Source organism: Natator depressus, chromosome 2, assembly GCF_965152275.1.
Source record: "Natator depressus isolate rNatDep1 chromosome 2, rNatDep2.hap1, whole genome shotgun sequence".
Classification (NCBI taxonomy): Eukaryota; Metazoa; Chordata; order Testudines; family Cheloniidae; genus Natator; species Natator depressus.
The window spans coordinates 52,123,773-52,245,668 of record NC_134235.1 but is presented as its reverse complement, the minus strand read 5'-3'; the positions used below and the strand labels follow the sequence as shown (position 1 = coordinate 52,245,668).

The following is a 121,896-nucleotide window of genomic DNA, read 5'->3' as shown; positions in this document are numbered from 1 at the left end:
CCAAGAGGAATAACAGAGTGATTGCTACAGACGTAAGTTTCCACATAGCTCTTTCTAAGCCAGCCTACTTCATTCTTAAGGGGAAAAGCATTACAGAAAAAACATAAAACACAATAAAAGAACCTACACACATGCTAGTAAACTTACAGAGCTCATCCTAACATGGATTCTGGAAGGTCTAATCCTGACAATTCTACCTTAAGACCTGTAGCCCTCTGTGAACCAGGAGTCCTGTCTGTTGGCTGGATCAGGAAGAAGGCCCTGACTCAGTTTAAACTCAGGCTATTTATCTAAAAGTCTTTGTCTGTTAGCCTCTAGAGAATCCAGTTTAAACTAGTATGTGCATATCTCTGGAAGACTAAGGAAAGGGAGCTTCAAAGGCTGTGTGGTGGGGTGTGCTGTACTCCCCACACTGGCCCTGCAAGAGCTGAATTGGCCAGGTGGGCCCAATTAGCTAGTTAGGCTGCAAACGAAGGAGCTTTAGGCTGGGGGCAGCTAATTAGAGAGACTCACCTGTGAGGGACAGGCAAGGGTTCTACAAAAGACAGGAAATTGGAAGTTAAGAAGATATCTGCAGTTGCTCCCTTGAAGGTAGGCTACAGAGATGAGTTGCCTAAAGTTACTCCCTGGGAGGAGGGAATGATGAGATTGGCAAACCCAGAAGAGTGGTGAGATCGAGGAGGTATAGAAGCAGTGTAGGGAATAGACCCTGGCTGCTGTGCAGAGGGTCCCTGAGCCAGAATACAGGGTAGAGGGTGGGCCTGGGTTTCCCTGCCAGGGAGGGGCACTGTGAGGCAATGAAGTGGTAGACTACCCGAGACTGCTGGAGAGTAGGAACTTCGGTATTCTCTCTCTTCTCCCAAAGGGGAAACCATCCATAGTGACCTGGCTGGAGGGCTGAGTCACAAAGAGAATGCTGTGGTTCCTGGAGTGAGAGGTGCTGCAGAGGAGAACCTGCTAGGATGTAACTGCTGGAAGGAGCATTGGCCTGACCAAGCTAATTCCCAGAACCTCCAGGAGGAGGTGCCATACCTGCAGTGAGTAGAGCCCCTGGTGACAAGCTGATCATGGAGGAAGTACATTATGTACCTTTTTCTAGTAGGGAAGGGGATGCTAATACCACAAACATTATCTTTAAAATGCAATTGGGTAACTTAATTCAATGAAATTTAATTCCTTAAGGTTTATTCAGGTTATCGTCATTCTGTCACACTTCCCCAGTTTATCCTGCAAGCTGACCTTCCAGGATCCCTTTCCAAGTGGAAATGAGCCACTTATGCCCTGCTCTTGGAACTTAAGAAGAAGCAAGCACAGCAAGAAAAGAAGCAAGACCCAGATGAGTCATCTACTAAACTGTAGTAATTACAAAAATATGTATGTGGGCATTGTACTTCAAATGGCCCAGCTTTTGGACCTAATTTTTACACCCCTTTTTAGATAAGCCTCTCACCTCCAGGTGTTCAAGTGAATTTTTTTTTTTCAGTTTAGCATCCCCTCTAGTCACTGGGGTTCCACAGCAATCTGTCATTTTGCATGGCCTAGCCCTCCAGCCAGGTCATTACTCAGTTCAGTCCCCTTCCTGGGTAACAAGAGAGTCTAAAAGTAAACTCAATCTGGAAAACCTGGATTTGTGCTGGAAATGGCCCACCTTGATTATCATACACATTGTAAGGAGAGTGATCACTTTAGATAAGCTATTACCAGCAGGAGAGTGGGGTGGGGGGGGTGTATTTTGTCATGCTTTGTGTGTATAAAAAGATCTTCTACACTTTCCACAGTATGCAGCCAATGAAGTGAGCTGTAGCTCACGAAAGCTTATGCTCAAATAAATTGGTTAGTCTCTAAGGTGCCACAAGTACTCCTTTTCTTTTTGCAAATACAGACTAACACGGCTGTTACTCTGAAACCTGTCAAAATCTAATGACTTTCAAGGTCATTTTCTAGAGTCTCTTGACAGCCATGCACCCTCTCCAGCTTCCAGCCCAGGGATCCTCTTCTGTAGGCAGATACAGACTTTTTTTAATTCAGTCCCTCTGCCACTTCCCTCAGTTGCTCCTACCTTCACCCCATTTGTTGACATCTTCACCATGTCTCTCAAATCTGCTATCCTGGATCTGTGGTTCCCCCTTAACCAGTTAGGAAGGTGCTTTCTTGAAGATTGCTTCCCACCTTTCTCTGCAGCACCTGGGCTGTATTGCAAGCAGTCCTCTGTCTCTCACCTTCAGAGCAGTTGATATCTCCCTCCTCAAAACTGGAGTTCCCCTCAGCCTGGAGTTTGTGTCTCAGGCCTCTTGCCTCAGAATAGTCAGCTGCAAGGCTTTTGCCAGCTCCCATCTGCTGAACACACTTTCTAATTAGCCCTCCAATCTGGAGAACTCAGCTGGCTGCTAGCCTTCTCCTGTCAGTAGCAGTCCTTGCTGAGAGAGCAGAGGCAGACTTTATGCTGACCCCTTTTTCCCCAGTGCATTTCCTGACTGTTTGAGGAGGAGGGGAGCCTTGCACCACCCACTCTGCTGGGCCCCTGATCCCAGGCCTGTAAAGAAACTGTGTCTTTCTCCCAACTACTACTTATTCTTGGGACTGCTTCCTCTCTATATCGATTGGACCTTATTGAACCATTAAAGGGCCATGCCAGGTGGCAGGGGAATTGACCACTAGGTGCTCCACTAAATCCACCCCATCATGCTCCAGTTTAAGGCAAAAATTGCCATGTCATTATTTTGTTAATAATTAAATATGCTTATGCAGTGAGCATATTAGTTTCTGAATTCAGTTTAAAGCATTAATGCAGCTGCTTGCCCATATGACTGACTTGGTATACATCCAATATCTGATGAAACATACAAAATATGGCTGTTTAAGACAATGAATGATAAAGCATGTATCAACAGATGGAATAGATGTTTGGGTAGTTGCTTAAGCTCCTCTCACCCCAAACATGATGGTGCAAATCCACCCTGAGTAGTAGTAGTGACTGAAAGTTGTTACTGTACCATCAAATGACTGTTTGGAAAATAAGCCTATGGGAAATGATGGGGGCAGGTCTTCATCCAGTTGAGCTAGATGACCTAATAGATCATTCTTTTCTATTTTAAATTCTACAATGGAAATGTTAATACACCTATTAAACCTATTGCCAAAATACTTTAAAGAGCTTGTTGGTCTGTGACTGGTCGCTTCAACCCTTGAGATAGAAGGCATTGCTTGAACCACAGTAACCAGCAGTGGGAAATGACCACATAGGGAAGTAGTAACCAGGAACAGAACCCTAGAGAGAGGGCTCTGTGTGAGCAATGGGCTGTAAACAGTGATCCATGAGGAATGAGTGACTTGGAAGTGTATGGTAAGAGAGTCAAGAATGACACACAAGTTTGTGATGTGACCACTGAAGTCTAAGGGATGTTGGAGTGATTTCTAAACAAGATGCTTCATCTCCCTAGATCTAAAATTTTGTATCTACTTACCACAAATTGTATTATCCTGCTTTTCAAATGCAACTAAAACTGTTTAAGATAATCAGTAATAATATCTCAAGCTTGGACTGAAGCACCAAAAATAATGTAATGGAAACTTTTTTATATACTTTTATAGCATATATCAAATTATTTCTGTTTCTCTCTATATGTATTGAACCCTGCAATGCTACTCTGGTGCTACAGGACAGATGTAACTTCCTTCTCTATTCCTACTCCTTCCCCCCAATTTTAAGTAGACCTTTCAAAGTATCAGTTCTCCAAATCATAACTATTTAAATAGAAACAAGTAGAGAAAGCAATGGGGGGGAAAACAGCAACACGTGTCAGCAAAACACCATTTCTTTGTGCAGTATTACTAAAGCATGACCTCTATGACTTTTCTGTATTTTTACTTACTGCACTTGGCACTGTGTAAAAATTGTTTGAGGTCTTATTGTTCTAGCCAAATGAACATGAAGCTCTAGTTGAAAAGAGAAGTGAAAATACATGGGAAGGAAGGGAGAGAGACAGGAGGAATATAGCAGGAGATATGCATGCACACAGACAAATTAAAATGTGTATTAAAGAGATCATGCACTACTCATTTTACTGCATTTGCCTGAAAGGTTATCATTTAATATCATATACTTTGGAGAGAATAAAATAGAAGCCTGGCTTTTAAAAGAGACATAAAATATAATATGGCCACATTATTAGCCAAACAAAAAAGCATATTATTTATTCAATATAGTTATTAATTTTGCAAGGTGATTGTGGGAGACAGTCTTACTAGTCAACATAGATCACTCATCTTAGATATGTTTTATAAAATCAAAGTACAGAGAAAATCAAAAAGGGTAACAGACCAAAGATAAGGAGGCAAAAGCTACAGGGTAAAGCTGAGAAGGAAGTTGATTATGAAAAGAATGAGGTCAGCACCCCATGCAGAAGGAGTGGATAAAAGTTGGGATTTTATGGTGACAAATATTGGAGAGTTCTAAACAAGTTGTGAGTGAATCAGAAGGGAAAACTTTTTATTCAAAAAGAAACTTGGTGGTAGAACAAAGTAGAACAGGAAGTGACACGATCAGAGAAAAAACTCTGGGAAAGGAGTAGGAGCAACTGAGGCACAGAGGAATACAAGGATGTGAAGTTATTGGCCTGGAATGTAGTTGCGAAAGTGAAGATCTCAAGGACCTTAACATAAGACTTGTGGAAGGAGCAAAAGAAGTGTATAGACTAGTGAAAACACAGGACAGACGTACTAAAGACATAAAGGAAGTGAGGCTCACCAAAGAGGAAACTTGTATGGTGTTGACTGAGAGTCACGTAAAGGATCAATGGAAAAGGTATTTTGAACAGCTCTTTAAATGAAGAAAACTTAAGAGAGCAATACGACTTCAAAATGCTGAGCTTTAGTATATTGGAGCTTATAACACCAAATGAAGTGGCAAATGCTATAAAAGAAATGAAAAATAAGGTCTTAGGCCCAGATGGAATCCCTGTTTCCATCTGCTGATATCCCTGCCCAATTCAGTCATGGCAAAACTCCCATTGATTTCAGTGGGAGCTTTGCTTGAATAAAAACTGAAACATATGCATAGGGAGATCACCTAGGCTGAGGAAGAAATCCAGCTGGGAAGACTGCAGTAGCATCACCAGGGGAGGAGAAAATGACTCCTTCACATAAATAGTGCTCCATCCCTGCTCCCAACTCACCATCCACAGAGATTTAAACAAAATGGTACGCAACCCTTGCACCAAGGGATGAGGTATCTTCCCCGAAAGATGGAGGAGGAGAAGCCATGTACCCCCAAGAGAGCAGTGGCCACTATCCTCCTCGCCAAGAGGAAACTAGGCATCCATCTGCTGGCCCAATATGGCACCTCGGGCGGTATGCTGCCTGCCAGGGCTCATATCTGGGGCATTATGCAAGAATTGCAAGGATCATCCAGGCCTCTGACTACTACCCCATGCTGCTCATCCATGCGGGCACTACAGATACTGCAAGGAATGATCCTGAGCAGATCAGAAGTGATTACAGGGCTCTGGAAGTAAGGATGAAGGAGTTGGGGGCACTCATTGAGCCTTCTGGTCAAGATAGGGGCCCAGACAGAGACAGACACATCCTAGAGGTGAATGTGTGGCTATGCAGGTGGTGTCTCCAGGAGGGCTTTGGCTTTACATATAGAATGATGGGGTCTAAATTAGCTGTTACCCAGGGCCGGCTCTACAGTTTTTGCTGCCCCAAGCAGTGAAAAAAACTGACACCGCGGACAGCAAAAGGAAGAAGCTGCCGCTGATTTCCTGCTGGGGTGGGCGGAACACAGAAGCTGCCGCCAAATTGCCACCGTGGCCGGAGGAGCTACCGCCCCTTTCGAACTGCTAGCCACTGCTTGGAACGCTGGTGCCTGGAGCCGGCCCTGCTGTTACCACTCACGAACGAGATCTTGGAGTCATTGTGGATAGTTCTCTGAAAACATCCCCTCAATGTGCAGCGGCAGTCAAAAAAGTGAACAGAATATTGTGCATCATTAAAGGGATAGATAATAAGACAGAAAATATCATATTGCCTCTATATAAATCCATGGTAGGCCCACATCTTGAATACTGTGTGCAGATGTGGTCACCCCATCTCAAAAAAGATATATTGGAAAAGGTTCAGAAAAGAGCAACAAAAATGATTAGGGGTCTTGAACAGCTTCTGTATATGAGGAGAGATTAATAAGACTGGGACTTTTCATCTTGGAAAAGAGACGACTAAGGGGGGGGGATGTGATTGAGGTCTATAAAATTATGACTGGTGTGGAGAAAGTAAATAAGGAAGTGCTATTTACTCCTTCTCATACCACAAGAACTAGGGGTCACCAACTGAAATTAATAGGCAGCAGGTTTAAAACAAACAAAGGAAGTATTTCTTCACACAACGCAGTTTCAAACTGTGAAACTCTTTGTCAGAGGATGTTGTGAAGGCCAAGACTATAACAGAGTTCAAACAAGAACTAGATAAATTCATGGAGAATAGGTCCATCAGTGGCTATTAGCCAGGATGATCAGGGATGGTGTCCCTAGCCTCTGTTTGCTAGAAGCTGGGAATGAGCGACAGGGAATGGATCACTTGATGACTACCAGTTCTGTTCATTCCCTCTGGGGCCCTTGGCATTGGCCACTGTTGGAAGACTGGATACTGGGCTAGATGGATCTTTGGTCTGACCCAGTATGGCCGTTCTTATGTTTCTCGACTATGGGATGCTGTTCCAAGAAGGACTGCTGAGCAGAGATGGAGCCACCTATCAAGGAAGGGAAAGAGTATCTTAGGTTGCAGACTGGATAACCCAGTGAGGAGGGCTTTAAACTAGATTTGACAGGGGCATGAGGCAACAGCCCACAGGTAAGTCTAGAACATGAAGACCTGGGTGATGGGTTGAAATCTGGGGGAAAGCAGGGACAAAGGAGACCCAAGGGAATATAGAAGGGCAATCTAATGCACATCTTAAATGTCTGTATACTAATGCAAGAAGTATGGGGAATAAACAGAACTAGAAATACTAGTGAATAATCATGATTATAACATAATTGGCATCACAGAGAGTTGGTGGGATCATTCACATGACTGGAATATTGATATAAAAGGACAGGCAGGGAAAAAGGGACGATGTGTTGCCTTGTATATCAAAGATGTATATACTTTCACTGAGGTTGAGATAGAAGTGGGAGGCAGACCTGTTGAAAGTCTCTGGGTAAGGATAAAAGGGGTAAAAACCTAGGGTGATGTCATGGTAGGGGTCTACACACCACCTAACCAGGAAGAAGTGGATGAGGCTTTTTTAAAACTAACAAAATCTTGCAAAGCATACGACTTGGTGGTGATGGGGGAAATATACAGCAGGGCATAAACTATCCAACAGGCTCTTGGAATGCATTGGAGACAACTGTTTGTTACATAGGGTGGAGAAAGTGACTGGGGATAAGATGTTCTAGATTTGATTCTGACAAATAGTGAGGAACTGGTTGAGAAGTTGAAGGTGGAAGGCAGCTTGGGTAAAATGATGGAGATGATAGAGATCATGATTCTAATGAATGCTAGGAGGGAAAACATCAGAATCAGACAATGGACTTCAGAAAAGCAGACATTAGCAAACTCAGAGAACTGGTAGGTAAAATCCCATGGCAAACAAGTCTAAGGGAAAAAAGAGTTCAGGAGAGTTGGCACTTTTTAAAAAACATTATTAAGGGCACAAGGGCAAACTATCCTAATGCATAGGAAAGATAGGAAGTGTGGTCAGAGACCACTCTGGCTTACCCAGAAGACCTTCAATGACTTGAACCTCGAAAAAGACGCTTCCAAAAAGTGGAAACTAGGTCAAAATATGAAGGATGAATATTAAAAAAGGCAATGCCAGCAAGTAGGGACAAAATGAGAAAGACCAATGCATAAAATGAGATTAAACAAGCTAGGGACATAAAGGGTAATAAGAAAATATGTTACAAATACATTAGAAGCAAGAGGAAGACCAAGGACAGGGCAGGCCCATTACTCAATGAGGAGGGAAAGAAAATGCAGCAATGGTCAGTGTTAAATGCCTGGTTTTGTTTTTCACCAAAAATGTTAGCATTGATTGGACAACTAATGTACTGAACATCAGTTTAAATGGGATAGGATCTGAGGCTAAAATAAAGAAGTTGAGAATTACTTAAACAAGATAGATGTCTTCAAGTCAGCTAGGCCTGACAATATACAAACTAGAATACTTTAGGAACTGACTGAAGAGATCTCTGAGCCATTAGCGATTATCTTTGAGGACTTATGGAGGATGGGAGAGCTACCCAAGGACTAGAAAAGGGCAAATATAGTGCCTATATATAAAAAGGGGAAGAACACCACCCAGGGAATTATAAACCAGTCAGTCTAACTTCAGTACCTGAAAAGATAATGAAGCAAATAATCAATTTGCAAGTACCTAGAATAAAATAAGGTGATAAGTAATAATCAACATGGATTTGTCAAGAGCAAATCATATCAAACCAAACCATTATTTTTCTTTGATAGGGTAACAAGCCTGGTGGATTGGGGGAAGCATTAGATGTGATGTATCTCAACTTTAGTAAGGGTTTTGGTACTCTCTCACAGGACCTTCTTATAAGCAAACTCTCATGTTTTGTTCCAATTGCTAAATAAAATGCTTTGTTTTAACCTCATAACCATGGCAAAACATAATCTCCAGGGAAGAAGCTATGGGGTGTGTGTGTGTGTGTTTAAAAAACACAAACAAACAAAATCTCCACTCTTGCTGGGATTCAATTTCATAAAATATTTGTTTCTTGATATAGCAAAACTTCCATTTTTGAAACAATCAGTAATTATAGACTTAATTTTAATGATCATTTAAAAGTTTCCATTTTTAAAATAAAATGTACACAGGATGATATTCCTCTGTGTGCAGAGAACTTGGCAATAAGACCTCAACATAGTGTTTAAATGGTACCCAAATGAAACACAAGTCTTGGGTGGGACCTCTGCACATTGGTAGATTTCATCCATACTGTGTTCATTGTATTTTAGCAATATATAGAGGGAGCCAACTTTCACATTTTTGCCAAAAAAAAAAGTTATTCTTCTGAGTAAGCAAGAGGAGGACTCAAGCACACAGAATGCTTTGCAGACCTCACTCAGATGAAATAGCATACGAAGGTCAACCGTATTACTATTGCTTTGCTTCTCTCTGTAATGTCTCAGTCCTTCTAACTTGTGTCATAACTGAGAAAACAAAGCTGTATCCTAAAATAACAAGGCATAACAAGCTTCAGAGTGGGAGTGTATCAGAAATAAAATATAAAGTGTGCATGGCTGAGAATCTAAAAAGGAGATTATTGCAGCTCATTCTGTTCACTCTTTAGCTTACATGTATAAAGTCCTGATTTACATATTAATTATTTTTACACAACTATAATACTAATAGAATTACATACAAAAATATGCTGAAAGTGTAGACAAGACCTTAATGTCTGTATTCATCTTTCCAGCTTCAATTTATGAAGTATTGTTTAATTTCACACATGCAGACACACACTACTTGGTGTTTACAACACCATGGTTCACCATGATGATGGAGCTGCTCACAGGACATGACATCTCATTTAGCATAAATATTGGAAGTCAAATCCTGAGGAAAACAGAATGGGGTATAAACTCTGGCAAGTCAAGTGTAAAAGTATAGTTAAGCAGGCCAAAGAAGAATTTGAAGAGCAACTAGCCAAAGACTCAAAAAGTAACAGCAAAAAAATTAAGTAATCAGAAGCGGGAAGCCTGCTAAACAATCAGTGGGGCAACTGGATGATCAGAGTGTTAAAGAAGCAGTCAAAGAAGACAAGGCCAGTGTGGAGAAGCTAAATGAATTGTTTGCATCACTCTTCACTGCAGAGGCTGTGAGGGAGACTACCACACCCAAGCCGTTCTTTTTAAGTGACAAATCTGAGGAACTGTCCCAAACTGAGGTGTCAACAGAGGAGGTTTTGGAACAAATTGATAACTTCAACAATAAGTCACCAGAAGCAAACGGTATTCACTCAAGAGATCTGAAGTAACTCAAATATGAAATGGCAGAACTACTAACTGTGTATGTAACCTATCACTTACCTCAGACTCTGTACCAGAAGATTGGAGGATAGCTACTGTAATGCCAGTTTTAAAATAAGGCTCCAGAGACGATTCTGTCAATTGCAGGCCGGTAAGCCTAACTTCAGTACCAGGCAAATTGGTTGAAGCTATAGTAAAGAACAGAATTATCAGACATTAGATGAACACAATATGTTGGGGAAGACTTTTGTAAAGGGAAATCATGCCTCACCAATCTATTAGAATTTCTTTAAGTGGTCAACAAACATTTGGACAAGAGTGATATAGCGTGGATATAGCGTACGTGAACTATCAGAAACCCTTTCATAAGGTTTCTCACCAAAGGCTCTTAAGCAAGGAAGCAGTCATGGGATAAGAGGGAAGTTCCTTTCATGGATCAGTAACTGGTTAAAAGATAGGAAACAAAGGGTAGGAATAAATGGTTGTGTTTCAAAGTGGAGAGAGATAAACACTGGGTTCCCTCCCCCAAAGTTCTGGACTGGGACTGGGACTGGGACATTCAGCTTAGAAAAGAGATGACTAAGAGGGGTATGATAAAGGTCTATAAAATCATGAATGGTGTTGAGAAAGTCAATAATAAAGTGTTATTTACCCCTTCACATAACACAAGAATCAGAGGTCACCCAATGAAATTAATAGGCAGCAAGTTTAAAAAGAATATAAGTGCTTCTTCACACAATGTACAGTCAACCTGTGGAACAGGCCAGGGGATGTTGTGAAGGCCAAAAGTATAACTGGGTTCAAAAAAGAGTTAAGTTAATGGAGGATAGGTCCATCAATGACTACTAGTAGCCAAGATGGTCAAGGTCACAACCCCAAGCTCTCTGTGTCCCTTTTACTCTAACTGCTAGAAGCTGGGACTGGATGACGCAATAATGGATCACTCAATAACTGTCCCTGTTCTATTCATTCCCTCTGAAGCATCTGGCATCAGCCATTATCAGAAGAAAGGACAGTGAGCTAAATGGACTATTGGTCTGACCCAGTATGGCCATTTTCATGTTCTTATAATTTGGCTGCCCCACAGCAACCCAATTAAAACTCTAAAAATTCATTGAGAAAAACTGACTTGATAAACTGATTGGCAGCATAATCACAATACTCCAACCCTGAATACAAATCAGGATTATAGCAAGAATAAAATAGCACTTTTCCAGTTCATGGTTTATAAGTAAATCTAGATCATTCAAGGAATTGAATAGAATAATTATTTGAGCATGGAAGTAATAATTCTTCTCTATAGCCCACAATTAGCTTTAAATGTAAGATTTCTTTTTTAATTGTACAATCCCCCTAGAACAGGCATATCTGATGCTCCAGTCTGGTTTCATTGCAACTACTATGCCACTTTGGGAAATCCCTCCCTATGCAATATTCATTATTAACATAAACGTTAAAAGATGTTGAATAGCTCATGATTTTTAATAAAAATTTTAGTCATTACAAAGAATCAGACAGTGAAAGAGAGCATTTGAAATGTTAATTGGCTGTTTATTCTTACTGGATGTACAGTCTCTGTGAACATTTATGCTCAAATGAATGAATGGCACAGCTCTGCAAAGATCAAAACAAGTTACTGTCAAACACTAGGTACTAGGGCCAACCATTGCAAAAGTAACTGATGATGTTGGGTGCCTCAATTTTGGGGTTCCCAATTTAAAGCTCTGTAAAGGGACCTGATCTTTTGAGGATGTCCACACAGCACTTTCTGAAAATCAGGGCCCTTTCAAAACTCAGCTTGGACATCCAAAATCTCTAGTCAGTCTTTGTCATAAGGTGATACTGACCCTTTAAGCGGGGCCAGTGTACCTGTGCCTCCAATTTGGGCTTAAAAAAGGGCACCTGGGCCCTAGTGAAGCGAGAGGCCTGTTGAGAGAGACTTGTGGAGTCAGGACTGTCTATGAGGAGATTTGAGGTGCCAGAGAGCGTGTGTGGTTCCTGGGGAAAGGTTGGAGAACAGCAAGATGTGTTTGCTGGCTGCCATCCCCAAACCAGAAAGTCAAGGTCAGAGAGATGGAGAGGGTGGAAGGCCAGTGAGCAGCAAAAGGAGTTGCCTGCTGGCTCTGAGTTGAGGAGCTGAAGCCAAGGGCAAAAGGCAGAGAAGCACTTGTATAAGCACTTATAACCATGCCTCCGTGGGTCACAACTGCGATACCAAATTCAGGACAAACTGCTGAGAAATAGGGGAGACACACCCCAAGCTAGTGGTCATTCTCCCATGAGATATACAAAACCAGCAATAAAAGTAAACTTCTATTTTACCACGCTGGCTAACAAATCATAAAGACAGTTTCCTTAGGCATTCTAGTCCTTGACTCACCACCAAAACCACTCGATTTAAAGATGAGTGGTTCTTTAAAACCAGTTTAATCAAACAAAGAGTTCTTCTGATCCCAAAGGACCAGCCACACACCCAGGTCAATATACAGCTCAGATCTTACCCAAACATCACACTGTTGCCAATTCTTTAGTATCTAATAGCTAAAGGTTTATTTATAAAAAAAAGAAAGATATGTGAGAGTTAAAATTGGTTAAAGGAATCAAATACATACAACCATTGCAAAGTTCTTGGATCAGGCTTGTAGCAGTGATGGAATAAACTGCTGTCTTAAGTCAAGTCTCTGGTTGCTTCCAAATCATTGAAAGGTCCTCGATCCATTGGTTAGAATGCTCCCATTAGTATAAATCCATAATCCAGAGGTCTGAGCAGGAAAGAGGCAAAATGGAGATGTTTCCAGTGCCTTTGATAGCTTCTGCCACATGGAGGGAAACCGATTGTTTGAAACAAAGCCCTCAGCACAGCTAGTGGAAAATCACAGGTGACAAGATGGTGTTTGGAGTCACATGGACATGTCATATGTCCATGCATGATTCCACTTAGTCACAGTAGAAGTCATTACCTATACCTCAAACAGCACGTTCACAGGAAAGTCCAGTCAGGGTAGGTGGGCGTCTTTCATTGTGAGTTAAATGTTCTTTCGATGGGCCACTCAATTTGAATAGCCATTTGAACAGATGTGCTGGCTAACTACCTGTATTTCAAAATGTTTGCTCCTGGGTAGCACCCACAAGGTATAGAGCCAACAGTCATATTTCAAATACAAAAATGATACATACATACAAATAGCATAATTATATTCAGCAAATCATAAGCTTTCCATAGACACCTTACTTAACAACCTTTGTACAAGATTTGTTGCAATTATATAACAGTAGTAGCAATAATGATCTACATGGTCACATTTTAATCCGATAACATCACAGCACTTACCTGCTTACATCTCCAGGACAAGATAGCTGGACCCAGAGGAACAGGGAGAGGACTGGGGGAGTGAGGGATGCTCCCAGCAGACAGACTGCAGAGGAGGGTTTGCACTCCAACTGGAAGGGTTAGGGTGGCTCTCCAGGGATAGAAGAGGACTGACCAAGAGTCTGGATGTGGCCAGAGGCACTGGAGAGTATGTCTGTTACCCAGGGTTCTTTCAACCCAAAGCTCTTGGTAACTTTTACTCTGTGCGAGGTGGTGTCAGGAAATAAATCAGGGGAGACACGGCCGTCCGACTGATAGATGGCTGGCACAAACAGGACAACACAAGAGTGCTTTCACTTAAAGCTAAACTTTACTTAGTCTCAAGCACTAACACAGGTCCGCAAAAGGTTAGTAAAACACCCCCAACCCTTCATAATTACCAAAGCTGAGTGTAGCTCTCGAGTGGCACAGTGGCAGGCCTCCGGTAGCCAAATCTTCCATCTGCCGGTGGGGACTGCAAGATGTATCCAGAGGGAGAGTCCAAAAAGAGTCCAACTACCTCAAACTTTTCCCCCTTATTTATACATTAGTAATAGAATGACATGTCCCTTAAAGAAAACTTGTTAAGTAAGCAGTTTCAATAGTCAAGCAAGAGGTTCCTTCTGATTATTGATTAACCAGGTGTGGGTTTTCCAGAGTTTGCAGCCTTGAGGCCTCAATAGACATTCCTGGGGCACATCCTGCTCTTCGAAAATGCATGTATCAGCCACTTCAACACAATTCTTATCAGGAAGGACAGGCGGGGTCAAGTTGCCCTTTCTGTGGCACCCAAAACTCCCCCCCCACCCCCACCCCCACCCCCACCCCCACCCCCACTCCTGCCTTGGTCAAACTGAGAGTGCTGAATGGCCAATTTACAGCCTGCTGACTTGGCTGCTTTTAGCAATAAGCCATAGTGGTTTCAGGCACTTTACTGGTTTGCCAAAGTCTCCCCGTACATGTAGGGCCTTGAGGAATAAGATATCAGGTGATCTTAATAACTGTTTGCAGTTGGGGTGATAAAAGGATTTTATGTTGGGACTTTTTTTATGGAGTACTTCCATGAGGTTTACTAATAATTCAGCCCCCAAAGAGGGATATTATTGAGAGAGGAGAATTGCATGAAGGTATTGTTTTACCTGAGAGGGGAAACTCAGGCAGGAGGCCACTGACTCTGTTACAGTCTTGAAAAATTTGGACTAGAGAAATAAAATTAAAAGACTCAGGTGTAAATTGTGACCAGGCCTAGGTATGTTGGGGGAAGATTGTAAGGCTCTTCATAACTTAATGCACCCCTACTTCTCCAAACTTGTATCTTCTCTCATAGGCCCCAACCCTCTGTTCCTCCAACCATGCCAATGTTCACATTCATTTGTCTGCTTTTCCCCACAAGAACCTATAAAGCATAGAATGCCCTCTGTGAACTATTCAATAATACTATGATCCTGTCCCGCATCAAGTCCCTCCTCAAGAACCACTTCTACCATGCTTATGAGAAATGGCCAACTGATAATGATTAGATAGGTGGCAAGTAGGAGTTTCTGACGTTTATCTTATTATTTGTGTTTTATTCTGTGCTTGTACAGTGTCTAGCAGAATGGGGCTCCAATCCTGACTGAAGAAATTAGGTGCTACCATAATATAAATTACCAGTATTGAAGCCTACACTTGAGTGCATTGCCAACAAACTACATGTGAGCAAGTGAAAAATATGATTGCGAGTATAGAGATAGATCTCTTATCCTTGATATATTTGTTCCCAAGACACACTTATGTATACAATTAAAATATAATACTGCTATCATTTGTGTATTAATTTATACACTTTTTATTATATGGGCAGACCCAGAAGGCCTATTGAAGGGGACTTTCCATATATGATGAACTTATTAATGCTAAGGAGAGTATTGCACACTTACAACAAGAGGGCATCATCCTGGCACTAAAGACCACTCCTACTATTACCAGCTCTGCGACAGTCTCACTCTGTGATGTTGGGTGATTCACTTAACTTCTCTGTGCCTGTCTTTTCCCCATTTCTGTAAAATGGGGAGTAGAGCACTTTGAGATCTACAGATAGTGTGTGCTAGCTGAGTTTTAATTATTTCATCTTCTGTTGTATAATGAAACATGTTACTGAAAACAGTGTGCCAATGAGATTGTGGATTTTAAGTGATGTACATACAGTGCATTAATGGATTATTTTAAAACAAGATACTATATGATTACTAATGAAGCAAAGGTATCTTCTCAGTATAAAACAAGTACTGACATGGTTCCTGTGATCTGAGCCAGACTGCTCAGTGCAGTCATTTTCTATTGTCTTATCAAGACTTTGCAGGCAAAGGAGTGAGCAAGATGCTAAGAATTATTTTGTGTTGAGACGCTTATTTTTTTTTTGTGGAAATACTATATTTTTCTTTTGCTTACTAATGTGTTAATGGTAAACCTTCATGTCCCTTATAAAGAATGGTTACATATAACAACTGAGGTTCTTTGAGAGGTTGTCTGTGCAGATCCCCCTCTAGTTGTACATGTGCCCCACACACAAGATCAGAATCTTTGAACAGCAGTGTCTATTGGGCCCTGCCTGCACTGTGTATGTCATTGTGCCTCTCTACCCAATAGCATAAAGGGCGGAGTAGCCACAACTGTCCTTCAGTTCACTTGCTAACTCAGAATGCCAGATAACAATGACTGAAAAAGTGGGAATGAAAAGTAAGTCATGGGATCCATGGAGATAACAAATATCTGAGACCCACAGTTACTGTAAGGTAAGTAACCATTTGTATTTCCATCAGAGATAGGGAAGCGTTATTACCATTGTACAAGGCACTGGTGAGACCTCATCTGGAATATTGTGTGCAACTCTTGTCTCCCATGTTCAACAAAGATTATTTCAAACTAGAACAGGTTCAGAGAAGGGCTGATCACAGGAATGGAGAAATTACCTTACAAGAGGAGACTTGAGGATTTTGGCATAGGTGCTGGAACGAGGGGTTCAGGGGGTGCTACAGCACCCCCTGACTTGAAGTGGTTTCCATTATATACAGGGTTTACAGTTTGGTTAAATGGTTCACAGCACCCCCACTATAGAAATTGTTCCAGCACCCCTAGATCTTGGCTTGTTTAGCCTAACCAAACGAAGGCTGAGGGGAGATATGATTGCTCTCTATAAATACATCAGAGGGATAAGAATGAGGAAGAGAAAGGTGCTATTTAAGTTAAGGGCCAGTGATAGTACAAGAACAAATTGATATAAACTGGCCATCAACAAGTTTAGACTTGAAGTTAGATGAAAGTTTCTAACCATCAGAGAACTGAAGTTCTGGAAGAGCCTTCCAAGGAGAGTAGTAGGGGCAAAAAAACTAACTTGTTTCAAGACTGAGCTTGATATGTAGGGCTGTCAAGCAATTAAAAAAATTAGTTGCAATTAATCAGTTTTGATTGCACTGGATAAAAAGTCAGTTATATGTAGCTATTGCAAAGCTAAGTTCCAATACCATCAAAGTACTTCAAGTCTGCAGTACCACCAACATGCTAAACATGCTTTCACCTCCAGTTCTTGTGCTACAGATAACCCACTAACAGCAAATGAATCCCACCAGCTGATACAGAGTACTCTTACAGAGTTTCAGGATCGCTACAAGCCCATGGATCAAACAAAATACAACAGCTTAACCAATGCTATTGCAAAGTAGATAACTATGGACAGCAGACCACTCAACACTGTAAACGACAGAGGGCTAAGAGATGTTATTCTAATTGAATCTTCCAATCAATCATACCCCTTGCCCTCCTGAGGAACCATTGTATCACAAATACATGACCTATTTCACAATGAGAAGAATACTCAGTTGGAGCTTCTGAAAAATGCACTAGTTGTTGCTTGGACTGCTGTTTACAGGACATCCTTGAGCAATCACAGCTCTCTTGGAGTCACGACACACCTGATGGATGCTGCATGAACACTGCAGTCATTTGCTTTAACAGTAATACATACTGAAGAGAGACATTATGCTGAAACACACGTAGAGCGTTTCTTGGATGTTGTGAAAGAATGGAATATTTAAGAAAAGGTAACAACAATGATTAGTACTAATGGTGTGATCAAAACTGTGATTAATCATGATTAATTTGTTTTGACTTAATTGCTGAGTTAATTGCAATTGACAGCCCTATTGCACACAATGCTATTGGAGGCACTAGAGGATCCCATGTCCAACTATGGTTTCTGTAGATCAGCTGGGTGACCAGGCTACAAAATGGCAGATGAAATTCAATGTTAATAAGTGCAAAGTAATGCACATTAGAAAACATAATCCCTGTGATGTTGCACCCCATAATGCTTTATAGAAATATGCTTATGAGTGTAAATATGACATAACTGGAATATGTTTTATGCAGGATATGCCATGTAACATATCTTTGCAAAGGTTATGTTCTGCATGTATTCATCCTATTTGTATGCATGTATCATTTTTGTATTCAAAGTTATGAATATTGGCTGTGTACTTGTTTGATTTTAAGTAGCCTCAATGAAGCATTTCATCAGCTTCTTGAGAAAAGACTATTCTCAGTAAGTGCCCAATCAAGAAATACTTAATCTGATAGATGCCAATCCACATCTGAGCTTTCTTGGGAACATTCCTGTCAAGTTCTGAGTCATGCATGGACATGTGACTTGACCCATGAGACTCCAAAACTCCATTTTGTAGCTACAAAGCGGGGAGAGGGGTGCTTCCACCCAGAAGAGAGAAACTGTATAAAGTCCTGGGAGACTCCTCCATTTTGTCTTCAGCTGGCTCAAGAGATAGCCTCTCCACCCCCAAAGGATACCTGAAAGAAACTGGAACAAAGGACAGTAACCACAGAGGTGTGAGTGATTGCTGGACCCAGACTAGAAGGAGGCTAGTTTGTAAAAGAAACTTTTTGGAACATCTCTGAGGGTGAGATTTCATCTGTAATCACTTTCTTACTGTATTAGGTTTAGACTTGTGTGTTTTGTTTTATTTTGCTTGGTAATTAACTTTGTTCTGTCTGTTATTACTTGGAACCACTTAAATCCTACTTTTTGTATTTAATAAAATCACTTTTTACTTATTAATTAACTCAGAGTATGTATTAATACCTGGGGGGGGGAGGGGAACAACTGTGCATATCTCTCTATCAGTGTTATAGAGGGTGAACAATTTATGAGTTTATCCACTATAAGCTTTATATGGGGTAAAACAGAATTATTTGTGGTTTAGACCCCATTGGGAGCTGGGCACCTGAGTGTTGGAGACAGGAACACTTCTTAAACTCTTTTCAGGTAAGCGTGCAGCTTGTGGGGGACGTGGTTCAGACCTGGGTCTGTGTTTGTAGCAGGCTAGCATGTCTGGCACAACCAGGCAGGGTTCTGAAGTCCCAGCTGCCAGGGAAAATGGGCTTAGAGGTAGTCTCAGCACATCAGGCAGCAGTCCCAAAGGGGTTTCTGTGATCGAACCCATCACAATCCCAACTATACATACAAAATGATTGAGTCCAAATTAGCTGTTACTGCTTAAGAGATCTTGGAGTCATTGTGGATAGTTCTCTGAAAACATCTGCTCAATGTGCAGCAGCAGTCAAAGAAGCGAACAGAATGTTAGGAATCATTAGGAAAGAGATAGAAAATAAGACAGAAATATAATACCACTATAAAAAGTGGGTATGCCCCCACCTGGAATACTGTGTGCAATTCCAGTCGCCTCATCTCCAAAAAAGATATATTAGACTTGGAAATAGGACAGAGAAGGGCAACAAAAATGATTAGGGATATGGAACAGCTTCCATGTGAGAAAAGATTGAAAAGACTGGGAATGTTCAGTTTAGAAAAGAGACAACTAAGGGGGGATATGATAGATATCTATAAAATCATGAATGGCAGAGCCATCCCTTGGGTAGGGTGAATCGGGGTGACCGCTCCGGGCCCTGCGCTTTGGAGTGCTCCGCAGGCTCGTGTGATTGGCAAGTGCGGTTGGTTCCGGAAGACGTAGGCATGGGAACCAGGGGAGCAGGAGGTGCTGCAGCACCCCCATGCTCCCGGCTGCCAGCCCTGCACCTGGGGTCTCGGCTGCTGCCCCGCGCGCCCAGGGCTCTGCTGCTGCCTCGTATGCCCGGCCTCCCGACTGCCACCCCGCACGCCCAGGGCTCTGCTGCCACCCCATGCACCAGGGTCTCGGCTGCCGCCCCGCTCCCAGGGTCTCTGCTGCCACCCGAGATCACTGCTGCTGCCCTGCTACCGGGGTCTCAGCTGCCACCCCACGCCCCCGGGGCTCTGCTGCCACCCCATGCCCATGTCCAGATTGGCTGGCTCCACGTCCAGAGTTCTGAGGCCATCCCAAGCCTAGGGATCTGCTACCGCCCCACACTGGGGGCTTTGCTCCCGGCCTCAGCTCTGGGGGCAGGGGTAAGGGGGCTGGCTTTCAGCCCCCATATTAAAAATGTTTCAGCGCCACTGCCAAAAGATGAACCTGTCACTTCCGCCGGGCCCGCTATCTTGTTGGCAGTTAGCAGAGACAGCACCCAGCTCATCCGCCTGCATTTCGGTGCAATGTGTCCCCCACCCCAGCTGGAGCCCTGAGCTACCATGGTGCTATGGCCAACAATGGTCCCGTGGTAGGCACCAGCAACTGCCAGCAGCAGCAGGCGGCTCAGCACCAAGCTGGTTCCATCCTGCCAACCTAGCCGCCGATGCAGAGCAGGGCCTTCAAGGAGGCTGATTTGTCCCAGGCCGTGCACTTCCCTAGGGACAGCCCTGATGAATGGTGTAGACAAAATGAATAAGGAAGTGTAATTTATCCCGTAACATAAGATCTAGGGGCCACCCAATGAAATTAATATGCAGCAGGTTTAAAACAAACATAAGGAAGTACACAGTCAACCGGTGGAACTCACTGATAGGGGATGTTGTGAAGGCCAAGACTATAACAGGGTTCAAAAAAGAACTAGATAAGTTAATGGAGAATCGGTAGAACAATGGCGTTTAGCCACTACGGTCACGGACAAAACCCCATGCTCTGGGTGTCCCTAAACTTCTGACTGCTTAAATGCTGGGCGTGGATGAGAGGGAATGTTTTACTCAGTACACCCTCTCTGTTCTGTTCATTCTGTCTGAAGCATCTGACTCTGGGCATTGTCAGAAGACAGGATACTAGTCTAGATGCATTAATGGTCTGACCCAGTATGGCCATTCTTATGTTAGCAGTACTTATATCTTCTTCTACAGGTGCACTGAAATTCATTATCAGTCTTTAGGTACTTTTCTTAATTTAATTGGAATTCATTTGCAAATTGGATACAATTAACTTAGGCTTGAATAGAGACTGGGAGTGGCTTAGTCATTATGCAAGGTAGCCTATTTCCCCTTGTTTTTTCCTATCCCCCCCCCCCCCCCCCGACGTTCTTGTTAAACCCTGGATTTGTGCTGGAAATGGCCCACCTTGATTATCATACACATTGTAAGGAGAGTGGTCACTTTAGATAAGCTATTACCAGCAGGAGAGTGAGTTTGGGGGGAGGGGGGGGAGGTGAGAAAACCTGGATTTGTGCTGGAAATGGCCCAACTTGATTATCACACACATTGTAAGGAGAGTGATCACTTTAGATAAGCTATAACCAGCAGGAGAGTGGGGTGGGAGGAGGTATTTTTTCATGCTTTGTGTGTATATAATAAGATCTTCTACACTTTCCACAGTATGCATCCGATGAAGTGAGCTGTAGCTCACGACAGCTTATGCTCAAATAAATTGGTTAGTCTCTAAGGTGCCACAAGTACTCCTTTTCTTTTTGCGAATACAGACTAACATGGCTGTTACTCTGAAACCTTTCTGATGTCTGTAAATGTAACAGACACATTGCTAAAATGAATAAAGGAGGGAGAGGACTGAAAAATATCTCTGAAAAAAGGGGATTCTGTGGTACCGTGATTTTCCAGCAGCTTCAGATGGGCTGTTAGCACTTCCCACATTCTCGCTAGATTTTTAGCAGCTCCAAGAGCATTAATCATAATTAATGGATAACATGCTGCTGCAGAGGGATCTGTTGTGTGAAGCAGGAGGGAGGAAAATGATGTAAGGAGATTTGGGATGGAGTGTATAAGACATACAGGGGGATTTGAGGGTAGAGGGAGAGTTGACACAAGGCAGGGGTACGAGCTCTTACCAGTACGGGGCCTGCTCTGCCTCCCCCACCCCACTCCCCCAGAAGGGGCAGGGCTTCTGGTGGAAGGGGCCTGGCCTGTGCTGCCCGGGGCTCCTGCAGCGATTAAAAGGGCCTGGGGCTCCAGCCGCTGCTGCTGCCCTGGGCCCTTTTAAATCGTGGCCCTGGGGTAGCTACTTCTTTTCGGCGGCCGCGGGGAAGGAAAAAAGGACAACGACATTAAAGGGTCCTTTGCAGCAGGGCCGCCGATGGGGGGCGCAAAAGGGGCAGTGACGTTAAAAGTGCTGCCCCGGCAGCGCTTTAAACTCAGCCGTACGGGCCGGTACCGGCAGCCACTTTTTACCGGTACTCCGTACTGGCCCGTACCTCCGAACTTTCATCCCTGACACAAGGGGACAGAAGACCATAAGGACGGCCATACTGGGTCAGATCAATGGTCCCTCTAGCTAGCACAATAGCCTGTCTTCGGACAGTGGCCAGTGCTTCAAAGGGAGTGAACAGAACAGGGCAATTATTAAATGATCCACCTCATCATCCAGTCTCAGCATCTGGCAGTCAGAGGAAACTTGGGAGGTATGGAAAAGAGTAGCAATGTACTGAGATTGGGGTGGGGGGTGCAGTAAAAGATGTACAGGGATCTGTGGGAGGATTCAGGAGGATGGAAGGTAAATTGGATTTGGGGACAGAGTGACTGCAAGAAAATTGGGGGGGGGGGTAGGGGTATTTTGGGAGATCGAGGAGATAGCGGGGGAAATTAGAGATCCGGGGGAACTGGGGGCCACCAGGGGGATTTAGAGAAATTGGGGGACATGGGGATTTGGGAAGGACTTGGAGATGGAGGGGGACGAGAGGTCAGGGGCATTTGGGAAGCGATTAGAGAAGCAGCAGATTGAGGTTTGCGGGGTCGGGTGGCGGCGAGGCTGCGGGGGTATTTGGGGAGAGCTCAGAGGAGCAGGGGTCGGTGGCGAGGGCTAGAGGCGGCAATCGCGGGGCAGCAGGGAGCGCCCCAGCCCGGCCAGGCCCGACGGCCAGGGGGCTCTGTCTCCGCGTCCCGCCCGCCCGGGGAAGCCAATGGGAGCGGGGGACGTTAGCGGTCGGGGGTGGGGCCGTGTTGCTACAGCAGCGGCAGCCGGAGCCGGAGCGCGCCATGGAGGAGCTGGAAGGTGAAGGGTGGGGCGCGGGGATTAGAGACCGCAGCGGGCCCCCGCCCCGGGCCGGGCCTCTGTGTGTGTCCGGGGGTCTGGGCGGGGCGCGGGGCTGGGATCGGAAGGGGGGGCGGGAGTGGGGAATATGAGACCTCAGCTCCGCCTTGGGCAGCGCATCCCCCGCCCCCTGCAGGGAGCCGCGGCGTCGGGATGAGGGGCCTGGCACCCCGGGCTGGCTGGCGGGGCTCCCTGTCAGCCCCCTCCTCGCTCCGGGGCAGCAGAGCCCGCGGGCCGGAGCTGCTGCCTGCGCCTGGGCGGTGCCGGGCAACGAGGGGCGCTCTGTGCCCGCAGCGGGGATTGTCCGCGCCCAGGGACGTAAACAGTGGAACAGCCTTGTTTCCTCCCCCCGTTATTTCCTACCCCCCGAGAGAGACTTAACATCCGCCTTTCCCCCGTGAGTGGGGTTTGGCAGCCAGGCTGCCAGTGCTGTTAGTAGCCAGGTCACCCCTCCTGTGTCTCTCTCCCACCTCCCCCCCAGTGACCTTGTCGGGCCAGTGCTGGCTTCACAACTGAGCGCCCAGTGTTTCTCTCTTGTGTTTAAACGTACAAAAGCGGAGCAAGTCCCTGATTATCTCTGCAGCCTTTCACGTTCCCAGCATAAGGCTCCACCTTGCTGATGTGCTGCAGCGGGCTGCTGGGGATGACTACAGCATTGTTTTGGGTGGTGCAACCATCCTTGTCTATCTGCCTTTTTTAACAAGAGGATTGTGCTGGATTGTATGACAAGTTTTAAACACTCGCTTTGGGATTGCCACAGTGACTAAGTATTTCTCAGATATGGTAAATGGTTGATTATGCACTGGTCTATGCTACAAACTTATGTTGATATAACTATGTCCACACTCCTGAGCAACATAGTTATACTGAACTAACCCCCAGTGTAGACGGCGCTAGCGCTATAGTTACTGCGTCTTGGGAAAGTGAAGTGCCTACGCCAAATAGGTAGTGATCAATGGCTCCATGTCTAGTTGGCGGCTGGTATCAAGCGGAGTGTCCCAAGGGTCAGTCCTGGGGGCCGTTTTGTTCAATATCTTCATTAATGATCTGCAGGATGGCGTGGACTGCACCCTTGGCAAGTTTCCAGATGACACTAACCTGGGAGGAAATATGCGGGAGGGTAGGGATAGGATACAGAGGGACCTAGACAAATTAGAGGATTGGGCCAAAAGAAATCTGATGAGGTTCAACAAGGACAAGTGCAGAGTCCTGCACTTAGGACGGAAGAATCCCATGCACCGCTACAGACTAGGGACCGAATGGCTCGGCAGCAGTTCTGCAGAAAAGGACCTAGGGGTTACAGTGGATGAGAAGCTGGATATGAGTCAACAGTGTGCCCTTGTTGCCAAGAAAGCTAATGGCATTTTGGGCTGTATATGTAGGAGCATTGCCAGCAGATTGAGGGACATGATCATTCCCCTCTATTCGACATTGGTGAGTCCTCATCTGAAGTACTGTGTCCAGTTTTGGGCTCCACACTACAAGAAGGATGTGGAAAAATTGGAAAGAGTCCAGTGGAGGGCAACAAAAATGATTAGGGGGCTGGAGCACATGATTTATGAGGAGAGGCTGAGGGAACTGGGATTATTTAGTCTGCAGAAGAGAAGAATGAGGGGGGATTTGATCGCTGCTTTCAACTACCTGAAAGGGGGTTCCAAAGAGGATGGATCTAGACCAGTGGTTCTCAAAGCCGGTCCGCCGCTTGTTCAGGGAAAGTCCCTGGCGGGCCGGACCGGTTTGTTTACCTGCCGCGTCTGCAGGTTCGGCCGATCGCGGCTCCCACTGGCCGCGGTTCGCTGCTCCAGGCCAATGGGGGCTGCAGGAAGGGTGGCCAGCACGTCCCTTGGCCTGCGCCGCTTCCCGCAGCTCCCATTGGCCTAGTGAAAAACTTTTTCACTAGGAGGGTGGTGAAGCACTGGAATGGGTTACCTAGGGAGGTGGTGGAATCTCCTTCCTTAGAGGTTTTTAAGGTCAGGCTTGACAAAGCCCTGGCTGGGATGATTTAGATGGGGATTGGTCCTGCTTTGAGCAGGGGGTTGGACTAGATGACCTCCTGAGGTCCCTTCCAACCCTGATATTCTCTGATTCAATAGCAGAAATTCGTACACAGCATTTCTACTAAGCATTACAGTGCTGTAGCAGCGTCGTAAGTGTAGACGAGCCCAGCTTGTGGAATATTTGCACCTTTTTATCTCCTACGGTTAGATTAATGCAAATAATATTTTTGTGGGGTTGTAACTTTTCACAGATAACAGAGGTAAGCAAATAACTTCACTAATGCAAGAGTATCTAACATCTGTAAAAGTTTATAATTATTAATGTTGCTAAAAATTAACATGAACAGAACTGATTTGTGTAAATATCTGTAAATGATCATTTAAAAAAGCATATGTACTCTGCTTTGTCATAACTAATTGCGTATTAAAGATAAGAATGATATGGGCAACTTAGCCTCCTCCTCTTTTCACTGCTACTTCAAAGAACTAAAGCAATTAAAATAATTCTTATTATATAGCAATTTTTATCTTTATAGCTAGGCTTGGCAAGTCAGTTAATTGACTGCCTATTACTTGACCATGGTCAAATACTGTGAAATATTCCAACAAGACATAGGCAGTGGCCTACCTTTTTGTTTCCATAATGATGCCATTCTTTCATTTTTAGAACTTCATTTCATTGTGCTTCAGATTTTTCCGAGTTAAAATAACTCAGGCCTGATCTACACCTAAAACTTAGGTTTACCTAGTTTTGTCACTCAGGGGTGTAAAAAATCCAACTTAAGCCCGGATGAAGACACTGGTGTTTCGAAGGAATAATTGTTCTGTTGACCTTGCTTCTCAGGGTGAATTTACTTCAGTGATGGAAAAAACCCTTCTATTGTTGTAGCTAGTCTCTACACTACAGCGGCATAGCTGCAGCACAGTAGTTGTGCCACTGTAGTGCTTGTAGTGTAGACACATCCTCAGTTAAGTAACTTAGTTTTTGTAAGTAGGCAGAAATATATATCTAAAGACCATATAGTCTTACTCTTTTTGTTACTCTTCTAATAAATTAGTGCTTTAAAATATTTAACTATTTGTAACATTATTTGACCAGTCAATTAACTTGATTACTTTTGGACAAAATGCCCCACCCTATATATAGGCTTGGCAGAATTTGAATTTTTTTAAAAAATGTTGATAGATATCTCTTTGTTTTAAAGCATTTTTTCCTATTTTTATCAATTTAAATTTTCACATTTGCAAGACATTATGGGTGGGGGGAGTGAAAATAATTGTTTAATGAGAGTAGATGTTGAGATTCAAAAAGTTAGTTTTATAATTGTTAAAACACAAATTGTCAACATCAGATGTCAAAATATACAGTGTAAACTCTGTTATCAAACAGCATTTTTCTTTCATTGCCTATCTGAAATTTCTATTATTACTGATGAAAATATTTTTCGTCAGTTTGTGTGTGTACAGAGAAATTGACATTTACTGACATTTACCGATAAAAATCAAATCCTTCCAACGCTACCGGTATAGCATTAAAAACATGAGCGAGATCCTGCTCTCCTTATACGAGCAGCCCTACTGACTTCATTGGGATTACATGCATAAATACAGAGAGCAGGATTTGTCATAGAGTTGTAGGACTGGAAGGGACCTCGAGAGGTCTTCTAGTCTAGACCTCTGCACTCAAGGCAGGACTAAATATTATCTAGACGAGCCTTGACAGGTGTTTGTCTAATCTGCTCTTAAAAATTTCCAATGATGGAGATTCCACAACCTCCCTAGGCAATTTATTCCAGTGCTTAACCATTCTGACAGGAAGTTTTTCCTGAAGTCCAACCTAAACCACTCTTGCTGCAGTTTAGGCCCATTGCTTCTTTTCCTATCCTCAGAGATTAAGGAGAACATTTTTTCTCCCTTCTCCTTGTAACAACCTTTTATGTACTTGAAAACTGTTATGACCTCCCCTCAACTTGTCTTCTCCAGACTAAACAAACCGAGTTTTTCAGTCTTCCCTTGTAAGGTCATGTTTTCTAGATCTTTAATCATTTTGCTCTTCTCTGGACTCTCTCCAATTTGTCCACATCTTTCCTGAAATGTGGCACCCAGAAATGGACACAATACACCAGCTGAGGCTGAATTAGCACAGTGTAGAGTGGAAGAATTACTTCCTGTGTCTTGTTTATGACACTCCTGCTATTATTCTTAAATATGATCCTGGTATTTGAAAAATGAGTACAGCTAAAACATAGTGTCTCATGCTTTATCAAATGATGCCCTTCTGGGCACTGACAAACTAATTAATGAACCTAAGATTTTGTCTTGGATATTTTTAGTAAAAGTCACAGACAAGTCATGGGCAACAAATTAAAATTCACAGAAGCCCGTGACCTGTCCCTGACTTTTACTAAAAATATCCATGACAAAATGGGGAGCCAGTGTGGGGCACCTGGCTGGGAGCTCCAGAGGTCCCCACCACATGTGGGGGTCTTGGAGCTCCAGGATTCCTCTCCCCCCGCAGTGGTGGGAGCTACGAGGGCTGGCCAGGAGCTGCGGGGTCCCCCCACAGCATGGCTCAGAGCCCCCCAGTGCCTGCAGCAGCCAAGAACTACGGGAGTCCCCCCTCTCCACCCATGGTGGCCAAGAACTGCGGGGGTCCCCCTCGCCACCCACGGCGGCTGGGAGTTCGTGGGAGCAGTGGGCGGCCCCTGCTTCCCTCTGTGGCGGCCGGGAGCTCAGGGGGTTTCCCCACGCTGCTTACGGCGGCCAGGAGTTCCTGGGAGCTGCAGGGAGCCCCTGCCATTTGCAGCAGTCAGGAGCTCCAGGGTCACCCCTGCTGCTCATGGTGGTGGGGAGCTTTGGAATATCCCATGCCATGTGCAGCAGTGGGTAGCTGCGGGAGGCCTCCGCCGCCCACGGCAGCCGGGGGTAGAGGGAGTCCCCCGCTGTCCACAGCGGGGAGCTGCGAGGTACCCCTGCTGCAGGTGGTGGCCAGGAGCTTGAGGGGGGCCTCCGCCTCGTCAGGTGGTGGAAGTACCCTGTAGCTCCCAGCCGCCTGCCAGCTGACGTCACGGAGGTTTTTGTAGGTCATGATTCCATGACTTCTGTGACCTCCGTGACAAAATCTTAGCCTTACTCTTTAAACCGTTCTCGCAGAGACTTCTATGGCCAGATTCTGTCTTCACTTACACCTATGGCAAATTTGCACCTTCCTAATTTGTGAGCCAGTTGGGAGTTTCATGCAGTGTTAATCATGGTAGAACATTGCCTACTGTCTCTCCATCCAAACTAGTTTGGGGTTGAAACAAAAATGTTTCAAATTTTTCAGCAACTTGGAAAAAAAATCATTCGGTCTGAACAAAATATTTCATTTTAGATTTTTTTAATTTGTGTTTTAAATGCAATTGAACCAGATTTCAAAATGAAAAGTTTTAATAAAAACTTTGTTGTTTAATAATAACAACAATCAAAACATTTTATTTAGAAAATGTCAAAACAAGAGTTCTGATTTTTTAAATTTTTTATTTTATTTTTTTTCAGAATTTTTTGTCCGACCGCCCCCTCCCCCCGAAAACATTTGGCAAATTTGGGAAATGTTTCAGTTGACTCAAGTCTGCATTTTTCAGCTGAAAAAAGTGTTGGCTGAAAAATTTCACCAGTTCTATCCTGACTAGTTGATTCGCGAGTCTGCTGAGGCAATCCACATTCCATGTATGGGAAACCAGGGGGAGTTGAAAGGTGTAATATATCCCATATTTACAAAGTAGGCCTTTTTCTCAACCCTGATACCTTGTTTGCTGAAAAATAAAATATTGCTCTTGTGACATGAAACTTATTTTCTTTATGACAGGTTTCAGAGTAGCAGCCGTGTTAGTCTGTATTCGCAAAAAGAAAAGGAGTACTTGTGGCACCTTAGAGACTAACCAATTTATTTGAGCATAAGCTTTCGTGAGCTACAGCTCACTTCATCGGATGCATAAAGTGGAAAATCCAGTGAGGATGTTTTATACACACAGACCATGAAAAAATGGGTGTTTATCACTTCAAAAGGTTTTCTCTCCCCCAACCTCACTCTCCTGCTGGTAGTAGCTTATCTTATGAACACTCCAGATTGATGTGAGCACAGCAAAAGTTATCTGAGAGATTTTTAAAAAATTGAGTTGCGTGACTTTGTAAACTTTCTTATCCCAAATAATTTTACTTACAGATAATTTTTCCCAGAACTGTTAAGAATAAATTCAGTGACTTCTTGACTGGTCATTATAGTGCATTTCTCTTAAGTGAATCAGTCCAGTAGGAAGCAAATACTTTCTTTGTTTTTTCTCTTTCAAAACATGTACTAAAATGCCTTGCATTTGTGTTCCAACAGTTGCAGGTTAAACATAGGTAAACAAAGCTTTTCTTTACTTGAAAGGACAGTGCCAGCTTAAGCTGTACCTCTTTGGAGTGTGATGACATTGGATCTCATGAGTTAAGGATCAGGTCTAGTGAACATTTGTATGGGAGGGTAGTCTCCAAAGAAAAGAGTGGGACAGCAAGTACTCTTATTTCATTAGGTAGCATTTTCCCTTTTAAGGCATTATTAAAACAGTGACACAATATACTAGTGTTAGAGGTGCCATTTTGGATTCAATGTAAAATTGTGGTAAAAAATTTGGCATAGGTTCTCCCATCTTTGTAACTTGCTGCTTCTAACAGTCCTCTAAAGCTTAATATTGTAACCTGTAAGATACACCTGTATAAACTAGCTTTTAATCAGTCAACAAGCAGGGAATTTTCTGATAAAGATAGCAGGGGACTGATTGGGTAAGTTGGAGAGTATTTTAGAATATGTGACTATACTGATGGGATCTTGGAGTACGGTTTGTAACATTCAAAGGGCTTATAATATTTCTTGTATTGTGATTACATTGTGATTATCTAGTGCAGTGGTTCCCAAACTTGTTCCGCCGCTTGTGCAGGGAAAGCCCCTGGCGGGCCGGACCAGTTTGTTTACCTGCCACTGGGAGCCGCGATCGGCCGAACCCGCGGACTCGGCAGGTAAACAGACTGGACCGGCCAGCCAGGGGCTTTCCCTGCACAAGCGACGGAACAAGTTTGGGAACCACGAATCTAGTGAAATTGCAAAATAGATCTTCTCTATGTGACTTCTGATTTCCTTGGAACTCTCTTCTGGCTTTCTTTTGAAATGACACTTAGTTCCATTTTTGCTTTACTACTTCCTGAGCTGGTTCTAAAGAGCAGTCTTGGAACTTAGACTGGCTGTAGGAGGATCAGGGCTCAAATACATTAATTAAAAGTGACAAAAGCTGACATAAGTTTTTAAAAGCTAATCTAAAACGTCCTAGCTTTTATCAGTTATTGTGGAATCTGTTTGGTATTGTTAATTTTTTTTAAAGTTACTTTTTGAACACAGTATAAGGCCTGACTTTTAGAGGTACTGACTAAGGACCTTCAATTGGACTTGTTTATGCCCAGCACTTCTTAAAAGTAGGTCCAGACTTCTTCAGAGTCATAGATGGAAGTAGTGTTTGGCAGAACCCTCTATCAGCTAGGGAGCAGAAAGATTTTTATCATGGACTTCATAAAATGTTTTATGAATGCTGACATGCTTGCATTTCAAGAATTCGTGTGCCATCTTGAAGGGGCACTATCAACTTGAAATCTAATGAGGTTTAAAACATGAGTTTAAAGTATTTTCATATAAGACACTGGCCCCTGAATCCTCTTCCAATTTTTGTGGGTTTACAATCACGTTTTCCTTTTTAAATCTTTCCCTCTTTCTGTTGCTGCATGAAAGACCTACACAAACATGAGAGGCTGTATGTACAAGAGAAACAGCTAAACTGACAAAATGCTGTCAAATGCACAAAGTTTTTAAAACATAGACAATTTTTATTTAGTCTCTGGTTCATAATAATTGTTTGCAGCAATAGTAGGTAAAATATTTTTAGATAGAAGTGTGTGTTTTGTTTGTTTTTTAAAGCTGTTTTTGTACCTTAAGTGAGAGAGAGAAGTCTCTGCACTTTTATGGTGCAGTGGTAGACAGTTATGGAGTTCAGTTTCAACAGGAGTTTTAAACGGTTATTTTGTAAAAATCGCATTGAAGTAGCAAAAAGAGCACTATATGCATTTTTCATGGACTGATCAAATGGAATTGATAAAAAAAGAGTTTAAAAATCACCAGTTTTTGCAATTTTTCACGTCTCACTTTTCTTGCGAAAGGATAACAAAGAAATATAAAACACTTATCACTGATATTATTCTACTGTAGTAAACACTTTGTGTAGTAAATACTTTGTGTAACACACTGGCAAAGTATGTCAAGTTTTCCAGTGGCTGGTGTAGAAAAGGATTAGCAGTTACTCCTAAAGCTGAAGTGGTAAGGGCTTCTCAAACCCTGCTGCTGATCTTTGTAGGGGATTGATACAGTTAAAACAGATTCTGTACTGAAAAGCTATGATTTGTAAATTGTGTGTGAATCAACAAAATACACATTTTTGTTACACATCAGAAATTATACAAATACACATATCAGAAATCTGTCATGTATTTTGCTTGTATGACACCATGGTCAGTTTGTATATTAGGCATCCTCCTCTGTGCCCAGTGCACAGAAGATGTGAGTCTGTGACAACTCTCATTTTGAGGGCCTGGCTCATCAGTACAACCTTTTTAGACACATGCTTCTAACTCTGGCAGTCATTGGTTCAGTCCCTTATGATGGCTGTTGCACAGATGTCCAACATTGGTATGTTTGTACGCTTCATACTGTCAGGCGGGGCTTAGAGAAAAGTAGAGCACAATAGGCAGACCTGCTGGTGTCATGCAGGCACATGCATGCTGTTGCTGCAGCCACTTGTCCATATGCAATTTTCAGAGGGTCATGAGAAGCTACAGAATGTTTTGGGAACTGAGTGATGACACGGACTCCTTTGCAAAGGTTCCCTCCCACTGACAGGTTATATTGTAACTTTTAAACATGAAGAGTTTGTACTTGTTACCAGAAAAGCAATAAATATCCCAATTTAATCAAACTTTACACTCTGAAACAACATTAAGTGACCTCAGCAGTGTTAAGGTGGCATAATTCCTGTCACAGGGTAGTTAAGGGGAGTCAGGACCCAGCTACCCATTATTGGCTTTTTTATAGCAAACAACTCCATCTAGCAGTTAATTAACTAATGAGCACTTGGGCCAGATAAAATGCCATGAGAGCTCAGTTTAGAAGGGTTGCTCTTAGCAACCTTGAGGGGAGCACCTTGAGACTCTAGCAAGGGAAGGATGAAAGAGGCCTGTTAACCCCTCCAAGCTGATAGGTGAAATGAGTGAGTAAAGAGGAGAAGCTGATTGAGGACTACAGCTGGCCTGAAGCATAACCTAGCTTCGGGAGGAGGGTTGGGGACTCCTGAATTTGGGAGAGGATGCTTGTTGGCATGAGCACCAGAGCCAGAAGAAGGGTTGGACTCGAGGGGCTAATGAAGGAAGGGTTTTGTTGTATTCTGTAAAAGGAGTCACTAAATGAGACCCCACGAAGGAGGCATCTTGTTCTCAGTTCCCACTTCTGAGTACATCATTGCCAGACCAAAAGAGGGGAGCAGCCTTGCAAGGCCCCGTTATGCCTCAAGGGAGTGTGCTCATGGGCATCAGCCTGTCTTGCTTCCCCAGTGCATGGAATATCTGACAATCAGATGTGCTGATTTGTGGATATAATTATTTCAAAGCATATGGGGTCAATGTAAAGGTTTTGCACTAGAATTGCACTAGAAGCTGAGGTATATATTGCTTTTTGGTATCTGTTGGAGATGGAAAGGAAAGCCTTATGGTGTATTGTAGTGCATTATCAACTGCACTGGCAATATGAAGATGGAAAGGAATGTGTAAGTCTTTCCTCTTTTGAATTCCATTCTTTTCAATTTTGGGTGGATAAAGTATACCCTGCTACTAACATTTTGTTCGCTAACTGCATTCTAAGTTCAAGAAACTGGCCCCTAACTAGAAGTATGTGAAAGGATGGGTGTTGAGAAGAGAGAACTTATTACTGTGTTTGAAGCATGCTGGCTCTTTGAGCATTTATGCATCTAACTTCTGAGGCAATCTAGTGAATAGTTTATCTAAACTGGAATGATGGCTTTAATTAAATGAAGTATACGCTTAAAATTTCTAGCAGCAGCTTAATTGTAACTAACAAACACACTTTAACAAGTTTCAGAGTAGCAGCCGTGTTAGTCTGTATCCGCAAAAAGAAAAGGAATACTTGTGGCACCTTAGAGACTAACCAATTTATTTGAGCATAAGCTTTCGAAGCATGCATCCGATGAAGTGAGCTGTAGCTCACGGAAGCTTATGCTCAAACACTTTAACAAGGTATCCACTGTTGTTAGTTACTGCATACAAAGGATTTTATATTCACACCTTCTCCCTCTGACTTGATCATATTCTACAAATGTGAGCATAGATAGCATATGTCTATACAGCATTCAAATGGAGAATTTGAAAAATCAGCAGCCCAGTTTATTAGGCCCAATCAAATTCACGGTCCATTTTGGTCAATTTCATGGTCATAGGATTTTAAAAATCATAAATTTCATGACTTCAACTATTTAAATCTGAAATTTCATTGTGTCGTAATTTTAGGATCCTGACCCAAAAAGGAGTTGTAGGGGAGGTTGCATACTGCTACCCTTACTTCTGCACGGCTGCTGGCAGCAGTGCTGCCTTCAGAGCTGTGCAGCTGGAGAGTGGTGGCTGCCAGCAGGGAGCCCAGCTCTGAAGGCAGAGTCGCCGCCAGCAGCAGCACAGAAGTAAGGATGGCCTGGTATGGTATTGCCACCCTCACTTCTGTGCTGCTGCTGGTGTGGCACTGCATTCAGAGCTGGGCACCCAGCCAACAGCCGTCACTCTCTGGACACCCAGCTCTGAAGGCAGCGTAAAAGTAAGAGTAGCAATACCATGACTCCCCTAAAATAACCTTGTGACACACACACCCCACATCTCCCTTTTGGGTCAGGAACCCCACTTTGAGAACGCTGGTCTCCTCTGTGAAATCTGTGTAGGATAGGGTAAAAGCACACAAAAGAACAGATTTTATAGGGGAAGACCAGATTTCATGGTCCGTGATGTGTTTGTCATGGCCATGAATTTGGTAGGGCCCTATTTATTTAGCCACCTTTAGTACCCTTTTCTCATTTTCCTGTTTGTCCTCTTGTGTTTCTCACTTGATTCATCCCTCATTTTAGTCGTCTTAATCTTTTAAACATGTTTAAATATGCCTTCCCAAGAAGTGTTTTGCAGATGGCATATTTTACATGTGGTCACATTGTCATTTTTATATGACTATTGCTTGTGCTATTAGTCAGTCTCTGCTTCTGTTACATAATATAGTAAAAATATAAATAAAAATGGCATCCCAGACAACACTGATCCATGGAAATATAATGGAAATTGTGGCGCTCAAGGGACTGTTGTCTGAATCAATATCACAAGATCACAATATCTTTTCAAGTTAAAACAATCTGAAGTGTATAAGCACTGAGATTTCCCCCCCACCCCCCCCCACACACACAACTCAAGTGGATGGAATACCAATAATAGCAGGGAAAAATGCAAATGTTTTGGAAAAATTATGTGAGTAAGCAGTGAAATTTGAAATTGTGTGGGAACACTCTTGTCAGCGCTTGCATAAATGTTTGTGAATTTTTAGAGATAATCTGATGCATCTACATCATGTAAAAGGAAATGTTTATACTAGAGAGTTTCTGCAGGTTTGAATGGAGTTTTGGTTGCCACAAGTGACCAAGATTTTATGTCAGCACAGCAGGTGAATTTTGAAGGACAACCTATGGCATTTTACACGAATGTCAAACTGCTACTAATAAATATAGTACACACATTTTTTTCAGTTTAGACAACAAATTTTATCTAGGTTTGCGGACACAATTTTAAAAAGAGAAAACTTATAATACAATTTCAATTAAAAATTAGGACTGTCAAGCGATTAAAAAATTAATCGTGTGATTAATAATATAATACCATTTATTTAAATATTTTTGGATGTTTTCTATATTTTCAAATATATTGATTTCAGTTACAACACAGAATACGAAGTGTAAAATGCTCATTTATTTTTATTACAAATATTTGCACAAAAAACAAAAGAAATAGTATTTTTCAATTCACCAAATACAAGTACTGTAGTGCAATCTCTTTATCATGAAAGTTGAACTTACAAATGTAGAATTATGTTAAAAAAAACAACAACCCTGCATTCAAAAATAAAACAATGTAAAACTTTAGAGCCTACAAGTCACTCAGTCCTACTTCAGCCAATCGCTCAGTAAAACAAGTTTGCAGGAGATAATACTACCCACTTCTTGTTTACAATGGCACCCAAAAGAACAGGCATTTGCATGGCATTGTTGTAGCTGACGTCACAAGATATTTGTGCCAGATGTGCTAAAGATTCATACGTTCCTTCATGTTTTAATCACCAGTTCAGAGGACATGCGTCCATGCTGATGACGGGTTCTGCTCAATAACGATCCAGAGCAGAGCGGACTGATGGAGTCTCATTTTTATCATCTGAATCACATGGCACCAGCAGAAAGTTGATTTTCTTTTTTGTTGGTTTGGGTTCTGTAGTTTCTGCAGCAGAGTGTTGTTCTATTAAGACTTCTGAAAACATGCTCAACCTCGTCCCTTTCAGATTTTGGAAGGCACTTCAGATTCTTAAACTTTGGGTCCAGTGCTTTAGAAATCTCACATTTGGTACCTTTTCTGCCTTTTGTCAAATCTGCAGCGAAAGTGTTCTTAAAATGAACATGTGCTGGGTCATCATCTGAGGCTGCTATAACATGAAATATATGGCAGAATGCGGGTAAAACAGAGCAGGGGACATATTATCCTCCCCCAAGGAGTTCAGTCAGAAATTTAATTACCGCATTATTTTTTTTAAAGCGTGTCATCAGCATGAAAGCATGTCCTCTGGAATGGTGGCCAAAGCATGAAGGGGCATACGAATATTTAGCATATCTGGCATGTAAATACTTTGCAGTGCCCGCTGCAAAAGTGCCATGCAAATCTCTGTTTTTACTTTCTGGTGACCTTGTAAATAAGAAGAGGGCAGCATTATTCCCCGTAAATGTAAACAAGCTTATTTGTCTTAGCGATTGGCTGCACAAGAAGTAGGACTGAGTGGACTTGTAGGCTCTGAAGTTTTACTTTGTTTTGTTTTTGAGTGCAGTTAAGTAACAAAAAAAATCTACATTTGTAAGTTGCACTTACACAACAAATAGATTGCACTACTATACTTGTATGAAGTGAATCGAAAAACACTTTTTGTTTATCATTTTTACAGTGCAAATATTGTAATAAAAATAATATACACTTTGATTTCAATTACAACACAGAATACAATATATATTAAAATTTAGAAAAACATCCAAAATATTTAATCAATTTCAATTGGTATTCTATTGTTTAACAGTGCGATTAAAACTGTGATTAATTCCGATTAATTTTTTTTAGTTAATCGTATGAGTTAACTGCGATTAATCGACAGCCCTAATAAAAATTTAGTGACACCAAAGACACTCCCCACAAATGTCAGATCCAGCCACTGGAGGTGAAACACATTCGAGAAGCAAGCATTTCTGGTTATTGCTGCAGTAACTGGAGGCAGCTGAAAATGTGGGGCGCATTCTCCAAACACAACTGACAGAAGATCTCCTGGAGCATGAACTTTTATAACCAATGGTGATATAGCTGCTCTAAAACTATCTCTGATTTCTTTTACCCAGACAGCCAACGTCTTATCTAGATAGAGCTCAGCCAGCTTGTTCTTTTTCAGGACTCAATCTCTGCCAGGTACTGGGAAAACCAGGTGACTGTACAGTCTGGGTTCAGTGAAATGGAGATTTAGAGCTGTGTGGCGTAAGCATAGTGGTGCCACTTCAACCCAGATCATTTTGCTATTTCTCTCCAGTGTCCTTGCATACATCTTGAACAAGATGGGTCAGGATGGAACACTGTAATTCTCTACATGAGATTACTTCAGATAGATAATTTCTACTCTGTTCTCTTGCAGACAAGTATATCAAGTCATTTAACTCTGACTCCATTTTCTGTCACACATTGCAGATGTGTTAACAGTTTGTGGTCCGTGGTATCAAAGGAAGCTGATTGCAGATTTTTTTAAAAAAAGATTTAAGATGCTGGATCTTTATTCAACCCCTGGAGATTAACCAAGGAGACTGTTATAGTCTCCATACCATTCCCAGACCTCAAACTAATCCGAAAGGAAATCTGAATACTCTAGTATTGCCAGAATTGCCTTGCTATACCCTCACTGATCCTTTTAAAAAAATAGAAAAGAGAGAGACAGTTTGTATAAGGAGCTGGTTTCTCCAGCAGGATCGTTCATTTGAGAGATTCTGCTGCCCTCTCATCCTCATGCAAGGGATTGGTAATATTCAGCAATAATGAACACAGTGTTTCCCTGTTTGATTTTGTCAGTAAGGAAGAACATGAGTCTTCCATCTTTTTATTCTGTGGTGGTATAGTGCCTAGCACAACGGGATCCTGGCCCATGACAGAAAATAAATTATAAATCTTAACTTATGGCAAAAGCTCAGATAACGGTTCTGTATTTGTCCTCCTTTCCAGGTAGAAACTTGATATCTCTCTGAATTTCTGTGTAACCATTTTGCCTCAGGCTGTGCTGGGAATAGAGACAATCCAGAGGAGATATTTTCACAAGTAAAAGTACAATATTAATGGAATAATATACTAAAATCCATTTGGAGATAAAGAAACATATACTGCAAGATATTTTAACAGTTATACAGAAAAATATAAATAGACATTAACAAGTCACCCTCAAAAAAATCTGAGACACAAATATATAATTTTAAAGGTAACAACTGAGACAATGAAACGCAGAAAACTTGCAGAGAGCATGACTAAGAACAGGGAGAGCTCAAAGGTATTTTGAATTTCTGAAATTGGATCAAAATAGTCTTAGACAAGATGGCAGCATATCAGCAGTGAACTATATCAGCATATAGCAGTCCTGCTAAGATGCAGATAATTGAACTAGAAGTTCCACTAGAAAATACCTTCCAACTTAATTTAGTTTGTGATCGTCAGTGTTTCATTGATTCTTCTCATTTTTAATTCCAAACACACCTATGAAAAGTACTCCTGGGGGAATTCTTTGCCACTGAGCACATGCAGAATTCATGTCCCCTGCAGATTTTTTTTCTCCGCAGAAAATAGTCTGCCGGAGAAGTATTGAAGTTATGCCTCTTGCCCACCAGGGGCTGCCGTGGTGCAAGCACAGAGGGTAGCTGCTCACCAGCTATAACAGCCAATAGGGAGAGATCAGAGACTACGCCCTGCCCACAGTACCAGGTGAAGAGGCACATGTGGGTGGACAAACAGAGCAAGGCACACAGGGCTACTGAGGGGTGGGGACAGACTGGAGTGGGGGTGCAGAGCCACATGGGGACGGGGTTGGGAGTGCAGGGCCACATGGGGACAGGGACAGATGTGCCTGACTGACTGCGAGAGGTTAGGGTTTAGTAGCTTCCTAACAATCCCTGCCTCACACCCCTCCAAAAACCCCTGTTCCATGCTTCTCCCACCCATACCCAACAACCCTTCAGGTTCACTCCCGGGCTTCTTCTCAGCAATTACTTCCCTCTCCCTCAGCTCCTCCATTACCTCTGACTCCCCCAAGCCTTTTCAGTGCTTCTGAGAGGTGCGGGAAATTCGTTTCTGTATTGTAGTTTAAATGAATTATTGCTCAAAGTTCTGTATTAGTATGCCCATTAAGGAATTTGTTTGTCATAAAAAACATTTCCTGAATCTTTTTCATTGTCTGTATGGTTGCAGACATACTTGTTGACAGGTATTTTGAAATAAATTACCAAAATAATTGAAACTGGTGTGACTATATTGTTATTCTGACAAATAAAAATTTGCAGAATTTTAAAATATTGTGTGCAAAATTTAAATTTTTTGGCACAGAATTCTCTCCGAAGTAGAGAAGATACAGCATCACCAGATAGTAATTTTTTTTGGAAGATAGAACAATTAATGTGGACTGTAATATAGCACCGAGGCTGATTTCAGACCTTACTTGTATGTTGTGCTCTATGCTGTCTAGAAAACAGACCCATTGGTAAAGCATGTCAAGTGCCCTGATAGTGCCTCATGCTGCATCATTGAAGTCAGTAGGAGATTTGCCTTGACTTCAATAGAAGCAGGCTGCCAGCGAGTGGTCATGTAGATGAGACACTCCTTTATATTAAGTGGTAGGAGTCTGTGCTAGGGATCTGAAGTAAGGGGAATTGATTTAAATCACCAATTTTAATCACTATTTAAATAATCATTTTAAATTTTGTTTTGCATTTGCTCTTTTTAGTTATTTTCCTAAAGAAAGGTTGAGTTTAATTGGTGAGTAACCATTGAAACACGTTGATTTGCAACTAAATACAGCCTTTACACTAAACTTGGTACTACTTCTTGCTATCCAGGAGGTTACACTATATCAATACATGTTTATTTAAGCAGTTACATCGCTTAACATACATTTATTCAGATTCTTAATTTTTACATGTTTGTATTATGTTAGAAAATGGTGAATGATGCATTTCTTTCTTAGATTAATTTTTTACTTGTGATTTGTGTCAACGTCTATTTGGATGAAATTTGGAATTCAATTAAAAAATGTACAAAAACATAACCTTTTAAATCAGTTAAATAAAACTACTTTAAATGTGCTGGATGGTGGGGGGGTGGGGAGGAAGTTTCTCAAACCATGTGTGGTGCTAGGTAAGTCATAAAACCAAACTTATCACAGGTGTTCACTAACTGTGTTCCTCATTTTCGAGCACCTGATTTGAGACCTGAAGCCTTATCTGCAGAAATGCTTAACACTCACAGCAGCAACGGAGGTCAATGGGAGCTATGCTTTGAACATAAAAAGTGCTACAGAATGCTAAGTACTCTGAAAAATCAGATCCTAGGCATCTCAAATTGGGCACCCAAAAAATGGACATTTTCAAACGTAATTCTTAATTTCCTTGACCATAAAACCATGTTTATTACACCCAGTTGCATTTACACAGATTCTACAATGCAGCTTTTATAACTTCTATCATGCTTTAACTTTCTGTACTATTTTCTTTTATGCTATATTTTGAAAAGTGTTTATAAGCATTGGTTATTGTGATTTGTATAAAATATTTAATAGATTTCTTTAGCTTCAAGTTGTAAATATATTGTAAATAGCAGGTTGTAAATCTGAGGTCCGTTTTGGCCAAAAGGCAAAAAGGGGCCTTATCAAAAACAAGACACAACTTTTGTATAAGACACCAGTTATCAAGATGATTTTTGCCTACTGGAAGAGACAGAAAAAGCTTAAGATATTTGTTTTAGAAAGAGTCCTTACTTTAACAGAATGTAAGAATGTTCTTTTATGAACAAAGATGGCTGTGGTGTCTGTTTATTTAGCTTGTAAGCTCCTTGGAGCAGGGACTGTCTCCTTGCGGAGTTTTTCTATATACGTCTTAAGACTAAGCTGTGTACTGTCTCCCAGGAACTTTCCCTAGAGACTTCTTCCTAGCAGATTTCCCCACTGCCTTGTCTCCCCTCCCCGGGGACTCTGACAGCTTCTCTCAGGGGACCTCCCTGCTTCTTATAGGCATCAGGGTTCTCTCAGAGTGTCAAACTTCCTCTCACTGAACAAGCACATAGAGAAAAGCTACCCAGAGGCCAATTACAAGTTCATTTTATTGAAGCTAATACTATAGATCTGGCACATTCTGGAATCCAGTCAGGGCATGGCATCGCTTTAGTGGCAATGACAGATGATCTGTCATTGGATGGAGGGCAGACATCCATTCATATCCTCCTGGTCCTCTCCGCAGCATTCAATATTCCATTAGTACATAATGCTGTAGTGCATCTCCCCAGCAAGCACATCACACATGTCCTCTGTTTTCTGCACTCGCTTCCCCTAGAACAGGGGTGGGCAAACTTTTTGGCCTGAGGGCCACATCAGGGACTAGAAATTGTATGGTGGGCCATGAATGCTCACAAGATTGGGGTTGGGGTGCAAGAGGGGGTGAGGGCTCTGGTTGGGGGTGTGAGCTCTGGGGTGGGGCTGGGGATGAGAGATTTGGGGTGCAGGAAGGTGCTCCGAACTGGGATCGACAGGTTTGGAGAGCAAGAGGGGGATCAGGGCTGGGGCAGGGGGTTGGGGCATGGGGAGAGGCTCAGGGGTGCAGGCTTCGAGCGGCACTTACCTCAAGTGGCTCCCAGAAGCAGTGGCATGTCCCTTCTCCGGTTCCAGTGCAGAGGTGCGGCCAGGCGGCTCTGCACGCTGCCCTATCCGCAGGCACTGCCCCTGGAACTCCCATTGGAGCCCAGAGGGGCCTAATGGTAGGTGTAGGAGCCGAGCGGTGAGAGTTTAAGCATTGTCAGGTAACTGATTGATTCCTCAATTAATATAAATATTCTGTACTCAAATGGCTTCTTACATTAGTTACCAGTTATAGCAAAATCATTGGGCTCCATATTGGTACAGTAAAAACCTTACCATTTACATAGCAGTGAGACTGGGAAGTTCTTGGGTTAGCTGCTTACATTTAAATGATAAAACGCTTGCAAATGTATATCTCAAAAGAGATTTATGCTATCTTTAAGCATCTAAGGAGTTACAAGTTTTGGACCATTGAGAGAAAATGAGTTAGCGGAAGTAAATGACATCTTCTGTAAAACATTTTTCAACCGTCAGTGTTTTTCTTAAAGTTTGAAGGCCTTAGAGTGCTTTTAGAAGAAATTATTTTCAATAAGAATTTTGTAGGGGTTTAATTGAGGTTTTCGTCTATGAAGGTGGGCAGAAAGCCCATTTTTATGACTTAGTTTTATAACTCTGACACAACTTCTTATTAGTAATGATTCGTATAGTAGTGTCTAAGGGTCAACTGAGGATGGGGCCCCAGAGTAATAGGCATGGTACAAACCAGACTAGTAGACAGTCCCTGCCTACTAATAGGGATCCCCTGCCTCATTCATTACAGATCCCCTGCCTCATTCATTACACACCTTTTGATTTCTCCAAGAGATGAAGCAGGGGTCCTTCACATAACAGTCTCCTTTATGACAGAACCATGACTCATCCCTAGTGCAGGGCCATCCCTTGCACCCAGTAAGGCAGGGGTCATATGGAAAAACTAGTAGGTATATTTAAAGTGTGCATCATAATGCATAACAAGGGGATGCAAATTAAGACTGCCCAGGCAACCTTAATTCTAGCATTTCCTAACCTCTGAATGCTTGACTTTGCAATCTTAATTATGTTCTTTTAACACAATTATTTTTTGTATAATTTCTTAGGTTTGTAAAAAGGCAAACTGAAAAAACAAATCCCATCAGGTGGCTTCGTATTGACACTCGGTTTCTCAGTAGGGTGGAGCCTTTAAATATATTGCACAGATTTCTGCCACTTGAGCTAATGGAATAAAAGATAACAATAAATAGTAGGTGGTCATCCTCTGTGAACTAACACCAGAGAATAATGAGACTTTTTGTCAGAGAGTAGTACACACATTTGCTGACATCAGAGGAATGGTGAGATCTTGGGTTCCATTCCAGGCTCTGGAGGGTAGTATATTCTAGTGAGCACATCCTTTGCCTGTTCCCTCGCCAAGGTTGATACCTTCTGCTCTGTCTCTTCCAACTTGTCCCTGCCTTGCTCCTGGTCCCTTTCCCAGTCTCCACTCCTCAGGCTTCTTATCTCAGTGCCAGACTCCTTGTCCAGCCAGTCCTAGCCTCCTGCTCCAGGCTTTCTTTCTGCGTATGGTCCCTGCAATTCCTAGTCTCTTTGCCCAACCAGTTCCAGTGCCCTCTCGCCTTGACTGCTTGTCCCCAGTCTCCTTGCCCACTGAGTCCCAGTTCCTCACCCCTTGGCTCCTTGTCTGATCTGTCTCTCCCCTCTGACCTAGCCCCCAGCCCCATCTTCCTTTCCCCCCTCCAACAGGCACCCTGTCACAGTTTTTCTCTTCCATCCATTCCAGTCGCACTGTCACACACTGAGGTGTAGGTCGTGAGATCTAGTGGTGAGAGCAAGAGTCTGTCCTAGTGGTTGGAGTAGAATCAGAGGGTAGAACTGGAGGTGTGGTCAAGAGACAAGTCCGTGGTTGGAACCAGGTGTTAAGAATTAGGAGTTCAGAGGTAGGCATGGACTAGAGCTGTAGTGGAGGAGGCAAGCAGTGGAGCAAGGGCTTGTGGCCCATAGAGGTACTTTACTAGCTATTATATCCTACTAAGCCAGGCAGCCGTATCAAATAATATGTTTCTCTTTCTGAATTAATCCATTTCATATATGATTCTAATATTTTATCAGTATTAATTCCTATGAAATTAGGATTTGTTGAGGCATATGATATGTTTCTTAATAATTATACAGAGAATAAGTTTTGCTGAAATGCAAGAAGCCTACTGGCATGTATCCAGTAAGATCCGCTAAATAGCTAAAAGTATAATCAGTTAAGAATAAGTCAGCATAAAAGCGGACAACCTTTGGCACAGATAGAAATGATCCCTGAACTTTGGGGAACCAAAAGGAGGAACTACACACAACACTGAACAGATTTATCCGGCGTCTGCAACCGGTTGGTAACTGTAGGGTATACCACAAACCTGGAAGTTGCCAAGAAATCCTAGGTTGGCAGTTTTTGGAGTAAAACAATCCTTATTAAAATGTAGAAAGTAAGTGTCATAATCCACTAACCTATAGGATAAGGGTACTCATACATTTCGGAAATAAGATTTGGTAGGTTGGGCCTGAATTACATAGCATCAGGATCCTATAATATGTAAGGATATCTTAGGAAGCTCTTTCTTTTCTATCTTTTTTTATCTACCTATCATTCTATCTTCTATCATGCTATCAGCTCAGCTTGTGTAGTATAGTATAACTACTCAACATTGCTAACTATTGGGGAAGCCAGAACCATTGTGTAAGCAGGCATGCCAGGAGTAAGGCTGGTCCTTCACCTCCTATTACCGGGTCCTCAAGGAAGGGTGTGAGTATGTTAGGTTAAGGTACTTATAATAGGAATATTACCACCAGGAGTTTTGGAATTCTTTTTACTGTTTTGCAGTCATAAGTTTCATAGCATTTATTATTGTTTTGTTAATCTCAATAAAGTTTTATCAATTTGGTATTGTCCCCAGTGTAAGTATTTTTGCCAAGCACCCCGAGAGTCCTCTCCCGATATAGACTCTCTGAGTTCTCAGACCCTGTAGTCTGAATTGGACAAGAACCTATAAATCTTCCGGTCAGATGCCATAAGTGGTGAGCCATAACAACTAACCCACAAAATTCAGGTCAACAAGCTAGACAGGAAGCAGGCCTGGCACAGCTGCAGCTGTGGAATGCATTGAGCAGCCACTGTGCTGCTGTTGTTACAGTGCTTAAATGGTGATCTGTTGGTTCTTCTGACCAATCATGGAGCACAGTAACTAATTGGTCCTAATGAGCTCATTGGGTTTCTAGGCAACTAAGCAGCCGAGTTCCTGACACTTACTAGCAATTTGTCCCAATGTGTTCTTTTCCCTTTAATTGTTGTTCCATGCCTGGGTCGAACCAGGCATTGGAACTGAGGGGAGGGAGCCTGTATCTCTTGTGCTCTCAAAGGGTATGTCTACATCACAGTTTAAGACTAGGTGTGAGCCCAGGCTCAAGCCAAAACCCCCTTGTGTCCACAATACAATTGTACTAACCTAGGGCTCAAACCCAATGTCCCAGGACCCTGCAGGGTCTGAGATCCATGTTAAACTGGGACCCAGGGTTTCCTGTTTCCCCTTAGCCATGGCTTGACTCAGGTCCCAGGAGTTCTCCAGGTGTGTCCACAGTTCCTGGCAGCAAAGTAGCAGAGCTGCAGGCAGCTAGTGCAGCTGGCTGGAAGTGCCATTAGTGTCTGGTCGAGCCCGCTCCCCCTTCCTGCTCCTTCTGCGGCAGCAGCTCCTGCTTCTGCTCGCTGCTGCATGGCACATGCCTAGAACAAGGAGCAAAGTCGCCAGGTGGGAGGCAGCTCCTGGCTGCTGAGATATTGGGGGTCATCCCTCCCCGGGCAGGGTTGAGCCAGGAACTCAGGTGCTCCTTATGGGCACCTGAGTCCCATCAATAGCACCGTCGTCGGTAGGAAACAGGGTGGGCAGTAGAGTTTTCCCACAGTGCACCATGTTCCTAGGGCTAGAGTGTCAGCATGGGGGTGGTGCTAGGCACTCTGGGATGCAGTTACTTTGACTTGGGTCTGCGCACTGCAGTATGAATGCCAGAGCCCTAGGTTTGAGCATAGGTCAGAAAATTCTTATCCTAGGCTTCAAATGCAGTGCAGATGCTCAGGTCCAGATTTCTTTGACACCGGTCAGCTGACTTGAGTCCCACTAACCCTAGGCTTACATTGGTGTGTAGACATAGCTGAAGGGACTAGCACCCAGGATACATTGAGGAAGAAGCCGTCTGATTTGCATGCAGAGGGGACAAGAGCCAGACTGGGGAAGGAATTGCCTGGTCTACCAGGACAAAGTCGGGTGGAGCATGTTCCATCGTCCTCCTGAGGTGGCATGTGTGCAATTCTGTCAGTACACAGGAACTATGAGGAAATGGAGCATGCTCAATGATGGAAAAAGTGTAGAGACTTTTCAAGACTAAAACGCAAGTCTCTACTGAATATGTGCATATGAACTTTTTTCAAAGGCTTATTACTTGCAAACTTTGGGTGGATTTTTAGTGTCGACAAAAGACATTCCTGATACAAAGGCTGCCCAATGCCAAATTGCAAGTCTCTGCTTCAAATCATGGGGGCACTCGAACTTCTGAAAGTCAAGGACACCAGATTTTTTTTCAATTGCAAAGCATTGTAGTTTCCTCTAACCTTGTTCTCAGAAACAGCAGAACTGTTTTGGCTGAAACGTTAAAAAATCAGCCCTGAGGCAAACACCTGGCATGGAAAACTTCAGCCCTAAACTTTAGTTTGTCAGAGTTACAGCTGAAACAAAGTCTTATACTGGAAAATGTTGGGCATCCTTAATAATAGGTGATGCTACCAACCGTGCCTATAATACTTCTATGTCAAATTGTTTTATGTACTGCTGTGTTAAATTTAATACCTTACATCACTATTGGTGAAAGGGATTAAAAATATCTTTTATCAAGTTTGTTTATTGTGTGGATTTGATAGCAGCTACTGTCAGCCAGTTTTCCCTATTGTTTGTGTGTGTCTTTCACATAGCAACAGAGAGATGAAAAAATTTTTAAAAATAGGAACGTGATTATAGTACCACAAAAATTGGAAGGAGACTCCAGACGTGTGTGTGTGTGTTTTTAAGTGACTAGATTACAAGTTGATGGTGTGTCTAACCTTTCTCTGGGTGGAGAGTAGAGGTAGTAGCTCGTTTGAGATAAGTCTTTTTAAAAAAAGACAGGCACAGAGAAGTGGGCTGTAAGACACTGAGATGAGTGGGAGGACATATGCAACACAGTTAGTTGTAAAGAGGCTGATCTATTTACTTCAGTTAGAACAGTGATCCCCAAACTGTGCGGTGTGCCCCCCTAAGGGAGCGTGGAGGAATGTTTGGGGGGATGTGGTGGGGCCTGGGCCAGCCCCCAGGGGGGCCGGGGAAGGAGCATCACCCAGCCCCACTTTCATAGAATATCAGGGTTGGAAGGGACCTCAGGAGGTCATCTAGTCCAACCCCTTGCTCAAAGCAGGACCAATCCCCACTTTTTGCCCCAGATCCCTAAACAGCCCCCTCAAGGATTGAACTCACAACCCTGGGTTTAGCAGGCCAATGCTCAAACCACTGAGCTATCCCTCCCCGGAGCACTTTGCCCCCAGCTCTGCTCTGGACCCACCCCCAGCCACAGCCCCGGCTCCTGGTCTTGCTCCCAGCCTCGACCCCTGACTGCAGCCCGCCTCAGCTCCACTCCTGGCCCCAGCCCCTGAACACGGCTCCATTCTCAGTCCCCCTCCTAACCCCAGAGCCGCCTGCAGCTGCGGACCCAGCCTCAGCTCCCTTACCCATACCACCCCCCCCGGGGGGGAATGGGGACACGACCCTGAACATTTTGGGGCCCACTGAGTTAGAATATCTGGAACTTTCCCTGCTAGTTTAAAAAAACTGCATTTTTGTTTTCTGGGTGATTTTTGGCAGAAGAACTTGCTCTTGGGAAGTATTTTATTAGTTGGGTGTCTACCAACAGCAGCAGTGAAATTTTAAGAATGCTGGAAGGAAATTCGCTACTACTGATTCTGCAGCTCCAATGAATGATAATTGGTGTTCATTATGTAGAACTATGTTATCATTTTGCCATGGGCTTGTAACAATACTTCTAGATTCACTGAGTGTGTCCAACCTAGTCTGTTATTTTTGATGGTGAATTTGAGCACCAATTTATGGTGAATAGTTGGTTTCTGAAAAGTATTTGTTCTGCTATTGGGAAATATGGGGTGTGGGAGAGGATGAGTGGCTCAGGGGTTTTTCAAGGGAAAACACAGTATGACTTCAGATTTACTGATTCTTACTTGCTCCTGCTGACTTATGTAGGAAAAAATGCCGGTTTCATTCCTTTTCCCCGGGGGAAAACCACCCTCACATTTGGCACTCTTGTTGGCAATTTCAGAAAGAGATTAAGGAGTACATTGGAATGTGGAGCCAACTACTTTTCTCACAATTCCCTTGGTCAGGGTTTAAGCACCTTGGCAGGGGTGGGATAGTTCAGTGGTTTGAGCATTGGCCTGCGAAACCCAGGGTTGTGAGTTCAATCCTTGAGGGGGCCATTTAGGGATCTGGGGCAAAAATTGGGGATTGGTCCTGCTTTGAGCAGGGGGTTGGATTAGATGATCTCCTGAGGTCCCTTCCAACCCTGAGATTCTATGATATGAGGAAATCTGAACTGTGGCTAAAGAGAAGACTTCAGTGTTTTGTGCTGTCAATTAAATTAATTCACTAAATTAAAAAAAGATCAAAGGGAAATGAGGGTTGTATTTTCCATATTATTGACTGTGAGATTCTGGGGAATGGAGAATAATCTATATAAAATGGCTTAGCTGCCTAGCTCAATGTGAAAAATGACAAAGGCTAATCAAACCGTCTAGACTGCATATAAGTAAGTTATGCATGTTTAAGGATCAGACCCTTAAGTTTGCAGGATCAGGCCCTTAGAAAATTGACTAAAATAGTTTGACTGATAGATGTGAAGACAATGTTCATCTGATTTGCAACAGTATTTTTTAATCAAAATCAAGCATCTTAGTTACCGTTGTTGCCGTTTAAGTGTTATCTGGTGGGAATACCATGCTACCGTGTGGCATTTGAGTGATTTGGCTGAAATGCAATTATATATTTTTTAAATGATGGAAAAAGAAGTTTGATTATGACTTATGTCATTAAATATATCTCAAGATTGCTGTCAACATTAGTTTTACAATAGGAAATGTGGGTCACGTTATGCTGTGATAAAGGACCTGCTCATGCAAGGTGCTCAAAAATATTGTTTCTTTCCAAAAAGTGGCAAAAATTAGTGAGCTAAAAATGTGAAATATAGAATCGTAGACATGTAGCACTGAAAGGGGCCTAAGTAGGTCATCTAGTCCAGCCCCTTGCACTGAGGCAGAGCTAAGTGTTATCTAGACCTTCCTTGACAGGTGTTTGTCTAACCTGTTCTTAAAAACCTCCGATGATGTAAATTCCACAACCTTCCTAAGTAATTTGTTCCAGTGCTTAACAACACTTACAATTAGGAAGTTTTTCCCTATGTATAACCTAAATCTCCCTTGCTGCAATTTAAGCCCATTACTTCTTTTCCTATCCTCAGTTATTAAGGAGAACAATTTATCACCCTATTCTTTATGACAACCTTTTAAATATTTGAAGGCTGTTATCTTGCTCCCCCTTCTCCATGTCCCCTTTTAGTTTTCTCGTCTCCAGACTAAACAAACCCAGTTTTTTCAGTCTTTCCTCCTAGGTCATGCTTGCTAGACCTTTAATCATTTTTGTTGCTTTCCTCTGGACTGTCCCCAGTTTGTCCACATCTTTCCCAAAATGGTGCCCAGTATCCACTAAGGCCTTGTCAGTGCTGAGTAGAATAGAAGAATTACTTTGTGTCTTCCTTACAACACTCCTGATAACACATCCCAGAATGACATTTGCTTTTTTTTTTTGCAACAGTATTATATTGTTGACTCATATTTAGTTTGTGATTCACTATAACCCCCAGATCTTTTTCTGCAGTAATCCTCCTTAGGCAGTCATTTCCCATTTTGTATTTGTGTAATTGAGTATTCCTTCCTAAATGTAGTACTTTGCATTTGTCCATATTGAATTTCACCCTATTTATTTAAGATCATTTCTCCAGTTTGTCCATATCATTTTGAATTCTAATTTTGTTCTCCAATGCGCTTGCAACCCCTCCCAGCTTGGTATCATCCGCAGACTTTATAAGGGTACTCTTCATGTCATTATCCAAATCATTTATGAAGATATTGAATAGAACCGGACCCAGGACAGATCCCTCCGCGACTGCACTCGATATGCCCTTCTAGCTTGATTTCGAACCATTAATAACTACTTCCAGAGTATGGTTTTCCAACCAGTTGTGCACCCACAGTATAGTAGGTTCATAATCATGAATGGCTCAGAGATGTCTTCAGCCAGTTCTTTAAGTATTCTAGGGTGTATTTCATCAGGCCCTGCCAACCTGAAGATATCTAACTTGTCTAAGTAATTTTTAACTTGTTCTTTTTGTATTTTAGCCTCAGATCCTACCCCATTAACACTTATGTCCACTGTGTTGGTCATCAGATGGATATATTTTATCTACAAAATAGTCTTGATATAATGAGTAACTGTCCCTAAAACATCATGTGCCCCAAACTGGTAGAATAGTATGAATAAATTTTGCCTTTTTCAGCTGCCATCTGTATGTAATGTTCTTACCAGAAATCGCTTTTAAAATAGTGGTATTGACTTTACACTATTTTATTCTCTTATTCAGAACTTTCTAAATTACTTGAAACATGACTGTTGGATTCTGCTTGTGCTCCCATTGAAGTTTTTGGCAAATTTCCCATTGGCTTTCATAGTTTCCCCTACTGATACAATGGATAAAGTGACACTCTAAATCCAGATACCAAATCTCCTCTTTATTAAAGAGCAGTGAAGCGAATTAGTGTTCTGACTTAAAATCTCTTGATATGCTTTTAGCTTTCTTTCTTGAGTTTTAGCTATTGGATTGCCAGAAAGAAAAATAAATTCAAAATATTTGTCTTGTAATTAGTGTTCTCCACATTTCAGATGGAGATGTTTTTGTATAATGAAAATGTTGCTTAGTATTTAAGGTCAGCGAGGTCAGGAAATAAATACTTGGTGGAAGATAAGATTTTTACATAACTAAAGTTGGCAAAAGGTTGGAAAATTCAGTTTGCTTATAATAAATATACATGTTTTATTTTAATTTTTGTTAGAAAATGATATTATACTGCCAGCTGGAGATCTATTACCATGCAAGGTTTGTGGAAGGACATTCTTTTCAGCAGCACTGGTGAGTAAAGTGATCATTGTTTCTATTTGCTTTTGGAATTGGTATATCAATCTGAGAACCCTGTGTTGATACCTCTGACGTGGTCAGTGCCGCGAAGCATCTCAGTTTAAATTTTCAAAAGTTACTAATGATACTGAGTTCCTGTTTTTTTTAGGCTGCCCAACTTGAAACACCTTAAAGGAACCTGATTTTCAGAGTTGCAGTGCCCAGCACTGTGTGAAAATCAGGCCTCTTTAAAGGCACTTATAATTACTACTCACTTCTGAAAATGTTATAGCAGTTTTGGATGATGACCCAGCACATGGTCATTTTAAGAACACTTTCACAGCTAATTTGACAAAAGGCAAAGAAGGTATCAAATCTGAGATTTCTAAAGATAGCTACAGCACTGGACCCAAGGTTTAAGAATCTGAAGTGCCGTCCAAAATCTGAGAAGGACGAGGTGTGGAGCATGCTTTCAGAAGCCTTAAAAGGGCAACACTCTGCTGCAGAAACTACAGAACCCAAACCAACAAAAATGAAAACCAAACTTCTGTTAATAGTATCTGACTCAGATGACGAAAATGAGCATGCATTGGTCCACTCTGCTTTGAATCATTATTGAGCAGAATGGTGGCTGAAGCATGAAGGGACATATGAATTTTTAGCATGCAGATGTCTTGCGACGCTGGCTACAACAGTGCCATCCGAAAGCCTGTTTTCACTTTTGGGTGCCATTGTAAACAAGAAGTGGGCAGCATTATCTCCTGCAAACTTGTTTCTCTGAGCAATTGGCTGTAGTAGGACTGAGTGGACTTGTAGGCTCTAAAGTTTTACATTGTTTTATTTTTGAATGCAGGTTTTTTTGTTTTTTTTTTACATTCTGCATTTGTAAGTTCAACTTTCATGATAAAGAGATTGCACTACAGTACTTGTATTAGGTGAATTGAAAAATACTATTTCTTTTGTTTTTTACAGTGCAAATATTTGTAATACAAAATAAATGAGCACTTTACACTTCGTATTCTGTGTTGTAATTGAAATAAATATATTTGAAAATGTAGAAAGCATCAAAAATATTTAAATGGTATTGTATTATTGTTTAACAGCGCGATTAATTTTTTTAATCACACGATTTATCACAATATATTTTTTTAATCACTTGACAGCCCTAGTTATTTTTTGTTTGGTGATTGAAATAACTGATAAGGAAGAATTTCATGTTGTTCTGTATCCAAATATAAATATTGCATGCAATAGATTTCTTTCCTCTTCTTCTTCTTACAGCAAAAGCATACACCCATTTGCCAAAAAACTGCTAGTAAGAGAAGGAAGACATTTGATTCTAGCAGACAGAGAGCAGAAGGAACTGATATTTCCACAGTAAAACCTCTAAAGCCACGGGTAGGTAGATAACCTCTGAATATTATCATTTTTGACAAAATACCATACATGGGCATGTATTATGTGGTTAATTCATTACTTATGTGCAAGGAATGCCCCTGCTGGTAATGGGTATCTGGAAAACATGCAGTTAGATCAAGAGACTAGTAATAATTTTAAGGTCCACTATCTTTCAAAAAATTTAAATTAGATATAAAGTAGTAACCTGTGGCATTTAATAAGACATTGGCTTCTAAAATCGTATCGGAATTGAAATATAGGAAGAAAAAGGTTGTAATCAGAATGACATAATTCTGAAATCTAATGGACCAGTACAAATGTTTTCAAGATTAGTATACTATTCAAAGTGCAGCAGCCTGTCCCAGTTTCCCTCTGGATGGCTATGACTGGACCCAACAACTGGGTCCCACATGTCTCTAAGCTAACTGGGTCTGGGCAGATTCTGGTCACTGTTCTAGGTCTGGGTCTGTAAGACACACTCTGAAGTTCAGACCCCTTGTCTGAACCCTTCCTTAAGATTCGGGTACTCTGTAATGCAGCTGCCCCAGACTCTGGAACCAGTGCCTCAGAGTTCCACCTAAGTGTGGGCATAAACCTTTCAGGGATAAGATTACAGGAATGCAAGGAACACTGGCTTAGCCAGGTCACTTTTCTCTTAAAAAGCACTAGAAAATTACAAATCTTTGCAAAATAAAAAGTCCTGAGGTGCATCCCTGCTCTGATCCCCCCCTTCTACAAGTCCTGTCATTGTTTGAGGTTAGGCCACATCCCTCCTGACTTCTTAGTGGATGTCCCCTCTTAAATACAGTCTCTCTACTTTTGCCATGCTCTCTGCTGAGCAGCTGCAGATCTACTAGCCATGCTGATGCTCCTGTGCAGAAAATCCATTGTTTCATGGAGTTGGACCAGCAGTTGAGACACAATCAAAGTTGCTGGCCCTAGATTGCTCTTTGATGGCTTCTCCGTGACAGTCCTTGAACAAGATGACAAGCACCGTTCCTGGGCAGGGTACATCATAATAGACTTGCCTTGGGGAAAGTTATACATGTGTTTAGCACATAACACATAATAGAACAGGGGTGGCCAAACTTACTGGCCCTCCGAGCCGCATACAACAATCTTCAGAAGTTCGAAAGCTGGAGCATACCTGCCTGGAGCTGGGGCTTGAGGTTTCACCCCCACTTGTGCTGAAGCCCCGAGACCCAGCATGTGCAGCCTGCAGGCCTGAAGCCGTGAAACCCTACTCCCTTCTGGACAGAAGCTCCTGCCCTACCGCACTCATGCAAGGCAGAGATCCTGAGTTCCCTCCCTACCCCAGCTGGTAGGTGGAGAATGGGGGAGCAGAGAGGGCTTGCAAGCCACACTTTAATGGTAAAAGAGCCACATGTGGGTCGCGCGCCACAGTTTGGCCACCCTTGTAATAGAAGTTACAGTATCAAATGGAGTTCGTAGGTTGCTGCAGACATATCCCACTATGTCACACTAAGCATTGGTTCTGGACTAGGGATCAGAGAGAAAAAAAGAGTATCAGAGATCAAGTTTTCAGGAAATAGCAATCGTGTTGTTGATAAAATTATTTGCTCTTTATATTTCTGAAACAAAATCTTTTGCCATCCTTGTGCTGAGACTGAATATCCAAGTCTCTCTCTTTTTTGTCTAAGGTGTCAGCCATACTCTTCTTTGCAAACCCTGACAGCTATTTGTCTTCCTTAGCTTTAGGGTCAGTTGGGATTTTAAATATAATGGTATTAAATATTGCATAATAAAATCAGAAATGTATTTATTGTAAAATGAAAGAACCCAAAACCCATAATGTTGTTTTTTTTCTGTTGGCTTCTTAGCCAGAACCCCCCAAAAAACAGTCCAACTGGAGACGAAAGCATGAGGAGTTTATAGCAACTATACGAGCAGCCAAAGGACTAGATCAAACTCTCAAAGAGGGTGGAAAACTTCCTCCCCCTCCTCCACCTTCATATGATCCAGGTATGTGAAATGGTGAAGTTCTGAAGGTGTTTGTAAATAATTTTGATATGTTGTATGTGTTGAATTGATAAGGAATGTATTGGAATAAAATGTTAATGAATGCGTACAGAGAACTGTCATCTGATAACAGCTAAGCAGCTGATGAGTTGTGGTTACTTATTCTGACTGGCTAAGAATTGTTTACGTCCTATTATTTTTGTTATCCCATTTTCTCTGACTTTTCTTTTCACTTTTAACACATGTATGTCATGTCAAAGTGTTATTGAACAATCCGGCAGTTGGCTAAGGAGCTGAAGGAAATAGATAACTTTTATGAGATTAGTCAGGTTTTTGTTTCCTTTCTTTGGAAAAGAAAATCTTCCTTTAAGAAGCAGGCCCCCCCCTACAAAATATAAGAATCATGCTGAGGATCATACATAGATCTCATGCTGTTATACCCTTTTTTTTTTCTCTGATAGCTGCCTATAGTCAAGTGAAGACTTCACATAAAATTTATCTGATAATATATGTGTATGTCCCAAGATTTGAACTGATATGTTATACTCTTCTGGACTACTGTGCCAAATTTAAAGTCAAGAAAATTTTAATTATCATTATGGATAATGTACATCTTGTTTGAAATTGAGGTCATGCAGAATATCACTGGTATAGTCCTGTACTAGTGTTTTGTTGTGGTCCTTCCAGCAAGCCAGTGAACAATAGCCTGATGGGGCTGAAAAAGCATCTTTATTGGAGCTATTTATTTGTATCTGCATCAAATCTGGGGTGTGCTTTGCTGCATATGTTTATGTCCACTTGTTTTGATTAAGTCACATGTCGAAAACCCACATTCAACCACTGAAATGCTACAGGACAATGAGAACTGTATTTCTCCTAGCCAGGTGGCTTGTTTGTTAAAAACTTCAAAAAACAAACCAACCAATTACAGTTTGGAAAGGATACAAACCCTGATGCTTAAGGACTTAAGCTAACCTCTAAGGTTCTGATTTAAAGCCCATTGAAGTAAATGGAAAGACTTCTGTTGGGTTTCAGATCATGCCCCCTCTGAGGAGATTGGGAAGAATTCTTCCCTGTGAGCAGTTTCTTCTATAATTACTCATTCAGAATTTCTGGCTCCATTTGTACTGGCCAATATTGGAGACAGGACACTGGGCTAAATGAAGTACTAGTTTAATCCAGTATGATGAATCTTATGGTACACAGCTTGGGCACTGCCATCATTTATTGTTGATTTGATGGCATTTGTGTAATTTTAAAGGTAACCACCAATGCAGGACACTCTCCTTTCCTTCCTCACTCAGCACTTATGTGAAGAGGCCTACCAGCCTGTTAAGTTGTATGTTGCTATACTGGACTAATCTCTTTTTATTACCATTCCTCTGTGTAAGGTCAAAACATGGAAGCTATGTGAACACTGATTACTGTAGCCTGTTGAGTCTGGCATCCATATCTTAAAGGGTAGTTTCAGACATGCTGAATGTTTTGCAGCTTTACCTCTAAAGACCCAAGTATATTTGCTCCTTGAAATTTACCATCTCTAAGGAAACATATTTGAACATAGAAGCCAGGATTGTCTTTCATTGTTATAAATTTTAGCGTAGCTCTTCCTAGCTTTTGCAAGGCTAACAAAAGTTGTTTTTGTAAAGTAAGAGAGACTGTAGTCACAATGGTGATTCATTTCATCCTGAATTACAACGCCCCCACAAATTAGCCTGTTTAAGAATGCCTCTAACGTGAGCTACATTTTCCCCTTGATTCAGTTTCCGTATGTGACCTCATTCTTTGGTATTGCCTTCAATATGCACGGTGGATTATTCACTTGCCTGAAAACTATCAGTGAAAACTTGAAATTGCAGTTGTTATCTTTTGGGACTTAAGTAGTAAAGTTTTTGAAAATGTATTTCAAACCGCAACCATAACTAAGGGCCTTCAAATGCAAAGGGACGTAGTGGCTGCAAGGCAGCTGTAGACATGATATATCTTGAATTTTAATTAGGCTTTTGACACAATCCTGTAGGACGGTGTTTCCCAAACTTGGGACGCTGCTTGGTCAGGGAAAGACCCTGGCGGGCCAGGCCGGTTTGTTTACCTGCTGTGTCTGCAGGTTTGGCCGATCACGACTCCCACTGGCCGCGGTTCGCCACTGCAGGCCAGTGGGGGCTGCGCGAAGCAGCACGGGCCGAGGGACGTACCAGTCACCATTTCCCTCAGCCCCCATTGGCCTGCAGCTGCGAACCGCAGCCAGTGGGAGCCGCGATAGGCCGAACCTACTGACGCAGCAGGTAAACAAACCGGCCCAGCCCGCCAGGGGCTTTCCCTGAACAAGCGGTGTCCCAAACTTGGGACACACTGCTGTAGACATTCTGATAAGCAAACTAGAGAAATATAATCTAGAAGAAATTACTGTAAGGTGCGTGCATAACTGCCTGAAAAACCAGTCATTGTTCATGTCCCCTTTTTCAAATTAAGGTGCTTTTTGTTTTGTTTTAAGATTACATTCAATGCCCATATTGCCAAAGAAGATTTAATGAAAATGCAGCTGACAGGCACATCAATTTCTGCAAGGAACAGGCAGCACGTATTAGTAATAAAGGAAAATTGTCTGCTGATGCAAAAGGGAAGCTGCCTGCTCGAACACAGGTGAATTATAATACTTTCTTTGACTGGTGATTTATTTTATGACTTTGTGATTGTTAAGCCAAGTCAGTTAATCATTTTAGGTGTATCACAAAATGCTTTATAGAGTTAAATAATACAAGTCCAGAATAACATAGCTGTGGGAGAGAGAAATCAAGAGGCGTAGACAAGGGAAAAGTTTGGGTTTTTGGATGAGATACAGGAAGACTTTCCCAGATGATAGGAGTCAGAGAAAAGAAAGCTGTATCATAAATATAGGTGGAGATTATGGAAAATGGCAGAGAAGTAGCTCTCCAGACTTCTGCATAAACAAATTTCTGAAGGTTCGTGGAAGCATTAGGATGATGAGTACAGAGAGGCAAGGTTTGTAAACTAGGTTGAAACAAGTTCATAGAACATCATAAAAACAAGAAATGCAATTTTAACTGGATTCTGAAACAACTGAGGAGCAAGTGAAGGTACTAGACTATGACAGTTATGGCTCTGCTTCATGGGACATATGAGACGTTGGATAGCAGTATTTTGTATATCCATTGTCTGAATAGCTACTTGAGCAGACTACTGAGATGGGAGTTGCACTTAGTTATTGGGAGGAGATGGAAAACCTACAATAAGATTACATTCAGTGCCCACAGACACACAGTTAGAAAAGTAACTTACATATACATGGTTGTCTAGATGATGATAGGCAGATTTCTGGACATGAGAGATATAGGCGGAGAAGGAAAATGCTAATGGTCAAGAATGATGCTAGGTTTACAGTACAGGAAGCAAATGAGAGATCGGAGTGTATGTATTATGTCTTGTTCTTTCTATTGTACCTTCACCATAGGGGCTAGGTGCTTTAAGTTCAGAGGGCGAAATACAAAACAAACACAAACTAAAACAGTTAGTAAAAAGCTAAATAAAATTAGTTAATCTTGCATTATGTCCTGAAGGTGACTAGGCCCCAAGTCTGTGCAGAAACTGGTCCACCATCCAGTTGCGTGAATGGAGTTTGGAACAAAGAAAAGAGGCTACTTTCCTGAGCACTCTCCTAAGAGAGGAAAATTTTAGTTGTGGCATGATAATATTAGGGGTTATTAAAAGAGATGAGCAGTGGGAGATATTGGAGTGTGGGGAGAGATACAATGGGATACAATTTAAAAGTTTCTACCAGTTAGAATTGTTTTTAATCTTTTCTACAGTATTTTACATTAAATGGATAGGAAATGTCTTTCAAACCAGTAGAAACAATTTCTTCAACCACTGTTCCAGAAGCAATGCTGACTGATGATAATTTCAGGAACTGGGATGGGAAGACAGGCTAACAATCTTTCATGTTACATTTAATTACTTGATTAAACAGCTAAATAATTAATTATGTTGTAGTTGAGTTTTATGTCCATTGTTACAGTACAAGCCTGCTACAGTTAAAAAGGCACCTTCTGCAGGAGCAACACCATCCTCATCACGCTTACCACAGCCAACTAATGTTAGCAAAACTGTTGTAGGTATGAACTGGTATTTTGAATTATGCAACTACTTTCTAAATAACTAATTTCAAACTATGAAATCAAGATCGTATAATTTTAGTAGCTGTAGAGTTCTACAAGTGGTGCACACAGAGAAAGACAGGACATAAAAGCTTCTTATGGGGAACTCATAGAACTCAAACAGTAGCACATGAATTAAATGGCGAATGGTGAATTAAATGGCGGCTGGCTTTTACTTGCATACTTCTTCCACTTGCTTTTACTAGTTTTTTGTAATCTCAGGCCTTTGGCTACATTTGTGATGAGCACATATTATGATGTTCATTTGTAAAGTTATTTACGCAACAAAAAATCAGTTAAAGTAAAGATTTAGTAAATGTCCTAAAATAGGGATTTCAGTCTCAGTTCATCAAGACGCTTTAGCACGTGTGTATCTTTAATCATAGTTCTAGTGAGGTCACTGGGACTGCTTTCATGCTAAATTACACATGTGGTTAAGTACTTTGTTTAACTGGGACCTCTGTGAACTGATCAGATTTGAAGTCAGATTTTTCTTTTAGTTGGTAAATTCTCTAATAAATTTGTACACTGCATATACTACGAAAGAATTAAAAAATATGTATAGTAAAGCAAAGTCTATAAACATTGGGCCCTATTCTAGTCGCAAATAGGCACCTATCATTTATATCTGTGAAATTCATTATTGCAGTTATGCAGGCCCTATGCATTATAGAATTTTCTTTAAAATGCAGAACACACCAACCAATGCCCCATATTTTAGAATACAATAGACCTTATTGTCTCAGTGTGCTTCTGTGAATTTTCTAGGTAATGATTAGTACTTTTGCTAATGCCGTTATATATTCAGAAATTATTTTTAAGTAGTAGTGTAATGATTCCAAAGTGGGCAGTACATGATATCATACAAGAATACTATTTTTGCATCTAGGAGCAAAATCTAATATTAGCTTCTTTATATCGTAAGGTACACCTACGAGTAAAGTGTTATCTACAGGTGGGCCTTCTGGAAGCAAAATTCAGACCTTATCTCCAGCTCATAAAAATTCAGTGAGCATGACAAGCCCACAAGCAGGGTAAGTCCACATTAATTTTGTAGTTAACGTTTGATTTGTCCCTGATGATTTTGAAAATGTTAGTTGTTCACTGTGCTATTGATATAGTTTAAACTAATTGCTATTCTTTCTATTAATGGTAGAGATGAAATGGGCCAATTTCATCCCTGATTTAACTCTGTTGACTTTTCTGTGTATGAACCAAAGATGAATTTGGCGTGGTATGTTTACATAGCACTCCATGATTACAGTTTAGGAAGTGGTAAGTTTAAGGGCCATCAAGCTTGACAAATGCCTCCTTGACTATGTAAACAAAAGGATATGATGTTGAGAAGGCTTAGCCCCCTATGGATCAGCGCAGTTCCCAGCCTTTTCCATAGCTCCATACTCCTGACCTACCTCAATCCAGCTTCTTCTCCCCCATTCTGTGGCAGCCTTTCCTAGTTCTTCCCTCCTCCAGCAGCTAGCTTCATGGGCTCACTGTTCCCCAGAGTGCTCCTGTCACAGCCTCATGCAGTTCAAGAAACAGGGTAGGTGTTTTTTTTGTGTATGCCTTAAAGGGAAGGATAAGCATGTACTGTGAGGAACATGATGGGGGAAGCATGAAGGGATGTGTGCAAGAAAGAGATGGGAGGTAAAGACAAAGAGATAAGTAGGGATACAGGAAAGGGTAAGAAAATAAATGAGAATTAGAAAGTTGAAAACAGAAATATTGAAGAGAAGAGAGAAGAGGAGAAAGAAATAAGGAAATAGAAGGAGAAAAAGAAAAGGAAGAAATGATGCCGACCTGTAAAGTTAGAAATTGTTGCTTTTATATTATTATTATTTGTATTATCATAGTGCTTAAGAGCCCCAGTCATGGACCAGGACCACATCGTGCTTTGCACTGTAGAAACACAGAACAAAAAGACGGATTCCATCCCAAAGAGCTTACAGTCTAAGAGATAAGACGACACAGTTGGATACAGACAGACGGAGGAGTACCAAGAAATACTGAGACCATATTGGTCAGCATGATAGGCAGTGGTATCCGCACACTAGTGGTCTAACTGTTGCCAAGTTTTTTTTGTAGGCATCATGGAAAAGGAGGGTTTTGAAGGAGGATGGGTAACATGGGAGAAAGCACGAAGGCGCTTCTTTGAAAACTTAACCAGTGGGAAGTGAAGGCTGGTATCATAGACATTTTGATAGTAAATGAGAGATGACATACTCAGAGTAGTTGTCAATGGTTTGCTGTCAAAATGGGAGGGCATATCTAATGGAGTCCTGCAGGATCAGTCCTTGGTCTGGTACTAGTCAATATTTTAATTAATGACTTGGATAATGGAGTGGAGGGTATGCTTATAAAATACGCAGATAACACTAAGTTAGGAAGGATTACAAGCACTTTGGAGGACAGGATTAGAATTCAAAAAGACCCTGACAAATTTGAAAATTGGTCTGAATTCAAGATAAAATTCAGTAAAAGAGAAGTGTAAAATACTTCACTTAGGAATTAAAAATCAAATGCACAACTACAACATCTGGGAATAACTGGCTAAGTGGTAGTACTGCTGAAAAGGATCTGGGGGTTACAGTGGATCACATATTGAATATAAATCAACAATGTGATTCATCTGCAAAAAAGGCTATCATTCTGGGGTGTATTAACAGGAGTGTCATATGAAAACATGGGAGGTTAACTGTCTCACTCTGCTCAATGGTGGCGAGGCCTCAGCTGGAGTACTGTGTCCAGTTCTAGGCACAGCAGTTTAGGAAAGATGTGGACAAATGGGGAGAGCAACAAAAATGATAAAAGGTTTAGGAAATGTGACCTATGAGGAAAACTGGACTGGACATGTTTAGTCTTGAGAAAAGAAGACTGAAGGGCGACCTGATAACAGTTTTTAAATGTGTTAAGGGCTGTTATAAATCAATCAATCAATTGTTTTCCATAGCCACTGAAGGTAGGACAAGAAGTAGTTGGCTTAATCTGCAGCAAGGGAGATTTAAGTTAAATGTTAGGAAAAACTGTCTAACTATAAGGGTAATTAAACCCTGCTACAGGCTTCCAAGGGAGGTTGTGGAATCACCAGTATTGGAGGCTTTTAAAAACAGGTTGGACAAACACCTGTCAGGGATGGTCTAGGTTTACTTGGTCCTCCCACAGTGCAGGAAGATGGACTTGATGATGTCTTAAGGTCTCTTCCAACAGTACATTTCTATGATTTTATGACAATAAGTAGGGTGGTGATAGGCCGTTTAGGGACCAGGAAGTAAAAATAAGTAGCTTATGTCTGATGTGGTGGAGAGAGGATGTCATTGAGGAGATTCATATAGAGGGTTGGCATTGTCGAAGCAATGGGTGAGGAGAATCATCTTTGCAGTAGCAATCTGAATGGATGTGAACAACGCAAAGTTGGATTTGTCCGGGCCTGAGAAAAAGGTGTTTGTTGTAGTGATCAAGAAATGAAATGATGCGAGCCTGATTGAGAGTTTTAGCTGTGTGGATGGATAAGAAAGGCAGTCTCTGAAAGATGTTATGCAGAAAGAATCAAGAAGACTTTGACATAGTGTATATGTGATGACCTAGAGTGAGAGGTCCAAGTCGAAGGTGACACCCAGGTTATGGGTCTGAGTAACATGCAGGAAGTGGTGTTGTCCACAATGATCGTGAAAGTAGGTAGCGAGGAGGACTTAGGATAGGGGTGGGAATATTGGGAGCTCTGTTTTAGCCAAGTTGAGTTTGAACTGATGGCTAGACATCCATGAGGAGATGTCAAAGAGAGAGAGGCTGAGATTTTAGTTTAGACAGAAGGAGACAAGTCTGAAGTAGAGAAGTAGATCTTTGAGTTTTCAGCATAGATGGCAGTTGAATTTATGTTTGCAGATGAGATTACCCAGAGATAAGATGTAGAGGGAGAAGAGATGGAGACCAAGGACAGAAGTGTGTGGAACCCCCACAGAAAGTTTGACAGTGGATGATGACGATCCTCCAGAGGACTGAAGGAGTAATTAGAGAGATAGAACAAGAACCAGAGTTACAGAAGCCAAATGTGTCAAAAGCAACTGACAGGTCAAGGAGAATGGGGCTGGAGTACTGGTTCTGAACTTCAGCTAGGAAAAGGTCATTAGAAACTGTGACTAGAGCAGTTTCAATGGAGTGGAAGGGGTGAATGCCAGATTGGAGAGGGTCTAGCATGGAGGAGAGGAACTCCAGACAAGGATTGAAAACAGTGCACTCAGTGAGCTTAGAGGTGAAAGGGACATGAGGTGGTGGTTAGAAAAGCAAGTGTGGTTAAGGTTTCTGTTCTTTTTTTTTTTTTTTTTTAAGAAGGAAAAATTCTACAGCATGTTTGTATTGTGAGGGGAAACAGCCGAATGGGGTTGTGATGGGAGAGAGGGGCAAAATAGTTAAGGGTAGAGAAGAGTGAAGCATGGAAAGAATCAACAGCCATGGAAGAGGTGGGGACTGACAGCAGACAACAAGCCATCCGTGCTGAAGGACTGGAAGTCATGGAAAGGCTGACGGACAGGACCTGAGAGTAAGGGTTGGTGTGGGAGGAACACTGCCGAAAGAGACCAGGTGATCAGTTTGGAGAGGGGGAACTCAGCAACAGAGAGCTCAGAGAGAGAGAGAGAGTGCACCATGGTTGGTAAAAACCAAGCCAAGTGAATGGCCTTCTTGGGGACTGGAAGAGTTGATCCACGGCTGCAGGTGGAATGAAAAGGTTGAGGGAACAGCCATGGGCTTGGGAGGGTGAGGAAATGTACAGCTAAGGGGTCAGGTGGGCCATTAACATGGAAGTTGAAGTCACCGAGGATGAATGTGGGAGACTGTGAGGAGGAGAGAGAGCCAGGAGTTGAAATTAGGGCGAGAGGCTGAACATAAGAATGGCCATACTGGGTCAGACCAAAGGTCCATCTAGCCCAGTTTCCTGTCTTCCGACAATGGCCGATGCCAGGTGCCCCAGAGGGAATGAACAGAGCAGGTAATCATCAAGTGATCCATTCTCTGTCGCCCATTCCCAGCTGATGAGGAGGAGTTTGGTGGGTGATAGATGATGGCAGCATAGAGGAAGGAGAGAAGAGAAGCCAGAGAAGTGATGTTCAGAAGAGGAAAACGAGTGGGAAAGGGGAGGAGGAGAGTGTTGGAAGTGCAGAAATGGGAGAGGAGAAACCCAGTACTCCCTCCCCGCCCCAGTCTGATCCACATCAGGGAGTGTGTAAAGAGGAGAGGGCAGCTGCAGAGGCAGGACCAGTCAAAGGGATCCAGGCCCCTGTGAGAGCTAGGAGCTGAAAGGAACAAGATATAAAGAGGTGGTGGATAGCTGTGATTATTTTAGAGGTGGAGTGGGCATTCCTGAGAGATCAAGAAAAGGGGACCAGTGAATGGGGATCAAGGGGCCTAAGTGTGAGGTTAGGAATGGTGGAATGAGGGGGTCACACATAGTGCCAGGAATGAGTGTGGGAGATGGAGTGATGGCCAGGGTTGGGGCAAATGTCACCAGAGGTGGGGAGGAGGATGCAGATGTAGGACCTGAATTTGTAGTGGTGGGAGGCAGGAAGGAGTTTGGGATGGAGAGGGGAATAAGAGTAGCCAGAGGTGGTGGGAACTGTAAAGGAGGGTGGGTAACCAGAGAGGGGAGATGGAGCCAGTGTGGCGAGGGAGGAGGAGGATAGATGCTATGATGCAGAAAAGTGGTATGGTGAGTGGCAGATGGACAAGATTACAAAATAGAAACACCCACAGATGGTATAATCTCAGCCTGGCTCTGAGTCCCTCTCTTTGCAATGGTCCTCTGCTATGGGCAGAGCTTTCCAATTATAGGCTCTCTTGGTGATGAGTGAACAGGTCCAGCCAGTGATAGAGTGGCTATGATGGCTCCTGACTCAGCACTAAGCCCAAGCTGTCTGTCAAGAGGTCCCCTGCTGTGGGCAGAGCTCCCCAGTCAGTCTCTATTGGTAAGGTGACCAGATGTCCCAATTTTATAGGGACAGTCCTGATATTTGGGGCTTTTTTTTATATGGGCTCCTATTACCCCCCCACCCCCGTCCTGATTTTTCACACTTGCTATCTGTTCACCCTGTCTATTGGTGACGAGGGGGTAGATCTGACTCTTCCCTCTTTAGAATTCCCAGTTGAACTAATTTCCTAGTTCATTTGCTCACTGAGCATGTTTTCTTCAATCTGTCTCTGCTTTAGGAAATGTAATGGGGAAAGGAAGAAAATAGAGGAAAACATCTTCCATTTCCTCTTCTGATACTTAGGGCTTGTCTATACTTATGGCTAGATCTGCACTGTTGCGACTGATTCAGTGGTGTCGATTTAGTGGGTCTGGTGAAGACCATCTAAGGCAATGGCAGAGCATTCTCCCATCGACTCCTGTACTCCAGCTCCCCATGAAGAGTAAAGTGAGTTGGCGAGAGAGTGTCTCCCGTCGATACACCGCGTTGACCTAAGTTACGTAAACTTCAGTTACATTACCGTAACATAGGTTGACTTACAGCTATAGTAAAAAGAAAAGGAGTACTTGTGGCACCTTAGAGACTAACAAATTTATTTGAGCATAAGCTTTCGTGAGCTACTGAAGTGAGCAGCTCACGAAAGCTTATGCTCAAATAAATTGGTTAGTCGCTAAGGTGCCACAAGTACTCCTTTTCTTTTTGCAAATACGGACTAACACGGCTGCTACTCTGAAACCTTTCAGCTATAGTGTAGACCAGCCCCCAGAAATTAAAGAACACCTGTATGGCCACTTCAGATGAGTGCCTTAAGCAGCATCTTACATATGGCTTGGAGCAAACTTTATTTAGAGAATTGAATAACTGACTAGACATTATTTTCAAGCAGTGAAATGAATTTTTATCTGAAGACACATTTTTAAATCAGAGCAATTTAAAACTTGCACAAATATGCAGTGGTATTCCTTCCAATTTACGATTCCTTCAGTTTTTAAAACTTTTAAATATAATTTTCAGAAATGTCATTTAGCCTGTGGCGTTCCTGTTGGTTCCCTGTTTTTCTGCTCCTTCCATAATCTTTCTCACTGTGGTGTGGATAATTCCTGTTTAAAGTTCATGCTTCTAAATAGCTGTAAGTTCTAAAAGCACATCTGTACTGGCTGGTCTGCATAGAGGATAACAACCTACTACTGCTACCAGTTATTCTGTTAGTTTAAGAGGTGGAGGTCTGTTCTCTGAATCTAAAAGTCACAAACCTGCTGATGACGCTTATGGATGTCAATAAGATGTTCCTAGATGAACTTTGTTTTTACAGAATTTTTTTTAAACTTAAATTACATTGGAAAAATACTACATTAAAAGAACATTATTAAGGTTTACAAAGTCAAGCACTGAGAAGTTAGGGAATGCTAGAATTAAGGTTGCCTTTATTTGGCCCACTTATGTGGACACTTTAATTACATAATGACATATTGGTTTTTTTTCCCCACAGTCCCCTGCCTCATTCAGTACATGGTATAGACCTGATTTGGGCATAAACCAGGGTTATACAATGAAGGAGACTTCACTGTAGGACCCCTGCTTCATTTGTTGCAAAGGGAGGTGTGTAGGGAGTGAGACCGGGGATGGCAGGAAGAGAAAGGATGGCCTCATGGTTGAGGCAGTTGAATGCCCCTGCTGAGAACTTGATTCTGTCTGTGCCTCTGCTAAATAGTTCCTGTGTGATGCTGGGCAAGTCACTGAAAACAAATTTTTCACAGCTGGCCACTGACACTGTGTTCCTCATTTTCTGGGTGCCCAACTTGAGACCCTACAGATGGATTTGCAGAAGTGGTAAAGTACCCATAGCAGCAGATGAAGTCAATAGCAGCTCTGCTTTGAAAATATAAAGGGCTATAAAAGTGTTCCATTCTCTGAAAAATCAGGCCCTAGGCATTTCAAGTTGGACACCCAAAGTTAATGGACACCTTTGACAATTTTGGCCTTAATCTCTCTGTAACTGTATCTGTCAAATGAGAATAATGTAGCTCTTTCTATGTAATATCCACATAAATCAGAACAGAGTATAATGAGAGGAAGTCTAATGATCAACATTCTGAAAGGGTAAATTAAAATAAAGTTTCTATCAAGATGAAACATTTTTTCATATTAAAACATTTATTATTTAAAATATAACTAAATTGCATCGAGAAATATAGAAGAATAAATTCCTTTTAAAAATACAAATGGAGCTTTAAGACCCTCAAAAAAATTACCTTCATAAAGCCAAAGCATAAGAGTTTATTCTCTTATATACTTTGTTATGGATTAGTAGTTTAAACAGTAAAAGAATGTTAGATACCTTACCTTTAATTTTACTGTACTGCTCTGTGCTTTCATTATACCATACAAGATAAACAAGTTCAGGCATAGTTAGTTCTAGGGTGACAGACCTCCAAGTAACATGCTGCAGGAAGTGTCACTTTTCCCTCTGAGTCAATACTGAACCAATTATTGAGCATGGAGTTGTGGGACAGTGTGCTGTTTGAAGTAGTATATTTCAATTGAAACATAAAACGAAGGTCTCGATCACTTTTAGGCATTAAAGGGTCCACACAGTTTTCAGGAAAATAAACAGATGAACCCCAATGTCCTGGCCATATTCCAACTTGAATAATTGTATTCACTCTAACTAAATCATGCCTGAATTTTCAACTAAATATAGTGCTCTTCATGTCCTATGACAAACTGTGGAATAGTGCTTCTGTATACTATTAAACAACCATTTCTGTGTTAGATAAAGTGGTCCTATACCTGTTACAAAGATGTTGTGAGGCTTAATTGATTCACAATAATAAAGTGCTTTGAGGTGCTCAGATGAAAGATACAGAAATGCAATGTATTATTTGTAGTCCAGACAATATGTCTCTCACTACTAGAATTACAGTAGGTATTTTGTGTGGTAGGGGGAAGGGAGCACAGATAAGATATCTGTGCACAGATAGCTAAAATTAGAAGAAATTAGAAGCAGTTAAAAGTAAAACGCATAAGGATGCAGCTTTACCCTTGCCCTCTAGGTGGCATTCCTTCACTGCTGCATGAGACTTGTTAAAAAGAATTGCTATTCAGATGAGACAATTAACCACAACTGTTTTAAAGGCGATTTCTAAAATGCACTGTTGCTTTTAAATAATTTTGTAATAAGAAAATTCTGTAGCTCCATTTTATGTTGTAATTCTAAACAGCAGAGTAAAAAGACATGGTTAGAGGCAAAAGGGCATCCTTTAAAAATTGGAAGTCAGATCCTACTGAGGATAATAGGAAGCATAAATGCTGGCAAGTCAAATGTAAAAATATAATAAGGAAGGCCAAGAAAGAATTTGGAAGAGCAACTAGCTAAAAACAAAAAACTAACAGCAATTACTTTTAAATATATCAGAAGCAGGAAGCCTACCAAACAGCGAGTGAGACTACTGGACAACTGAGGTGCTAAAGGAACACTCTGGGAAGACAGGGCCAATGCAGAGAAGCCAGATAAATTCTTTGCATTGGTCTTCACAGCTGAGGATTTAGGGGAGACGCCCCATACCCAACCCATTGTTTTTTAGGAGGAGGAACTGTCCCAGACTGAGATGTCAGTAGAGGAGGTTTTGGCACACATTAATAAATTACACAGCAGTAAGTCACCAGGACCAGATGGTATTCAACCAAGGGTTCTGAAGAACTCAAATATGAAACTGCAGAACTACTAACTGTGGTATGGAACCTACTACTTAAATCAGTTGCTGTAGCAGATTGGGGAGAGGGATAGCTCAGTGGTTGACTGGATTTGTGAACTGGGGTTGGAAAATGAAATGGTGATAGGATTAAAGTTTATTATGTCCATTGAATTAGAGCTGGGTGGTGGGAAACGGTTTTCCCATCCCGTGAGAATTTTTGAGACTTCAAATATTTTTCCCATCCCAAATCAGGACAAAAGGTTAAAATCTCAGTAATAGTCATGAACCAACCCTCTCCTCCCCCCATTTCTGATCCGGTTAGTAGAAACATCTCATTTAGATAATTTTGAAACATTTAATGTTGATTTCAATCTTTTTTTTTCTTCTTTTTTTAAATTTTTTTTACTATACATTCACTTATATTTTGAAACCAAAATGTGTTTCTGCCTAAGAAATGAAACTTTTTCATTTAGAAAATGTCCAAACAGGACATTTCAACAACTTGAAAATTTTTTCCAAATATTTTTCAGATTGGGAAATTCTTCAAATTGATCCTTTCCGGCAAAGGGTTTCTCTTTTGTCAAATTGGCATTTGCTGACCAAAAAAAGTGTTATCAAAAATATCTGATTAGCTCTATTTAGCATTTCCATTTTATAATGGTAAAAGGCAGGTCTGTTGGAGGTCATGCCTGATGTTGGCAATAATGCTGTCTGTTGTGGCTAAAGTTTACTGTGTGCAGATTCTGAAGACCTGTCCAATCCTAGAAATGTCTTCACAAGCAGTTCTGCCACAATCTTTTTAAAATCCCTTTGTTTCTGCCAGCTATTTTAGTTAGTCTTTAAAATACATTTATACACAATTCTTACACAGCTTTAATTCTCTATTGAGGACTGCTTAAACGCGTATACGTCCTGATCAGTTCCACACCTCCAAACATCATCTTTCTGACTGTGCTGACCTCAAATTCCTACCAACAAAGTAAACGACTCAATTAGCTTGGATTTTTAAGGTCAGCTATATTGCCATGGCAACTGTATTTCGTATTGTTGATCGTGTTATTTATTGTATAGCCGTTTCTGCTGACGCTCCATTGAGGTAATGTGAGTTTCAAGAGCTGTGCAAAGCCTTACTGCACTTCTGTAGTATCTTGCAAACCGCATGAATTCAGCATCTTTAAGATGATGATACTGTAGAAATGATTGAAGGATAATATTCATGTCAGAGAGGTATACAAGGTAAATAACTAATTTTCATGGGTTATTAAAAGCCAGAGCAAAGCTGAGGGAACGTTGATGAATTAAGAGGCTATAAAGCCAATACTACAATTACATTTCAATGCCATGAACTATATTTTTAAAAATCTTATGGAGTTTGCTGAATCATTTTTGGCACATAACAAAAATAAAGTTCTCCTTCCCTCTCCCCCATGAGATTTTGGAAATTAAGTGCTTTTGCCTTCTCAGACTTTCCAGTGACATAACTTTGAGGGCAGGGCTTATTATAGACAGAGAATTTAGCAACTTCTGTACAAAGAGGTTATTTTCAGTTTTTATTTTTCCCCACGTCTTTTTCTTCTAACTTCTAACTGAAGTTTCAGAAATATGTTCTCTGACCAGGAATGGCTTTTTGTTTTTTTTTTTAATTTTGGGCATAAAACCTTCAACCATTTTTGAGAATAAAGTGGTGGTGATGGGGGAACACACTTTTTCATTGATTTTTTTTTTAAAGCATGACTCTTTGAATAGTCCTAGAACATTGTGGTAGATGATAGCAACTTTAAATTTTGCAGGGACGTATTTCCTGTGTCTCAGATGAGCCTTTCACTGATCTGGTGAAAACTGATTATGGTTTGTCAAAGATATAAAAGTTTTGCAATGCAATCTCTTAACATTCTAACAAGATTCTATTCATTCTGGGAATCCATGCATAGTTTAAGAGAGTAAGTAATACCTGTTTTCTCAGGGTTAGTTCTCCTCTAAATCTGACTATTTGAATCTCTAACACTTTGGATGGAAGGCAGGAGACCTTATTTCTCTTGGGATGATGGGCTCCAGGTTTGCATGACACTGAGAGGAAGGAGAATAGAAGGCATATTGCATTGTTTTAGAGTCATGCTCGGGAACTTCTGGAAAGGGAGAGGGAGAACAGACCACTTCTCCCTTTACAGGTAACCTTTGACTGGAAGAAGATAGCATTTTCCTCATCCCTTCCCACCATCTTATCCAAGGGTTTGTCTACACAGATGTTTAGTTCGTGGCAAGCTGGAGTGTGAATCTACCCCGCAATAGCCAGCTGCATACTAACTGTCGTGCACTAACAGTTCTTTGGAGTGCTTTGATCTACTCCTGTTTCAAAGCAATGTAGATCAAAGCACACTAAGGAACTGTTTGTGCACGGCAGCAGGATCCACATAGATAGATAGTGAGCAGCTGGTGAGTATGGGATAGATTCATGCTCCAGTTTGCCACAAATTAAATGTTTGGGTAGACAAGCCCTCAGTTATGTTTGTATGAGTTCTGCCTATGAGCTCTCTGGTCTGCTTCATTGCCATGATGAATTTTACTTTATAATGATACAGTGTACCCAGTTTATTGTGAAATTGTCAATCATTAAATAACATCATTTGAGATAACCTAATTTTAATAATCTGCATGACTGTTGGAGACAGACTAGTTCTAATAAACTCTGATACTTGTGAAGGAAGTGCCTTTTGGAAGACCAGGATTGTAAATGACTTATATGTGTGTGTGTGTATATATATAATATATCTTTTTACTACATGTTCCATTCTGTGCATCCGATGAAGTGGGCTGTAGCCCATGAAAGCTTATGCTCTAATAAATTTGTTATTCTCTAAGGTGCCACAAGTACTCCTGTTTTTTTTGCAGATACAGACTAACACAGCTGCTACTCTGAAATCTGAAGTTAATGTGTTCACTAAAAGTTTGAGGTCTGACTGTCCCAGATAAGAATAATTCAATTTCAAAAGTTAGAGTTCTGATGAGGAAGATAAATGTTTAATTGTGACTACTTGTTTGAAATACTTGCAATAATATAAATAGCAAACTAGCCAACTCCTTATGGGTACACCTTTATATATTTTAATAGTAAGACGGACAAGTTAGGCCCACCACTGCGAACTGGAAGAGATGTGCAAAGGTTGTATGACAGTGATACAAAAACAGACAGTACCATCAAAAGACCAAATGAGTTGTTGCCCATTAACAAGTAAGTATTGCAAATCAGTGTGGTTTATCTATTTTTCAGATATGTTCCCCAAAAAGGGTTGGAATATTAAAAGCATTTTGTGGCTTTTGAAATATGCAAAGCTTCCTAATGAAGTTGTTACCTGATGACATTGTAACAGACTTACTGTCCCCTTTTTCTGTGTCACTGTGAATGTCTTGATAGACCAAAACCATTGTCTTGTGGGAAGGCGAAATTAATATGTAACTTAACACATTATGGCTTGTACAACTTTCATATTGGATATAATGTTTTATGATAGGACAGAAAACACAATATAATGCTTGCAACTAAAAACATTTTCCACCGCCATATCTTACTTCGTTGACTCCAGTTTATTATATATATTTACTCTTATTTCATGTTTACAGTGCTGGTATAAAGCAGCTATATAGGAAGCGTTTAAACATATAGAACAATTTAAAAAAACAACACAACCATAGGCATATCACACAGATAAGTCATTACAATAAGATAGCTTATTGGTTGCATTTAACTTTCAATAGGTATTAAAAGCCGACACATATACCATTGCTTCAACATGGCAGAGAAATATTCTATATTTCATATATCTTTTGAATAGAAAATAGATGCAGTGTCCTAGACACCCCTTTCAGGTAACTGGGCAAATGCTGATTTTTAAATGGCAAACACTTTATCTGTAATATTTTAAGGTAAATTGCTAAGGAAGAGTTAGTTACAAATGGTGACATGTTGGGAAAATACCCAAGAAATGAATATGACTTATTAAGGGGATGCTTTCAAATAATAAAAACAATTTTCCTACATTAATTGTTCTCAGATGCTGTTTTAATTTTTAAAAATGTAAACTAAAACATTTCCAGAAGACTATTTAGACTGAAATATTCAGACTTGAGTGCCTAAAGTTAGGTACCAATAGGAAAAAAACAGTGGCCTATTTTCCCTGAGATGCACTGCATCTGCATCTTCTATTGGCTTCAGTTGGAGCTGGTAGAGTGCTCAACACCTCTGGAAACCAGGACACTTTTTAAAAAAAATTTATTTAGATGCCTAATATTAAGCATGCAAGTTTGAAAAATCAGGTGCTAGTAATTTGCAGAGTGAACATGCTTGCATGAACATGCCTTGTATCAACAAAGAGGCTGTGACCTGGAAGAGAACTACTGGTGTGGAAGGTATGGACTTTTTGGCAGTCCCAGGAGTCCTACCACTGACACAAATTTTTGACCTACACATGTACCCTTGTAGTCATAGGATAATCAACTGTTCTTGCTGGAGAGCTTCTTTTGAGAGCTTGGCATCTAGACAAACTGCTACTATAAGAGTTTTTATTGTCCTACTGTGAATATTCCAACCATGTGTAGAAATATCACTGTTGTGATTGTGTCCATTCAGCTACCCAAGCAGATCATGTAATTTAAAGAAACTGTGGTGGCGAAAGTGGGCTCCATCAATTCTAAACTCCTAGCGCACTGGCTATAATCCAGGTTGCCCAACAGTTCCCATTATAAGCCCCCTGTTTTCAGTTACTTATAACTTTTGCCAAAGTTCAACCATTTGGGCTGAAATGTTCCATTAGAGGTGTCTGCCCCAGGCTGCACTTTTTTTGTTTAATTTCAGCAAAAACTGTTCAGCTATTTCAGAGAATGAGGTTAGAGAAAATCACATTTTGCCCTTTTAAAAATTTTTTTGCAACCTTTTCTTAGAAAAACTCCACTGCCTCCATACTTTGGAACAGAGACTGGAAATTTGGCAAGGGGTGGCCTTTGTGATACTGATGTGCTTTTGGACAGTCCTATTAAAAATCTGCCCAAATTTGACCAAGTTAGAAGGTTTTGAAAAAAAATCACAATTTGCACATGCTCCGTGCAGAATTGTTTAAGAGCAAAAATCTCCAAAGATTCCATCCTCACTGACCAACTGACTCCACTTGGATTGGGAGCTGTGGGGTGGAGGGGAGATTAGAACTGGTTGGAAGAGAGGTTGAGACTAGGGGTGGGTGTAGGGAACTGGTTGAGGTTGAGTAAGGAGGCTTGGAAGGTATGAGAATACTGGTACTAGCTGAACAAGGACACTGGGAGCCACTGAGGGAGACAGCTGGGGACTGGGAGCCAGTTGGCTGGCCTGGGGTGGGTGCAGAGCAGCAAGATTGAATGATGTGCTGGGTGGAAAACGGACTGGCTGGACCAGGAGAACAAGGGTGTGGGGGAATTGGGAAAGGGGAGACAAAACTGACAAGGAGCTAGGTTGTGAGGGGAAACCTTGGCCTGGCTGGACAAAGAGAATGGGTAGACAGGATGAGTGGTCTGGGGAAGGAGACTAGGACTGGGACGATTGGTCGTGAGGAGGAAAGATACAAACTGGATGAGGAGCCAGGAAAGGAGAACTGAGACTGACTAGGCAAGGAGGGGATGGATCTAGGACTGGCTGTGCAAGGAGGCTGAAACTGGGATAAAAAGCCTGAATGGAGAGTGTGAATGGGTGGGCAAAGAAAACAGGACTGGGACAAGGAGCTGGGGGGAGGTAGAAACAGGACTATGAAAGGTTGGAGGGTATAGGACAGAAGAGGATAAACTTGGGGGAAATGGGCAGAATAGTCTACTCATTAGAGCAGAGAGGTCTATGCTGTGGATCTACAGATTCTAACCCTATTGATGAACAATGTGGGTATCAGTATGATGCTGCCTGATGAAATTTCATTTTCCAGTTTGCTGTTTTAAATTGTGCACAAAAAATACATTAAAAGACATTATTGCGGTTGCAAAGTCAAGCACTCAAAAGTTAGGAAATGCCAGAATTAAGGTTGCCTTTGTAATTTTAATTTGCCCCCCTTGTGCATATGCATTAGTATGCAGTCTTTAATTATATGATCGAATACTATTTTTTTCCACAGGACCCTGACCTCATTCAGTTCACAGGAAAGACCTGCTATGGGGATGAATCAGGGTTGCATGTTAAAGGAGGCTGTGATCTATAGGATGTTGAGGAAGTAGAAGATGCATACTATTTGTAGTACTGGGGCAAGCTGGTATAGGCCTGCCCAAAACTAAAGGCCTGGGCTACAGCTGATTTCTGCGGACAACGACTGAAAGAAACAGGATTCAGAGTGAGGTCAAAGATTAAAATGAGAGAGCCAGAGGGAACACAAAGCAGAGAACCCCAGACAGCGCCCTCTGCTCCTCAAAGGCGTCCAGAGTAGAAGGTGTGTAGTGAATGAGACAGGGGATAGCAGGATGAGAAAGGAGGGTCTTATCATCGAGACAGTTAAATGTTGCCTTGGAGAACTGGATTGTATCCTTGCCTTTGCCACAGAGTTCCTATGTGATGCTGAGCAAGTCATGTAAGCCAGACTTTTTGCAGGTGATCACTAATTGTGTGTTCATCATTTTCTGACTTCACAACCTGAGTCTTGATTTTAAAAAGTGCTGAGCACTCACTGCTGCAACTGAAGTCCATGAAAACTGTGCTTTGAACAATCAGGTCCTAGGTGTCTCAAATTGGGCACCCAAAATTAGGGGATATTGCTTACCTTAATGTCTCTGTGAATCAAGTTCCTTATCTGTAAAATGGGGATAATAATTCCTTGTCATCTCAGAGGTGTGGTGTGGAAATATATTCTTTAGTGTTTATGAAGCACTTGTTCTATAATGATGAGTGCTGTAGACAAGTCCACGAAGACATTAATAATTCTGTATTCAGAGCAGGATTTGAATAGTGGGCAGTAAATGAGGCCTGTGGTCACACATTGAATGATAAATAGTTGCTCATAAATTCATCACTCATGCACTGAATGAGGCAGGGATCCTGTAGGAAAAAACAGTATGTGATCATGTAATTAAAGACTGTATAATAATGCACATGCACAAGTAGACTGAATTAAGGTTGCCCAGGCAAACAATTCTGGCGTTTCCAAAATTTTGAATGCTTGACTTTGCAACCTTAATAATGTACTTTTAACTAACTTTTTGAGTGTAGTTTGCACTTATATTGTGGCTTTTTGATTCCACAATGCTTTTATAAAGTAATCCTTACAATGCTGTTGGTAAGTAGGTAGGAAAACAGCCCATCCTACAGACAGGAGCACTAAAGGAGAAAGTTTGTGACCAGCCTGCTGTCACAAAGTCAATCTGTGAGCTGGGGCAAATTACTCTTTGGCGTAAGTGGGTGGCATACTTGTGTGCTTAATTATTAGACCACTCCCCTCATTTAGGGTTTTTCACAGCAGTGTTCAGGCCACTGGGTCCAAATCGCAGGGGTCAAGAATCCTGCCTTAATCTGCCCTTGGCTATTACTGATGAAGGTAAATTTTTAAAAAAAATAAATACATTCTTCAACATACTATCCAGTGTGTGGTAAATTTTTGGAACAAGATAACAGAACTTATTTGTAATCACTGGTAGTGAAGGGTGCTTCCGCCTCCCTGTTCCTCTTGATGGTGGCAATGCTACTCAGGGATAACACCCTTCCTATCTGTGCTGAGTAATAGCGCAGCTTGTCAGTGCTCTCATGTTCCTCCACTTCTTCAAAGTGAGCAACTGTCTGGAGATTTGAATAGGACAGAGCAATCCTTTAGCTGGGTATCACCACCCAACTTCCCTTCTTCTGTGTGGGGATTCTTGAGAGAGCTTCTGCCTCTGTGTTGCTGCACTATTGAACTGAGGATTTGACAAGCCATAAAAGATGGGTGCTGCTACCCTGTTGGGTGAAAGTTATTCCCCCATCCCCATGCTTAGGTTGAAGAGGCTGGACCAAGAGGGCATCACTGTCCTTCCTAAGCAGGGGAGTAACAGCCACCTCCAATGGCTGCTGTGGCTGGGTTCAGTATTATGGGAATGAGAAGGCAGTGGCCATGGCTCACCTAAGAATGAATGTGAAGGGGTGCAAGGCATCCATCTGCCTAAAGATTCTTCCACCTCTTAGTTAGGCCGTCAGTTAGTTGCTTTTCACTCTTCTAGCAGTCCTAACAGAGCCATAAAATCACTTTTAGCCTGGGAGCAAAGAGGTGGAAATATTCTATACCGTGAGCAATCAATAGAGAGTGCATTTGCTTTATTCTAGTGTGATACAGAATGAAAGATTGGGAGTATGAGTGAAATGCTTCTTCACCATTGGCCAAAAGAGTGCAGTGTTACCATCACTGGTCCAGGTTTTGGCACTCTGTGGTCTTCCGACCTTCCTAATCTTGCTATGGCTCTTCACTCTGTCATTGGTAGGGTTAATGAGGTTCTGCTGTTTTTACAAAGTATTGGCAATGTTGTGCCCGGGTGGTTTGTTGAAACTGTTTGTTTAATTCACTGAATATCTACTCTCTTCCAGAGGCACTGTGAAAACTCGAATATCAACCCCTCCAAGTATGGCAAAAAACGCGGGCACAGGCGCTCTAGCAAACAAAAGGAAAATCTATAATGCAGAAAGTTACTCAAGCAGGTAGTTTTTAACTTCATAATCTTGTAAGTACAGTAAATAGAAACATTTTAGGGGGGTACTCTCTACAGGAAATGATGGGAAGAGTCGTACACAGACAGTTATGGGAACCTCTTAATTCAATATTCTTTGGTAGATTTAACAATTTTAGTATGCTTTGACTGTAGGTTCGGCATATTTAGTGCTGTAGCTTAGTGTGAAAGTAAAATTTCACCCATCCAAGTGTGTAAGGCTGAGGAGTTTCAATACACTAGTGAAAAGGTTATGAGAGAATGGGTGGCTCTTTCAACCTAAATTTAAGTCAATTACTGCTAACTGAAGAAGAGAAAATAGGGAGTTTATAGTTCTAACTCCACATGATCTGAGGGTGATACAGTGGGTGTTATTTTCTGAGGTTCTCAGTCCCATACATTTCCTCTGAAGTTAAGTGGAGTTGTGCATGCTTAGTGCCTCTGAAAACTAGGCAGGAAGTCTGTCTCTAAAAAAAAATACAGTGCTAATATTTCTTTGACTATATACTTTCATTTGTTAAAGATATATTTAGGGTTACTTTCCAACAAAACCTTTGATAGGTCAGTGATAGAATTTCTAGTTAGATTAACTTGTGACTTGAACGTTTCTTCCTGCTTCTAGGATTCTGGTGTTAGTTTCCTTTAGCATCTCTCTTTTTGTTTCAAAGTAGGGAGCACTTTGGAAAGGGTGCACAATGTGATATTTCAAGTAGGTAGGCTGATTATCCCTTTTATGGCACAAACTTTAAAGTATACATTTGTCAGTTATTAAAAAATAGTAATTCTTTGTAAAGGATTAGAATGGGTACTTATACCAAGCTGCACTGTATTAAATTATATTATGAACATTTGTTATCTGAATTTTCAGGTCTGATGGTAAAATTGGGTATGATAGTGGAGACTACTCATCCTCAGTCAATGGAGGAAGTACAAAAAGCAGTGATGAAAATTCACCTGTACAGTTATCAAAATTTTGCCATGAATGTGGAACCAGGTACCCGGTGGAATGGGCAAAGTTCTGCTGTGAATGTGGAATTCGAAGAATGGTTGTATGAATGCATTCTTAAAAGCAAAGAAAGCAAGCAAACAAAAAACAAAAAAACCCAGAGCTTCAGTTGCATATTGCGGCATGGAATGCTGGAGCACTCCTTCCTGTTAGATTTCATGCTGCAAACATGCTTGAAGTACCATGTTGTAGTAATTTACTGAGTCCAATCCTTTTGGTTACATAGTTATTTATATATAAATATATATACTGTATATAAAAATAACAGGTACCTAAAACTGTGCCGTTCAAGGACACTCTAATCTCTGTTGGAAAATATTTTAAGCTAAGTAGAAATGTGTTTGGTAATTTAGCAGATAGAAATGGATCTTTTTGTAGAACCCTGGTATGTAAAATATTCTAGCTATGAAACATTTGGGCTAAAAAATGCTTCTGAGAAGGAATCAGATATACTTATGGGACACTAACTAAGAAACTGTCTTTTAAGGAAGTATGAAAACTGCATGAGTAGCTCCTATAACTTTCTAATTAAAATTGTTAAAGATTGTCTTTGGTTAAAGAGATTAAAGCATACTATTCCAATGAGCTTCCATGGTTATTTTCTGGGACTGCTTCTAAAATATTTGTTAAAGCAAATGGACTGAAGTCCTGTGTGAAAGTATTGTTCACCTCTGTAAAGAGTAATAGGATTTGAATAAGAACCAATGACGGTTATTACATATTTACAGCCAGCAGTGTGGGACCAGGCCTTTTTTTAAAAAAAGCCAGGTTTTCCATAATGATGTACTTTCCTTTTCACAACTGTGCACACGAGTCTTATCCAACAGCTCCCATCTCTCCTTCCAGAGATGTCTGCAAGTTCCTGCTCCCTTCACTTTCCTCCTCTTTCTCCAGAAGGAAAGACAAAATAATTTACTCCAAAAATTTTTTAAAAAGTTTCTTGGATATGTATTGAGATTTTCCAGTGGATGGCTTTAATAGATGATTATCATAGATGATGAAAATAATTTGTACATCAATTTTTTAAACAGTTCTTATAATGTGTCTGACATGATAGAGGTCCATATAGTTATATGAAACTGGTACTGTAAGTTTTGATAGAAGTCATCACTTCCCTTATTCTTATCCCCATGCAATAGGCAAAGCCATATGTTTTATGGAGCAATTATGCTTCATGGGATAGTATGTGAATATTTAATTATTCTGTCTGCAATTACTACGTTTTCTTGGGCTGTGTACTTCAATGGCTGCAGCCATTGAAGTCAATAGCAAAACTCACATTGACTTCCAGGGGAGCAGGATCAGACATCTTAGCTGTTTAACTTTTGTAATATGATAACCAGAAGGGCAGTTTAAATAACCAGGCAAAAGCTGAGTTTCTTAGTTTGTGTCTGAATTTAAATGTTTCTGTTATGTGACGTTTGCTTTGAAGTATTTTAAACTATTTTGGTTTCCCAGGGAAAAACAATCGGAAGGAATCTAATTGTGCCTTTCCCAAATTAACTGTGCTGTCTTGTCCAAAATTGTTACTTTTAATTCATTGCTGCCACTAGTATAGCACGTGTATGATTTATATTAAGGTGGTATATTGAAGCTTTTTGCCACATATGGTATGACATTGCAATATTTTCAATTGATGTAATCCAAAAGTACTATTCATATTTTTGGAGAATACAGATAATGGGGCCAATGACAAACAAAATGTAGTTGATATCCATTTTGTGGATACCCTTCTCTGATTTTTGTGGATATCTTTAGGGACTTGATGCTGTCATTTTGTGGGCCCTAAACTATTATTGCTATTTTAGGATGACCAAGTTCAGTGGTACAGAATTGTTTTGTAATCTTTCTGAGAAATTAGGTGCTTCTAGGAATTGTCCCTTTACCTGGTGTATTGACATCGTTTCTAATTCTATAATATGGCCACTGAGCTGCCCGTGTTTAGTGTGTAAGAGTGGATAACTATTAAATGTGATGTTGTATAATAGGTAGACTTGATGGACTTTAACTGAATTTGGGTGCTAGAAATCAAGGTGTATAGAATGGCCTTTTGGCAGTTTCATATATATACATGGGAATTACAATTCTGCATCCCTTGTGGACGTAAACCCCAAGGGAAAATCTGCTCCAGAATCACATTAGGGTGTCCATTGTCCTGTGGGCCTTCTACTGTAGTGTGAAGTGCCCAAGGGATGTAAGAATGAGCCAAATATGGGTTCAGCCAAGGGACGCTGAAGGTTCATAGGCCCAATATCTGATCTATTTAGTTTCTGTTCTTATATCTGTTGGCAAATTAAATGTTATCCGTTTTAAAAAAAATAAATAAATGGTAGCAGCCCAGCACTCATCATGAGCAAACCTGTAATAACAGCAATATGTGCGTAAAATATAAAGGGAAAGTTTAGTAAGGAAACAGAATAGTTTCAAGCTTACAAGGATTTTATTGTGAATAATGAGAGGAGTGAAGGAATTATCTACAGAATTATGAACGTCTGTGCTTTGAAACCATAAATGCCAGGTTTCCCAATTCAGTGCATACAATATGTGGATTTATATTCACTACTCTTTGAGCTGTTGTGTAATGCAGTGCTTCAAAGTCAGGTTTTAGAAAATTATCCTAGAGTTATGCACCATTTATTTTCTTTTAATTGAAATTTTATGTGTATTATTCTAAAGTTTAATTCAGCATTACAACTTAGTAAATTTAAACCTAGATTATTGACAAAATGTAACATTTAATAATGTGCACGTTTGAATCTTCTATAATAAAGACATGAAAACACTAACATAAAATTTGATTATCCAGTTTGTTACTGCTTACTGAGGCTATATTCAGTATGTTCAGGTTTGTTTATCAAAATGTTTTTATTATCTAATGTATCTAGTGCTATCTACAGAGGACTGCATTGCACACTGTAACAGCACAGACTGCTGCCTTTCCATCCAAATGTTTGTTAGCAAACAAAAACGGAACGGTTTTCATAATACTCATTGCAGATGCTGTTTAAATGGAATATGAAACACATAAGGAGCGTAATTAAGTATCATATAAAAAGCAAAAAATAAGCATGTTGATTGAAGGAAGATTAGGGAAGATCTTGAAAGCTCAGTGTACATCTCTCCAAGGATATGTATAAGCATATGTTCTGTGTGAACTCTTCAAAAGTTATTATTCAAAATTAAATTAATAAAGCTAAGCTTATCATTTTTAATTAAAATGGGCAGAACACCAGAGGAGGATTATGAACCCCAAAACTGATGAATAACAACACACACTAACGGCACATTTTAAAAATCTCTGAATAAGTTGTGTTGGTGTAATTACATGGTTACAGTATTACTTTCGCCTCCAGAACCTTGACAACTTTTACTATCCACCAGATATATTGCGCTATAAGTTCTCTTGCAAAGGTTCTCCCATTCTGTAGGAGGGAGTCAGTGGAGGGCTCTTGCATGAAGAGCCAGCTCTGAGATGAAGGTTAATGGTAGGTTCCACAGTTGCCAACTTTCACACGGTAAATAAGCACCCTGACTTTCACTTTCACAATAAGCCTACAATCAGGCTAATCCCATTTCAGAACAGGGCCAAAATAAGCCAATCCCTAAGAAACCCAATACTCTATGTGACTAGATCCCCCCAGCCTGCAGTCTGGGACTGGGGTGGGCCCGCTGTGCACCTCTGATTCTCTCCCCCCTTTACACCTGCTTGCCCCTGCTTGGCGGGAGCTGATCAAGAAAAAGAAGCAACAAGCTACAACAAGCTACAAGCCAAAAACTAGCCAACAAGCAACTCACAAGCCAATGAAGCCAAAAACAAGCCCAATTTCTGGGGTTTTTTCACAGGTTTGGCCTGCGAGCCATCTTCCCTGTCCTGAAGGTTTTGAGTGCTGCCTCTTTTTAGGATTTAGACCATCAGCACCTAGAACTAGGGCCATGAAAAACATTTCTGTGCCCCAGAAAGCAGACACTGGACTTAGTGTCTTGCCTTCCCCTCTGCCTCTCCATTCCCCGTTTCCTTTTATGTTATCACTCTCCCCCATTCTATCTCACATTTTTCATTAAAAATTGAACTTTTTGGCAGAGCTTTTTAAAGGGATTTGGACTCCCCATTACATTTCCCTTGGTGGATTTGAAAATCTCAATCTTTAAGGTTTGTTGCCCAGTAATGAGACCTAGCTTGATGTTAGGAGCTCTCCATGGTGCTCTGGCACTGAATCTGCTCCTACAATGCATCTAATTATCAGTCTTTCATTGCACGTGCTACAGCGAGTGAGGGAAACAGAGTGCTGACTGCAAAGTGCACTTCAGCAATAGCCCCAATGTTAGAACATCATGGAGTGTGTCTGTTACTGAGAGGAAGTGGCTCAGTGTTGTGATGGTGTAGTGGTGGGGAGGGAGGAATAGGTAAAAACTATTTTTTCCTGATGGAGATAGCAGAACAGTATCTCTCTGCTGTAGCTTAAATGCTGTGTGCTGGCATCCCAAATGGCTAGTCTACTGAACATGAAATCAAATAATATTGTCTGAATGCTATAAAAATCCCCTAGAAATGTTAGTTATTAGTCACATTTATTCCTCATACCGTACAGAATCAAATACTCCTGGAAGAAGCTTTCGTTACTGGAAAAACTGTGTTCCTAGAAAAGGGGCTATTTTACTACTTAATTTTATTGTTTTAGCTAAGCAGTGAAACTTAAATGGGAACAAGGTTTTGTGCTTGCAACTGTGTGTCAAACACTGAAAATAAATTTACATGAAATGATGGTTAATGAAATTGAGTGAATTTTATTTGCTTGCCCAAAAAAGAATTACTTGTTTGGGGTGAGTGAGTGAGTAGAATTTTTCAGGGCTTATTTATTATTAATCTGTGGGTATGTATCTTTTAAATTCAAAACATAATGGAGTACAGAGTTCGATAAGCACAGTTGATTTAAAACCAGATTAGCCTGTGGGGTGTTGGTTTCTTTTTAACCCAGTAGTAAGGTTAAATCATGGCCTCACTTTATTCAGGTCTTACAAATAATATTTGGTAGGAAATTATTTGCAGTGTTTAGTAAGTTAGCACTCACTCAGCTCCTTGAGACTTTCTTCCTAGATGTACAGTGCACAATATGAGGTACACTGGTACATATTTCCAGATGATTTTTTTAAAATTGTTTACACATATTAAGGTGCAAACATGTTACCATGCTCATGGGCACCTAATAGAACCATTGAATATGTCACAAGCAATTGAAAAATTTAGATTTTCCCTTTACAGATATGAACATTCTTCATTTGATATATACTAATTGAAAAGTATTTTTCCCCATGTAAATAATAGCCCTTGAGACTTAATCAGATGTATTTTGAAGTTTCATTCAGTTCAAAACCACTAATGCAAATGTAGTTATAGAATAACAGCAGTCTATGCACCATTTCTGGCGTGGGCTTTTGGCAGAAGTAGTGTGGGATTTGCGCCTGATCCAGTGCTGAGCACTTAAGAGCTGCTCTGGCGTCCAGTGGAATTTGTGTGTGCTTGTCCTTCAAGCACTGTCCCTGTGGGTGTCTCTTTTATATGCATCTTCATAAGCCAAAGCACCCATTTATTTATTTTTATACCAATGTTTCACCTGTTTTATATAAGTGGTTCATTATTGTATCTGATATTCTTAGAGTTGTCATTACTACATCTGTTATTGTTTATGCCTGGCACTTTAATGCACTGAATACTCTCACATTTGTCACTATCAAGAGTCCTATTTCTATCAAATGGTTTGAGTTTCTTGATCACTTATTTGCTGTGTGAAGTTTGAATTCTCAAGTGTCAATTCCATTTTAATTTGCAAATGTAATTTGTAAATAGCTCACCCTATACAATCTTGCCACTTGTTAACAATAAAGCAGATATGCTGGATAAAACTGTATGTTCTCTTTTATGTTTCTGTATTGTCAAGTGTAAGTTGTCTCAAAAGTAGCCTAGCATTGTTTTGTTTAGTACTGAGTTTGAATCATATAAATAATTTGAATTCCCAAGGTCCACAGGAAATACACTTACACTTGGGCCATGTGTAATGCCTGCTCCTAACATGTGGGCCATCTACTGTCTTCTCATGTGAGTTGAGAGACAGCTGAAACACTGCAAGTAAAACTTTCAAAAGCATGTACATGAATTTTATTGAGAATGAGGCTCCGAGGTGTCTCAATCCATTTTGAAAATGGGACTTACGCTTCTAAATCACTAAGAACTTCTGAAAATTGTATCCTGAATTTTAATTAGTGTTTGTACAACTCTTGGAAGATGTAAAGTTCTGTCTGACTGAGAAGAGGTATCTTCATATTTATATACCTACTATTGAGTATGATCAGTTTATATAGACCTTTTAGGCTTCTGTTTGGTTTTTTCTGACAATGTAAAGGAGTTGTTTTAATACATAGTCAATCACTGATACCTGTGTTGTAAATGTAAATCTCATCTGTATTCTGACCATTAAGATTATAGAGTCCATCATTTTCAATTTATATATCTAATCCAGACTATTAGATGTAATCAACTATTGGTATAGCCAAACCCTGATACAGGTTTATTCTTCCAGGCAAGATAAATGCAGCGCTTGGATGTTTGTAATTACAGCTACTGGCAGTAAAATGATTAAATGTTGAGTTTCTATACTAGAAGAACCTGAAGCTATATTTTCCCTGTGTGAGATTCTTTGATGTGAACAGAAGCTGTAATTCATAGGGTTTTTATTGTCCTGTCCAGCTGAATTGAGACAGAGTTCCTCCTTTCTCCTTTATTCCCCCCACACTCCCCTAATTTCAAAGCTGCTCCAATTGGCATTTTTTCTGGCCCCACCACACCCTCCTCAGGTCCTATTTTTGCTGCAGAGAAAAGCAGATACTTCCTCTTCTGTACTCTGAGTGAAACTCATTCCTGTATAGAGGGGCCACAGAGGCCTATGCACCCTTTAGATCTACTGGAGTCCTATTTTGAGGACATAAGTTGTGCATAGGCCATGGATGGGTGCTCTGCATAAGGTGAATTGCATGCTGCCTGAGTGAGTAACTTGCAAAAGATTCTTTTCCCTGGGGAAATGAGTCTTTTAAAAAGTCTCCCCTAGGAATTCTGCATTTTTGGAATTGAGTGCAATGCTTTGGGGTAGGTTTTACCAAGTGCTCCCCCTTGCCTCCAAACCAGTGAGTTTCAGCAGCTCCTCACCTGCTCTAGTAGCCATTGGCTTACCTGTCTCATGCTTTGTTGCATAAGAGATTGGGGGAACAACAGGGATTTCAGTAAAGTGGATTTAGCACCTGAACATCGGCTTACCCTCCTTCAGGATCACTATCATGCTTCCATTGTGAACCAGCCCTTAACTTTGCTGATGTGTGGTGGGGACAGCACCAGAGCAGCTTTTGAAGCAACGCTGCCACTGTCCCCTACCACAACTTGTGTCATGCCACAAAGCCTGCAGGACAGTTCAGGTTAAGGGAAGGAAAATGCTCTCACTGAGGCCCCACATAGACAATTACTACACTGGCTTCTTTTTGTCCTGAGGACTTCAGAGAGGACCCTCACCTTGAGACCAATTCCCTATCTGACCACTCAGTCCATCACGAGAAGGACCCTAACCAGATACCCTTTTTGTGCTGCCTATGCTGCTCACCCAACCGTGCTAAATTACTAAAACCCTCTTGTGACAAGACCACTTCTTGTCATGCCTGGGTTTAGTTTAAAAAAACCCACAAACCTGGTCATCCAGAAGAAGCTGCTTCTGTCACCCTTTAACCTTTGTCTCAGAAATAGAAATCTGGAAATTGATTTGCTAAGCGGTCTTTGCAAAATTACCATTTATAACCCATTTACTGTGAAGCTGTTCATTCTTGGGGGCTAGAGAAAGTTATAAACTGAAAGTAAACAAGTCAAAGAATGCAAGTCATCGTGACAAGCAGCACTGGTGAATAATAAGTGAATAATCTGCACCTGGCAATAAGATACAAACAGGCCTGCTGTTTATTAAGAAGAACTGTCAGCAAACAATTTTATAGTTTCTCAAGTCAGAATTATGATTCCCGCCTGCTTGCAGGCCCCTGTTATGTTAATTTTGATGGAGTAAGTGGGTGCTAACGTGACCCTGCCACTGTACAACACTAAACTGTTAAACAAGGTTTGAGGGTTCCAGCACAGAGACCTCAGCCTGCTTAGTCCCATTGAATATGCTCCATTAAAAATCTTCATAACCTTTGATTAAAGATACAAACAAAGAAGGAAAGACAGTTCAAGCATTGTAAATGTACAGTATGAAGTAAGGCTTTCATTTTAACATCACTTTTTTTTTTCTTGAGAGTTTTTTTTAAAAGGGGAAACGCCCCTGTTTGACAATCTTTTAGATGGTATTTAAGATGGTAATATCCTTTTTGAGGAAAAGAGAACAAGTTAATTAAAAGGGGTGGGAGCTGCTGCTGCTGCTGCTGTTAAAGTCCAGTCCTGCGTCCTTTAAGACTAGACAAGACACACACATACACAAGGGGGGAGAAAAGATAGAAAATGCAGCTTCTGACTTTGGTGCTGATTCTTACTTTCAACCGTGCTGCTGCAGAAACACAGGCACAGTCCAATCAGCCACCCCGAGACCTGGCAAACTTGTATCAGCGTCACAGCATTCCTGTTAGCTGCTTCATTGATCACGGGGCTCACAGCACTTCTGAAAGAAACACTCTTGACCAGCTAAGCCAGGCTCTTATTAAACAGAAGGCAAAAAAGAGATGGATAGGAAAGAAGGGAAATAAAGCAGGGGAAGAAAAAGTACACATGAGGGAGGGAGTACTAGCAGGAACCAAAGTCTGATATCTCAGCTGATGTTTAGGAATTAACCCATGCTGGTGGAGGTGGTGACATAATCAGTTTTCTTCTCTCTCTCTCTCTGGCACTGGTCTCAGGATCAGGAGACTGAAGGCTGAATGGTGTCATAGTGGTTCCTGGGATCACAGAAGATGGTAAGGGTGACAACCATGATGGAGCAGCTGATTCCTTTTTGTCCTGCTGTCCTCTGGCCTGTTTGATCCCCCTTTTGAAGCCTTTTTAAGGACCCACAAAAAGAAGCGATAGGTGCAATAACCCATCGCCCCATTATTTTGTCCACCAGTTAAACCTAACTTCTGGCACACCAATTTTGGTCCATTAATTTCCGATTCCATTCTCTTCTTTGGGTGGTATAAGTAGACCTTTTTGTTTGGACCTATTCAATCTTTCTGTCTTTAAATTTGGCTAACTTTTATAAACAAGTTTATGTAACTGGCTGAGTTCGACTTTTGTTACCATGGACAACGTGGAGTACAGGCCTTGCCAAACCTATATTTTGACTGCTACTGAGGATCATGCCAAAGCACTGCACTTGTCCTCTCTCCAATAGGCTGCTGTTTAGGCCGCTTATACTTTATGATTTCGTATTCCCAGTAGTGGCTAATTATCCATTTGTGCTTTTTCCAGTTAGTCCCTGGTAGGCTCTCCTTTGCTAATAGCAGCGATTATTAGAAAACTGGTCCTGGATTTAGACTGTTGCTGAATTTTCAAGGAAATTCAGTTGTTCCTCCCTCAGAAAAACCAGCTGTAACTGATTTATTTTGAAAACTTTTCAGATTAGTTTTACAGCTATATCAAAAAATGAATGATTGTTCGGTTATTTCATTTACCAAAGGTAATTGAAGCAGATATTTATGAAGTCATTGGGAGGTGAACTATCTCCATTTCAACAGGTTAATCATTAATATTTGGAGGATTTTCTTGCAATGCTGTATTAGGAGGAGAACGTGACCTGACAGACATTTAAATTGTTTTATTTAACTAAAACAACAACTTTATGTATTCTGGATTTTTTTTCTTCAACAGAAAACATATAATATTTTAACAAAACAAGCATATGAATTTTTGAATTTAGTTAAACATTCAAGTTTTTTAAAATAAGGTTTGTTAAAATTGTTTTTAACTTAAATAGTTAAATGAAATACTTAAAAAAAAATTAAATCGACTATGTCAGCCAGGTCAACGTGAGAAACTTAAAATATAGGCTTCTGCAGCTAACTCGGTCATCTTCACCTTCATTTTCCTGTTTGTTCATAATCTAGAAATGAAAATCAAGCTTTCCTGCTTTTTCAGGTCCCAAACGATTTCTAATTTGGAATGAATTGGTCCAAAGGAAGAAAATATTCTTTCTACACCGGCAGAAGAAGCTACTGCTGTTAAAAGTGAGATTATCACTTCAACAGTCTCTGAATCCAAGTGCTTAAGTGACTTCCACCAGTTCACTGGTGTGACTTTCTTTAAAACATCATCTGCAGTCATATATTTCTTGAATGGTTCACCCTTAGCTCCAAAGTTTATTATAGTTGGCATTATGGAGGGATGATTGCTGGATGTCCATGTCCTAGCCAACTCCTCTTCTTCAGCAGTTAAAGTTTGACTCTGGTACCGAGGATTGAGAATATTTGTAAGAAAATGAGCTGGAGATAGTGCTTGTCCCATTTGTTTTTTTTTAATGCTTCTAATTTAACTCTGTCATTGTGTATTTCTCTTTTTAAGATCTCACTCGGTTCCTTCCAGATTTCAACAGCGTCAGCAATAAAACAGCTGTTTCCCTGCGTTTTGTTCAAGGCTGCAGAAATAGGCTTCAGGGTACTCAGCATGTGTTCAGCATTTCTCTTAAGCCCAATGTTGAGAACTTTGGCTGTGACAGTGCCATCTACGTTTTCACGATTTTGTTCACAAACTGTCATCAGAATAGGCTAATTCTTGATTTAGTGCTCAAAACAGTCCACTACTGAGTTCCATCGCACGTCTCTTGTGGGAGAGTCAGCTTGGTTCCTTCCACTTTTTTCAGAGCAGCTGCAACGCGGTTGTTACAGAAGTATTTTGCAATTTCAACAACATTAGCCTTTATTTCTGGAACACTGAAGTCTTTGGCTAGGAGGTGCTACCATCTGTTATTTTAGCTTGGGACGCTCTTCTAAATAATGACAGGTTTCAGAGTAACAGCCGTGTTAGTCTGTATTCGTAAAAAGAAAAAAGAAAAGGAGTACTTGTGGCACCTTAGAGACTAACCAGTTTATTTGAGCATGAGCTTTCGTGAGCTACAGCTCACTTCATCGGATGCATAGCATATCGTGGAAACTGCAGAAGACATTATATACACACAGAGACCATGAAACAAAACTTCCTCCCACCCCACTCTCCTGCTGCTAACAGCTTATCTAAAGTGATCATCAAGTGATCATCAAGGAAGGCCATTTCCAGCACAAATCAAGGTTTTCTCACTCTTCCCCCCCCCCCCCCAACACACACACAGACACACATACAAACTCACTCTCCTGCTGGTAATAGCCCATCCCTCTTTGAAACCTCTCTTTATAATGCGCATGATAATCAAGGTGGGTCATTTCCAGCACTAATCCAGGTTTTCTCACCCCCCCCCCACACACACACCCCCCCTCCAAAAACCACACACACAAACTCACTCTCCTGCTGGCAATAGCTCATCTTACAATGTGCACAGCAATAATCCAAGTTTAACCAGAACGTCTTCGGGGGGGGGGGGGGGGTTTGTAGGAAAAAAACAAGGGGAGATAGGCTACCTTGCATAATGACTTAGCCACTCCCAGTCTCTATTCAAGCCCAAATTAATAGTATCCAATTTGCAAATGAATTCCAATTCAGCAGTTTCTCGCTGGAGTCTGGATTTGAAGTTTTTTTGCTGTAAGATAGCGACCCTCATGTCTGTGATTGCGTGACCAGAGAGATTGAAGTGTTCTCCGACTGGTTTATGAATGTTATAATTCTTAACATCTGATTTGTGTCCATTTATTCTTTTACGTAGAGACTGTCCAGTTTGACCAATGTACATGGCAGAGGGGCATTGCTGACACATGATGGCATATATCACATTGGTGGATGTGCAGGTGAACGAGCCTCTGATAGTGTGGCTGATGTTGTTAGGCCCTGTGATGGTGTTCTCTGAATAGATATGTGGGCACAGTTGGCAACGGGCTTTGTTGCAAGGATAGGTTCCTGGGTTAGTGGTTCTGTTGTGTGGTATGTGGTTGTTGGTGAGTATTCGCTTCAGGTTGGGGGGCTGTCTGTAGGCAAGGACTGGCCTTTCTCCCAAGATTTGTGAGAGTGTTGGGTCATCCTTCAGGATAGGTTGTAGATCCTTAATAATGCGTTGGAGGGGTTTTAGTTGGGGGCTGAAGGTGACGGCTAGTGGCGTTCTGTTATTTTCTTTGTTAGGCCTGTTCTGTAGTAGGTGACTTCTGGGAACTCTTCTGGCTCTATCAATCTGTTTCTTCACTTCCGCAGGTGGGTATTGTAGTTGTAAGAATGCTTGATAGAGATCTTGTAGGTGTTTGTCTCTGTCTGAGGGGTTGGAGCAAATGCGGTTGTATCGCAGAGCTTGGCTGTAGACGATGGATCGTGTGGTGTGGTCAGGGTGAAAGCTGGAGGCATGTAGGTAGGAATAGCGGTCAGTAGGTTTCCGGTATAGGGTGGTGTTGATGTGACCATCGTTTATTAGCACCGTAGTGTCCAGGAAGTGGATCTCATGTGTGGACTGGACCAGGCTGAGGTTGATGGTGGGATGGAAATTGTTGAAATCATGGTGGAATTCCTCAAGGGCTTCTTTTCCATGGGTCCAGATGATGAAGATGTCATCAATATAGCGCAAGTAAAGTAGGGGCGTTAGGGGACGAGAGCTGAGGAAGCGTTGTTCTAAATCAGCCATAAAAATGTTGGCATACTGTGGGGCCATGCGGGTACCCATAGCAGTGCCGCTGATCTGAAGGTATACATTGTCCCCAAATGTAAAATAGTTATGGGTAAGGACAAAGTCACAAAGTTCAGCCACCAGGTTAGCCGTGACATTATCGGGGATAGTGTTCTTGATGGCTTGTAGTCCATCTTTGTGTGGAATGTTGGTGTAGAGGGCTTCTACATCCATAGTGGCCAGGATGGTGTTATCAGGAAGATCACCAATGGATTGTAGTTTCCTCAGGAAGTCAGTGGTGTCTCGAAGGTAGCTGGGAGTGCTGGTAGCGTAGGGCCTGAGGAGTGAGTCTACATAGCCGGACAATCCTGCTGTCAGGGTGCCAATGCCTGAGATGATGGGGCGTCCAGGATTTCCAGGTTTATGGATCTTGGGTAGTAGATAGAATATCCCAGGTCAGGGTTCCAGGGGTGTGTCTGTGCGGATTTGATCTTGCGCTTTTTCAGGAAGTTTCTTGAGCAAATGCTGTAGATGCTTTTGGTAACTCTCAGTGGGATCAGAGGGTAATGGCTTGTAGAAAGTGGTGTTGGAGAGCTGCCGAGCAGCCTCTTGTTCATATTCCGACCTATTCATGATGACAACAGCACCTCCTTTGTCAGCCTTTTTGATTATGATGTCAGAGTTGTTTCTGAGGCTGTGGATGGCATTGTGTTCTGCACGGCTGAGGTTATGGGGCAAGTGATGCTGCTTTTCCACAATTTCAGCCCGTGCACGTCGGCGGAAGCACTCTATGTAGAAGTCCAGTCTGCTGTTTCGACCTTCAGGAGGAGTCCACCTAGAATCCTTCTTTTTGTAATGTTGGTAGGCAGGCCTCTGTGGATCATTATGTTGTTCAGAGGTATCTTGGAAATATTCCTTGAGTCGGAGACGTCGAAAATAGGATTCTAGGTCACCACAGAACTGTATCATGTTCGAGGGGGTGGAGGGGCAGAAGGAGAGACCCCGAGATAGGACAGCTGCTTCTGCTGGGCTGAGAGTATAGTTGGATAGGTTAACAATATTGCTGGGTGGGTTGAGGGGACCATTGCTGTGGCCCCTTGTAGCCTGTAGTAGTTTAGAAAGTTTAGTGTCCTTTTTCTTTTGTAGAGAAGCAAAGTGTGTGTTGTAAATGGCTTGTCTAGTTTTAGTAAAGTCCAGCCACGAGGAAGTTTGTGTGGAAGGTTGGTTTTTTATGAGAGTATCCATTTTTGAGAGCTCATTCTTAATCTTTCCCTGTTTGCTGTAGAGGATGTTGATCAGGTGATTCCGCAGTTTCTTTGAGAGCGTGTGGCACAAGCTGTCAGCATAGTCTGTGTGGTATGTAGAAGTTTGTGTGGAAGGTTGGTTTTTTATGAGAGTATCCATTTTTGAGAGCTCATTCTTAATCTTTCCCTGTTTGCTGTAGAGGATGTTGATCAGGTGATTCCGCAGTTTCTTTGAGAGCGTGTGGCACAAGCTGTCAGCATAGTCTGTGTGGTATGTAGAAGTTTGTGTGGAAGGTTGGTTTTTTATGAGAGTATCCATTTTTGAGAGCTCATTCTTAATCTTTCCCTGTTTGCTGTAGAGGATGTTGATCAGGTGATTCCGCAGTTTCTTTGAGAGCGTGTGGCACAAGCTGTCAGCATAGTCTGTGTGGTATGTAGAAGTTTGTGTGGAAGGTTGGTTTTTTATGAGAGTATCCATTTTTGAGAGCTCATTCTTAATCTTTCCCTGTTTGCTGTAGAGGATGTTGATCAGGTGATTCCGCAGTTTCTTTGCCAGCAGGAGAGTGAGTTTGTGTGTGTGGTTTTTGGAGGGGGGGTGTGTGTGTGGGGGGGGGGGGTGAGAAAACCTGGATTAGTGCTGGAAATGACCCACCTTGATTATCATGCGCATTATAAAGAGAGGTTTCAAAGAGGGATGGGCTATTACCAGCAGGAGAGTGAGTTTGTATGTGTGTCTGTGTGTGTGTTGGGGGGGGGGGAAGAGTGAGAAAACCTTGATTTGTGCTGGAAATGGCCTTCCTTGATGATCACTTGATGATCACTTTAGATAAGCTGTTAGCAGCAGGAGAGTGGGGTGGGAGGAAGTTTTGTTTCATGGTCTCTGTGTGTATATAATGTCTTCTGCAGTTTCCACGATATGCTATGCATCCGATGAAGTGAGCTGCTCATGCTCAAATAAACTGGTTAGTCTCTAAGGTGCCACAAGTACTCCTTTTCTTTTTTCTTCTAAATAATTTCTTCTCATCTTGGATACATTTCCAGCATTGTCTGTGACCGAGCTGCGTACTAGACATTTGAATTTTTTTTACAGTTTGTTATAGCTTTTACTGCTACTTCTTCTGCTGTGTGTGCATTTCCTGATGTATCAATTGTTTCTGTAAGGAAGACATTGCCTTCTTCTGTTGTCACACAAGCACATACAACAGGATCATTGTGGACATTGCTTCACCCATCAAGACTCAGGTTAACAATTGCACCCTGTAGACCTTTTGCACACTGCTCAATTTCTCTTTCATACACTTTATCCAGCAATTTGCCTGTGACATCTGCTCTGTTGGGTGGACTGTATCCTGGTCTGAATGACTGAACCATGTTAATGAAGTGTGAGTTCTCAATCATACAGAAAGGAGAGTTTGTTGCATAAACAAACCGGGCAATTTTTTCATCAGTTACCTCTTTTTGTAATCTGCTGGTTCTTAACACAAACGTATCTATGGTTGTTTCTGGATGATGGAGATTTTTTTTTCTTTTTGCTACAGGTGATATACTGTGGCTATGTGACCTGCATGATGTGACTGAAACAGTATCATTAGCAGATAACTCTGAAACCATAGAAAATGATGATGATCTTGAAGGTGGATAGTCTTCAGAATCCTGTATGTTGAGGATGGATTCTCCTAAACAAAATAAGTCAATGCAGTTATTTTATTATTATTACCACACTGCTCATTTAATATTCCTCATTGCATTCACTGACACTCAATACTACTTTAAAAGTGAAATCGTAAAAGGAAGATCTGCCTATTTCAGCTATTTATTGTTTATCACAAATGCATCTAAAATGATAGTACCATAGAGTAACAACTATATATTTTGCTCAAACATGAGAATTCAAGAATAGTCCAGAAGGAAGACAGGCAGTCCTTAAGAAAGAAGTATGAAATAAAAAAGTTTACCAACGTGAAGATCCTGCATGTTCAGACATGTTCCTTTCATCATCTTAAACGCAGCTTCCTCCTGAGAAGGAACACTTCTCATGATGTTGTTTCATTAGGACAACTAGGCCTTGCATTTCTTTGTTGCACTGTTTGCATTTTGCACACATGCCTGTCTTACCCACAGTTAGAGGAGCTTCATTAAAATATTCCCAAACTGGGTCTCTTTTACGGCCTGCTGCCATTATAGGTTTTCCCTTCTAGTGAGACAATGGTATGGAAGATCTCAAATCAATGAAGGCTACACTCAGAAAGATCTCAAGACTTCTGGAATATACTGCTCAAACAGTTTCACTTTTGTTTCTACTGCCTGTCCCTCCCATCTCACATTTATCTCCAGACTTCTTCTCCTTGTTTAGAGCTTTTCCGCCCCCAACAACCTTCTATTCATGGAACTTTTTGAAACTTTGTACTTTTAGAGAGCGGTAAGGGATTGACTCTGTGTACAAAAATTTGCAGAGGAACAACAGGGTTGAGGGCTGTTATTTCTCACCTCTACATACTGTTTGTTTGTTTATTTATTTATTTATTTAAAAACATTTTTGCTGTTAACAAGCATGTTATCTCTGGAGACACAAATCCACAGTTTGAGAACTGCAAAACTAAGCATCTCTGATGGTATCTTCTAGACTGAGCACTGAGTCTCATTGGGTAGATAGAAAGATTAACCTAAATAATCTGTACAGAAGCCCCTGGAACTCCATAAGATTGGGTCCCTAATCCATGAAAGATTGGAACTCATTTACAAAACTTTTCTTAAACATTACATGAATATATTGTCTGATACCATAGAATTAGAATTTATAATCCCTATTCCATGCTGAGATATATTTGAGCTATAATGTATCTTAATTAAAACTATCTTTAGATTGGATTTTTTTTTTGATAAAATGCTTTTTGAGGAAAAAACCTATTTAAATTAAAAAAATCAGATATAAAAAAAATCCAATTTTTTTTTTAAATCATTGATTTTTATCCACCCTGTTTCCTGAAGTGTTGTGGTAAATGACAATGGAAAAGAACAAACCAATCATTCAAAAAAGGTCTGGTTTCTTCATTGTGCTCGGTTAAAGTTGAAAGCTACAGTGATCTGAAGCCAATAGAGAGAAAAGGAAGATCGAGTGAGTCCGAGACAGACTTCTTCTGCAGCATATGCAGACAAACATTTACAGTTACCTCAGTACTTAAAAAGGAACATCACCTAGGTTCCTAGAGGAGTGGGAAGTTTCACCCATCCAAAGGAATTCATATCTTGGGTCCCTAAGTACATACAAATGTGGAGATCATGCAGTCATAGAAGATTAGGGTTGGAAAAGACCTCAGGAACAGCCTAGCTCCATCCTCTTTGGGACCCCCCTTCAGGTAGTTGAAGGCTGCTATCAAATCCCCCCTCACTCTTCTCTTCTGCAGACTAAATAAGCCCAGTTCCCTCAGCCTCTCCTCATAAGTCATGTGCCTCAGCCCCCTAATCATTTTTGTTGCCCTCCACTGGGCTCTCTCCAATTTGTCCATATCCTTTCTGTAGATGAGATGGGAAGAACCTCTGCCTCTTACTAAGAGTACTCTGTTGTCCTCACCAATCAAGAGCCCAGAGGCCTAAAAATGAAAACAAGAGAACCAAGTACTTCCTTCTGAGGATCAAACACCCTCTTGCAACATATCCATAATGCTTGGGAAAGAAGACTAGTTTGACTGATTATTTCAGTGGCTTCCAATATATCAGCAAAAAGAAAAGGAGTACTTGTGGCACCTTAGAGACTAACAAATTTATTTGAGCATAAGCTTTTGTGAGCTACAGTTCACTTCATCAGATGCATTCAGTGGAAAATACAGTGGGGAGATTTATATATGTATATAAATATATAAATTTATATATATATATATTATATACATATATATATAATATATATGTATATAAATCTCCCCACTGTATTTTCCACTGAATGCATCCGATGAAGTGAACTGTAGCTCACGAAAGCTTATGCTCAAATAAATTTGTTAGTCTCTAAGGTGCCACAAGTACTCCTTTTCTTTTTGCGAATACAGACTAACACGGCTGCTACTCTGAAACCTTCCAATATATCAGGTAAATATTTAGGTTTTATGCATATCAGGCTTTAATCTGAATAATAACATGAAGGCCACATTCTCCCATCTGGAGTGTCATCTGCTCTCTCTTCCGGAAGGACTAGGAGAAAAATTTGGGGAAAAACCTTTTCTTTTCTTGTTGGCTAAATCTTCTGTGATAAGTTGCTGCAAGAATGGTTGATCGGACTGTAAGGTTATGGAGTCTTGTTATCACAGGTCTTGGAGAGGTGTTTTCCTTAGAAATAAGTCCTGCAGTTGGTAAACCCTATCTATTTTGGTTTCCCCCCACCCTTGATCTTGAATACCAGAAACTTTGGGATCCAAAAGGAAAAACACTTAATCAGATCAGACTCCTGTGTCCTAGTTTATTGGTGTGAGATAGCTCTGAGGCAGAGATTTGAGCAGGATTCAATATGGGATTAAATATGTGTATAGTTAACAAGAATATCCAGATTTAATCCATAAAAAACTGAAATGTCTGGTATTTCTGAGAATATAAATTCCATCGTGGATGGTAAAATTATGGTCAGGTTCTTGGATTATTCTAGTAGTAGTTACTGCTTGCTGTGGATCTTGAATTTTTCCCTTGTCTGACTCTGCTTTTCTGGAGTCCTATGTCTTTATTTGAGATTTTGTAGGGAATTTCCTTTTTGGAGATTAGTATGGACATTCTTACATCTTAGTCTGGGCAACTGATCTGCAAGAAGATCTTAAACTCTTGAAAAAAAAAGAAGTATTGGCTTGGAGTTAAAAGGATTTTTGAGGAGCAATTCCATTGGGATGAATCAGGAACTGACAAGTCTTTGAGTACCTTCTGCATATTTCCACTCTTGGGGATGTGCAGATCCAGTGCAGCTAGATGGTGGAACCTTCTCGTAGTGGTGCCTCTTAGACATCCCTTGCCCCTCCCTTTGTGTCCCTAGCACTTGTGACAGACATGGGGCTTGGCTATAAGAGTGTTGGCACTATTGCCGCCTCAATTCCTTCCAAAGGCTGCAGCATTAGGATGTGAATCACCTGCCATCTGCTTCTTTCTGCAATTAGTGCTGCAGTCTAAACTCCCCAAAACACTCATATAATAAATAAATAGGATAGTGATCGTAATAATTTTATATGAGTAGTGTAGTAACTTAGTAGTTACATAATTAGTATAGTTTATAGTTTTAAAAAGAAATTTTTTCTTAATTAGATTAGAAATAGATAACCACTGTGATGGACATTAGCTTCAAGAAAAATGTGTTGTGTCCAGCAGTCTTTCCTTCCTCTGATGCGCAGGTACAGTGCTTGAAATGTTTGGGTGAAAATTACTCACCAGCATGCTGCCAAATATGCAGCGCGCTTGCCCCTAGCCGGGAAGGGACACCCTGCCAGTGTTTCTGTTACAGGACATGTTAATTGCTATGCCTACAAGATCCAAGACTTCAAAGGGATCAGGCAGAAAAAGTAAGAGACTGGAGTCAGCTCAGTCTACTTCTGCATCCAAGAAGTCATACGGATCCATGATAAGAGCTTCGGTGCCAGGCTCCTGTTCCAAGTCAACTGAGACTCTGTTGGTGAGATCCTCAACTTTGACCTCTGCCAAAATACAATCTACACCAACCCTGGATCCAAACAGGAGTTATCAGGATCTGTGAGTGGCTCACCAGTGGCTTCAGTGTCGGACCTGGGATTTGATCTGAGGTTGGAGTTAGAGCTGGATCTGGTATGGGTGTCAACTGGACAGTTGTTTCCTGGAAGACGTGTTCTAAGGAGGGATCCTGAATTTCCTGAGTATCCTTTGGAGACTGCTATATCAAACTGGTCAAGCTGGCAGGACTACCCTATACTTCCCCGGATGCCATGGCTGTATTGGCCACTCTTTCTCAATTTTCTTGGCATACTAGAAGATTGGACTTTGCAAGGGTAGAATAAATTCCACCATCTTCTATGGAACAGAGAGGTCAGGGATCGAAGACTGTGAGATCCTCCCCAGCCTGCAGAACAGAAGGTAACTTCAGAAGAGGAATACCAAGAGGGACTTCCATAAATTTCCTTATGATTCAGGAGAGTTGTAGAGCAGCTCATCTCCTGATGACAATGTTGGAATGACGACAGCCTTGTCTCCCTTTGAGGATGCAATTCCTTACTGTGAGTTAGTGGATAGGATTGCATCGACCCTGAATTTACCATCAGTTGTTTTGGAGGAAACAGCAAATCCAATGTTCGATATTTAGGGTCGACAATGAAACTTAAAGTCTCTGCCCATAGTAGAAGGGTTATGGCAACTAGCTAAGTCCATTTGGTCCAAACTCTCTTCATGTCAACCAGTTTCCAAAAAGGCTGACAAGCTGCATCAAATCCCAGAATAGGGTTTCTCTTGTTTTCAAGTGCATCCTCTGTTCCCCTAAAAGCCAACCCAGGGTCACACTTTTATTAGTTTTATTACGATGCCGCTGTTGGGTCAGACAGAAAAGGGATGGAGCTTATTCATATATGCACACATTCACCGCATTCATACCCTCCTGCACCCACACACTTACACAGGCAGAGAGTTACCGAAGACAGCATGGGAAGCCGAGAAGCCGAAGCATGGTAGATCTGGTGTGTCCGCCTGCGGTCACGGATGCGGGCCAGTGAGCAGGTCAAGAAGAAGCAGGGGGCTTGTGTGCATGCCTATCGCCATGCTGGAACTGAGTGGCTCCTGTCATGTACACTTGAGTTTTCCTTCTGTGTCCATCACCGAGAAACATTCGCAGACCAGTTCATTTCATGCATACCAGGTTCTTCTTTTCTTTACAGCACCCCATGATTGCCTTCTCAGGGAAGATTACATCAGACACACCTGTCTCCTGTCTCCAGACTCTTTTCTCCTTGCAGTTCCTCTCCGCCCAGTCCCACATTCACTCCCTTGTTCATACTCCCTTATCTCCCACACTCCCTTGTTCACACTCTCTCTGAATATTGGAAAGCTTGGAGGTTCATACAAATGGTAACTGAAAAGGTTACAAAGCTTGCAAAGGTTACAAAACTTAAAAGGCTATGCTAACAATAATAAGTTACAAAGTCTGCAAAAAGGCTGCAGAACTTAACGGTACAAGTTACAGATCTTACAATTGCATCTGAGTGGAGGCTTACGGCTTTGCATAACATCCTCAACTGAACTCCCTTGTCATAGCAGCTACAACACTTCAAAGACTGAGATCTGGTTTCAACCTTCTATCCGCTGCCCTGCTCTCCCCTAGCTAAGCTACTGTCTGGAACTCTCTTGCAATAGCATTATCTCTTTGTAGAAAAGCCTGGCTACATTTATCCTGTCTCCCACTAGGGACCAGGGCTAAAAAAGAAGAGTTACCTTTTGAAGGAGATGGATTATTTAGCGTTCAGACAGATGATACATTGGGTAATTAAAGGAGACTCTGTCCACAGCTAAGTCTCTAGGACTTATGTCACTTTACAGAAGATCTTCTATCTCAGTGTTCCATTATCACAGGCAGTACATACCATCAACTTCGTCTGTGTGACGGAGTGGACTAGGCTCTGAGGCCTCCTCCTGGAGGCCGTGTGGCCTTGCCACACCCAGCTCTAGAAAAGGGCAGTAGAGAGGTCCTCCAGGCTGCCTAGAATGGCTGTGTGGGTAGCAACCAATCAGGGCCCAGCAGGCTAGTATAAGAAGAGCTGCAGGGCCAGACTGAGAGCAGTTTCTTGCTAGATCTGGAGGAGTACATAAGAACAGCCATACTGGGTCAGACCAAAGGTCCGTCTAGCCCAGTATTCTGTCTTCCGACAGTGGCCAATGCCAGGTGCCCCAGAGGGAATGAACAGAACAGGTAATCATCAAGTGATCCATTTCCTGTCACCCATTACCAGCTTCTGGCAAACAGATGCTAGGGACACCATCCCTGCCCATCCTGGCTAATAGCCATTGATGGACCTATCCTCCATGACCTTATCTAGGTTTTTTTGTTTGTTTTGTTTTTTGAACCCTGTTATAGTCTTGGCCTTCACAACATCCTCTGGCAAGAAGGTCCATAGGTTGACTCTGCATTGCATGAAAAAATACTTCCTTTTGTTTGTTTTAAACCTGCTGCCTATTAATTTCATTTGGTGACCCCAAGTTCTTGTGTTATGAGAAGGAGTAAATAACACTTCCTTATTTACTTTCTCCACACCAGTCATGATTTTATAGCTGTCTATCATATCCCCCCCTTAATTGTCTCTTTTCCAAGCTGAAAAGTCCCAGTCTTATTCATCTCTCCTCATATGTCAGCCGTTCCGTACCCCTAATAATTTTTGTTGCACTTTTCTGAACCTTTTCCAATTCTAATATATCTTTTTTGAAATGGGGCGACCACATCTGCACACAGTATTCAAGATGTGGGCATATCATGGATTTATATAGAGGCAATATGATATATTCTGTTTTATTAGCTATCCCTTTCTTAATGATTCCCAACATTTTGTTCTCTTTTTTGACAGCCGCTGTACATTGAGTGGATGTTTTCTGAGAACAATCCACAATGACTCCAAGATCTCTTTCTTGAGTGGTAACAGCTAATTTAGACCCCATCATTTTGTATCTATAGTTGGGATTATTGTTTTCCAGTGTGAATCACTTTGCATTTATCCACATTGAATTTCATCTGCCATTTTGTCGCCCAGTCACCCAGTTTTGAGAGATCCTTTTGTAGCTCTTCGCAGTCTGCCTGGGACTTAACTATCTTGAGTAGTGTTATATCATCTGCAAACTTTGCCACCTCACTGTTTGCCCCTTTTTCCAGATCATTTATGAATATGTTGAATAGGACTGGGCCCAGTACAGTCTCCTGGGGGACACCACTATTTACCTCTCTCCATTCTGAAAACTGACCATTTATTCCTACCATTTGTTTCCTATCTTTTAACCAAGTTTCAGAGTAGCAGCTGTGTTAGTCTGTATTCGCAAAAAGAAAAGGAGTACTAGTGGCACTTTAGAGACTAACCAATTTATTTGAGCATAAGCTTTCATGAGCTACAGCTCACTTCATCGGATGCATTCAGTGGAAAATACAGTGAGGAGATTTATATACACACAGAACATGAAACAATGGGTGTTATCATACACACTGTAAGGAGAGTGATCACTTAAGATGAGCTATTACCATCAGGAGAGCGTGTGTGTGTGTGGGGGTAAATGGCCCACCTTGATTATCACTACAAAAGGTTTTCTTTCCCCCCCCCGCACCTCGCTCTCCTGCTGGTAATAGCTCATCTTAAGTGATCACTCTCCTTACAGTGTGTATGATAACACCATAGCATCCGTAGGTGCCACTAGTACTCCTTTTCTTTTTATCTTTTAACCAGTTACCAATCCATGAGAGGACCTTCCTTCTTATCCCATGACAGCTTACTTTGCTTAAGAGTCTTTGGTGAGGGACCATGTCAAAGGCTTTCTGAAAATCTAAGTACACTATAGAAAAGGAGTACTTGTGGCACCTTAGAGACTAACCAATTTATTTGAGCATGAGCTTTCGTGAGCTACAGCTCACTTCATTGGATGCATACTGTGGAAACTGCAGAAGACATTATATACACAGAGACCATGAAACTATACCTCCTCCCACCCCACTCTCCTGCTGGTAATAGCTTATCTAAAGTGATCATCAAATTGGGCCATTTCCAGCACAAATCCAGGTTTTCTCACCCTCCGCCCCCCCCCCCCCCACAAACTCACTCTCCTGCTGGTAATAGCCCATCCAAAGTGACCACTCTCTTCACAATGTGTATGATAATCAAGGTGGGCCATTTCCTGCACAAATCCAGGTTCTCTCACCCCCTCACCTCCCTCCAAAAACCACACACACAAACTCACTCTCCTGCTGGTAATAGCCTATCCAAAGTGACCACTCTCCTTACAACGTGCATGAAAATCAAGGTGGGGATTTCCAGCACAAATCCAGGTTTTCTCATCCCCCCGCCCCACACACAAACTCACTCTCCTGCTGGCAATAGCTCATCCAAACTGACCACTCTCCCCACAATGTGCATGACAATCAAGGTGGGCCATTTCCAGCATAAATCCAAGTTTAACCAGAATGTCTGGAGCGGGGGGGGGGGGTAGGAAAATACAAGGGGAAATAGGCTACCTTGCATAATGACTTAGCCACTCCCAGTCTCTATTTAAGCCTAAATTAATAGTATCCAATTTGCAAATGAATTCCAATTCAGCAGTTTCTCGCTGCAGTCTGGATTTGAAGTTTTTTTGTTGTAAGATAGCGACCTTCATGTCTGTGATTGCGTGACCAGAGAGATTGAAGTGTTCTCCGACTGGTTTATGAATGTTATAATTCTTGACATCTAATTTGTGTCCATTTATTCTTTTACGTAGAGACTGTCCAGTTTGACCAATGTACATGGCAGAGGGGCATTGCTGGCACATGATGGCATATATCGACTGGATCCCCCTTGTCCATATACTTGTTGACCCCCTCAAAGAATTCTAGTAGATTGGTGAGGCATGATTTCCCTTTACAAAAACCATGTTGACTCTTCCTCAGCAAATTATGTTCATCTATGTGCCTGGTAACTTTGTTCTATATGATAGTTTTAACAAGTTTGTCCAGTACTGAAATCAGGCTTACTGGCCTGTAATTGCCGGGATCACCTCTGGAGACCTTTTTAAAAATTGGCATCACATTAGCTATCCTCCTGTCATTTGGTACAGAAGCTGATTTAAATGATAGGTTACATACTACGGTTAGGAGTTCTGCAATTTCACATTTGAGTTCCTTCAGAACTCTTGGGTGAGTACCATCTGGTCCTAGTGACTTATTACTGTTTGTTCCAAAACCTCCTCTAATGACACCTCAATCTGTGACAGTTCCTCAGCTTTGTCAACCAAAACGAATGGCTCAGGTTTGGGAATTTCCATCACATCCTCAGCCATGAAGACTGATGGAAAGAAATCATTTTGTTTCTCTGCAATGTTGTTTAGCAGGCTTCCTGCTTCTGATGTACTTAATTTTTTTTTTTTTTTTGCTATTACTTTTTGAGTCTTTGGCCTTCCTAATTATATTTTTACACTTCATTTGCCAGAGTTTGTGCTCCTTTCTATTTTCCTCACTAGGATTTAACTTCCACTTGTTAGAGGATGCCTTGTTGCCTCACTGCTTCTTTTACTTTGTTGATTAGCCACGGTGGCACTGTTTTGGTTCTCTTACTATGTTTTTTAGTTTGGGTTATACATTTAAGTTGAGCCTCTATTATGGTGCCTTTAAAAAGTTTCCATGCAGCTTATAGGGATTTCACTTTTGGCACTGAATCTGTTAACTTCTGTTTAACTAACTTCCTCGTTTTTGTGTAGTCCCCATTTCTGAAATTAAATACTACAGTGTTGGGCTGTTGTGGTGTTTTCCCCGCCACAGAGATGTTAAATTTTTATATTATAGTCACTATTACCAAGTGGTCCCGCTATATTCACCTCTTGGACCAGATCCTGTGCTCTACTTAGGACTAAATCAAAAATTCCTCTCCTCCTGCGGGTTCCAGGACTAGCTGCTCCAAGAAACAGTCATTTAAGGTGTCAAGAAACTTTATCTCTGCATGAGTGTGGATGGTGTGTGGCTGGCTGAGGGAGCTGCGGAACCTTGTACAGGGCAGTGCTGCCAGAAGTCAGGGAGAGCGAGAAGGATCTCTGAGCTGTTTGCTGGGACTGAATTAGGAAAAGGCCCCGAGGCAAGGGTGAAGACGCTGCGGGAAAGTGGCCCAGGGAATTAGATAAGCCATGTGACATAGTTAAAGGGACACAGCAGACAGCTGCTATCTACAGGGTCCCTGGGCTGGGACCCAGAGGAGTGGGCGGGCTGGGGTCTTCCCCAACCCCCATAAACCACTGGGGTAAGTGGCCTGTACACTGAGGCACCCCCAGAGGGGGGAACTGAACTGCAGCGGCCCAGCTGGAGAGTTGTGGCTGGAAAGGCCCTAAAAGGGGGAAGACTGTCACCGGGGGTGGGCCTGTGGCACTGCTCTAACCCAGAGCAGGGACAACTTGTGACAGACATTACAGGGGGCACTGAGAGAGACCCCGGTTGGACTTGTACCCTGGAAGGAGTTTTGCTTTGCTTTCCTTTCATCACACAGACAGACTGTGTGTGACTCGGCCAGAGGGCTGAGTCACCAAAGGCAGACCACAGATGGCGGGGGGGACACTCGCAAGAGGTGAGTGCGCCCCGTTACAGTCTGCCTCCTAGCAGAGGAGGCAACGATATCATCAGCACCAGGCCTACTTACAGACACGACAGGAAAAAACCCTTCAAACCTTGTAAGAGGAAAAAGAATCCCTCAGCCACCCCTAGTTTGCCACAACTTGGACCTCAGATTTGACTAGTTAGTTAAGAGCTTTGAACCGGTCCTAGCAAACCAGTTTGGAGACACTGTGCAGATTTTATAATAGATGGACAGCTTTCACCTTGGTTCTAGGTTTTGGATAGAATCAGAACTCTATACCGCCCAGTTCAGATAATTTCCCCCGTACACCGCCCCACACACATCACTCCCTCACTCTTTGGGGTCCACTCTCATGAGAGACTGTTAGGAACAGAGGTACAAGCACTTCTGAACATGGGAGCTATAGAACAAGTTCCCATGACAGCCAGAAACAGAGGCCCTGAAAGCATTTCTTCCACAGATATGCAATTCAGTTATCCAAGCGGCCATAGAAAACATGACTGCAGTTTATTATATGAACAAACAAATGGGACTCATTTGATCCACCTATGCAATGAAGTGATAGAGATATGGGATTTGGTGCATACATTACAACATTTACCTGATAGCTTTACACACTTCAGGAGAACACAACGAATTGGCGGATCGTCTCGACAGACAATCATCAGATGCATGATTGGTCTCTAAAAACCGTGGAAATTCAGGTATCTTCAAACATTGGGGGTTCTCTACTCTAGATCTGTTTGCCACCAGTCTAAATACAAAATGCCCTTCCTTTTACTCATGAGCAGGAGCAGACAGCCAATCTTTGACAGATGCTTTTCTCCTAAACTGTGGAATGGCTCTAAAGTATGCATTTCCCCCATTCACTTTGATTTCCAAAATTTTAAACAAAGTAAAGCAAGATTCGATCAGGATGATCTCAGTTGCTACAGAATGGACAAGACAACAGTGGAACACCAACCTACTCCACTTACCCAAGGGCAACCACTGGACTCTACCATGATTGACTGATCTTTTAAGACAGTACCAGGGGAAAGTGCTCCACCCACACCTCAAATCTCTACAATTAACAGCTTGGGCAATAGGACTTTGATGGAAGAGTTTCAGCAAATTCTTATTAATGCTAGAAGACATTCAACTAGAAGGTGTTATGTCTGCAAATGGAAAAGATTTACTATATTGGCAGGAAATAGGAATCAAAATCCAGTCTCAGCCCTGATTCAAATGATCTTAGAATATCTATTACACTTTTAAAAAGAGGGTCTATCTGAGTCATCTATTAGAATACACTTAGTGGCTATTTCATCGGTACACACGCAGCTTAGAGACAAACCCATTTTATCATATAACATGGTAAAGAAAATTTTGAAGGGTCTATTGAATCTTTATCCACCCACTAGAGATCCTGTCCCTTTGTGGAATTTAAATTTAGTATTGACTCAGTTAATTTCTGCCCCTTACGAGTCATTATGAGATTGCTCCCTTTTTCACCTTTCAGTAAAAACAGCTTTCATTATAGCAATCAATTCTGCTAGAAGAATATGTGAGTTGCATGTATTAATGGATGATCCTCCCTATGGTATTTTTCATAGGTACAAGATGGTCCTTAGGTCATGTCCCAGATTAATTCAAAAGGTTGTCTCCAATTTTCATGTAAATCAATATATAAACCTGTATTTTTCCCAAAACCTCATATACATAAGCGAGATGCTAGATCACATTCCTTATATGAAAAAGAGTTCTCTCATATTACCTGGATATAATGAAGGTCTTCAGATGTTCTTCTAAATTGTTTGTCTCTTTACTGGTTCTTCAAAGAGTAGGGCCCTTTCAGCTCAGTCACTATCTAGATGGGTCAGACTTGGTATTGAGGAGTGTTAAAGGTGAACTTCACTTTCCCTTCCTTCTTCTCTTAGAGCTTACAGTACTGGGGGGTGGCCATATCTACAGCATTTCTCAGACATGTTCCTATTGTGTTTTGCAAGGCCATTACGTGGGCTCAATATGTACTAGATTTAAAAGTTGTGTCCAATGCTTGTTTTGGTAGGGCAATACTTCAATGGTTGTTAAATTAGGGCTCCACCCCTCCTTCCTTATAAAGGTACTGCTCGCCAAACTTTCCCAAGAATAGGAATATTCAGACGGCACTGGAAGAAGAAATGGAGGTTACTTGTAACTGGAGTAGTTTGCGATGCACTCTGCATATTCACACTCCCTGCCCACATTCCCTGCTTCTGCAGAGTCCTAATTGTATCTTTACTTGGTATTCTGCATTAGCATTTGGAAGGAACTGAGGCAGCAGTGGCACCAGTGCCTCTCCTGTAGCCACATCCCAGCTCTGATGCGAACTCTAGGGACAGAAAGTGAGGGGCAAGGTTTCTCTAATAGGCACTGTTACTAGAAGATTCCACCATCCTTGCTGCACTGGATCGGCACATCCCCAAGAGTATGAATATACAGAGTGCATCTTGAAGAACTCCAGTTACTAGTAACAGATTTCAGAGTGGTAGCCGTGTTAGTGTGTATCAGCAAAAAGAATGAGGAGTACTTGTGGCACCTTAGAGACTAACAAATTTATTTGGGCATAAGCTTTCCTGGGCTAAAACCCACTTCTATAAGGTGCCACAAGTTACTAGTAAGTACCTTCCATTTCCTATGACCACCCTTCAAGCTGGATCAGGCTGTAGATGTGATATATCTTGATTTTAATAAGGCTTTTGACACAATTCTACAACATACTCAAAAGGAAACTTGGGAAATGTGGTCTAGATTAAATTACTATGCTATATACTCAGTGCTTATCAGTGATTCATTGTCAAACTGGGAGGGTGTATCTAATGGGGTCACGCACAGGTCAGTCCTGGGTCTGACACTATTCAGTATTTTCATTAATGACTTGGATAATGGAGTGGAGAATATGCTTATAAAATTTACAGATGAAACCAAGTTGGGAGGAGTTGTAAGGACTTTGGAAGAGAGGATTAAAATACAAAACAATTTTAATAAATCAGACGGTCTAAAATCAACAAGATGAAATTAAATTAAGTGAAAGGAAGGAAAAATCAAAAGCACATATACAGAATGGGGAACAACTTTCTAGGCAGTAGTACTGCTGAAAAGGATCAGGGATTATAGTGGATCACAAATTGAATATGAGTCAATAATATGCTGTTGCTAAAAAGGCTAATATCATTCTGAGGTGTATTAACAGGAATGTCTTATATAGGACACAGGAGATAATTCTCCTGCACTACTTAGCTGTAAGTTTCGATTTCCAAATAGTTCTCGGTTTACAACAGCTTAATTTATAGACCACTATGATGATTCATACTTCCTGCAATAGGCTATGAAGGCAATGTTGCCAATTATTGCCTGTATTCTGTATACATTGGCCAGATGGAAAGATTATGCTTTGGTGAAGCTGGCGCCATGGAATCCCTTCTTAGACACTCTGCAACCCTGAAAGAGTAGGAATATCTTACAAAGCAATCAGAATAGTCCAAATTTTGCAAGTCAGTGAAGGCTCATGCAGTTTTATGGAAGTATCAGCTCTTAGTCACATATTGTGGCCTGTATAATTTTTAAAGGTGAGTTTGTAGGTGACTTATTTTTATTACATAATGAACACCCAAAAAACCTACAGTAGAAGAAGGTTAAGATTCTGAAGGCAAGCACTCAAAAGTTAAGAAATTCTGGAATGTGCATGTTTAATTCCACATGCATATGCATTATATTTGTGTTTAATGACATGATCACACACTATTTTTTCCATGGGACCCCTGCTCATCAATGAATGAGTAGTTCTTCAATATTTTATGTTTATCCACCTATTTCAAAGTGTGCCCCCAGACCTTATTTTACTGCCACCATCCCAATGCTGCCCTGAATACAGCATTATTCACTTCTTCAGGGACATTTCCATCGTCCTCTTGAAATAGGAACCGAGTGCTTCACATACAATAATGAATTTGTCTTCACATCTCCTCTGTAAGATTTGGTAATAGTATTGTATCCCCATTTTATAGCTGCATAACTGAGATAAATTAAGGCCAACTGTCCACTAATTTGGGATGCCCAATTTGTGGGAGACAGGGTCTAATTTTTCAAAGCCCTTAGCATTTGTATAGCACGTTACATGTTCAAAGCACAGCTCCAACTGACTTCAGTTGCAATTGTGTGTGCACTTCAGCACTTCTGTAAGTCAGATCCTAGGTGGACCCTTAAAACGAGAAACACAACTAATGGCCAGCTGTAAAAATGTTGGTTTACTGACTTGTCCAGCATCACACAGGAACTCTGTGGCAGAGGCAGGTGTGGTGTTCAGACTGAAAATCATTCTGAGCCAAGGAATCTGACAGTGTTTCCACTTCATTCGGTGTCTGACTTCTAACTGACCAGCATTGCACATGAGCCTTCTGCATAACACAACTTGTTCCAATTAGCTCTTGCCAAACCCTCTTAAAGGTACACTTCCCCACAACAGGGATAGAATCCAGTTCTCCAGGGTGGCATTCAACTTCTATTACCATAAGACTATCCTTTCTCTTTTTACAGTCACCTGCCTCCTTCACTACATACCTTCCGACTTCTGCAACAAATGAGGCAGAGGTCCTACAGACAACAGCCTTTTTCATTACACAACCCTGATTTGTTCCTAGAGCACTGTTTATCCTGTGCACTGAATGAGGCAGGGGTCCTGTGGAAAAATGTGTAATCATGTAATTAAAGACTGCATCATAATGCATATGCATAAGAAGGCTGAATTAATGTGCTCAGTCCCTGCATTCCTGGGCTGGAGCGTGCTCAGTGCAGATTGATCTTCTGAGACTTTACCTGCCAAGTCTCTAATTAGGATGTGTAAATTGGAATATTTGAAGGCTTATATCTTGGATCCAATTTTCACAAGCATAGCAAAAGGCACAACTCTGACCGCAGGGTAACCCACTTTGCCAAATTTCAAGCCCTTCAGAGCATAAGGGCTCCCATACTGGGTCAGACCAATGATCCATCCACCTCAGTATCCTATCTCTGAGAATAGTCGCTACCAGAGCTTCAAGGGGAGTGTAAAGAACTGGGCAGCTGGAGTGATCCACCCTGTCTTCCCCTTCCAGCTTCTGGCAGTCAGAGGTTTAGGATTGCCCTGAGCATAGGGTTACACTCCTGACCATCTTGGCTAATAGCAATTGATGGACCTATCTTCCATGAATTTATTTAGTTCTTTTTTGAACCCAGTTATACTGTTAGCCATCACAACACCCCCTGGCAATGAGTTCCACGGGTTAATTGTGCATTGTGTGAAAAATACTTCCTCTTGTTTGTATTAAACCTGCTGCTTATTAATTTCATTGGGTGACCCATGGTTTTTGTATTGTGGAAAAGAGTAAATAATACTTTTCTCTGCACCATTCATGATTTTATACACTTCTATCATATCTCCTCTTAGTTGGGTGAACAGCCCTACACTTTTTAGTCTCTCCTTAGCTGGAAGCTGTTCCATACCTTTGATCATGTTTGTCGCCTTTCTCTGAAACTTCTCCAGTTCCACTGTATCCTTTATGGGATAGGGTGACCAGAAATGGACACAGTATTCAATGTGCGGGCACACCATGAGTTGTGGCATTATGCCATATAGTAGCATATATGTGCCATATAGTGGCATTATGATATTTTGTCTTATTTTCTATCCCTTTCCTAACAGTTCCTAACATTCTTGCTCTGGCGCATGGAATGCTAGAGTTTCTCAATGGAAAAGTTGCAATAATTTTTTTGAACAAGGGCAAAACAATGTAGACTTCCCTCATCTTGTTCCTTGAAATAACTCAAGCTTCCAATAAATAAATATTAGCCTGAGATAGACACCTTGCATTGAAAATTTCAGCCTGAACAATGTGGAAAAGTTATAAGCAACTGAAAACAGGATCTTATAGTGGGAAGTGTGTGATGGGGTGTGCACCCGACATCAGTCCTGAAGAAACTGAATTAGGTGAGGTGGGCCCAATCAGTCAGTTAAGCTGCAAATAGGGGAGATTTAGCTTGTGGGGAGGCCACTAATTCGAATGAAACTCACCTGTAAGGGAATAGGTGGGGCTTCTATAAAGTCAAGAAGCTGACAACAGTGTGGGAGGCTACATGGAGGAAGCCTGTAGTCTCTGTGGTGAGTGAAGTGGGGAGGATAGGAGCCCTCTGAGAAAGGATTTACTTAGTAGGCCTAAGAGAAAGGGGTCTGACTAGGAAGGCTGGAGAACGAAAAGCTTGGGAAAAGCAAAGTAGGAAGTAGTCCAGGGGTGAGAGTAGTAAGGTTGGTGTAGCCAATTAACTGCTTGCTACAGGGCCCTGGGCTGGAACCCAGCATACAGGGTGGGCCAGGGTTCCCCTCATATCGACTGGTAGAGTGGTGTTGCTTGGGGCAGTGAATAGGAAGACTGCCTGAATCACTGCAGGATTGACATAGTCAGGGTAGTGGGCATGAGGACTGCCTGATGTTGCATGTGCAGAGACTTGGAAAGACTTCCTCTGAAGGGGAAATCGCAGTGTGGCTTGGCTGGAGGGCTGAGTCACAAAGCAGCCATGGGGTGACCCCATCAGTGGGAGGAGAATAGCAATGGTGGAAGAGAAGAAAAGGGGCACTGAACCAGGCGGAGCGAATTGCCAGAAGGAGGTGCCACACAACACTGAGTAGAACACATGTGACAGTCAGTTAACCTTAACTACAGGTGGCATTATCAGCTCTGTCTATGATATTCTCATATACCAAAAAACTAGAACAGAAGCAATGATACCAAAAGAGACTCCATTTTGTTAGATATATTACAAGTGGGTTTTGTTACAAAAGGAGTAGTAATATCTAAGTAAGAAATTGTGAGGTATAAGCAACTAATAAATATTTATAAATTCATCAAAAATTAAATATGGACATATAATTAGTAAAATGCCAATATATTATTCTCTGAAAATACTCATACATATCTTAAGTCATGTCTGTTTTATGTTAAATACACTATGTAAAATATATACACTAAAGTCATCCCAATTAATGTAAGCTATTCTAACTATTCCTGCAGCTAACTGTGATTACCAAATCCACAAAGCTAGTATTTTCTCCAGTCAGCTGATCTTCCTCATGTTCAGGAGCTACCCTTCTGTGTATCCACAGGCCTTACTCTGTCTTGCCTCTAGCTACTTCAGCAGCATCTGTGCTAGATCCCTCCAAAACTGATACCTCTCCCTAGGCTGGGTAAAAATAATTCATTCCCATATCTTTCTCTGGCAGAGACCTGGTTTCATTTTTTTGGCCTTAAAAGCAGCTTGCAGATCCCATCAGATACCAGTACTTCAAATATTATTGCATCAGCAGAACTGGCTCAGGAGCCATTCTTAACTAGCATAACTGTTAATTTTGATCCATGATGTGGCTACATAAAACATCCTATTAATTTGACATTTTTCTTTCCTTGCAGTTTCCAAGGCAGTAGGCATCGCAGTAGGCATCTAACAAGTTTCTTCTCACCTTAAAGTCATATAAAGGTACTCAAAAAACATGACCAAGTACTTGTAGATAGCTACAGAGTCTAAGTACTTTTCATTGTGTGAAGGTGGGGCTACAGCATTCTATTCTGTTTGTCTTTGCTTCCAATTGTGTTGTTAGCTTCCACTTCTTGTACTTCAGCAGTTCAGTTTGTTGGTTTCCAATGGCTTTGTCCCCAGGAACAAGGTATAGGATCTTCTCATCAGGACTTTGGCAAAAAGTATTTATGTAAGCAGACAGATACACTTGAAGAATGCATGTAAAGTGCAAAGGTATCTAGCAATGGCACTCTGAAAAAACAGAAAGGACTGCATCTCAAGTTTTTTACCTAGCAATATCTTTTTCAAACTTATTCCAGCAGGATCTGAGACTAGATATAGTTTCCTTTAGTTCACATAATTCTTGGCAACATTTTTTCTTGGGGCCTTGTGCCCCTGTTGTGTCTTTGCTGGTTTGTGTAACCAATATGCAAACCTGTAAAAGAACAGTTTTTAAATTGTTAATCGAGATGAGCTTATGTTCCTTTCTGCAGAGAAATACTTTAAAACATAAAACAATCAATAAATATAATTAACCTAACTGAGCCAGAACACTGGGCTATTCACAATAAGGCCATAGAATCTTAGTCACTTGTGATCACAACCAGATCAAAGCACTAGAGTAGGGCTGGGCAAACTTTTTGGCCTGAGGGCCACATTGGGGTTGTGAAACCGTATGGAGGGCCGAGTAGGGAAGGCTGTGCCGCCACATACAGCCTGGCTCCCTGCCCCCTCCCAATTCCCACCGCCTGACTGCCCCCCTCAGAACCCCTCACCCATCCAACCCCCCCTGCTCCTTGTCCCCTGACCGCCCCCTCCCTGAACCCCCTGCCTCTAACTGCCCCCCCAGGACCCCACCCCCTATCCAACCCCTTCTCCCTGTCTGTCCCCCTCCCGGGACCCTGCCACCCCCAACTGCCCCCCCTGGGACCCCACCCCTTATCCAACCCCCCCTGCTCCCTGACTGCCCCGACCCCTATCCACACCCCTGCCCCTGACAGGCCCCCCGGGACTCCCATGCCTATCCAACCCCCCTGTTCCCCGTCCCCTGACCACCCCCACCACAGAACCTCCACCCCATCCAACCGCTCCCTGTCCCCTGGGACCCCCTGCCCCTTATCCAACCGTCCGCCGCTTACCATGCCGCTCAGATAGGCAGGACTGGAAGCTGCGCCACCCAGCCGGAGCCAGCCGCGCTGCCCACACAGCGAGCGGAGGCTGCGGGGCGGGGGGACAGTGGGGGAGAGGCCGGGCAGGACGGTCCCACAGGCTGGATGTGGCCCATGGGCCGTAGTTTGCCCACCTCTGCACTAGAGGCACAGTGGCTCTTTACACCAAACCAGAAAACTCAGTTTTGACTCCGAAGAAAGCAAGCCACCTGCTGAACTCCCAGCACACCTTCCTGTAGCATCCAGTGGTGCTCTGAAGGGTTCACATGCAAGTCCTGAACTGGCCTAATCCTTGGTTAGTTAATGCATATAAAAACCCCAAATCCAATTACAGCAAAAGCTTTGTTATCCGGCATGTTGGGGGAATAGGGGGGTGCCAGTTAATCAAATATGCCGGTTAACTAAGAGTTATACATTACCAATTGTAGGGAGATGGGGTGTGGAAGGGGATATGGGCTCTGGGCTGGTGGTGTGGGGTCAGAAATTAGGGGTTCAGGGTGTGGGAGGGAGAGCCAGGCTGAGGACTGGGTGTGCGAAGGGATGAGGGCTCTGGCTGGGGGTGCAGGCTCTGGGGTGGGGCCAGGGCTGAGGGGTTTGGGCTGCAGGAGGGGGCTCCGGGCTGGGGCTATGGGGTTCGGGGTGTGGGTGGAAGAGGGGGTTGGGGTGGAGGGGGCATGGGCTCTGGGAGGGAGTTTGGGTGCGGGAGGGAGCTCAGGGCAGGGGGTTGGGGCACGAGAGGGGTTTCAGGGTGCCAGATCTGTCCTGCACTCACCTGGGGCGGCTCCCCACAAGAGGCGACATGATGTCCCTGCTGCTCCTAGGCAGAGGCACGGCTGGGCGGCTATGGTAAGCACTAACACTTTTCAAAATAAGTACTGTGATAATATTTTTGAACCTTAATTTTTCAGTTTCACCCTTTAATAGTACAGTAAAAGCTGAGCTATCTGGGACTTTACCCACCAGAAAGCTCTATAGATGTCTGATCGTCATTGAAAGTCTGGTTGGCATGGGGCCGTCAGGCTCCCTACCTGGCTCCGTGTAGCTCCCCGGAAGCAGAGACATGATATCCCTGCTGCTCCTAGGTGGAGGAATGGTCACAGGGACTCCGTGCGCTGCCTCCGCCCACAGGTGCCGCCCCCACAGCTCCTATTGGCCGCAGTTCCCAGCCAGTGGGAGCTGTGGAGCCAGCGAGTGGGCCAGGGGCAGTGCACGGAACCCCTGTGACCATTCCTCCACCTAGGAGCAGCAGGGATATCATGTCGCTGCTTCCAGGGAGATTCACGGAGCCAGGTAGGGAGACTGACGGCCCCGCACCAACCGGACTTTCAATGACGATCAGAAATCTATAGAGCTTTCTGGTGGGTAAAGTGCCAGATAGTACAGTAAAAGCTGAGCTATTAAAGGGTGAAACTGAAAAATTAAGGTTCAAAAATATTATCAGAGTACTTATTTTGAAAAGTGTTAGTGCTTACCATAGAATCTTTCCATAGACGTCAATGGGCTTTACATCAGAGCCTTAAACTCTGTATCAAGGGGCATACTATATAGGATGAGTTTTATAATGTTTCATTTTGGTTGCTGGTAGTAACCTTCTATTCTGAAGAGCCTTAGAGAGCAATGTACTTTCTTTTTTATATAAAAATATGCAAGATAATTTGTAGGCTCTCCCAACAACTTACCTTTCTATTTTTGCTCCCCCTATCACATCTGCACTGTAGAATTTCTAATGTCATACATGAAACCACAGCAGTTTGCCATCTGAAATCTTTGTTGATCTTTTGTTTATTAAAGAACTTAAGCAAGTCACATGCCATATTCTGTAATGACCTTATTTCCTATGAAGAAAGAAATAAAGAAAAGAAGCCTTGAGTTTGAGTTCCCTTAGATTTTACAGTTTCAGTAGGCATTAGCTTGTTTAGCTTGTTATGCTGTTCTCTTCCAATATATCATGTGTCTAACCTGACTAAATTTTCAGATTCTTGTAGTGTATGAAGCATTACTAGATGTGTTGATTTCAGTCTGCAATTACAATTGACACTGGTGGGTTTTGACCTTGTCTAAAGCAAACTAATATATCAAATTTTAAAAAGTGATTCTGTGGTTATGACAATTACCTATGTGTGAATTTATAAATATTAGTATGTATAGTAATGAGATTTCCCCCCTACCCCCCATTAACAACTTTGGCTTCTACATGGGGACAATGTCTGCCACAACATTATTTTACAAATACTTCTTACTAGAAAGTGCAGATTATTTTGTAAAAGATGTCTTACATACATAGACTTAAAGATCAATATCTGAAGTGAAGGTTTAGTTGTATTGGTAACACCAGAAAAAATTCTGGTAGGAAAATAAAACAAAGCATTTGAAAGATTAACATTTACTTGTTAGCTAACTGACACAAAGAAGGCATCCTGTTCTTCATTCCATATTGAATGAAAATATTTTTTAAAAATCAGTATTTTGATAAGTGAATATAATCTCTGTAGTATGAGATATTGGCTTCTTTGGATACAGCATTACTATTTAAAGATTCAAATAAAAATCAAGTAATTATGTGCAGTATGCATAAATTTTAGGCCCAGAAAAGATTAAAAGGAAATTATTTTATTAGCTTTTAGGAGCCCACTATGCTTGACTCTGTACAAACATGGAAAAAAAGATGGTCTCTGACCCAAAGAGTTTATAAGCGAAATATAAGAAACTGATGGAGACAGACTGACAGGGATGGGAGGAGGAGTATAAGGAAACAATGAGACAATATTGGTCAATATGATAGGCTGTGGCCTCAGCACACCAGCAGTCTAACCATTGCAAGTTTTAAAATGAACAGTTCTATAATACAAATTCTGAATACCAGGACTTGCTGTGATTACAACATAACAGTATCCATCAACGGAATTTGTCACACAGGGATTGGATTATACAGAAAAGAAATCTACAACACACAAGTGCAAGTAAACTCTGGGGGGAAAAAATGTACTAACCTTTCTGGAACTGCTATTCTTCGAGATGTGTTGCACATGTCCATTCCAATGTAGATGTGTGTGCACCCCGAGCACAGCTGCCAGAAATTTTTCCCTCAGTTGTATCCATCGGGTCGGCTCTGGTGTGTTCTAGGGCCATGCGTCCATAACATTGGTATATAGGGCACTGCCAACCCCATACCTCCTCAGTTCCTTCTTTCCAGCCAACTCCGATAAGATGGGTAGGAGGGTGGGTCTTGGAATGGACATGTGCAACACCTCTTGAACAAGTTACAGAAAGGTTTTCTTTTTTGAGTGATTGCACATGTCCATTCCAACGTAGGAGATTCCCTAGCAGTTGTACAGGTGTCCCTAGCCTCTGTTTGCTGGAAGCTGGGAATGGGTGACAGGGAACGGATCACATGATGATTACCTATTCTGTTCATCCCTCTGGGGCACCTGGCATATGCCACTGTCAGAAGACAGGATACTGGGCTTTCTTATGCTCTTATGTAGGTGGACGGCTCAGAGTTTACTGACATGCTGATTGCAACGCAGCTTGGCTAAATCCAGCATTGTCCCTAGCCTGCTGAGTGACGGCATAATGAGAAGCAAATGTGTGCACCGAAAACCAAGTTGCTGCGCTAAAAATGTCCTGAATAAGGACCTGTCCTCAAAAAGCTGCTGAAGACCCTTTGTGTCCTTGTTGAATGAGTGGTTAGGATGGGAACACCTGCTAGTTTGTTACACATGTGAACACGACATGATCCATAATTAAATTATCTGAGCTGAGATGGAGAGACCTTTCATCCCGTTTGCAACCGCTACAAACATCTAGGTGGATTTCCAAAACTGTTTGGTCCTTTCTATGTAGAAAGCTAGTGCATACCTAACATCTAACGAGTGGAGCCTTTGCTCTTCCCTGTTTGTATGTGGCTTCGGATAGAAAACCAGTAGGAAGATAGCTTGATTGCTATGGACCTGGGAGACCACCTTTTGGAAGAAGAGCAGGGTGAGGACACAACTGCACCTTATCCTTAAAGAACACTGTGTACAGCCGCTCCAAAGTGAGGGCACAGATCTCTGAAACTCTTCTGGTTGAAGTAATGGCCACTAAGAAGGTCACATTCCAGGAGAGGTGCAGTAACAAGCAAGTTGCCAGTGGCTTGAACGGGGGACCTATAAGCTTTTATAAGACAAGGCTGAGGTCCCGGGGGAGGGGGGACTGGCTGTTGCACCTGAGCGTACAACCTCTCAAAGCCCTTAAGGAAATGGTTAGAAAGATAGATCGGTCACCCAAGGGTGAAAAGCAGAGATTGCTGCCAGGCGGACTCTAATCGACGCCACGCTTAAACTCTAATCGACTGCAGTTTCAAGTGCAGTAAGTACTCTAGAATGAACGGCAGTGACGATCACATAGGCGAGACACCCTTCTGGGAAGACCAAATAGCAAACCACTTCCATTCTGCCAGGTAAGTCGCCCGGTGGAATGCTTTCTGCTTCCTAGTACAACCTCAAGCAACTGCTTCAAGCAGGCTAGTTCTGTGGGGGTTAGCCATGGAGCATCCAGGTCATCAGGTGGAGGGATCCAAGGTTCAGGTGGAGCAGATGACCGTGGTCCTGAGAGATCAGGTCTGGATGTAGAAGTAGTGGGATTGGTGACGCCACTGAGAGGTCCAGCAGAGAGGCAAACCAATGCGGGCAGGGCCAAGCCGGAGCTATCAGAATGACCTGCACTTGGTCCCGCTTGATTTTCAACAGGACCTTGTGCACAAGTGGAATAGGAGGGAAAGCACAGAACAGGTGACCTGTCCATGGAAGAAGGAAAGCATCTGGAAGTGACTCGGGGCTGTGACGCAAAAGGGAGCAGAACTGGTGACACTTCCTGTTGTGCTTTGTAGCAAACAGATCTACCTGGGGAGTTCCCCACTGCTAGAAAATGACCCCAACATCTAGGCAAGGATCAGTTGAGGTGATCTACCAGCTCGTTTTGTGCTCCTGGTAGGCAGGAGGCTTCAAGATTAATCAAGTAGGTTATACAAAAATCCCACAACTGAACTGCCTCCCTACACGGGGGGGGGGGGGGGGGAAGGCACAGAACATGCCCACCATGTTGTCTGTTAGAACCAACGCATTTTTTGCCTGTAACATGAGGCAGGAATGCCCGACAAGCCACGAGGACTGCCCTGAGCTCCCTGATGTTGATGTGTAGAAAGAGCTCTTCTGGGGACCACAGGCCTTGAGTTCTCAGGGGACCCAAGTGAGTTCCCCAGCCCAGTGCTGATGATTCTGTGGCCAGGGATAGTGATGGATGGGGCCATGAAAATGAGATGCCCTTGCAAACCACCAGTGGGTCCTGCCACCGATCGAGTGAGTTGAGAACCAGGCGAGGAATTGTAAGGATCATATCCAGATGATGGCAGTTTGGTGAGTTCACCGAGGCCAGCTATGTTGGGAGAGGTCTGAGGTGTAGTCTAGCGTATGCACTACATAACTACATGTGGTCATATGACAACTCTGGGCCCCAGGCAACTCTGGGCCATCATCACTGGCCAATCCTTGAGGCATGCTATGAACTCCACGACCTTTTGAAAACACCTTTCTGGGAGGAAGGCTCTGGCCTGGACAGAGTTAAACACAGATCAGATAAACTCTATTCTCTGAAATGGGGTAATGTTGGATCGCTGTGTATTTATAAGCAGACCCAGGTCCTGGAAAGTCAACTGGATGAGGTGGATGCTGGACTCCTCCTGAGCCCTGGTTTGGCCTCTGACCAGCCAGTCATTGAGCTAAAGATACACCTGCACCCCTTGGATCCTCAAGAAGCCTGCTACTACTGCCATGCACTTTGTAAAAACTTGTGCGGTCGTTGACAGGCTGAATGGGAGAACTGCAAACTGGTAGTGCACATGATCCACTACCAATCTGAGGAACCTCCTATGTCCCTGAAAAATTGGTGCGTGAAAATAGGCATCTCTCAAATCAAAGGCGATGTACCAATCCCCTAGATCCAGGAAGGGGATGGACTCCAAGGAGACCATACAGAACTTTAGCTTCTTGAGATAACTTTTAACTGGTGCACGTCCAGGATAGGTCTGAGACCCCCCCCCCAAGTTTTTTCTGAATCCCAAAAGCTGGGAGTAGAACCCCCAACCCTTAAATTCTGTGGAACCTCTTCCATGGCTCCCACCTGTAGAAGCGACTACACCTCTTGGGCCAGAAGTTGCTTGTGAGAGGAGCCCCTGAAGAGGGATGGGGAGAGGGGTGAGGTGGGAGGGAAGAACTGAATTGAAGAGTATATCCCACTTCTATTGTGCTCAGTACCCAATGGTCTGTAGTAATATGGGACCATTGCCTGGAGGAAGTGGGACAAGCAGTCCGCAAACAAAGGGTAGGTTGGATCCAAAGTTTCTGTGACTGGTATGGTGTCCTTAAGTGCCACATCAAAAGGCCTACTTAGAGCCCCCTGAATATCTGGGAGGAGCGGGCACTGATGTTGAGGAGGACTGGGGTGAAGGCCTCTGCCTGAAGCCTTTACTCCTCTTTCTCTGAGAGTTCTGCAGGGCAGGGAGAGGGAAGAACCAGGAGGAATGTTGGGGCCTATTATGCTTCTCAAAGACACCAGGAGTGTAGAAGCCCAGGGACTTCAGAGTATCCCTGGAGTCCTTGAGGTCATGAAGCTTGATGTCTGTCTGCTTTGAGAAGAGTGAAGTGCCCTCAAAGGGATAGTCCTAGAGGGTCTACTGAACCTCATGTGGGAGGCCTGAGACTTGGAGCCAGGAACCCCTACACATGACCACTGTGGAGGCCATGGACCTGGTCTCTGAATCCTCAGCATCCAGGGCCACTTGTAAGGAAGCCCTTGCTACGAACTTCCCTTCCTCCACCAAAGAGGAGAATTCCCATTTGGTCTCTTGGGGCATCGAGTCCTTAAACTTTAACAAGGAGTCCCAAGTGTTAAAGTCACATCTGCTCAGGAGTGCTTTTGATTAGTGATCCTGAGCTGCAAACCCTCAGTTGAGTAGACTTTCCTCCCAAACAGGTCTAGTTTTTTTGGGTCTAGCTTTGGGGATCGCCCTTTGTAACCCGTCACTCTTGCTCATTGGCAGCAGAGACCACCAGGTATCCTGTGGAGGTGAGGGTGGGATGAGGATGCAAAAACTCATATTCTCTAGCCAGGACAAAGTACTTCTTTTTCAGCCTTCTTGGCCATGGGAAGTAGGGACACCAGGGTTTACTGTAGGGCTTTTATTGGGTCCATGATGGCTTCATTGAGGGGAAGGGTCACAAGATGTCCACCAAAGAGTGGGAGGACTCCTGAATCCCCTCCACCTGAATGCCCAGGTTTTGGGCCACTCTCTTAAGAAACTCCTGTTGGGCCTTATAGTCATCATGAGAGGGTGACATGTCAGTTCCTGTCATGGCCTCATCAGGAGAAGAGGAGGAGGAGGCTTGCACTGGCAGGGAGCACTACAACTCTTTGCTTTTGGCACCAGCCAGGTCCCGTGATGTTGGCTCCTGGTACTTGGTACCAGAGCCTGGATCAGGCTCTGCTTGAAGAAGTGGCAGCACTCTACCCTCACAGGCCACCGAGTATGAGCACCTCCATCAAGGACCCTGCATAAAGGGAAATGCCAACAGGTTCCAGAAGGACCACTGTGCAGGCAACTGCCACTAGCCAGCAAGCCAAGAACTCGACGGTATGGCCTGGCCCAGGTCCATTGCAGGATAGTGCCGACTTGCCTATTGGGGCTGGCTCCTGTGGGAGATATATGACTCCACCTCCGACTCCAAGGACGAGAAGTCTCTGTCCAGAGACCACGGAGGAGCAGTTCCCATCGGTGCCAGTGACCAGTGTCAAGGCAAGGAAGACTGGAACTGGGCCCTCATGGCCAGCTTCCCTTTATACAGTACCAAGGGCTATGGAGTGGCCCAGTGCAGGTCACACTCTGTTCTAGTCTCCAGGCCTGGCCATCCTAGGGGTCGGGGAATGTCCTCTCTTGAGTGGCATCTTCTTTTGTTTTTTCCTCAGCACTGGAGATGCTGAATGGCGCTGACGTGCCCGGACAGCGGCAGGAGTGCTCCTCAGTGACACCAAGGTGCTTGGTGCTGAGTTTGAATGGCTTGGCTCCAGTCGAGGTCTGAGCACTGCTTCTATTAAGATGGACTTCAGCCTAGCATCCTGGTCACTTTTGATACAGGGCTTGAAGTTCTGCAACTCTTGCAGCACTCCCAAAAGTAAGCTTCCCCTAAGCACTTAAGGCAACTGGAATGTGGGTAGGCCAGAGGCACAGCCTTGCTGCAGGAGCCACAAGGCTTGAAGCCCAGCCACCAAAGCATGCCTCGGTACCGGGAGCAGAGGAAACTAACTCTAACAACTACAAGAGAAACGATGAACAAAACTATATGTATATAAAGAGAGGAAACAAAGTCCACTGAGGAAGACTTGCAAGAGAAGGACAGAGCATTTCCAGCGACCGTCACGGGTGGTAAAAAGGAACTGAGAGGACGTGGTCAGCAGTGCCCTATATACCAACACTATGGACGTGTAGCACTATAGGGCACCAGAGCTGACTTGACAGATACCGATGAGGGAGTATTTTCTGGTGACAGTGCTCAGGGCGCGCACACATCTACATTGCAACGGACATATTCAATCATTCAAAGAAGTTGTCTTTTACCTGAGTATCATTGCAGAAAATTGCACTGGGGTTTTCATGTCTTTTATTCCTGCAGCACCTGTCACGATACTCTTCAGACATATTTTCCTATAATAGATCATATGTTAAATAATGTAACAGTGTTCTAATCAAGTTGCCTTGGTTTCTCTTTCAACAGTTCATGAGCTTTACTCCTTACACTGCTTTTTGGGATGGCATCAAAAGTAGCAGTGGAAATAGAGAGTGCTGAATTTTTTCTTGGCAAGTAAGCTAAGGAGGAAATAATTTAACTATAGTTTGCAAGGGTAGCTGTTTATAATTTTGAAACTACAGATTCCACTTAATTACTTGATTCTTAACAGTGGTTTTTTGTTTTGTTTTTTTGTTTAAAGTTTATTCTCTTAAGAAATATACATAGGTTGAGATTTTCCAAGGCATCTAATGGGATTTTGGCATGCATCTTCTATTAACATGAAAAAAAAGTTGTGTCTAAATCCCCTAAATGTTTTCAGCTGTACGTCTTTCCCCTTTGCTCCACCACTGTTTGTTCCCTTTGTTTCCTTCTTCATGTCACCCAGATGCTTGTAATACCCCTGGATCCCAATGGAAACACATTCTCTCTCACTCTTCTTTCTAACCCCCCTCTAAAGTCTCTCTGTACCTTGCAGAAGAAAAGAGTTAATTCATATCAATAGTATGTCATCCTGTATTTTAAAAAATACAGGAAAGGTTTAGTCATCTCCATCCTTTGGGTTTCCCTTTGTATTTTTGTTGTAACTTTGTCAGTGTTTCAGAAGCACACCTGAGCAAAACTGACTTCAAACTTTTGAAACAGTAGAAGTAGATTGTGTAAACAGGGAGGTACTCAACACAAAGCCCTGAAGAGTCAAATAGTCAAAGACATAAAACAATTAAGAGAGCATCAAACAGCTTTGTTTGCTGAAGTGCTGAAATTCCATTCTAGACACAAGGGCCCGCCAGTCAGCAGCTCTGCCTGCCTTTTTTCAAATAGCTTCACAGTAATTGCTCTGGTTGGTAAGTAGGTAGATAGGTCA

General features: G+C 42.0%; 2 protein-coding genes across 3 annotated transcripts in view; one reads left to right on the top strand and one right to left on the bottom strand.

Annotated features, from left to right (window-relative positions):
- The first annotated feature begins 22,616 nt into the window (after positions 1–22,616).
- ZC2HC1A (zinc finger C2HC-type containing 1A) lies at positions 22,617–83,133 on the top strand. Of its 2 annotated transcripts, XM_074944201.1 has the most exons (10): positions 22,617–22,728; positions 50,303–50,379; positions 51,646–51,762; positions 53,604–53,745; positions 56,237–56,385; positions 57,779–57,875; positions 58,843–58,951; positions 70,682–70,801; positions 76,118–76,228; positions 77,105–83,133. In XM_074944201.1, the coding sequence occupies exons 1-10, from the start codon at positions 22,713–22,715 to the stop codon at positions 77,289–77,291; spliced, it is 1,125 nt and encodes a 374-aa protein (XP_074800302.1). In that variant the 5' UTR covers positions 22,617–22,712; the 3' UTR covers positions 77,292–83,133. The 2 variants fall into 2 exon arrangements, with proteins under 2 accessions (XP_074800302.1, XP_074800303.1); XM_074944202.1 differs by lacking the exon at positions 70,682–70,801.
- Positions 83,134–110,601: 27,468 nt separating this feature from the next.
- IL7 (interleukin 7) overlaps positions 110,602–121,896 on the bottom strand; it is an 18,145-nt gene continuing 6,850 nt past the window's right edge. Inside the window, exons 3-5 of the mRNA XM_074943042.1 lie at positions 120,863–120,949; positions 113,892–114,047; positions 110,602–111,479 (exon numbers count right to left, since the gene is read on the bottom strand). Of these exons, the coding sequence (XP_074799143.1) occupies positions 111,330–111,479; positions 113,892–114,047; positions 120,863–120,949 (393 nt within the window). The 3' untranslated portion in view covers positions 110,602–111,329. The remainder of the gene's footprint in view (positions 111,480–113,891; positions 114,048–120,862; positions 120,950–121,896) is intronic.

Excerpts from the sequence above, each read along its gene's own strand:
- ZC2HC1A (XM_074944201.1), top strand. Across the intron at positions 53,746-56,236 it reads TCCACCTTCATATGATCCAG|ATTACATTCAATGCCCATAT; the intron begins GTATGTGAAATG and ends TTTTGTTTTAAG. Across the intron at positions 70,802-76,117 it reads GAGTTGTTGCCCATTAACAA|AGGCACTGTGAAAACTCGAA; the intron begins GTAAGTATTGCA and ends ACTCTCTTCCAG.